The following is a 110,729-nucleotide window of genomic DNA, read 5'->3' on the forward strand; positions in this document are numbered from 1 at the left end:
CAAAATATGTTGGAATATTCAACCAGAAACTGCTCCAGATGTCTTCAAGGATATCTTAGGATTTTCTACAAAATTGTGCTTCAAAATTTCTTTAAGACTAGAAATTTATCTAAGTATATCTTCATCAATTACTCCAGAAATTGCTCCTAAGATTTCCTTGGGAAGTCATCCAAAAATTCTAAGATATTTCTCAAGGAAGCAAATCTTAAGGTAACTTCTGTTAAAACTTGTATAAGTTCTCGAGTCCCCCTTGATGAATAAGGATTTCTAGAGAAACTCACTCTTGGGAAAATTTTACAAGATTTTTTAGATAATAGCTTAAATAATTGAAAAAAGAAATCAAGTGAATCTCTGGATAATATCCCGCAAGATTTTGTAAGAGAACTCCAGGAAAAATGTGTAGGAATAATCGGAGAATTTGTTAAAAAAAACTGCTGTTGTGTTAACTGGTGTGGAACCATAAATGAATTTTAGAATATTCCATGGAAATTTTTTTGAATAACTCAGCGATTTTTTTTAAGAAGTTTAGTAATCCTTGGATGAAATGCTGAAGAAATTCCTAGAAAAAAATTACGCACAGCGAACTGAATTATCGAAATTTCTACATTTTGCCGGAATGGTTATTGTAATACGAACACTTCATGTATCATTTCAGCATCACCCCATATCAAGGTGACGATAGCCGCAAAAACTATTTTTGTTTTTAAATTTAGATTTCATAAGCGAAATCATAAGGGAAATCAAATTCAACCATCTTTTTATTTTCGATCTAAATATGATTATTAGTTATCTAAACTCTTCCTAAACACCAAGCTCTTCTTCTGTAATAGGTTTATCGTAGACACATATAAAAGGAACGATTTTTAGATTACACGTTAAATGAACCATTTGTAGATTATATAAGAATACAATTTTTCGAACAATTTGAAAAAATACAAAAAAGTTTAAAAAGTCATAAAAAAAACTTTTCTTATATGCTTGTTTTGAGTCAAGGTTTAAGCTAAAAATGAAATCATTTTGATTTCCGAGCTAAAAAAAATTACAAAACATTCCAAAGTGTCCCCGTCTAAAGGCGGGGTTGGTTAAGGGTTAAGAAATTTTTTGAAATGTATAGATTCACTCGAATAACCCCTGGAGAATTTTTTGGAGCAATTCGTTGGAAAAACCGTAGACAAAATGGCGTAAAAATTCTTGTCGTGTTTCTTGGAAAAAATCCTTGAACGAATTTTACCAAAAACTCTGGCATTAACCTGGCTTCCTTAGATTTTTTTTTCTGAAATCTTCAGAAGGTCTCTTAAAGTATCGACTGGAGAATCCGGTTGAAAAGTTAGTTAAAAAATATCTAGGAAGTCGTAGGACAATCTTTGGAAAACTGTTCTTAGGAATCCCTGTGAAAATTACTGGAGGTAGAAACGTTGAAGTGTTCATTAGCTCCTACAGTAAATTCTGAAGAATTTCTTTCAGGCATTCTTTGAAAAATTACTGACAGAATTGGTAAACGTATTTCTTGAAGAATTTCTGGAAAAAGAACAAAATAAACTTTGGAGGCCATTCTGGGTTAAAAAGAGATTTCAGAGACCTTCCATCAAAAATAGAGACTTTCTAGCGACTTGTATAAAAATAAAAAAACAATTCTCTAAAAATATCTGCTACCGTTCCTAGATATGGTAATCCTTTACAAATTAAATATAGAGATATTTGAAACATCAATCATGTTTTGATAAGTCGATAAAATTTCATAATCAAAAGGATCCTCACTGAACAGCTTCTTCTTCTTCTTGGCATTAACGTCCTCACTGGGACAGAGCCTGCTTCTCAGTTTAGTGTTCCTATGAGCACTTAAACAGTTATGATCTGAGAGCTTTCTTTGCCAAAGTTGCCATTTCCGCATTCGTATATCGTGTGGCAGATACGATGATACTCTATACCCAGGGAAGTCAAGGAAATTTCCATTACGAAAAGATCGTGAACTGACCGAGATTCGAACATACCTTCAGCATGGCTGTGATTTGTAGCCGCGGACTCTAACCACTCGGCTAAGGAAGGCCCTGCAACCAAAACAACGGCTTACATAGTATTTTTATAGCGATTTTTCGATTAAAGAGATTTTTTTTTGCAAATAATGGTTGCTCTGGATTTTGACGCAAAAATCATTTGTCGTGAACATATTCTTCCACTAATTACTGCTTCAAAATAATTTCCCTGATTGTGATCAAAATTCCCTGAAAATTCCAGGTTTTTTCCAGGTTGAATAAAATTCCCTGATAATTCCAGGTTTTCCAGGTTTTTCCAGGTAGTAGACACCCTGAACAGGTAGTGGATCACACGGCTTAAGTCCAAATCTGGAAACGTAGCTCAATTTTGATATCTTGAGTCGAAATCTGGAAACGCGGGTCAATCTAGGGCGATTTCACAAACCAGACGCTGATCAACAGCTCAGCAGGCTTCTGGCTGCGAGGTGCTCCTCGCTAAGCAGGTTCAGATGGGCTCGAAAGCGAAAATGGAATGAAACCGAATCCGGCGAAGGAAGCATGTTTTAAGCCCTTAGATTAGCAGATGATGATCCTCTCTTTTGTGCTTCTCTTTCTAGTCGACCAATCTGGGAAATGGGTATGTACCAATAAGGAGTTGGGCTTGGAATTACTTGAGAATTGCGGAAAATGATAATGCGTGAGAAATTGGTCGAACATGAATAGTTGGAAGGGTTGACATTTACTAAATATTTAATGGTTCGCTATTGATAATCAATAGTTTTCTTTATGAAGTATGAAGGAAAATTTCTGATGATGAAAAATGTTCAATGAGAATTTCTTTTCAAAAGCATTCTAAATATGTCGCAATTTTGTTACATATGTTCTCATAAAATATGGCAAGTCTAAGAAGCTGTTGGAAATGCCACTCTATTTTACAATCGTTGTGAAATGTTGAGCACTCACCCCGACGGCACTGCAGCAGCGTCCGCGAATACAGTATCAAATTGTCGTGCCATCAATTATTCATGACAAATTAAATTTTGTATGAAGCTGTGAGATTGAGTGAGAAATATAAGATGTAATAAGGTCGGAAATATTATTCTTTTAACTCTTTTCAACACATTTGATGGCCCTGAAAAGCGCCGATTTGCTTATACAACGAACCAGCTAAATGTTTCGTGACTTGGATGGCGCACAAGACCAACAGGTTGTGGATCACCGGACATAAGTCGAAATCTGGAAACGATGCTCACTCTTGAAATCTTGAGCGATTTCACCAATCTGACGCTCGATTAGCGAGCTGCTGCTCGGATCAGCAACTCAGAGGGCCTGCGGTATTTCGTTCCTAGCGGGCTTGCTTCTTGACCACCAAAGCTGAATTTATCACGAGCAGGCATTGCAGGATTCGCTCTCATTTGAGTATGAAACACGATCAAAGCAAGCAAAGAAAAACATCCCATCTGTTGCGGTCCACGATCGTCATTGTATCGCAAGGTGTAACAAGTCTGATAAATGGAGGCAGCGAGCGAGAGCCCCAACGAGAGAGCGATGATAAAATCCATTTTTCTCGCTTGTTTACCGTTGGGGATAGGTGTTTTTCTTTACTGGCACGATAAACAATCCACGAACTTCCAAAAGCAATAGTGTCCCCCAGGCTTGGAGCATGTTTAGAGGGGTTTTATCATTCACTACTATCCCCCCAATCTGATCAAAGTTGTAGCAGTATACGATAAACAGTCTCTCATAACGTGCAGCATGTTATGATAGTTACAGAGAGCGATACGTGAGAGATTCTCTCAATTTTCTCAGGATTCAATCCCTGATCACGAGTCGAAATCTGCAAGCGCGGATAAATTTGCGGCGGCGATGACGATGGCTTGGACGCGAACTACTGCCGCTCGGAGAACCGCCCAAGCCAGTACTTCCCAAACTGTGCGCCGCGGCGCCCTGGTGCGCCGTAGAACTTTTCTAGGGGCGCCGCGAGTTGATCCCTACCAAACTTGAAATAAGCTCATAAGCTAATACGTGCTCAATATTTTAGATATCAAAAATTGTTAAAACAATTGTAAAGATAATAAATCAGGTGCAAATGTACCTAGCATTCAAATTATGTGATGACATCGGTACTGACCCCTACATAGTTTTACTCATTGACTCTTATTGAACATTTCGATCATTTTTCTGATAGTATTGTCTTCCTTATTTGCTTTGAAAAAAACCCTTTTATATTTCTAAGCAGTACAAGAAAGAAGGATAGTAGATTTAATTTTGTAATGTTGAATCATCATTTTTTTTCGAATGTCGACGACATATCATTTTTCTTCCTCAAGTTGGTTTCTGGAACAATGCATTTCCGTCAGGTCTGAGGATCACAGACCTAGACCTAGACCAAGACGAAGTTTGCCGGGACCTATAAATGCCTGAGGTGCATTTAACGTGTATTATAAAAAATCGTACCTTTTTTATTTTTCTACGACAAACCTATCACAGAAGAAGAGCTTGATCGTATTAAAATAATTTCAAACCTGTTTTTTCGTTAATTATGGAAATTCTATGTAACGGTCTACAAACATGATTGACGACAATAAATAAAAAAAATTAAAAGTTGTACAAAAAAAAAATGATTTCTTCTTAATAAAATATGAAATGTGGGTATGAAAACGACGTTTAGTTTATTGAAACATAAATTGAAACTAATTTAATAATATCACAGAAGAAGAGCCAAATGTATTAAAATAATTTCAAACCTTTTTTTTCGTTAATTACACGAAAAATAAAAATGCCAGAAAAAAAATTAATATTTTTAAAAGTACCGTAAAAACTTGAATTTTTATTATTGCTGAAAATCAGTAACTAGAAGACGCTTCAAGAAAAAATTAAAAAGGGTAGTGATGTTCAAAAATAAAAATAATAAAAATCAAAAACCAAAATTCATTGATTTTTGAATAAAAATAAATCATTGCCCAAACGTGTTTAAAACGATTTTAGGTAACTGAAAATGATATTAAGATCGAAAATAAAAATTTGGGTATTGAAGGGTTAAATGAAATGTTATTTCACCTTTTCGATTTTCAATAATCCAAATAAAAATTGAACTGCATGTTAAAAAGTTGTACAAAAAATAAATAAAAATGATTTCTTCTTGAAAAAAAATATGAAATGTGGGTATGAAAACGACGTTTAGTTTATTGAAACATAAATTTAAACTTAATTTAATGTTGTTAATAATGTTTAAAGTGAAGATTAATCGAAGCCATACCTCTAATTTCCAGGAGCACAAAACTGGACATCAAGATATCCGTTTAAGCTGAAAACATGTTCGATTGATCACTCGCTGGTGGAACCAATCGATCAAATAATCAAATTCAATTTATGTCTGATTTTCTGGAAAATTTCTAGCTTTACTTCGATGCATCTTCACCTTAAAAGTGGAATATTCCCTTATAAAACACAGAAGCTTTACGTTTATTTTTTTTTTTTTTGCATTTCATCCTTTATATGTGAGACTAAATTCTAGGCTTAATATCAAGATATTATTCAAAGCTCAATATTAAAATTTTAATTTGTTCTGTGATTTAAAATATCTCTCTAATTCTGTCAAATCAGCCTGAGAAAGCAAGCTAGCCATCATATAGAAATTCTGTTTTCAGTTATACTTCTTACCTCTAAGTTATTGTGATGTTGTTCTTGTAATAATACTTAAAACAATGAAATGCAAAAGAATTCAAAATAGCTTAAATTTATAAATAATTAAAATGTTTAACTTCCGCTTTTTTCATACTGGTGCGCCGCGCCATTCCCAGAAAATTGTCAAGGGCGCCACGAACATAAAAAGTTTGGGAACCTCTGGCCCAAGCCATCGTCATCGCCGTCGCAAATTAACCTTGCGTCTTCCTCTGACGCGGGTGCAAACACAAAGCGAAAATGACTCGCCCGACCGTGTTCACAGTCCGACCGTAAAAAGAAGACTAAGGGAAGAAGCAAGACCGGTGCGCTTTTATAGTGGGAAGCGGAATCGAAAAATGTGCTTGAACGTGATTGGTTAGATAAGAAAGGGGTCAACATTTTACGATTTTTCAATAGTTTGTTGCCAATAATCAATAGTGTCCTCCATTTGAATCGACGCGTAGATAAATTTCCGATCGATTGATGTATTAATATTGAAAATCTATCGATAAACGGCTGAGTTATTAGCGGTCAAAACCTGACCATTTTTCGTTACAATGCTCAATTTTTCGTTTTTTGGAATTGTACCCCCACATAATGCCGAAGGACGTTCTCCAACGTCAAAAAATAAAACAAATATTCTGTTATACACTGTGGTTACAGGCGCAAACGTGTTTATTACAAAATTTATTTCTTTAATCATCGGTTTTATCATTTATATCTCTGCAAGTATCTATAAGAGTGAGATCCGGTAAAACTAGAAACCTAAATAACATTATATGTACTTTAATAACTGTTTCGCTTGGTTAGGTGAGTATGTGAGTGCTACACATTGTTCCTCATTTTTTGTCTATAGTTTCTAGAACAATCAATAAACGTTTTGCTTCACATGTGGAAATATAGAATAATATGTACACGGCGCTTCTCTTTCTTTGATGTTTGTCCACAGTAAACTGCCCATATTTGCATAGATGACGTAATTACGTAAAGTGGACCAGGAAAAATTATGATTCATTACGTATTTTTTTTCATCTGAAAACGCATGCACCAACTTTTCTGACCAAACAGGGATTGTTCTTTCATTTGTATGTATGAACTGACGTTATTGTCAAGTGACGTCAACAAGCAGTCATTGTTTAAGCAAGCTTATTTTCCAGCTAGACTTTCTAAAAACCCTCGAGACAAAACTACGTTCAGAAAAATTGGTGTGCGTTCTCATGCGAAATCACTTCTGGTATATTTTCGCATTTATAAAGAATGCATAGTAATTAAAAACTTAATTTTGTCCATGTTGGCGCTTACGTCTACTAAGGGACAAACTGGGCAGTAAACAAAAGATGCTTTGCTCATTTTCGCGCAAAATTCAAAACTTGTGGGCTTCGACAAATAAGCTGAAATAGAAATAAACTCAAGTAAAATAAGAATCTATCATCAATCTTTTTTGTTAAATCAGTAGGAATTATCTTCTGAAATCAGTTGCGTAATGACTATTACGCAATTAGCTTTCATTGCGCAACTGTTTTAAGTTGTGTAATAAATCATTATACAACAATTTTCAGATATTTTGAAATGAAGTTGAACGCATCCCGATGTGATTTCTTATACCATCAAGTGGCCTTTTCCGAAATTGCAAAAAATGTTGTACGCAACTCGTTGCAGAACTCGATTTTTACAGCACTTGTCGTAATTGTCCAACTCGGCAAGCCACGTTGGATACAACACTTTCTGTAAAAATCATAAATCTACATCTTGTAACTTCTAACTGTTCTTATTTTGTATTAACTGCACGTTACGTGATAAATACTTGTACCGAGGACGAGGATCTTGATCAAAAACGCTTATCTTCGCAGTTACATCAAATCGCTTTGGTTCCTTTTGCACGATCATGCTTTGTGAATGAAAAATGAATCGTTATTTGTTACATCTGATTGTAAGTATTATAGACTTGCACATTTCTCCATTTGATTCAGTTGATTGGGATTTTAGCATTTTCTCGCAATAACTCAATAACAGAGGTCAAAACTTTATTAAAAAAGAGCGAAAACGCGCAATACTCCTCTACTCCGAACAAACCACCTCACCGTGTGTCTTTAAGTAACTGTGCATGCAATCGTTAGCCGTCCTACGATGGATATATTGTTTCATCTGTGTTTAACTTAGTTGTTAATTGTTGGAATTCTGCTTCAAATAACTATTACGCTGTGCATTGCTGCGGCCTTACCAAAGTTCATAACATTTCTTAAATTCTAGCTTTGAAAAGTGCACTGTATTTTTCTTCACCTAGTCTGTTTCGATCCGCTTGCCTTATCTAAAAACTGCTGATTCTTTGTGCATGGTAAAGTTTCATTACCATTAATAATGGTTCGTGGTAACGCAACTCAACCATTCTGAATCTCCCATAATACCTCATCTCGCAACACTCTTGCCCGTTCAACGAACGATAGGCTTTTCATTCAACATCCCAAACGAATATCCTGCACTAATCTCTTTATCACTTTTCTTTTAGCGATCTCTGTGTCGATCAAAAACCTCTATACAGTCCGAAACTATCCTAGCCAGGCCCATGGCACGGGACGACTTCTAGCGTAGTCAACATCTCCATGTGTTTACCCATTTTCGGGTAAATTGAATCGAGAGTGCAATCAGGATGCGAAGTTTTGTTTAATGTTTATGATCCGTAATCGAGCAAGTGTCGCAATAAAATAACTGATTGCTTGCTTGGAGGCTTGCAGGATGCATTTCAAAGTTTTCTCTTCTTCCAAAACCATCGAAATGTTGAATGTGCTTCAACTTTTTGGCACATTATTAGCTGATTTAACAATATCAAAAATTGATAATCAAACCATAACAAACAATCAAACAAAACAATGGTCTTTATTTTCACAGTTCTTACAACTGACAGTGGGCGATATTCACTTATCGCCCGGGATATCCTGGCTACGAAGAACACTGTGTATCGATATATGGTTGTCAGGGGCCTGATCCTAGCCTAACGTATTTAACTTTAATTATCACTGCTATCGTTCTCGTCGTCGTCTTCGCGGTTGTATTTGTACCCGGCGCCGCTTACCGACGATACTTTGAGCATCGGTTGGTTCGCGATCACCGCCGAATCGTCCGTTGAACAGACCTCCGGATCCGGCACCGGATAGTTCCAGGGTTGGATTTCGGCCGTGCCGAAGAACTGGAACACCAGGTAGCAGCTGATGGCCACCGCCGAGCTAACGCCGAACACGTGCAGCCATTGGTTGAGATTTTGCTGTAATGGGACAATAATGGAAAATTGTTTAGTGTCGATGTTTATTTGGAGGATTTAAAAAAAAATACGACGCTGATGATAACATTTTGTGACGCACAACATGAGGAACTGAACGAGTTTCTGAATGGAAGTATCGACTGACCGTTAGCAAACCCAACTAACAATTAGAGCCACAAATAAGCATGCATGTTTAATTATTGTTTAATAATGGTAATGACAGCTGAATAAAAATTTTGCCCTATAAGGAGCTAAGAAGATGCTCTTTAAATACTAAAACTTAAGTCAATGTTCAGCGTTATGCATTGGAATGAACAAAAGTTGAATCACCACGAGGATCTCTTCAAAAGAAATTTTCTCGATTCCCAGAGCATAGAGTAGAGTATCTTCGTACCTGCCACACGATATACACATGCAAAAATGGTCAATCGGCAAAGAAAGCTCTCAGTTAAACTTTGGAAGTGCTCATAAGAACACTAAACTGAGAAGCAGGCTTTGTCCCAGTTGGGACGTACCACCAGAAGAAGAAGAAGAAGAAATTCGCATTTATTTCGATTATTTTGTGCACTCAATTTTACCATGGCACCATTTCGATAGTAAAAACTACTATACCATGGTAAAAAACTTTGTAGCAAGCCAGAATCGTACCGAGGTTTTAGCAATTATCAAACGCGAACGCATACCGCACGGCTATCGATACGGTTGGATGGAGAAGGAACAAAACTCAAATAAAAAGCACAGACGCCCAATGCTAAAATCGGTGTGTTTGGCCGATGGACCAACAGATGGCGGTAGTGTGTAAACGTCAAACACGAACAAAAACGATGCGAGCGCTGCGGGTGGTGGATTGGCCACCTACCATATATTTGAATCGGCCGTTAAAAATATGGTCGATGGGCATCGGTGAGAGTGTGACGTCTGTTTGTCTGTGTAAAAAGCATTCATGATATCTCAATCGTGGTTGGAATAATGAATTAAAAACTTGCTCATGGTTCTCATTACTTCAATGCTTGTTTAAGTGTTCACGCAGCGAACTGGACTATCGAATTTCATACATTTTGCCTTATGAAAGGTGGAACGATTATTGCAATACGAACGCTTTATGTATCGTTTCAGCATCGTCCCACATCATGGCGTCGATAGGCGCGGGGCGTACGCACGAGCCTATCGATCGTAAGGTTCTTGGTTCGATTCCAGGTTGCCACGAAAACTATTTTTGTTTTCAAATTTCGGTTTCATAAGGCAAATTTATGAACTTCAATCCGATTTCTTGTGGCGAATTTTCATAAGGGGTTCCTATGTTTATCGATAGTCCATTTGCCTGAGTGTTGTTCATGGTTCTCATTACTTCAACGCTTGTTTCAGTGTACACTGAGAACAGCGTTGCGGTTGAAAATACTACTTCTGATAGAAGAGGGTTAAATTAAAGACACAACACCACTTGATTTGTGCAGACTAAATTCGCATTTATTTCGAGCAGTTTGTGTTTTCAATTTTACCATGGCACCATTCCGACAGTAAAAATGATTATATCATGGTTTAACCTTGCAGCAGGCCAGAATCGAACCGAGGATCTGGCGATTGTCAAGCGCGAACGCTTACCACACGGCTAGCGATGCGGTTGGATTGAGAAGGAACAAAACGCAAATAAAAGTGTCCATCATAGCTCAATCTTGGTTGGAATAGTAAATTTAAAAATATGTTCATGGTTCTCATTACTTTTTCTTTTTCTCTCTGGCGTTACGTCCCAACTGGGACAAAGCCTGCTTCTCAGCGTAGTGTTCTTATGAGCACTTCCACAGTTATTAACTGAGAGCTTTCTTTGCTGATTGACCATTTTTGCATGTGTATATCGTGTGGCAGGTACAAAGATACTCTATGCCCTGGGAAGTCGAGAAAATTTCCTTTACGAAAAGATCCTCGACCAGCGGGATTCGAACCCACGACCCTCAGCATGGTCATGCTGAATTACTGCGCGTTTACCGCTACGGCTATCTGGGCCCCGGTTCTCATTACTGCAATGCTTGTTTCAGTGTAGGCTCAAGCGTTAGGGCCCATACATTTTTTTTATACAAAAACCGTTATGGAGGGAATTGTTCGACAATTATCTATTTGAGCGTTACGTAATAAAGGGATGCTGCCTTATTAGAAGGCACCACAAAGTGCAAAGGAGCAGAAAAAAAGTTTTTATTGTTTTCTACTATTTTTTTTTTTTTAATAAATTCCAAGGTAACACTTTCATATTATTTTAACAAGGGTTTTGTTGCGAGGAAATATTAGTGCGTGCTTGGATTGCTTTTGAGATCACTACAAATGTTCGCACTCGTTACTGGTAAGGGATTGTTCAAATATTACGTAACGCAACAGGGGGAGGGAGGGGGTCTGACATAGTGTTACGTTTCATACAAAAATTTAAAAATTTCCATACAAAAGCTGTTACGTGGGGGAGGGAGGGGAGTCCTAAATTGGCAAATTTTGCATTACGTAATATTTGAATGAACCCTAAACAAAACTTTTCAGTCAACCGGTTTCTTATCTTCTTTACCGATGGAATCGCGGTTAAAAAGAGATTCATAGCGAACTTTTTTAGGAATTTATGGGAGAGATTATAGAAGTTCTCCCTGAAGTTCTGCAGAAGTTCACAGTGGAACTCTTATTCAGCTTAACACTTCAGTCGTCGCGCTGTTGTATTTTGTACAACACTGGTGAAAAAACCTCGCTTTTCGTTCACAACAGCAGCGTGGTGGTTCTGACGGTGGCCAACCACACGACGACTGAAAGGTTAAAAGCAGCTTAAGATACTTCTTAGAACTTGAATTGAATTTAAAAGTTCCTAGAAGTTTCCGTATGTATTTTTTGGAACTTGAAAGTGTAAATTATCATGGGAAGTCGATCTTTTAGTTACTTAGGCTTACACGTTGCATCATCTATAGACTATACGCACTTTTTGGTGCTAGGCTTGAATAACCAACATGTATTCAATAAAAAAAAAAGGTTTGGGAGGCATCTAATAAAATGTATTTTGGACGTATATGATTTGAATGTTTACGGCAAAATCGAATGGAAATGTCGAAATTAAATAAGCGTAACGGTCTGTCCAAATCACTTTAAATATCCTAGTTGGTCTGATTTCGTTCAGTTCTAAAATGCTGATTTTTCAACGCTTACGCCGGCAAAAATGCCTAAAGATTGGATTTTCAAATGAACACAGATTAAGCGACATTTGCTCAATTAAACTGTTGAAAAACTTACGGCATCGGTCACCATAACTCCGGTCACGAGGGGTTGCAGGAACGACGCCGTCATGTGTATGGTCTGCGCAAATGCCAGCACGGGTCCGGCCAGATTCGGTGCGATGTCCACGATGTTCGCCATGGCGCCGGCATACGAGGCCGTGATGAACGTTACGGCAACGAACCACAGCACCAGCACAATCACGATGTTGTACCCGAGGTAACCAACCAGCAGCACCAAAACCCCCGGAACGATCTGCGAGAGGGCAGTGAACAGTTTCCGCACGTTGGTCAACGTCATCAGCTGTTTGTGAACCAGAATGTCGGCAATGTAGCAGAAAAGCACCGAAGAAAGGTAAGAACACAAGAATGGCGTTCCGCTAAGAAGTCCATTTTGCTGGATGTCGAAGCAAAGAATCTTCTGCATGTACTCCGGTCCGGACATTATGAACGTGTAATGAACCCAAATTCTGCCGAAAGTGGTCAATCCAATGGCGTACACCGGCATCGATGTGAATATCTTCTTCCATGGTACCTTCATGCCTTGACCATTTTTGATATCTTCGCTCACGTTCAATTCTATGTATTCCAGCTCTTCAGGCGTTATCCGCGGATGCTCTTGAGGAGTATTGAAGGCTAGCAAATACCAAAACAGGCACCAAACCATTCCAATCGTCCCGGTAGTGTAGAACACCAATCTCCAGCCAAAGTGCGCAATGATGAATCCACACAACGGGTACGTCAATCCTATGCCGATACTGAACCCTTGAAAACTGGACATGAATCGACTTCGTTCGACTGGCGGTATCCAATATCCCACGATGGCGTACATCGCAGGCCAGGTCAACCCACTGGCGAAGCCTTGGATCGACCGTAACAAAATAACCACTCCGTAATGAATATCCGAAGCGTACGGAATGCATAAGCTGCAGGCAGCCGTGAAGAATTGGCTCCAGCCAAACACGCTCTTGGTGCCAAAGTATTGAGTGGCCACACCGCCGGCTACCTGCGACAGCACGTAGCACCAATAGAACGAACCCTTGATGACGGCCTGTACCGTCGAGTCCCAGTCAAAGTTCCCATACAGATTCTCGTTGTGCTTGGATGATGTTGTTTCCACCACCACGTCTCCCATCAGGTCTCCCATATCGTCGGCAGATGCGGAGAAATTGCTCAGCAACAGATCGGAAAAGTTTCCATTGGCCACCACCGGTACCAGCGGTGATGTTCCTGCCAGAGCCATACTGGAGGGCGCACAGTGGCTGTTGATCGACGAGTTGGACGAGCTGTCGCGTACCATGGCCACCAGGGCGAAGTTGATATCGTTGCGCATCATGAACGAAACGAGAAAACCGGACCACGACAGGAAGTAGAGCACCAGTCTGGCCGGGATGCGATCTGTAGGAAGATAGAGAAAGATGAGATGAGTTATCGTTATGCAGAGGTAGGTACATTAGACATTAAGGTGAAGATCGAAGCCAAACTACAAATTTTCAAGAGCACAATTTATTGATTGATTTTACGGCAACGAAAAAAAGGACAGGCAGATCGGGAAGCTGCCGGCGTTTTTGAGTGCTGTTCATCATGTGTTTAAAGTTGTTTTATGTTTGAGAACCTCCACATCACAAAGTAAAAGATTAAGTAGAAATCTAAGGATTTTTCATGTATTATAAATAAAAGAATCCTCACTGAATACCAGCAACCTCTTTTAATTTAAAATCCCCACTGTCCACACTGAAATCCTAGAATCCACACCAGAAATCCAGGACCTATACTGGAATCCCAGGATATACACTGGAATAAGAGAATTCAGTCCGTAAGCCGCGGATCCACACTGGAATCCCGGGAATCACTTTAGAAATCAAGCATCCATGTTTCAATTCCAGGATATACACTGAAATCGCAAGATGCACACTGGAAAAATCACACTAGAATCTCAAGGTTACAATCCTATATTCGAATCCTAATATCCCTAATATCTATACTAGAAGCCTGGAATTCACAATGAAGTAACACAATCCAAACTAGAATCTCACATGAAACACTAGAATTCAAACTTGAATCCCAAAATCCACATTGGAATGCTAGGATTTACATTAGAATTCCTGTATCCACAGTGGAATCCGAGGATCCACACTAAAATCTCAATTTCCATGCTGGAAACTCAGGATTAGAGGTGAATGACACCATGTTAAATAAATCAAAGTAGAAGAAGAAACTCAGGATCCACACTAAAATACCATCTCTTTGTAAAACGATCCATCACAACATCCACACTATAATCCCAGCATCAACAAGGGTGTTCCAGTTTATACACTGGAGTCTCAGGATCCACAATGGATTCCCAGGATCCACACTATCCCAGTATCCAAACTGCAATTCCAGGATCCCCACTGAACTCCCAGGATCCATACTGGAGTCAAAGAATCCATACTGGAATTACAACATTCACACTTTAATCCCAGGATCAACAATGGAGTTCCAGGATACAGACTAGAGTCTCAGGATCCTCACTGGATACCCAGTATCTACACTGGATCTGGCATCGCTATTATCTTAAAATCCACACTGGGATACCAGAATCCACGCGGATCTACACTGTAATCCCAGCATCCACACTGGAGTCTAAGAATCCACATTGGTTTCCTAGGATCCATACTGAAATTCTAGTAACCACACTGGAATCTCTGTATCCACGCTGGAAACGCAGGATCCACACTATTAACCTTGGACTAACACTGAAATACCAGGATAAACACTGGAATGCTTTGTGTTTTGTGCGAGTTGGCGGTTTTAGTGTGACTAGTTGATACGACAGCTAATTCAGGTGTTGAATACGGCAAACTACATTGTTCAAGGTGCAAGTCCTGAATGTCCCGTATTGTGCGACGTTCTTTTTAACTAGGTTCGTGGCAAGTTGCAAGGCCCGTCACACCTTAGTTAGCGACCGTTTTCGACCCCGCTTTCCAGCTTCGGATTTTTTTCTCCGCTGTACGCGTGGGCCGGAGCGGGCAAAAGCGTACATCAACCCGAGCCTTTGGCAGGGCGACAACAGCGAGCGATTCATAAGGTTCGGTTTCGGACCGATATACACCAACCCAACAGATTTCCGTGTCAATAACCAGTGAAGATCCGTCGAACGTCTCGAACTGGTGACCCCCGCGTGAGAGTCACGCACGCTACCGACAGAGCCATCATTGGTGACGACCACCGATGTGACGGCTGTACCCCGTCGAGCATGTCCACGAATGCCGTTGAGGACGGCAACCCGATGAACAAGTAAGATCGAGCGCGACATCCCGAGGAGAACCGCGTGTCGGCCACGTGAGGTGCGGCAGCAACCGTCAATGCCTCCACGCAAGTGAAATCAAACCGTGAGTACTCGTTCATTTTTCTCCTATGCCCATGGTGAATTTTGCCCCTAGCCCGAGTTGAACCGTTTGCGTGGCCGCACCGTTCATGTTGGGCCTACCGTTCGTTCCGTATGTGCGTCGGCATCCGGCAACATAATTTTCAAATCCCGATGAACACCACCCGTCGCACCGCACATAAATGAATTTACCGCACAGAAGAGAGTAAGGGCGATGACATATTGAAAGAGAAGAGAAGTGAAGTGAAGTGTTGGCGAAAAGAGAAGAGAAGCGGTAAAAATGGTACACTCAGGCAAAAATACTAACGAAGTTCATTATTTTCACTTATGTTTATTTGCCACAAGAAATCGGTAAGCATTTCATTACTTCGTCTTATGAATTAATCTAAATTATGCCATTGTGATATCTTGCTTATTTCATAGACCAGCATTATGAACATTGACATAAAATTTTATGGATTCAATACTTCTGCAGTATTAAGTACATTACTATTCATAACGGAAATTATTATAAACAGTATGCTGTTCAATCGGCATATTGATGAAATTTTTGATGATTTTTTCTTCGACGTGCTGAGAAATAAATTAGCCAAAGTTCAGAAATTCGACATTTAGAAATGGAAGTTCGTTTATACTAGTTGGTGTGCAAATCAGACATTCGAAAAATGTACAATTGATTTAATCATTATTATTTTGTAAGATGTGAGCTGAATCATCATTCTCTATTTATTGAAAAATGCTTTTACAAATAATGTAATTTTCATTCCCACAAAAAGTGCGTATTTTCGTTTCCAAATACTTGTTTCCTTTAGTAATATTATGTAGGGTGATAACGGTAGCGATGATTTTGAGGTTGGATATTCTTTGAATCACTCATGTTTCGTCCAGCTTTTCTCATTTTATATTGTAATCTCCAAACTGCCGCTGAAAAATAAAATTTTTATCAACTCCAAATTCGTTAATATATTTACTAAAATATTACCCTTGCAAATATCGAAGAAAATTGATCAGGCGTGAGTAAGTGAATCCGCAATCAACTTAAGCGTTTCCAATTTCTACTCAGTACGCTTCTTTACGTTTTCATAATAACAGTCTTATAACTTTTCCACACTAATGACAACAATAGAAATCGTAAGGCGCACAATGAAATTTGTAATTGTACATTAAACTCAATTTTTTTTCTATTTTGATTATCATTTTAATGGAAATGACTAATAACATCAATAAAAATCATAAGGCACGCATTGAAATGTGTAATTGTTCATTAAGTTTAACTTCTTACTCGATTATAATTATCATTTCAATGGAAATTACTAATAATAGCAATGAAAATCATCAAGGGGCGCAATGAAATTTGTAGGCGTTCATTATATTCATCTATTTTTTCCATTATGATTCCCATTTCAATGGTATAAAATCCATATTAGCCTTTTGAAATAGGCTTTTATAGATTTTTCCAGGCTTCATAAGGGAAATTTTCTGAAGTTCGTTAATTTATTTGCCAGAGTGTATGGCATACTGGTAGAGGTTTCGAAAGAGTTTCAATGCGCTCCTTGTTTTCATTGATTTTGTGCTTCAGCAACAGCATGCTGCTTGCAACCAGAGAGAGAGAGAGCGCATGGCTGCTTCATTCGGTTTTTTCTCTTTTCCCATGTCCATCTGCATCAACTGGCGCCTGTAAAGGCGACTCTGTAGAATGTATTGACTGTTTAACGAGAAACTTGCGACGATCGACGCGCCACCATAATTCATACAACGGAGGGTATTAGAACTATCTTGGAGGTGATGATTTCGCAATTTGGAGGTTAACATCACCTCCAAACACTAGCGATTTTGCGGTGGGAAGTTGACGTTTGATCACGAATAGCAAGGGGGTAAAAATCATTTCATCAAGCAGGAGCATTGCTTCGTGATGACGTACAAGAAAACCGTTCAAATCACAAAGCAAGTTGTTTTTCGTCATCATTCGGCAGTCCAGTCCACTAAAAATTTCTATGTAGGACCGACAAATTTCATAACGCTAAAAGGGGTGGGTGGGTGTACTGAAGATGTTACAGCTCCTATAAAATTTGAAAAATATTCATACAAATTGCGTTACAAGGGGGTGGTTGGGTGTGAAAAATGACAATTTTTTGCGTATGAAATTTGTGAATTAACCCATAAAACCTAAACGAAACAAGTAGAAATAGCAATCCTAGGATATGATTAATAGTATATACAATATTAAAATTATAACAGCATTAATGAGTTGTTGTTAATTTACATGACTGAACACACGATTGAGCACGTTAATGAAATGACCAATGAATAGTTTATCCAGATTTTCATGACACAGTTCTTAAATTTGAATCACTACCAAAATAACTATTAAAAAGACAAATTGATTAATTCAAGATCAAAACATAATTGGTACACACTTGGATTTTTTCTCGTTGTTCGGTAATGTTTTTTACCGGCAACGTACTGTAAATAAATATTTAACTGAAGTTTCGGTATTACAAACGAGATTTACCGAACCCCCCTATATTATATATAAAAAAATCAAAACAATGTTCGTCCACTTTTACCGAAAAAGCCGTTTTATTTACCGAAAAAACTGTAAATTGTTTAGATTCGCCGTAGACTGTAATTTTTCACCGTACTTCAGTTCGTAGTGCTACAATGCTTAAGGTGATTATAAACGAAGCCAATCCACACCTCAAATTTTCAAGAGCATAAAACTTGAGAACCAAACAGCGCTCCTAGTTGAAAATTTATCCCATTGGTCACTACCAACAAGCAAGTAATTACAGTTAACTCTCCCTTACTCGATATTCCGTATCTCGATATCGAGTTAGAGAACCATAGTAAAAGTTGGTTTTCATGGCTAACTCGATGGTCTCTTGGATCGCAGTTGCACTGGTTTTGTGTTCTGTAACTCGATACCTCCCTAACTCGATGGTCCCTTCAATATCGAGTAAGGGAGAGTTAACTGTAGATTGATTTTTATCGTGGACTGTTGAAAGATTCTCCAGTCTTGTGCACTTGAAAGTTCGAAGGTTGGCTTCGCTACCGATCAAATTGTAATTTGATATTTTTGAGACCGCCATATTTGTTTCTGTGTGATAGTCAACGCGATAGTATTGCATCCGTTTAATATTCTCTGATTGTTTTCCGTAAGTAGTAGTAGTGAGTGATTTTATTAAAAAAACCTATTGTTTAAGGTTGAATAAAATATTTTCGTTGTAGTACTTGTCGTTGTTGTAACTGCCCAATTACGTTTCTGGATAGCATCATCACATTAACCAACATAAACACCTATGACGGATTCGGTGGTGGTTTTTTGCAAAAGAGGTGAACAGTTGCATATGAGCTAGGATTGTAGCTCAAGATTTGAAGCGCGCGTTCGAGTTGTTGGTGATGCCAATGGTTTCCCATCTTCATAAACAGACGAGCAGTTCATCTTCAAACGGTATAAAAACGAAAACGCGAAATAAATCGATGGACTTTGACATCAATATGAAATTTATTTTGTTCTAATCATCCTATTTTATTGTTCGGTAATCCTTAACTTTACCGAAAACATTACCGAGCGCTCAGCGGTTTATATTTCGCTAAAAAAATTACCGGAGTCGGTGATATTTTTTAAGTGTGTACTGGTTGTGCATAATGATGGCTATTAGGCCAACACACTTAAACAGAATCGCCGAGAACAAAATCGGCAAAACTTTTACCGATATCTCGGATGTTTACCAAATCTTGGTAAAGTTTGCTGAGATCTCGGCAAAAAATGTGGATTGAAAAATTACCAAATTCTCAGCTATTGAATTCTCGGCGAAACGTTTAAGTGTGAACCGAATATTAAAAAATAAGTATAATTTTCGAGAAGTTTAATGCCTTTTTTCACACAAAATTAAATGATTAAACTTCTATTGTTATGAACGAAGAATTGCTTTACATTTACTAAAGCAACACACTAGTTATAGATTTAAGATCATGTTTGTATTTACGGAATGAAATATTCTTTTAAATGTGTACCTTTCCTTCGAGCACTGTAAACGTTTAATGGGTATCCTTTCGATGTCATAAACAAGATCACGAATAGCTCCAAATGCAGTTCGTTTTTAGGTAAAATTTGAGAACAATTTACCACTTTATTATAGTGAAAGCTGGGGCTATAATAATTGAAAATATAACGACTCTTGTATTTATAAGTGATGGAACATTGTGAGATTTTATTGTTTTCTATGGAATGGCCAATAAGGATAAATTTGAGTTAGGAAATTTTATTGTATAATATTGAAAATCAGTTCAGTGGTACAAAGCACATTTTATTTTTCAAATATAAATAAGAACCCTTTTTGTGTTTGTCAATTGAATTTTCTCAAAACTGTTTTCATCAGATCCAAATTCACGCACAATATGAGTGCTGCAAAAACTAGTTTAAATAGTCTTCTAGCGTTTTGACGCGTCGAAGCACCACACGCACTGCTTTCACGCTTTAGCACACTTTCCATGCCACTTCGCATCGCTTCAGTATGCCATGTAAGCGCGATTTTCATACAACATGCATGGAGAGACCTTCAACGCGTACGCTTCTCTTTTACATCCTCGACTTCAGTTTGTACTAGGTAATACGGTTTGAGAATTTAACAAACATGTCTTATCGTTTTTTTCTATACCGCATTGACAAAGCAATCCACACGAAGCAAGTTTGTTTTATGTAAGCCATAGAATTGCACAGAATTTCTGAAAATTTCTCAAAATTTAATTGTCACTTGATTGCATCGTAATCAAGAATTCTTATGTGAATTCATTATTTTAGAGGCGTTTTGCAAAATCAGATACTCAAGGTTTATCCGATCAAATTGGCTGGAACCCATTATGGCGTTGTTTTGGTTTTGTTTTACGTAGGATTGGATTGATTTATTTTAGATAGGTGAGGAGGATGGGACGAATAATATTGCATTTTCTTTTAAGTTGAATTTTCGATGAAAATCCATCTGATTTTCGAATTTAGATATTTGTATTAGTTTATTGGTTGCTAAACCATCTGTCAGTGAACAATCTGTTTTTCAAATCGCCTGAATGGAGTCATATAAAGCCAAGAGAACTCTTAAAATTATACAAGAGCGAATGTTTAAACTGTTGATAGTTTAAATCAAACATCAGGTTCACATGATCAACTGTTCATATTCTTCGACATCTTTTTATCTCGTATTATTAGGAAAATATATACAGGAAACAAAACAAATAGCAATAAGTAATATTCGATTAACGAATCATAATTAGTCATTATTATTTTATTGTTGAAAAATCTTAGTAATGTAATATGTCAGTATCATAGACACTTAAAACAGAGGTTAGAGCTGAACAAGCACAATATTATTCACTCCTATTCTTGTTTTCGTTCGAAAACAGTTTTTCATTTACGCCAGCAAAACCAAGTAGGAATTCTTCCACCACATTTAATGAAAAAGGATATTCTGAAGTAGTAATCAACTGGAGAAAGCAATGAAATAATTTGAAAAACAAAAATACTGATTAACAGTGTATTAATAAATCAGTTGTAATTACAGTTAACTCTCCCTTACTCGATATTGAAGGGACCATCGAGTTGAAGAGGTATCGAGATACAGAACACATATTTTTGAAAATTTGAAACTTTTTATAATTTTGACAAAATACATTCAGAATAGTTATTTTCACGTAAAAAATAATACAATTTTACCACATTTACCTATGTGACACTTTTTACCGTTCAGCAAAAAATAAAAAAATAGCACCCACAAATTGGCAGTAAACTTTATTTTTACTATCAATTTAATCATAACAATCAAATTCATGAAATTTATTTACGTTTGGAGGACATTTGGAACTTTTCATGAAAATATCGAGTTAGAGAGGTATCGACTTACAGAGGTATCAAAGCATGCTAGATTGAAGGAAAAGGATTAAAATTAAATTTCAAAAAAAAAAGTTACAAAAGTTAATACATCAACCATTTATTTTCCTATTTATGGATTTAATGCATTACCAAACGTTCTGATCCGTGCTCCATTCACGCCCAAAACGAGCGCAGTCATATCACATTCCTCTAGCGTTCACTAGCGTTCTTGCGCGTCGAAGCAGCAAATGATCTTCACAGAACTCTTTGAACCTCTTCGCTTCGCCTTCAGTATACCAGGTAAGCGCGTTTTCCATATAGTTTGCATTGAGAGAGCTTTGACTCTTTTCTTTTCTCTCCTTTTATCCCTTCTCTACTCCTGCAATATGTCATCGCCCTAAGAGAGTAGATAAAGAGAAGAGGGAATGCAGTAGTAGAAGCCTAGACCTAGAATAAGATTGTAAATATGAAGAGAAACTGAATTGTCGATAAAGTAGAAGTTAAGCTGATGGAAGAAATAGAATGAATTACTGAATATAAGGACTGTGAAATTCAGATAGATGCGTTTGAATAAATGATTACACTGCAGTCCAAGAGTGTTTGAACAGCTTTTTTGACGTTGGATAACGTCTTACGGCAACATACTGGGGTACAATTTCGAAAAACGAAAAATCGCTCGCGTCACGAAAGTGGTTAGATTTTGACTGTTAATAACTTACTAACTCCCGGATAGATTTTCAAGATTCTTGCACCAATCGATTGGAAATCCTGGACAATACTGGAAATACTCCAACAATGAAAACTATTGATTCTCATGACTAAACTATTGAAAAATTGGGAAATATCGAAGCATGTCTTATTTTTCATAGAAAAGCACATTTTTCTTGTGTTTCCTGACACAGACATCATTGCGCGATATCTTAGCCACTTTAGTCATTCAAAGGGAAACGCCTCTTTCGGTCTTCTTCTTACTTCTTTTTATTATTCCATGTTCAGTCGAAGCCAACCAAATTCGACTTCACGCGCGCATCAATCAATCGTTGACCAGCAACCGGAGAAGGACTCATATCGGAATAAATTTTACACGTTCGTCGCTGCTGCTGCTGCTGTTTATTCCCAAGCTAGAAGCTGCGGGTTCCGTGTAATCGCTCATCATGGCCCTTGGCATCCAGCTAGCCCATCGAATTCGTGGAGAATGTGTCCAGAAGCCTTGATAATTACCGTCGGAGGAGTGAGCAAACCATCGAATACAAGGATGGACAAGAAAGCACAAAATTACCGATCGCATTTTAATTTAATCGTCTTCGGTGATCTTTTGGTGTGTTTCTGTCTAACAATGAAATGAAAACCCAGTTTGATCGACGGTGACTACTACCAACTGTCCTTTTCAGGACGACAATTTCATTTTAAAAGAGTTGTTTCCACCGAGAAGAGCGACATTACTGATGATTGAATGTGATTGATTCAGATTTTGGTCAGTCATTTGCACGCAACCATAAATGGGAAATAAATTTCCCATTGTGCGCGCGCGGGGCAATCGTCGACAACGTGTGCATGAGTCGGATAAATTGCGAACGGCACTTGAATGAAGAATCCCTCCCGGTTGGTTTCGCATTTAGAGATGATCGCATAATGCCGTTGTCGCAGTCGCTACCTACATGATACTAGATCGATCAGTATTAACTCGTCGAACACAGAGCTAAAACTAATCAGCAACAGCTTTGTTCACGTTTCGATTTGGTAAGACATTATCGATCGAATGGAAATATGCACACAGAAAAGACTGCGAAAATGCTACCGCCGCCCGATCCGAACGACGGGAACCTATGTTAAACTTTGTTTGCCATTTATCTCCGTTGAAAACTAATCATCTGAAACTATAATTGATAACTAAAAAAATTATTTAATCAATTGTGGCCCTGAAAAGGGCAGTTGTTTGAAATTGTGCTTCAATGCAATTTAAGCGCGTTCGCCACGGATACGACGAGTATCGAAAGGCCACTTAAGCAATCAATCTTAGGCTGTGAACCGTTTCATTAGTTCGTTTAACTTTTAGTTAAAATTTGACAGCTCGATAATTATTTCCCCTCCGGTTAGAAATAACCCTGCTCTGGAGCATGGTTAAACTTGACAGTTCGAAAGTTATTTTTTGCTCCCGTGAATTTGAGAATTACTAACCATCTGTCAACTTTGTTCTGAAATAACTACTCGACTGTCAAAGCTCAAATGGGTCGACTGCGATGTTCAATTTAACCATTTGAGGGGAAAATAACTATTGAAATGTCAAATTTTAACTAATAGTTAAACGAACTGGTGAAACGGTTCACAGCCTTAGTGGGTCATGCGTGTAACCAGGCTTTATTTCGCTCATCTTGATCTGATAGATGGAGCGACCTCGTACGCTCACAACAATTATGAGTCAGCATTCGATGTTGGTTGAATAATCCGTGGCTGAGAGAGTGGAGAGAAACGTTGACTCTATCCAAACGCACATCCTCCATTTGACAGCTCTAGCTTACTGCGAGGCTCTGTAAACACATCATCATTGCTTTTGGGATGAACTGAGGTTGGTTTCTCCGTCAACGCAAGAGCATGATTTCGCTTTCCTCTTTGCCCTTTTGGGCAAAGAGCTACAAAGAGACAACGAAGAGCTGTCTGGAAATGCTCTTCCCCAAACTGAGAAATGGGAAAACATGCTCTCCCTCTAACTGAGAAAGGGAGAAAATAATCTCTTTCTCTTTTAAGCACTGAGGTTGTCAATACAAACTCTTAACCACTGTGGGAATGAAAATAACCAACCACAAACGTGTCAACTCTTCATCCCGCAGAGCTCGTACGCTCAGTTTGTGTGTGGGTAAAATCGCTTCTCTTTTGTAGTTGATCATTAAAAGGGGGAGAAAGAGGATAAGTCAAGAGCAAGGAAGAAGCCTGTGCGTGGACCTTCAAGTGGAATATTTGTTTGTTGAGCAAAAGTTACCGCTCATGCTTCTTCTTCCATCGACCGGTTGAAGTGTTAATCGAACCAACCAAATAATAACACAATATGTTCATAATAGGTCAGAATTGACATGCAACAAATAGTGCGAAAATTGATTAGAAGAGCACTTATTTTCGACCTACAAAAATTCTGTGCCAATTTTCGGATTTTCATACAAAGTAGGCCAAAACCGTATCGAAAATCGGTCGGTCGAAACTCATCGAAAATCGGTCGAAAATTAGTGTTGGGTCGAAAATTGGTGCTGTTCTCTTAGAAATCTTTCATAAGTTCGTGACGGTCTCAAGCCAGGAAATAGAAGAAGCTAAAGTTATCCAACTTCAGTTTGGCGGTCGTATCTCGGAAACAACCTCTTACCACAGACAAACAGACGTAACACTTAGAGCAAATTTATTCAAAATCCATCGCCCAGTTTACACCATCATCATCAGGTGAGCATGTTGCACGAAAAGGTGTTTCGTGCAACAAGACCGGCAGATGGCGGTAGTGTGAAACGTCAAACGCGAAGAGAAACGCCTCTGGTTGTGAGATTTGTAACATAAAGAATTTGAAATGATCGTTAAATGAGTGGTCGATGGAAATTTCGTCAGTGTTACGTCTGTTTGTCTGTGCTCTGACTTTTTTGGGAGAATTCTAAAAAGACGGATATTCACGTTTCGTGTCGTCTTTGTTGTTGTTATTTTTGGTCATTTACTGGAGAAGTTGACTCCGAAATCAACCAGGCAGCTTTTTAATCGAACGAAGATTCGTTCGAGGTGTTTGAGTCGTGTTTTCCCGTTATGACAACCATCGCGAGCTCTACTTTGTCGTCGGCGAAAATCAGCTTTACGCACTCTTGTTTCTCTATTTGCACGACTTTGGTCGTGAGGCATTTCGTTTTCCTGATCAGCCAGCTTGTTTCCCGCCCATTCATAATAAGCCATTTTTACTTGTTCCCGGGAAACATGCAAGGCTGTCGGATTACAAGCATCTACACCTAAAACCAGGATCCACACTGAGATCTCAGAATCCACACTGGATTCCCAGAATCCATACTGAAAACCTAGGATCCACATTTAATACCAGAATCCACACTGGAGTACAAATTTGTACTCCAGTGTGGATTCTGGTATTAAATGTGGATCCAGGATCCACACTGAGATCTCAGAATCCACACTGGATTCCCAGAATCCATACTGAAAACCTAGGATCCACATTTAATACCAGAATCCACACTGGAGTACAAATTTGTACTCCAGTGTGGATTCTGGTATTAAATGTGGATCCTAGGTTTTCAGTATGGATTCTGGGAATCCAGTGTGGATTCTGAGATCTCAGTGTGGATCCTGGTTTTAGGTGTAGATGCTTGTAATCTAATTAAGATGTAATGTAATTAAGATCTACACTGGAATCCCAGAATCCACAATGAAATCCCAGAATACCAGGTTTTATACTGAAACACAAGGATTCACACTGGAATCCCAGAATACCAGGTTTTATACTGAAACACAAGGATTCACACTGGAATCCCAGAACCAACACTGGAATATCAGGATCCACACGGAAATCTCAGGATCCACACTGAAAACCTAGGGTCGCTGCCAAAATCCATTGAAATCCTGTGTGTCATATTACAATCCCAGGATCTACATTGAAAGGCTACGATTCACGCTACAATCCCTTTATCCATACAGGTGGATCCAGGCTCCACACTTAAATCCCAGTATCTACACAGAAATCCCTCAATCCATACTACAATCCCAAGAAATTCACTTTAATCCCAAGATATATATGTTATCATAGGATCCACACTAAAATACCAGAATCTAGACTGAAATCCCAGGATCCATACTTTAATCCCAAAATCTACAGTGAAATCCCTGGATCTACATGGAGGCTCCCATATCCACACTGAAATACAAACATGCATAATCCCAATGTCTAAACTGAAATCCAAAAACCCAAATTGGAATACCAAGATCCACACTGTCACTCTACGATCACATCACAGTCCCAGGATCCACTTTGATATCCTAAGATTTACAGTACAATCCCAGGATTCACACCGAAATAAACGAATCCACACTGAAATACCAGGATTCACATTGGAGTTCCAGGATCCGTACTTGAATTCTAGGATCCACATTGTAATCCCAAGTTCCACACTGAAGTTCTGCGATCCACATTCCAATCCTTGGATCCACACTGAAATTCTAAATCTACACTACAATCAGAAGATCCACACTGAAATACCACTACGATCTTAGGATCCACACAGGAATCAAAAGGTTTACAGCGAAATACCAAGATCTACATTGGAGACATCCATGCTGCAATTCTAGGATTCACACTAGAATCAGAGGATCCATACCGCAATCCCAGGATCGGTACTGAAATTCTGCGATTCACACAATAACCCAACGATCCATATTACAATCCCAGGATCCACATTGGAATTGAAGGATTCACGCTGAAATACCACCATCCACACTGGATTACACTGGAATCCCATAATCTGCACTGAAATCTTTGGATCCACACTCGAATCCCATGATCTATCCTAAAATCTTAGGATCCATTCTGAAATCTCAGAATTCACATTGGAATCCCGGAATCCAGGATTTCAACAATCCTTCAGGAATCGTTGATTTGGTCAGACAAGCATAGTGATTCCGACAAAAGCTACTGACAGTGTAGTTAAAAAAATTAAAATGTTTTTTTTTTGCTTAAAGCGCAATCTATTGGAAGAATTCTGAATTAAATATCCTGCAAATCTAAAAAATCTGTCATTATACGGCTCTTGAATTTTTTCACAATATTCATCCATTTTGCCTAAAACAATCCATCCATTTTGCCTAAAACAATTAACTGTATTCTGATTTTATGAATAGATGTAGAAAACTTAATCACTGGGCGTTCAAGGCTTCTTAACTTAAAATAGATCACTGGGCGTTAATGGATTAATTTCTAGTCATTACATCAAAGAATACCTAATCACGGTAATTGTGTGGTCGTGTTGATTAGATACCGTCGTTGGGGGTGACAATGGGTCAAACAGGGATATGTGCGATTTATTTTTTGAATAACTATCGCAATTTAACTCCAATAAACTTCAAATTTGGTGTGTATGTACTTTGATGGTACATTAACAACTGTTCAAAAAAATAAAGACAAATATTTATTCACAGCGGCACCACAAGTGAATGAAAAATGACCCAATCTCACCCCATAGAGGGGGTGACATTGGGTCACTGTAATTGAAATAACTTGTTTTTGAGAATATGATTTCAAAACCATTCACAACTGAAAAATATTGACAAAAAACGATGCAAACAAGACAAGAAGATATCCAAGATGTTTCACAAGTATGATAAACTCACTTAAAAGAAAGATTATACTGAAAATTGAAGAGCTATGAGAAAAAAATTGTAAACCCAACATTTATCGTCAAGTTTACATAAATTTACTTGGTTTTTCCCTCAAATTGTCTTCAAAGTATCATCTCCATTGCTATAAAGCCCATTTAGTTTCCCCAAAGGTGTACTGAAACAGTGATTATTTTAAACCTTCGCAAATAGTTAAATTTCGGTGCAACATTCCACGATCAATATATTTCAGGCAGATTTTGACGTCATAATCCCAGTATTTCAGCGATCCAACTCATTTGTACTTCCGTGAGATGTTTCTATAATATGAAAACACTGATAAATAATCAAATTTAGAAAAAAACACCCTTTTGATAAAATTTTACGATGTTACTGCGCACGAAACACAGTTGCTGGTTTGAGAAGTTGTCAAAATGCATTGTATTGTTATTCAATGCACGGAATACTCAAGTAGACTTGTTTGATGTTTCAGAGATGCTGTATTTAGAAAGAATAAACACATCTTAATGAAAAAAGAGAACACCCGGCACCGTAAAATGTCAAAAAAGTGGACTTGGAATTTAATTTACTATCGTTCTTGCTTGACCCAATCTCACCCCCATTTTCAATGTTTTAGACATCGTACCGAAAAAAAATGATTTTTTTGTGGCAAAATCAAACAGATTCCGGAAAATACCTGTGATGTGTAATGAAAAGACTTTCAACATTCTACTAATACAACGATAGAGGCTAGAGTACATGCGTGATACTTTGTACAGGAGAAATTTTATGTTGTAAATTTTATCTAGTTTCAACATGCAAGTTTATTGATGTAGTACACAAAAACGACTATTTCTAAAAATGTATATTGTTATGAATTATGCGTAATAATATGTTCCCTAACATATGAATTACTCATTTCAGTAATATCAGCGTTATTAGCTGAAATATTTCACAAAACATATTTTTCCGTTTTGACCCAATCTCACCCCCTAGACCCTGAGAGAGACTCGCGAAGAGGAAAAATATCAACGTCATATGCAGCCCAGATTCCCCTCTCACGAAACGTCAAATGCAGCCCACCGTTTTTATGGCTGAAAAAGTGAAAAGTATTGTGTTCAAAGTAAATTGTTATTGAAAATCTCAGTCAGCGGAGCAGTTTTTTCCAAAGTTGCTGAGAAATCTAAGCAGAAGATTAATTATTTCTAATGTATGCTACGTTTGCTGGCTTGAAATTTTACTCAAACGGCTATTTATGATTCGATGTGATGCAAACTCAATCTTTTTTTGCTGAGAGGTTCATGTGAGGATTTGAACGGCTAGCGCAGAATTGGTATAAACACAAAGTGGAATAAGAAAAAACTCAGCAATCACAGAAAAAGAAGACCGTCTTCGCGAGTCTCGTCTCAGCCTAGACCCATTGTCACCCCCAACGACGGTATTGAACACTATATATGGAGACTTCACTGCGGCGGTGCTCAGACGTCAAGTGCAGTTTGAGTGCTTTTTAGCTTGATTTTTTTTTCAACCAGCGAACATGCAACCATCGAGTCATTCCATGTATTGGAGTAATTGCTTCAGAAGTTTCTATTTAAAAGAATGTATTCCTGAATAACTTTCTGTATATTGTACGGCATTCGGTAGTATGCTTACGGTTATTCCTAGTTGAACTCTTTGAAAACTCGTGTTAATTTTAAAACTTTTAGATGTTTACCTACCTGATACAGATCGCCTCCATCCAACTTTTGGCATCCTTGGTCTCGGTTTAGTAGTGGTGGGCAGAAATTTGATTCCTTTCTCGTCCATGATTGCGTTTGGTAATGCTTATGTACCGGTTATACTTCTTTACAAAATACTGAGATTTATCTCAAAAGCGTGTCCCGGTGAATCCTTCCCAGGAGTGGAAGTTGCGGTGGCGACAACAGCAGATAGCAGATTGGAGTGTCACCCAGTTACAATACTGTAAGCGACGAGGGCGTTGATCGATGTCTTACGATTGACTTCGTTCGTCATCTGGTTGATCTGGCAAGAACTGTTCAACAAACCGACGAGATTCGCCAGCTTGAGCTTATTAGGGCGAAGTTAGGACTGATACGCAGCATTGTGGCTTTTTAGGCAGGAATGTGTTTCTGTAATGGAGATATTGAAGATCGAATTAGGGATTTTTAAATAAAACATGGGCAATATACGATCGAGAGGAAAAAGCGGTCAAAATATTATGTTTTATTTCCGTAATGAAGATAAAGGCTATTTTTGGGTGTAACACTGGTAAATATATTTTGAATAATAAATCTTCGAGCTGCTTAGTGGAATATTTACAGGTAAATCAAAAACCGAATATAGTACTATACCATTTAATTCCACTATAGTTTGTATCCTTTGACAGGTACGCGTATTTCGACCTGAACGGTAAGCCCGTCTTCAGTGTCGTGTTCAAATTATTCCTAACATTCTCCGTGCGAAAGCCAGTAAATTGAAAATTCCAGATCAAAATCACTTAGGGCGGTTAGCAACAAATGTACTAGTAAAATATTTCAATTTGTGACTCACATTATTACAGTTTGAAAGAAAACAGGTGGAACGTGTAAAGCCTAAATGATTATATTGTTAATTGTCACATAGTTGTTAAGTATCAAATACCGCTGATTCATTCACTCATTCGATAACCAGGGGCAAGCGCTTCTATCGTGATTTTTGCAGTACTAAACAGTAGCCACCATGCGAAAAATTCCTTTTGGAAATGAATTTCTATCAGTGGTATAGTGAAGAACCATCCCGAGACTTCTGTGATTCACTTTTGCATCGGGATTTATTCGACCTAGGGCCGGATTTACAAATGCGGGCCCGAGGGCCATTATCTTGTGGGGGCCCTTTTCCCAGAAAAAAAAAAAAACATTTGGATACTTTAGCATAGACTAGATATTTGTAATGTTTACATTACCAGAGTCAATCTATCTTGTAACGTTAAAAATACTTCAAATCCCTTATGATCACAAATCAATTAGATATTCAAATTAATGTAAGTAATGTTTTTTTTTATATTTAACCCTAAATAATACCTAAATACTTAAATTTTTATTTTCGATTTAAATATCATTTTTTCGTTATCTTAAACCATTCTAAACACGTTTTGGGCGATGATTTATTCTTCTTCGCAAATTTATGAATTTCCGTTTTTTTAACATCCCTATCTTTTTATTTTTTTCTAGCAGCCTCTTCTGGTTACTGATTTTTAGCAATAATAAAAATTTGTGTTTTTACAATACTTTTAAAACTATGAAATTTTTATTTTTTGTCATGATTTTTTTTTTATTTTCCGTGTAATTAACGGAAAAACAGGTCTGAAATCATTTAAATACCACCAGGCTCTTTTTCTATGATAGGTTTATCGTGTTATGGTCCAATGTTTATGCCAAAAATAAAATCATTTTGATTTCCGAGCTACGAAAAATTACACAAAATTCAAAAGTGTATCCCATGGGGCAAGACACTTGATCTGGTATTAAAATATTAATATATATTAATAATATTACAATTGATATTAGAGATATAATCTAGTGTGCTGGGAGATTCCTCTCGATTAAGTTTTCGGAACATTTGGGTAGATGATTGATAAAAATAAACAATAACGATAAATTTGAATCTTATGTGGAGCTAGTTCAGATTTGTAGTTTGATCTAGTATATGAGACGTGGTTGTACGAATTATTAAGTGGAACACTTCTAAGCCGATTTCACACTTACTTATCTTGAAAGATCAATTGAGGGAGTAGGTTTGTGAATAGCGTGTTTCATCATTCCTGAAAAATACGTGTAAAAATTGCATGATGGGTGTGTATCAAACAAAATGCAATGTCCAAATATATCTTAGTTCTTTCATGGGTGGAAACAAGGGACACTTCAACATGCGTAAGCAGCAGAGTATCCACTCACTTGTTTTATTTGACTGGTTGGTGATGTGAATCTAATACAGTAGCTTGATACAATTTAAAAGAACTTTTAAATGTATCAATCGTCATCCAGTTCAAAAGGTAGTGCTACAAAACAAGCAAGGTCATGTCGACTTCTAAGGGATGGTACACAAATTATGTCACGCTAAATTTCAACTTTTTTGACACCTCCCCCCCCCTATGTCAGGTGTTTTGTACGAGTCCTCTGAAAATTTTGTAAGGCTTGTTACGATTGGCTTAACCCCCTGCCCCCCCCCCTTGGAGCGTGACGTAATTTGTGCATGACCCCTGATCACGGGATATCTTTGAAAACACATACGTGTTATGGTCCACCCCTTCATTGCGATTCTTGTATGAATATTCTGACTATTTGTGTAATGATGATGATGATGGTCCCGCCACATACCCCTACAAAGGTTTGAGCTAGACGATATATCTTTAAGATAATTATTATGATCTATTTAATCAGATATTGCAAAACGAAACGGTCTGATTATTTTTTACAGATATAAATAACATAGAAATTTTCATACTATACAGCAACAAAGAAATTTTGTAAACACCATTGATCTTAACCACAGATGTTCATAAGCATAACCAGTGATCATGAAATTCCAACAAAATCCAAAACCTTGTCAGGATTGAAAACTCCGCAAGACGATTTCAAAACTATCGACACCATTCGCATTTTCAAGAAGTTTCCGACATTAAACCAGCGAGCCTACTAATAATCCAAAGAATCCTTCAACAGTGCAATTGTCCAATTTTGTTTACAAATCATAAAATAGTCATTTATACCTGTATACCGCGCGCGAGACTCAAACTTTTGTAGACTTCACAAAAAAATAGGTTTTAAGCTAAAGCTACGTCAACAATATAAAAATCCATCATCATCATCAGGGTGAACATAATAGTTTGTCTATACCCTAATGAAATAAAACAAATAAATTATGCAATCAAATAATCTGTTTGTAAAAACATCGTCAAGATACAAAATTAGTCATTATTAAAAAATTACCAGTTGGCTGCTCAAAATACAGCTTTTACGTGTGAAATGCTTAGTCTCTTGAACTGTGACAGAGTCGTTGCACGCTTTATTTGTATTGGCATGGAATTGAAAACATTTATTCCTTTGTAGTATAATGAGTTTTGTGAAGCACCATGCAGAAAATTGGGTGTTCTGATTTCGTCCGCGTTATATCTATGAATGTCACTTCCTCTTTCAATTCTGTCACACAAATATCGAGGCAGCAAACCGTTGACTACTTTATAAACGTACACCATTGTCAAATAAACAATTCTTTGCTTCACTGACAGCCATTGTAGAGCGTCTAACAAAAAAAGTGAGGAAGTGAGTCTATCACATCTTAAAATCAAGCGCATAATTTTATTTTGCAAGCGCTGCAATCTCGATATTTGTGTTTCATTAGCCAAAAACAAAATGGAAGGGCAAAAATCCAAGTGAGGAGAGATGATTGATTTGTATAACAATATCTTACTAGCAATGGTTAATTCGTTTTTTAATCGACAAAGAATACCGTACTTCTTGGCTATTTTCTTGATGACATTGTTAATATGAGTGGCAAATTTAAGCTTATCATCAATAATCACGCCAAGATATTTAATTTCTCAAACGCGATCAATTGCCTCATTGTCAATTTCAACAGAGACTTGTTCATTATTACGATTCCGCGAAATGATCATGAATTTTGTTTTACTTATGTTCAATTTCAGTTGTTTAAACTTCAACCATCTACTTAAATAACGCAAATCTTCATTCAAGTTTGAAACGGCTTGTTCTAAAGTTTTAGCTGCAATGAATAACACGGTGTCATCCGCAAACAAGTTAATATCACAAAATCGTAAAACTTGTATCATGTCATCAATGTACATAATAAATAAAATGGGCCCTAATACACCTCCCTGTGGAACACCAAGATTACTTTCCACGGGACTGGAAACCGAATTATTAAAAACAGTCCGTTGAGTTCTTCCACACAAATAGCTTTCGAACCATTTGTATGCAGAACCCGAAATTCCAAAGCGTTCGATTTTTTTCAACAATAAGGGCCTAGAAATCGTCTCGAAGGCGCGTTTCAGATCCAGAAATACAGCAATGATAGTTTCTTTACACTCCATTTTTTCTTTCCATTTGTCTAAAACCAAGTTCAATGTGGTTTCACAAGAATGTCCTTCTCGATATCCCGATTGCTCTGGTATCAGCAAGTTATTATTATTCAAATATTTTATCAGTTGGCCTTTAACAACAAGTTCTAAAATTTTCTCTAATGTGTGCAACATGTTGATGGGACGAAACTCTTCGGCTTTAATCGTTCCAGCAACCTTTTGTGTAGGAATCACTAAAGATTCCTTCCAAACCTGTGGCACGTGCCCGGTTCTCATAGATTCATTTATAAGGTCCAACAGATTGTGTCCAATGACATGAAAGCAATCTTGCACAACTCTAGCATTAACATTATCTACTCCAGCCGTTTTATCTAAAGAAAAACATATACTTCTTAATTCATCAAATGTAATCGGGTGAAAACATTCAAGTTTACATCTACTATTAACCGGCTGTTTGATTTCGTCAGGTTCAGCAACCAACTCAATAGATTGGTTGATCGATGAAACGCTATCGACAAAATATTTGTTAAAATTACATGCAATTTCTTGTTCTGACTGTTCTAATGTGCCATCGAAAGTTATGGATCGCGGATTACAATTATTAGGTTTCAATAAAGACTTTAAAATTTTCCATAACTCCTTGCTGTTGTTCTGATGCTGATCGATTTTCCTCTGAATATATTCACAGCGGGTCTTTTTCAACGTTTGTGAATATATATTTCGCGCTAACTTGTACCTTCTCCAGTTATTATCATTATTTCTCCTTAAAAACTTTTTGTACAGTTTATCCCTCTTGCGTTTAAGACGAAGTAGCTCTAAACTGTACCAGCTGTTTGAGTTTTCTAGAGATACAAACTTTTGTTCAACTAACTTATTGGTACTGGTTTTTAATATATTCATTAAAACAGCTGCTTTATGATCCAAACTGCCCGCACTATTATGCAAACCCATACTTCTTTCAACAAGATTTGATACCGCCTGTTCTGAATATTTCCTCCAGCACTTTTTTCTTACAAGATTATCTCGAATACTAGTGTTATCTTCAATATTTATAACTAAAGTTTCATGATCGGTTATTTTCAAATCTGAACATGTGACTGAGTTTACTGTATCGAAATTAGAATAGACATGATCAATAATTGTTCTATTGTGCCGGGAAATTCGAGTGTAATCGGTAACTTTTTGTTTCAAATTGAAATACTCAGCCAAACGCCTCAAATGATTCGAATTCGCATCACTCCAATTGATATTAAAATCGCCAGCAAGTACGTTAAGTTTACAAGGATCTATAAATGTCTCAAACCAGTTTTCTAAAATTTCAATAAAACGCTGGTCGCTTGAACTGGGAGAATGATACAAAATACCATAATTACCCATCTTCATGCCACGTACAACCGTAATGCCTAAGAACCAATTACCATCATGCGCCTCGTTCGATTGAAGCTTGAATTGAACTGATTCTTTGACATAAATAGCAACTCCGCCAGTGTGTCTTGAATGTGACAAACAAGCAGCAATATTGTAACCCGGAATATTATACTGATTAAATGCGTCAATCTCTACAATATGTGTTTCCGCGAGAAGTACCAAAAATGGACGTTTTTCCTCTACAATCTGACGTAATGCAACATAGTTTGTAGATAATCCAGCAATATTAAAATACAAAATGTCTAATTGGTTCACATTACTACTGGAACTTGTTTGCTATTTATTGAAATGCAAGCTGCTTTTTTTCTGATCAAATAGCTTCTTATATGCCATACATTCATTCTTACTGAAAGCTGGATGATTAATATTCAAGTTCATGTTACGTTCATTATTCATTTTTATACAATTTACACATTTCAATACGGTTGACGTACACTCCGATGTTTTGTGACTTCCGCTGCACTTAGAGCACGCAGTGCTGTTGTTGCACTTCGTACTCATGTGCCCGAATTCTCCACATTCGAAGCATCTTAATACACTAACCGCGGGAACTACAAGGCACCGATCAAATTTTACATTAACTTTTTTGGCAGTTAAGAGACAGCTATACGTATCAACATCTACTTCGATTACGGCATTGTATTGCTTGTATCGGAAGCGTGGATTTTCATAAACATTTAATACTTTCACATCATTAATCGCGATATCTTCATTATGACTTTTTAAATAGTCAATAATGACATCGGAGGAATATTTATAGCTCATACCCAACACTTTCAATCTTGGCACCGATGTTGGGACAACAGCGCTGTAGTTTTCACCCAGATCGTTTTGCATGCCATTTTTCACAAGATCAACATTATATCCTGTTGCACACTTCACAATTACGGAGCCATCTTTCCCGTTTCTAAAGCTACTTATCTTGTGTATTTTTGGATCAAGTTTTTCATACAATGCGTAGTGCGACAAATTCTCGCGCAGGCAATCTTAAAAATGGTTGATCGTCACAGTTACTTGACTTCCCTGGGCAAAGAGTATATCATCGTTCCTGCCACGCGATATACAAATGCAAAAATGGCAACTTTGGCAAAGAAAGGTCGCAGTTAATAACTATGGAGGTGCTTATTGAACACTAAGCTGAGAAGCAGGCTCAGTCCCAGTGAGGACGTAATGCCAAGAAGAATAATAAGAAGAAAATCTTCGTTGTGATAAAAAATCGTACGATTCACAGTACAAGCTGTAATATGTTAAGATGAAACAGCTTGGATTCCAAATTCAATCATGTATCAAATCTTTGAAGGCACAAAAATGCAATTTATATTGTTTTTGTGCATTAGTTGAAAGTTGTAAATAATATGATCTAAATCTTACGTTCATTATTGCTGCAGATTAGTGCTTTTGAAATCGTTAATATGGACTGGACACAAGCCATCCATTGTTTCAGCCAAGTTTGGAATCCGACATGTTTCACCGTAAGGTCAGCCCACCCTCTCCAACGTTATGAAAGTTGTGTATTGTTGTAATAAAGAAATGTACAGAAATAGCTAATTAAAATACATTGTAAATAACTATTTATTGAATAGTATCATAAATTAACTAAAATATTATTTATTCTGCTCTCGTTGAGCAAATCTTCTAATGCGAAGATAACCGGTAATGACCTTGTGTCATCATCCATATAAGCGTTGATTTTTTGACATTTTTTATGGCACCCGACTGATCAGTTATTTTGAAAGTGTGCTTATTTCCAACTGTCGTATTTTTTAATTTTAACACACCGCTAAAGTTTGGAAAAATCAAGTTCGCATCATAATTTTTTTCATTGTCACACTCATCCGTTGGAATTCTTTTTGTCTCGCCAATATCAATTGCAGGGGGAAGTTCATCTGGATATGAAATTTTCAATGTTCAAATCGGTTTCTTGATTAGCTTCAACATCATCATCATCATCACTTTCCGCGTTTTCATTTGTTCCCAAATGCTCAATCTTGGACTTAAAATTCATCGTTGGTCTGAAATCAATGTCATCATTTTCAATTCCTACAGAGTTTAAAGCTAAACGAGCCGCAGTCAAAGCTTTCTCCACCGATGATTTTATTTCTTCAATTGATGGCAAACAGGACGTCTCAATTCCAGTACTTTGATACCGTGCCAACGCTGGAAAGTTCATTGATTTGTTATAGCGATACATGATATTCGTTTTCATTTGTAGCCGCTTTAGTTTCTCCGAAAGTTCCTTTATAGAGCCATAGACCTGAGCTGCCTGAACAAATCTTCAGTAGGTTGACTAGATGAACAGGATATCAGAAACTGTTCCGGATTGTTATTGTCAATACAATATTTCAAGAATGCAATCAATGCATGTGCATCTAGTTCCAATGACATGTAAGCGTTCGTAGTTATGCAGTTCTTCAAACTACAGGGTGTCCGCAAATTATCTGTACAAACTTTGAAGACATGGCTCTATACAATCAAGCATAATAAATTCAATATTCTTGCATGATTTTAAACATTGGTTTATTATATTCTTAAGAAATAAATTTGACACATATCCGATTTCAAATATTTGCAAAACCAAGCCTAATGTATTTAGGTGTCTTAAAGGGAGCTGTTTTTCGAGCTTTATGACGGAAGAGAAATGTCCATAGAACTCACTGGATTTGAACCGTATATATTTTTATTTCCAGTCTAACTTGAAGCCATTAAGCTGAAGGTTACATCAAATAATAATAGGACATTTGGATTCATCTCTTTTAGATTTTAGGGATAACACATCTCCACTATGACTAGCGGCCCTCAGGAAAAACGTCTTCGAAAAAAATAAATTAGCCTATCTCAGTAACAAGCAATTATTTCGAAATTTTTTTAAAGTGTATTTTGTGTTAACATATAGGTGTATTATAAAAAGTACATGAACATTAATTTTTCATTGTTTTCAATGCGAGATCATCTTTCCAATATTTTGCTGTTCGGATAATTTGCGGACACCCTGTACCGTCACGTTTCTTACACCAGTTTCGCAATGTACGAATTATGAAATTTGCAGTCCTGTTATGAAAGGCAAAGAAAAAAACATAATTTACCCTATATATTATTTTTGAAATATTTTTTGTGATGTGTTAGAAGGTTTAAATTTGCTTACCATATGTCTTGTACGCGATCAAGTGGTAGAATATTCTCTTCAAGGAATGATTGATACATCTTACGCATCACAGTCAATAATAGCACCGTGCCTTTGCTTTCAGGTACGTTTTCATCCAAATAATTTATCATGTCTATGTCAATCATTTTTAGGCTTGGTTCAAATTTCATTTTGTCTTTCACATCTATGTCACTCATACAGCGCCGATATTTATCCTTGCTATGATTAGTGATTAGCTTCTTCAGATGAGAAGTCGATACTGAATACTTCCCTAAAAAACACTGCGGAACACGGTTTTGTCTCAAGCACCAAAATACCGCTATTTACTTAATTAAGGGTTGCGGGGATACTTTTGAGGTGGTTGATGAGTTCGTCTACCTCGGATCCTTGTTAACGGCTGATAACAACGTTAGTCGTGAAATACGGAGACGCATCATCAGTGGAAGTCGCGCCTACTATGGGCTCCAGAAGAAGCTGCGGTCGAGAAAGATTCACCCCCGCACCAAATGTACCATGTACAAAACGCTTATAAGACCGGTGGTCCTCTATGGACATGAAGCATGGACCATGCTGGAAGAGGACCTGCAAGCACTTGGAGTGTTCGAACGAAGGGTGCTTAGAACGATCTTTGGCGGAGTGCAGGAGGACGGTGTGTGGCGGCGGAGAATGAACCACGAGCTCGCTAGGCTCTACGGCGAACCAAGTATCCAGAAGGTTGCTAAAGCCGGAAGGGTGCGCTGGGCAGGGCATGTTGCAAGACTACCGGACAACAATCCTGCAAAGATGGTGTTCGCGTCGAATCCGGTTGGCACAAGAAGGCGGGGAGCACAGCGAGCGAGGTGGCTTGATCAGGTGCAACAAGATCTGGAGAACGTGGGCCAAAATCGAGGTTGGAGAGACACAGCCTTGGACCGAGTAAATTGGCGTAACATCGTTAACGAGGTTTTATCAAATTAATTGATGTAACACCAACTAAATAATAATAATAAGGGTTGCTGAATCCATTACCATTTTCAGAAATATCCTAGCACGTCTAGTTTTTGAGATATTGGCTGTTGAAAATGCTAAATTTGACTATTTCAGGCAACTTGCATGCAAGTTTGCCAGCTTGTATGGCAATTTATTTACTTAATTCGCCTCAGAACTCTAAAATCATGTGTATAACAATACTTTTCTACAAAGTTCATCATAATTCCGATGCTCAAAAGTTATTTTTTGTTGGTTTAGAAAAGTATTGTATTTTTCCATATAAGAGAAACTAAGAACTTTATATGGAGGCTGCAAGCATGTTGAAAAATCGATTTAATCTAAATTTAACCGTGCAATTTCAACCAAATTAAATATGAAATGAAAGTTATAGTCTTATTTTGCATGCTTGGTGGATGAGATAATAAAATTTTTCGATAAATCTTTGTTTAAATTGTATGTAAACATCAATGAAACCAGTGTTTTATGCAACTTTAGCGACCTGTAGCTAAAAATTGTGACGTGCTGGAACATTTCTGAGAACGGCATCAGATTCAGCAGCCCCAAATCTACTAGAGACACATAATTTGATCCTTGAGACACGCAAATATGTCATTTTTGTTCCGCTGTGAAACAATTCGATGGCTGTAGGATCTAAATGTTAACAAATTCACAAAAGAGTATACCGATCTTCAGATCACCTCGGATTTTATTGACTGCGTGTATCATGTCTTGCACATTTATGATCTCATTAGCTGATTCGTTTATGGAGTACCACCAGCCCCAGGTAGATGTGCAGTGGGCAAGCTCGTTGTTTCATCGCTTTCATGAGCCTTGGGTCACCGTCAGATGCATTTGCAATAACTTGTATGCCTTCGTCCTTCAAAACTGCTGTGCTGTGCAACGATTAAGGACATCCATTGCTTTGAACTTATTATCAGAACAAACATGATACAAAACATATGGCGCCGCACCAATCGCTAACGGTAAAGCCATTTGAACATAAACATAGTTTCCTGTAGGGTATTCCTTAATGTTCTCTACGATCTTGTATGGAGTAGAAGCCTTTAACAGTCCACTTAGTGGTAAACCATTTTCACCAAGTGGAGCCGCGAGTCCTCGCAGCGAATCAGTATTATAATCATACTCTATTGCAGGAGTGATTTTTGTGGCATCATCACACAGACAAACTACGAGTGGTAATTCGTTATCAACCAGATACTTTTTCAAACCGCTTACACCAACAAATCCTTCTGTTACGTTGATGGTGTTTTGCTTCAAATGACTTTGAATTGTTTTATTGCTCATCAAAGTGGAATAATTGCTAAGAAATGAATAGTGACTATTGCCTGCCGCTAGAAATTCGTATGTTCCAATATCCTTCTCAACTTTGGTGTACCTTCGTCCACGAGGTTCGATATTCTTTGATTTTTCATGTAGGTATATGTAACAACGTTTGAAGTACGAAGCATCAGAGTTTGACGAGCACTCATTACAAAAATGTTCTCTTTGGCTTGAGTTATCTAAGGATTTTAATATTTATTGCAATCGGCTTAGCATTATGATAGCATTAATTTGAACTAATTTTTTTTATAAATTATTAAAGTCCTAAATGTTAAAAATATCACCTTCCGAAATACTGCTGCTTGTCATCTCTTCATCTATCAGGGTTTCTTTTTCGCTCACATTAGAAAAGTCAGAGTTGAACTCCAAGTCTTCCGATGGTGCAGTTAATTTCGATTCGGTTGATAGTTTTATGTTTTTCTTTGGAGTTGAGGTTGCAGGATTTCACGAATTTCTTCTCCTATTCTGGTGTTTTGCATTCGGAAGACTGAAGTGGTACTGGGAGCAATGTTTAACAAAATTGCCAAGTAACACCGTTCCAGTGCGGTTCTTCATCAATCTGATAATTTTCTCTGGTATGCACATGCGACAATTAATTAGTCCCACCGCCGATCCATCACCCTGCACGCATACGTTAGCAGGCAAGTTATTCAGATTTGCGAAGAAGTTAATCAAGTCGTCGGTGTCAACATGCCTGGAAAAGAGTGTTGTAAATCTAATACACTTCTGATTCTCAAGTTAGAAAGGTGACAAAAGACTCAACTCAAGTCACTTTAAAACACAATTTTCTATATTATATTACCTTGCTTGATAATATGATTTTATTTAAACTATCAATTCATGGACCATGTCCACTGAATACGGCAGAATCTTGGTGATGTACCCTTTGCTCAACAATTGGTTAGTGTAAAAAACTATGTATTCCCTTTTCGCGAACCACTTCAGCGATTTTAAGTATTGCTTTTCTTTCACTGTTCAGGAACATAAAATTTTCGGGAGAAACTGCAAAATGCCCGTATAAATGATGCAGTTGTTCCACATCAAGCGATGCCTTTTTCATAGGGGCAAGCAGCCTCAGATCCTTTTCGATTTGGGAAACATCAGTTTCTTGGATTTCCCCAAGAGCACCGCATGAAGAATATCCTTGAAGATCAAGGATGTTCATAACATGTTTCGGCAACAGACCGACCGCTGCTTGGATTCGCTGCCAGAAAAGTGAATGATCCTACAACATTATAAATAATACATGTATTTCATTAAGATTTAAAGTAAACATAAAAGCTCACCGTATTCAAGTCCATCATGTAGGTTGATATCTTGAAACATCAGATGTCTTTGTTTCTTTAAAAAAAATCACAGCCACCTCGATGTGTTTCGAAAATATTAATGGATTAATATTGCTGTTTGCATTTGAGCTGCAAAGCTTGACTAACCATCCTCCAAATGCGGTGACACAAAACAATCGAAGGACACCTAGCAACGATATTCTAAATCACCGCCGACTTAGCAAGAAAAATGTATCTTTGACATCGCATTTCTTATGGAAAATCTTACCGCGTTTGGTGTTCCCGCATTTGATATTTGCATTTCAAATGCACACAGCAATATATATTAATTGATATTAACAGATATTAATACCAATATTATTAAGTGTCCTGCCCAATGGTGTATCCCGTCTAAAAAAGGGGTTGAGTATTAGAGGGTTAATTCATCTTAGTAGATTTTATATGTTTACAGTTTAAATGCAATGTTTTTTGGGGCTTACTCGTCTACAACAAAATACCTCAATTCAAGTTATGCTTATTCTATTAATGTTTAATATTCAAGTTGCTGAACAAACAGATTTATTAAATAGTTTTGAGTTGAAGAAATTGTTGTATGGCTTGTAGCAGGTCTTTTTCTAGGAATTTCCCAGCAAACATTTTCATGGAACAGGGTTTGAACCAACCATTCTCAAACATATTACAGCTTAATAAACTGTTATTCAGCTACTGATGTTTATTGGGTAGGTCTCTATTGAAAAAAGGAAGATCTATAAAGCCTCTAGAGTCGCTTTTTTCCTCATTAGGATAGCAATGAATCCTGATGCAAAATTCCATGGGCTCCAGAGAAAAAAATCAACAACTTCAATGCAGCTTTTCAGCAGGCTCTTACAGAACTTCCTCTCACATGTCTCATGGAAAAACTTCAAGAAATTTTCTAGTGATTTTTACAGCGATTTCATCTGAAATACTTTCAGGTACTCATACTGGGATCCCTCAAGATTTTTTTTCTAGGGATTCCTCTACCAATACTCCCAGAAATTCTTCCAGCGATTTTGCAAAGGATGCTTAGAGAACATTGAGCACTCCAACGATTCACCTCCAGTTATTTCCTCAGGGATTACCTCGAGTTTTTTTTTTCCAAAGACTATACTAGGAGTTCGTCCAGATATTTTTTTCACTAATCCTTCAACTGAATTCTACAGTTGTTACTAAATCGATGGAAGAATCACCTGATACAATCAAGAAGGACTAAGGCCTTCCTTGAGAAATATCTAAAAGTATCTTTGGAGAAATTCCTGGATAGTTTCTATAGTTATCCTTGATAAAACTCTGATTTGTTTTCCAAAGAAATTTCCAGAGCATATGAGATATATCAAGAATATATGAGATATCCGAGACAAAATTCTTGGAGAAATTTCTTAGGATAAATCTTGGAGGAATTCCACAGGATATAATAACTTAATCTTCGGAATTATCTCTTAATTTTTTGGAAAATACCTAAATTCTCACGAAATTTCTAGAAAAATAACTTGAAAAAACACATACAGTAATACGAGCAGGAACACTGTCGTAATGTCGTAATGTAGAACAACAAAAAAAGAGAAATGTCTGGCCTAATTCTCTTTTCTTCTGGATCATTTTAGGTTAGATTTTGAACCATTTTCGATCTCTTTTTGGTCCATTTTTTCAAGCTAGAGTTCTTTTAAGTTCCAATGTGATTGATAGAGTCATCTTCAAAATAAATTATTAAATAATTAAGTCCTATTAATTGATCTGCAGATATATACAGTCATCTCTCCCTTACTCGATATTAAAGGGACCATCGAGTTAGGGAGGTATCGAGTTACAGAACACAAAAGCAGTGCAATTGCGTTCCAAGGGACCATCGAGTTAGCCATGAAAACCAACTTTTACTATGGTTCTCTAACTCGATATCGAGATACGGAATATCGAGTAAGGGAGAGTTAACTGTAATTTGCATTCGAACCTGATCTTAAACTTCGTTGAGAAAGCTTTCGTTGTAGTTGGAAAAGTCATGTTAGAAAATCGTTATGAAATTAAGCAAAAGGATGGCACTCAACTTGATGATCCAAATCGTTTTCGAATCTTTCTTGATCTTCTTGTTTCTCATAAAGTGAACAAAATCTAATTTTGAATGTTTGAATATTTTGTAATTTTACATATTAGAGTTCAATTCCAAAAAGTTCACCCATTGCAATGCATTGTTCCGGATTTATCAAAAAAATTAATATTTCAAATCATATGATACGTTTCCAAAAAGTATGTAGTGTATGTACTATTGCATTGATTCTAATTATTCGTGAAAGTTTAATTATAAATATATTTGTGGGAGCCCCTAAAATGTGGGGGCCCGAGGGCCATGGCCCTGATTCGACCTAATGGCATAAATTGGTATGAAGCTCGGCAGTAAGACGCATTTATATAGGAAGCAAATCGTTGCAAAACATGTGCTTCTTCTTCTTGGCATTAACGTCCCCACTGGGACAGAACCTGCTTCTTAGCATAGTGTTCATTGAGCACTTCCACAGTTATTAACTGAGAGCTTTCTTTGCCCAAGTTGCCATTTTCGTATCTCGTATTGCAGGTACGATGATACTCTATGCCTGTAAAATATGAATCTGTTCCGTTTGAAAAAAATCTTTAAATATTTTGTGTCATCTTAAAAATGACAACACATTTCTTTCCGTGTAGCAAATACAACTACAGCTACAAGTGTATCTCTCTTTTTATGTGTGCTGCCATCTGTTAGTCGTTTTATCTCTGTAGAAATATTTCGGCATGTGCAAATAAATTGAAGCTCGCAAGTAAAAGAAATTGCATAATTGAAGGCGCAACGATGAAATTGAGCAAATTGCGTCGTAGTAATTTTCCACTGACTTCTATAGAATTTAGGCAGCCATACTATTTGGAAATGGAAAATTACTGGTAAAACTCTCGCTCTCCAGAACTGACCAATGGAAAAAGAGGTTTTAAACCCATTGTAGTCCATTGGGTAGTAATTGCGTCTTAATTTAAAGGTTCTAACCACTTCGAATCGCGCTCGTCATTTCATATTGGTGGAGTACGTGATAGTGTTCACATGTGAATTTCACTGTGGAAATTATTATTGGAACGCAAGTTAAGCTTTGGAAAGTATTTGAAATTTAATTTAAAGTGTGAAACAGTTAACTAAATTCGAACTGAATTTAAAAAGTTCGTTAGGAATTTGGAACAAATTGATAAAATCGTTTGAAATAGGAAGGACAAATCGGTAAGGCGTGTCAGGCCCAACAACGTGGGCGGCCAATCTAGGCTTAATCAGGTTAGTCTAGGGTCATCTTGGCTAATCTAGGCCACACGACGCGCAATTGAGCTCAGGCTCACTCCGACAAGTGGGATAGTTTTTCCGATACTACGGCCAGAGCTTTCGTGTGGAAATACGGTCCAATCTTCGAGTGGTGGTTGTCGAGGATCACCACGTGACAACTCGTTTCGTCAAGTGTGAAGCATAGAGCGACGTCCATAAAGCTCTCTCCACCGAAGCCCGGGGACGCCTATACCCCGATGATTGAGCTCACACACGAGTTGAGGTAATTTGAATTTCGACCGTTCAAGCGTCTGACGTCTACCCAATCGACGCAGCAAAGACACCGTCCAGTTGGCATCCGTCGTTGGAGCATCGCCTAGGAAACAGGTTAGATGTATCACTAGGGTGTGTGAACCAATTGTAGACACCTTATTAAATTCGCTACGAATGAACGTGACGTCACAAAAGCAGTTAGGGTTTGCCTTGGCTAATGAAATAGAATCGAACGTAAATAAAATTCTGAACTAAGGCTTTTGTGAAACTTTTTAAATTCTATTTTGTTTTCTTTTTATTTATTATCGTATAAATTTTGAATTTTTGGATTACTTCGAGTTTAGGTTTGACTTCACCAAACTCGGTCGCCTATTGTTGGAATTTGTCGGAGTTGTTGAATCTTTAGTTGAGATTACTTTTATTACCATTTAGTTTTGGATAGCGTTTTCTATATTTTAAATTCTTTTTTTCCATCTTCCATTCGGTTAATTGGCAATTCTGTTGGGTCAAAGTGGAATTTCAGTTCTGGATTATAACTGTTGGCCTGCCCTGAGGAGGCAGTCTCATGCCGGGATATTTGAACAGAGTTAACGGTCCTTTCTCGAAAGGTGGCGCTTAAGCTGTTAGCTTTATCGGAACAGAGCAGAACGTTACATTTTGGCGCCCAACGTGGGGCCGAGAAACAGTTAGTTGATTTTGTAATTGGGTTTTGCCCGTGAAATAAATTAGGATTTTGAATTGAATTTAGTTTGAATTGAAATTAATTGCTTGTTCTGCACTAAACTTTCTAGGATTTTGAATTTTTCTATTGATAAGTTAGCTTTAGATTTCGTTGGGATTAGCCTTAAGATCAGTAATTGATAAGGAAATTTGGGTCTAGGGTAAGGTACAAAGATCTTTAAGAAGTTTAGTGCTTACAACTTTTGATTTGATAGTCTTTCTTTCTTTCTTGCTTATATTTTTTTTAATTGGTCTCAATTAAAATTTAATTCTGTGTTTATTCCATTTCAATTCTCATTTGTTTCATTATTCTCGAACGTAATATTATCATCGGTCTATCGTGAATTTTCTATCGTTAATTGAATTTGAAAATTGGTTTACAATTATGTCATACTATAATATAAACGCGAACGCTCTCGACGAAGAGGAGCTTAATTACGAGTTGTGTATCCGCGGTTGTTCGGTAGATGGATCCCTTGATACGCGTCGTAGAACATTGCGGAAAGTTTTGCGTGAAGTTGAAGTTGCCGAAGTGCGTGAATCAGTGCATTCCTTTGATGATGAGTTCGAAGTGGTACCCGTGAAGCTCCAACAGATTGAGAGACAACTCCAAACTGGTGTTGAGTCTGGAAGTTGGTCACGTTTGGTGCACTTGCACAAGAGACTCCGCCGGTACGGAACAATCAGTCAGGATCAGTTTAATCGAAAGTCAGCTTTGCTGGACGCCGTGACGAGAATGGCGAAGGCATACTTCAATGTTGACTTGAATGAGATTGGTAAGGACACTCCGGTGATGACGTTGGTCCCGGAAGGCGTGGCGTTAGGAGCTTCTGGAGGAGATCAACCGCTTGAAGATTTCGGTGCTTGGCAGTTGCCAACGGGCATGAGTGGTGTGGTGAGTTCGGACGGTCAAAGGCTCGGTGTCGTTCCGAAGAAGCAAGCGACGGGAGAAAGTTTGATTTTGTTCTCTCCGGATCCAAATGAGGAGTTGAATAGCGAGCGACGTCGTCAAACATTTCCGGCGACGACTGGATGGTCTAGCAGTTATGGTCAGCCGCTACCACCGGTGAATGCGTCATTTGTGAATGCTTCGCCTGAAAGGAATCAACCGATCCCTGGAGCGATGGAAAACGAGAATGGCGTTTTGGGCACTCCACAGTATCGAACTTCGGTGCAGATGCAGATCAATCGTCCGTCGCAGGTTTCAAAAGGATTTGTTCATCCACGCGGTCATGAAACAAATGAGCAACCGCTTCCGAATCGTTCGCTACATGAGGAACCAGTGCAGCCGTATGGAACAATCGGAGCTGAAGTTAAGCAGCATGGACTGCTCGATGAATGTCAGCATAGGACCAGTGATGCAGCTTATACTTCTCCGGTTTGGTCACAGCCGATGTTTCAGGCAGGATCTTCACACAGCCTCCGTCTCGATGACAGACCACCACTGATGACAACAGTGATGGCGAATGATCCGAATCTCGCTGGAAAGAGAAGAGATGAGAGTGAATACATTCATAAATCTGAAATAGAAGGTTATATCCGAAATTACCTGAGTCAGATGTATGGTACAGCTTCTAGTGCTCCGGCAGTCAACCAACCCGTGGTTCAAAACATCGTTGATCAGTTCGCTAGCTTGCAAATGCATACTGAAAATGCCCCTCGAGTACATCATCCAAATCCAATCAACCAGGCTAATCAAGTGCCTAAGTTGAGTCTTGATCCTCCGTTGCAGTTAGGAGGAGATCGAAGAGAAATGGATGAACCTGTGAGATCGCCAAGAATACAAACACCGTGGATTAATGAGAGAGTTCAAAACATGTCCACCAGACCAGACTCGAGAACACCCTTCATAGCTGAACCACCCCAAAATCTAAGAATATCTTCCCCTTGGGTAAATCCGAACAACTCGTTTAGGACGAGACTTCCGCATCAGACCTGTAATATAATCGAAAAATGGCCAAAATTTTCGGGAGATTCGAATCATGTACCAGTTGTTGATTTTCTGCGCCAATTGGAAATATTGAGTCGTTCGTATCAGATTACAAACCATGAGCTGCGTATGCATGCGCATCTTCTTTTTAAAGATGACGCGTACGTGTGGTTTACGGCATACGATAGCAAGATGGATACATGGGAAACCCTTTTGACCTACCTCAAAATGCGCTACGATAACCCAAACAGAGATCGTTATATCAAGGAAGAAATGCGTAACCGGAAACAAAAGCCGAATGAACTGTTTAGTGCGTATTTAACGGATTTAGAAGCAATGTCACAACGAATGATTAAGAAAATGACTGATGAAGAGAAGTTTGATATCATTGTTGAGAACGTGAAGCTGTCGTATAAACGAAGATTAGCGTTGGAACCGGTGTACTCAATTGAGCATCTGGCACAATTGTGCTATAAGTTCGATGCTCTTGAGGGAAATCTGTATAATCTTCGTACCGCTAACAAACCAAATGTGTTAAACCAAATCAATGTGGAGGATGAGTACTTCGACGAGTTAGTAGATGGTGATGTAGCAGAGCTTTTCGCTATCCAGCGTAATAAAAATTTGAAGCCAGTAGCAAGGTTACCCCTCAAAGAATCGGTAAGAAAGAGTACAGAGGAAAGTTTGTGTTGGAATTGTCGGGAAACTGGACACCTTTGGCGAGATTGTGACCAACGTAAAATGATTTTCTGTCACATTTGCGGAAATCCCGAGACCACAGCATATCAGTGTCCTCAGAATCACAATCTGCGGCCGAAAGGACCTTCTGTTTCAAAAAACGACTAAAATCCGAGAATTTCGGGAACGATTCTCAGGAGATGTCTAATGAAATAGTTCCCCAACCTAACTTCCAATACTTCAGCCAAAACTACAGCATAACTACCAAATTTCGACGATGCCCGCACCTTCAGGTAAGAATTTTGGATGAGGAGATTGAAGGACTAGCAGATACCGGTGCCGGGGTGTCTATAATAAGCTCTCTAGCCTTGATAGAGAAACTTGGCCTTCAAATACAACGCTGCAATGTCAAGATCCGTACCGCAGATAGTACCGAATATACTTGCTTGGGTTATGTCAATGTGCCGTTCACATATCATGATCAAACGAAAGTTATTCCGACTATAATTGTGCCGCAAGTGTCAAAGATTTTGATATTAGGCATGGACTTCTTGAATGCTTTCAATTTCAGACTCGTAGTTACGACAAATTCAGAACCTCAAGAAATTCAAAATTCGGGAGATGAAGAAGAAGCCGTTGACGCTCTGTTAATAGAAGACTTCAACGGTGATAATGATCAAATATGCTTTGAAATAGTTCCCGAAGAGATTCCGAAACCTAGCTCTCTTAATCCAGAGACAGACGAAAGTTTAGAAATGCCTACGATTGAAGTTCCTCAGCAAACGATCCATAGTCCTGCTGATCTGGTTACCGAACACGAGTTATCGGCAAAAGAACGTCAGGAATTGTTCGAGGCAATAAGGATACTACCCGCAACTGCAGACGGACATCTAGGGAGAACCAGTGTCTTAAAGCATAGTATCGAGTTGCTTCCTGGAGCACAACCTCGTAAAATCCCAAACTACCGTTGGTCTCCGACCGTTGAGAAGGTGATTGACGAAGAAATTCAGAGGATGTTAAACCTTGGAGTTATAGAGGAGTGCACCGGACCTGTTGACTTTATCAATCCATTACTGCCTGTGAAAAAGTCGAATGGCAAGTGGAGAATTTGCTTAGATTCTCGGAAACTGAATTCTTGTACGAAGCGTGACGACTTTCCGTTTCCTAATATGCTAGGAATTTTACAAAGAATACAGAAATCTAAGTATTTCACTGCCATTGATCTGTCAGAATCATATTACCAGGTTGGTTTGGATGAGAGCTCTAAGAATAAAACAGCATTTCGTACGAACAAAGGACTCTACCGATTTGTAGTTATGCCTTTTGGCCTCACCAATGCTCCAGCTACCATGGCACGATTAATGTCGAAAGTTTTAGGCCACGACCTGGAACCTTTCGTTTATGTTTATCTTGATGACATAATCATCATTTCCAAGTCGTTTGAGCACCACTGTCAGCTAATAAGAATCGTGGCTCGGCGTTTGCAGCAAGCTGGCTTGACGATCAATCTACAGAAGTCAAAATTCTGTCAGAAAAGGATTCGGTATCTCGGATATGTACTTTCGGAGGACGGCCTCTCAATGGATGCGTCAAAAATACAGCCCATCATTGATTATGCGATTCCTCAGACGGTTAAAGATGTGAGAAGGCTCTTAGGACTCGCTGGCTTCTATCAGAAATTTATACGAAACTATTCGGAAATCACGACTCCGATAACGAATCTTCTCAAAAAGGACCGTAAAAAATTTCATTGGACTGAAGAAGCAAACGTAGCGTTTGAGAAATTGAAAAACGCTCTAATTTCCGCACCGATACTTTCAAACCCCGATTTCCGTTTACCTTTTATAATCGAGACAGACAGTTCGGATACTGCCATAGGTGCCGTATTAGTCCAAGTTCAGGAAGGCGAACGCAAGACTATAGCGTATTTTTCAAAGAAACTATCCAGTACGCAGAGGAGATATAGTGCAACAGAAAGAGAATGCTTGGCAGTGCTCCTTAGCATTGAGAATTTTAAGCACTTTGTGGAGGGCAGTCAGTTTGTCGTCCAGACAGACGCCATGAGTCTGACTTTCCTTAAAACCATGTCCATAGAATCGAAATCACCGCGTATTGCCAGGTGGGCACTAAAACTGTCAAAATATGACATTACGCTGCAGTATAAGAAAGGGTCGGAAAATATTCCTGCCGACTGTCTTTCCAGGAGCGTGAATCACGTTGATGTAGACCTACCAGATCCATACATTGCTGGTTTGAAGTCTCAAATTGAAAAGTTTCCTGAGCGTTTTTCGGATTTCAAGATATCCGATGAAAAAGTGTACAAGTATGTTACCAACTCCGCTACAATCGAAGATCCGTCTTACAAATGGAAACATGTAGTACCACTACGTGATAGAATCAACGTAGTTAAAGAAATCCATGACCAAGCACATTTGGGCTACCTTAAAACCTTGGCTAAAGTCCGCGAACGACATTATTGGCCAAGAATGTCTTCGGATATCAAAAGATTTTGTTCTTCATGTCAGATCTGCAAGGAGTCGAAAACACCCAATGTGAATGTGCGACCTGTTTGTGGAAAACCCAAATTATGTAGTCGACCGTGGGAAATGATATCACTTGATTTCCTAGGACCATATCCACGATCAAAGAAAGGAAACGTCTGGATATTGGTCGTGTGTGACTTCTTCTCGAAGTTTGTCCTCGTACAATGTCTCCGTACCGCAACAGCTCCCGCTGTGTGTACGTTCCTTGAGACTAACGTATTTACCTTATTCGGAACACCATCAGTATGCATATCAGATAATGCACAAGTATTCAAGTCAGGACTGATCCAGAAACTCCTTGAGAAGTATGGTGTGTCACATTGGAACCTTGCTGTTTACCATCCAAGTCCCAACCCAACAGAACGTGTGAATCGAGTGATAGTGACGGCGATTAGATGCGCCCTCAATCAACAGACAAGTCACAAGGACTGGGACGAATCCATTCATACCATCGCTATGGCTATCAGAAACAGCGTACACGATAGTACAGGCTATACGCCGTACTTTGTAAACTTTGGGAGAAATATGATTAGCAATGGACAAGAATATGAACAAATTCGCGATTTAGGAGATGGGGGTAATTATGAACCACCGCAGTTGAACGAAAACATGCGAAAGCTATTCGAAATCGTTCGTAGGAATCTCCAAAAGGCCTACGAGAAATATTCCTACTCCTATAACCTCAGAGCTAACACGCGTCATCACTTCCAAGAAGGTGATATAATCTATAGAAAACATGTAAATCTTTCCGACAAATCAAAAGATTTCGTGGGAAAGTTCGGTACGAAATTCTCTAAGGCGAGAATCCGCGAAAAGCTAGGTACTAATACGTACATTTTGGAAGATCTGGATGGTCGTCGAATACCAGGGACCTTCCATGGCTCATTCTTGAAGAGAGCCTAAAGTGCCACCAGATCGTCAACTATTGGAAACAAAAACATTAGCTATGACGGCGCACACGCCTGTTGCGCATAAACAAATGAACATTCAATGCCAAAAGAAAAACTCCTTCTGAGGTGCATAAGGCAGCAGTCCAACGTTCGAGATGTTCTTCGATTTCCTCACGTTGTTGACGCAAACTCACTTTGAGTTAAACACCAGCTAAGACGGCGTAATTGCCTATTGCGCATAAACAAAGTATCAGCAATGATGAAAAAACTCCTTTTGAGGTGGAAAGGGCAACCGTCCAACGTTCGAGATGTTCTATGATTTCCTCACGTTGTAGACAAACTTGATTGACCATAAAAACAAGCTATGACTGTACTACACTCCCGGGTAGTACATAAACCACTAATTAGAAAACTCCCAAGATACACTTCTGTGGTGCTACGGTGTAATAACGATTCGAGATGTCCTTGTGTTTCCTCGTTCGACAATGGGAATCACCCATTTGAGAATCAAAAAGCGATTTCGTTGGAGCATAAATCCAATTGGAATTGAATGAGGTGCTGGAATTTACTCGCACTAAGTACACAGCTATGTAGAAGTCACGATAGAGCTTGGACCACGAACATACTCAACACTCATAGAGGTAACAAACCTTACAGGTGAAACGGTGCTGGTTGAGTGTCCAATACCTAGATTCAGTTCGTTCCGACCTCCCAGTGATCCGAAGTAACCAGATTCGTGTTTTGTTGCGTAATCGTTTTTGTCCTACAAGAAAAAAAAAATGTTTGTTTTGGTTGTTCTAGTCGGTCGAAGAGAACTGCAAATACCAGCTATAGTAATCCGCCTACGACAATCACAATCACAATATTCATCGTAGTCCGCAATAGCCCGGTTTAGTTTTTCAATAGTTTCTAGTTTATACTTTATTATCACTAATTAATTTCCAATCACATCCATTTGAATCAAACATTGTTTTGTTTTTCTTAACTCGATCCGTTTGACAGTTCTCGCGATTATCTCTTTAGTTCCCGTTCGTAAAATTTGTTCGTGTATGTGTTCGTGAAACGTTCGGTAACGCTATGTGAATATGCACGGAAAATAGGGCGTGTTTGATTTTTAGTATGATTTATGGAATGAGTGAGTTAGGGAATAGTTTAATATTAGATAGAAAAAAATGTCCAGACATTTCTGGAGTTACATTCGGTCGGTTGGTAAATCAATATCCAAATATTTTTGGAGTAATTTTTTTCAACAGTTGTTGAATTTTGGTTAGGTTAAAATTCGGTATGGATAAAACAAATTTCCAAATATGTTTGGAGTACGAAAAAAATCGGTATCTTAAATAACGCTTAGGTAATAGATATGTGTCCAATTGTTATTGGAGTATTTCGGTTTAGAATAAGTCGTAAGTTTGGATGAGAATAGGAATGAGTTGAATATGAAGTTGGCTAAACATAGAATGATGAATCTCTTAGTTGGACCACATAGTTGTCTTTGATGTTTTTGTTGAGTACATAATATTAGCTTGATTAAATGTTTTGTTGTTGAGAATTAGTTATGTTTTGTCAAGAGTAAAAATTTTGAAAATTTTTAATTTTCAAAATTTTTAAAATCAGTATAAGCAAATGTAAAATATGAATCTGTTCCGTTTGAAAAAAATCTTTAAATATTTTGTGTCATCTTAAAAATGACAACACATTTCTTTCCGTGTAGCAAATACAACTACAGCTACAAGTGTATCTCTCTTTTTATGTGTGCTGCCATCTGTTAGTCGTTTTATCTCTGTAGAAATATTTCGGCATGTGCAAATAAATTGAAGCTCGCAAGTAAAAGAAATTGCATAATTGAAGGCGCAACGATGAAATTGAGCAAATTGCGTCGTAGTAATTTTCCACTGACTTCTATAGAATTTAGGCAGCCATACTATTTGGAAATGGAAAATTACTGGTAAAACTCTCGCTCTCCAGAACTGACCAATGGAAAAAGAGGTTTTAAACCCATTGTAGTCCATTGGGTAGTAATTGCGTCTTAATTTAAAGGTTCTAACCACTTCGAATCGCGCTCGTCATTTCATATTGGTGGAGTACGTGATAGTGTTCACATGTGAATTTCACTGTGGAAATTATTATTGGAACGCAAGTTAAGCTTTGGAAAGTATTTGAAATTTAATTTAAAGTGTGAAACAGTTAACTAAATTCGAACTGAATTTAAAAAGTTCGTTAGGAATTTGGAACAAATTGATAAAATCGTTTGAAATAGGAAGGACAAATCGGTAAGGCGTGTCAGGCCCAACAACGTGGGCGGCCAATCTAGGCTTAATCAGGTTAGTCTAGGGTCATCTTGGCTAATCTAGGCCACACGACGCGCAATTGAGCTCAGGCTCACTCCGACAAGTGGGATAGTTTTTCCGATACTACGGCCAGAGCTTTCGTGTGGAAATACGGTCCAATCTTCGAGTGGTGGTTGTCGAGGATCACCACGTGACAACTCGTTTCGTCAAGTGTGAAGCATAGAGCGACGTCCATAAAGCTCTCTCCACCGAAGCCCGGGGACGCCTATACCCCGATGATTGAGCTCACACACGAGTTGAGGTAATTTGAATTTCGACCGTTCAAGCGTCTGACGTCTACCCAATCGACGCAGCAAAGACACCGTCCAGTTGGCATCCGTCGTTGGAGCATCGCCTAGGAAACAGGTTAGATGTATCACTAGGGTGTGTGAACCAATTGTAGACACCTTATTAAATTCGCTACGAATGAACGTGACGTCACAAAAGCAGTTAGGGTTTGCCTTGGCTAATGAAATAGAATCGAACGTAAATAAAATTCTGAACTAAGGCTTTTGTGAAACTTTTTAAATTCTATTTTGTTTTCTTTTTATTTATTATCGTATAAATTTTGAATTTTTGGATTACTTCGAGTTTAGGTTTGACTTCACCAAACTCGGTCGCCTATTGTTGGAATTTGTCGGAGTTGTTGAATCTTTAGTTGAGATTACTTTTATTACCATTTAGTTTTGGATAGCGTTTTCTATATTTTAAATTCTTTTTTTCCATCTTCCATTCGGTTAATTGGCAATTCTGTTGGGTCAAAGTGGAATTTCAGTTCTGGATTATAACTGTTGGCCTGCCCTGAGGAGGCAGTCTCATGCCGGGATATTTGAACAGAGTTAACGGTCCTTTCTCGAAAGGTGGCGCTTAAGCTGTTAGCTTTATCGGAACAGAGCAGAACGTTACATGCCCAGGGAAGTCAAGGAAATTTCCTTTACGAAAAGATCCTGCACCGACCGGGAATCGAACCCAGACACCTTCAGCATGGCTTTGCTTTGTAGCCGCGGTCTCTAACCGCTCGGCTAAGTCAGGCCCCTGATTAAGCCCCTATTAAGATATTCCTGGAATATCAGGACAAGATCTTTTATATTTTAATTGATACAGTATGTCAAAGTTAGTTTTTTTTTTAAGAAAAATGAAAAATTCAGTGCAAACACAAGGTTCACATTGAATACAATATACTGTATAATAGTAATATTTTATACAGATCTTCATACACTGTCCGAAAACTTATTCAAAAAGCTATCTTAGAAAAATAAAATGAAATAAAAATTCGTATTTAAGGTCGGAGAAATGCGGGGAGTGCACTGAAAAAAATATATTTGATTTTATATCGAAACTTTGCACATCCCATACTTTTTTGTCCCAAGTTGTCCCAGGCTAAAATTTATTTCCAAAGGGCTTTGAGATGTAGACTAAAGGATCGTGAAGTATTTAGCTGCACAAATTTGCAATTTTTTAATTAGGGACTTTTTGAATTTTTACAATATTTTTAACCATTTTCTATTAAAAACAGCTAAGAAATAATTCAGAGAATAACTGAATATCGCTAAATAATGTATATAATCATTTCTATGTAAATTCTAATATTTATAATGGTTTGCACAACGTTAATCGCATAAATGGCTTATATACAACATTAGTAACAAAACTTATTATTTCGCTATAGGCCCTATTAAAAAGTTAGTCTCGAATTATTTTTTTTTTTGAAAACAAAACATCAAATTTGTATCCCAAAACTCATAAATACGACATGAGATGGAAAAATGGATGGCCGCCAGTCTGTATGGAAACCGCCCATAGTGCAGTCTAGCTTTCAAATGCCTCAATTGCAGTGCTGGGAATGGTAATAGTAGTAGGCTGGAATTTCGAAAAACTCACGTGGCTCTTTCAGTACAGTAGTTCTAAAACGCGAATCTCATGAAGTAGCCTATGTCGGATGCATGAATTTTCTAAATATTTAGTGTCATTGAAGGCTCTAAATTCGGGAAATGCAGTGGGAAATAAAACATTTTTCTACAGTAATTTTCAAGGGTATTTGCCGACTGCAGCGATGGGCGTGAGTTTCACTGGCTTCGCTGACCGTGATTTGTTTTGCTTGGCTACTGTAGAGTGAATTTCATAATTTTTCCCAACCCTGCTCAACTGTTTCAAACAATATTTTCAATGGACCAATGTACGAGTTCACTAATTTGACGTCACATGAATAACACGGCACCGCTCAAACGTCAAATAGTGAACTCATGCATCGGTCCATACCATGATAATACCAAATTGACGTGTGGACAATTCCTGGACTACTAAGCATGGTATGCATAGTAAGATATGGGGTGTTTGTTGCTGCTCGGGAACCATCTATTCAAAGATCAAAATATGGTCGATGTGTGATTTTGTTTAGCGTAATGAACTCCAGCACCGGTACGAAAAGCTACGTAAAAAGATTTGCACTTTAGTTTCTTAATATTTGTTAGATATCATCAAAACTGTTGCACGGTTGCACTGTATAATTTGAGTAATTAGTAATTCGCACTAATTAGATCGTAATTTACTAGCGACAAGCTTACACGTGTGCTTCTCTGCGTCACATACTCATCAAAGCGCCACATTTGCGCCGCCATTGTCGAACCTGTCCACGAGGTTCAATCGGCATCGTACTTTGATTCCAATTGTTCGTCTATAGTCAACGCTATAATTGATTCAATTACATATACTTTACAGTGTATACTGCTGTCATCATTACATGTCGTACGTTTTACTGCAAACAAATGCAGTAAGAATAGAACACATTAGCGACAGAATCGACAATTGTGGGGTAATTACGCAGCCCTGGAATTATATGCAGCGCTCCCGTAACTGACTTACAAAGGAGCTAGTTTGGTGCCTTACGTCAAACTCGAGCTGCCCTTTGAGGAATCGTTCCGTTTTGCATAATGACTTTAGTGATTTTTGCGTTTGCAGTTGCACAGTACGAAACCTGTTGCAGAAGCCGTCGCTTCAGTTGTACCTAGGTATGTCGTTGCTGAATTGGTCTGTTTACGGAAACCGCAAGGAAACGCATGCTTGTCATTGCTGGTCCAGCCGAGGTGCTTTCATTGCACTTCGAAAGCAGTTACTAAATGCCATGGTCGGAACGGTAACTGAAGGTTACTGCCATTACACTTGAGGTCAATAAATGTGCATCAAGTTCAAGCTATTCAAAGTATGATTACCCAGAGAACAATTGTAATGCAATTCGTATTTATTTGATTTTCAAAATTGTTTTTTTTTGCAACAATAGATAAAACTTACAGATTCTTGTTGGTTGTATATAAAACTAACAAAGGTACACTCCTGTTCAAAAGTTTGGGTTCACCAAAAAAAAGTGTTTTGTCCATATCTCTGTAATTACACGTCCAATTGACACTTTTAATGGCGAACTTATTCATACTAGGTACGTAGGTATTTTCCATAAACATTTTTTGAATTTTTTGTACTAAATTATTACCTAAAGTTGTGACATTTTTCATCAAACACTTAAAAAAACATTGCTTATTTCCTCAGCATTAGATCGACAAAAATTTCAAATTAATATGTCATTAACATCGTAATCTCATATTCTTCAAAGAGCACTCATGAAATTTTGGCGCAAAAATCTTAAAACTATTTAAAATCAAAGTAACAGTCATTCAAATCATCGTGCAAAATTTTGGATGCTAGACGATTCCTGCAAAACATTTTGAATTTTTGGTATAATTCAGTTATCCGAAATTGACTTAATCAGCAATCATAGCTAAACGTCAAGTCACGTGTCCAGAATCCGCACTGTACTTGAATATTCCGAAAACATCTCTTCAGATCGTCATTTGTGTCCCACCACTCAAATCAATATTCATCGAGTAAAGATAATCGATGAGTTTTTTTTATTGCGAATTGCATTCCACGGCGGGGAAAACCCGATAAGATAGGCGTGGTATTGCAAACTTGTACCATATATTATGCCACTTCCACTTATCACACCGATCCCGACCTACACGCTTTCGACGCTCTTTAATAAATTTGCAATGTGTTGTTTGTTCCCGGCTCGAGAATGACGTCTTTAAGGTAGAAACCGGACGAATAGAACACGTTTTCTACTTAAACGTGCATCATATGTCATAATTTAAATATTTGCTGCAAATATTTGTCACTTTAGCCCAACCAACAACTGACCGAACGATATGATATTACGATTATTTTGTAAGAAATTCACTTGTAACTATAGATACGGAACACTTTAGTATTTATCGGTTGAGAACAGTACAACAATAAGATAAATAAAATTGAAACCTTCAAGTAGACATGTTTTTACGTTGAGAGGATTAGTTAAGTTAAGTATCTCGGGTTCATGCTTGTTGAAAATTTAACTTTCAAAAATCACATTGAGCATTCAAGCCAAATGTAACAAATATGTTAAATGTCTTTATCCACTTATTAACAGAAAATTAAAACTTTGTCTTATGCCCTTAGAAGTCGAGAAAATTTTCAACCCGAAAAGATCCTCGATCGGTGGGATTCGAACCCACGATCCTCTGCTTGGTCTTGCTGAATAGCTGCGCGTTTACCGCTACGGCTATCTGAGCCCCTAAAAATGTGATATCTACGCATAATGATTTTTATATTTGATATCGCTTAGGCCCCTATAGTAGCGCTATTTCTAATTTCTGTTGCTATAGTAGCACAAGATTTATCGCACTGGCTAAACACAAAATAAAATTGTATTTCATCATTTTTTTATATTTTTACCCATGAAGGATAGATGAAATGATTTCAATTGATGTAACAAAGATTTTATTTTTTTTTCTAATTTCATAAAAAATAGTTTATTTTAGTAGTGCTCCTATAGATGTAAGGGAAGTTGAATTATATTCGAAACTATTTTTTTCGATAACTTTGTGGACAAAATCAAGCTTTTAAATAAATTGTACTTAGATAAATTGCTCCTGTCATAAAGGACATTTTTTTTTTGTTACTTCTTCTTCAAATTGCTAACCCAGTTTTTATATCTTGAATATTATGTGCTAGCTTTATACAACAGGAGTGCTTCTAGATATTTTATACTGGTTTAGTTCAACAACTTCCTAAGAAATCTTTTTTTATTTGTTTTGTAACGAATCCTCCTTTCTTGGGTTGCGCAACCTACATCGTGCTAGAGGGGCTACCTCCTCGGTGCTGACACGATACAGCATTGTCCGTTTGTTCTTTACATGATGACCACGGTCATAGCCATCACAACCATCCACCTTTATCAGGGCTTTGGACCTGTAGCTCTGGTTCTCAATAGTTTCAAGTTCTTTCGGACATGCTACTACGGTGAGCCGTCATACACTAGCGTCATTCGCTCCAATAATTGAAATCACATTTGTGAAATTATAATTCGTAAAAAATGAAAGAAGTTTAATATTTTTAGGTATTTTTAGTGGAATCAGATAAAATTTCTAGGATTTACACCAGGAACTTCTAAAAGATGTTTTTCTAGAATGCTTTAATCAAACAAAGCAAGTCAAGGTGGGGAGAGGGAAATGATCCATCAAACATAATTTTCCATTTTTTTGTTTTGCATACAATAGATCGACAAAGTAGCTAGTTCCACCATTATTTCCCAAATTGCACCGAATTAAATAGTACTACTAGCTCTAGGTTTGCCTAATCTTTTTAAATGCGGGATGAAATTAAGAAACGATACAATTCGCACTTCTTTCACATCTACTAAATCAAACATTTTCGTAAAATCATACGGTTGTCAGAGAATGTAAATATTTTGAACCAAATCTGAATATTTTTTTATCTTATGTTTGCTCTTCACTTTCATGAAATTCTGTGAGGATGTTGTTCAGGATTCTAAAGAAAAATCTTCCAGGATTTCGTTAAAAATGTTTTCCTTTTTTTAATTCTACCTTGGAGTTTATTGATGTTATAATTTGTTATAGTATTGTAGTTTTACATTATCTTATGGGCGCCCTGTTCCATATATAACCATGCGGATTGGATTACCGAACAGCTCAATATAAGCGTCAATTAAATTTGAAATTTATATTAATGTAGGTAATGTTTTTTATATTTAATTAATCTTAGTAGATTTTATATGTTTACAGGCTTAATTCAATATTTTTTGGGGCCTATACGTCAACAACCAAATTTCTTTTGAAGATTCTCTTCTTATAGGTACCCTAATTCAAATTATTCTTATTCTATTCATGTTTACTATTCAAGTTGTTTAACAAACAGATTTATTAAACGGTTTTGAGTTGAAGAAATTGCTGTAGGACTGGGAGCAGGTATTTTTCTAGAGACTTCCCAACAATCGATTTCACGGAATAAGAGTTGAACCAACCACTCTCAAACATATTCTGCTACTAATGTTTGTTGGTTGGGTATCTATTTAATGAAAGCCTCTGAATAATCTCTATTTTTAATGCAAGATCGCTAAGGTCTCTCTTTTAATCAAAATGCTCTCTCGAGTCTCTTTTTCCCTCATCAGGATTGCAGTGAATCCTGATGAAAATTCTATGGGCTCGAAAGATAAAAAAAAAAGACTTTGATGCAGCTTTACAGCAGTTCTTTAAGAATTTCCTCTCACATGTCTCATGGAAAACTTAAAGAAATTTTCTTGTGATTTTTCTAAAGATTTCACTTGGATTTAATTGGATCCCTCTAGATTTTTTTTTAGAGATTTCTCTACCAATACTCCCAGAAATTTTTCTAGTGATTTTGCTAGGGGTGATTAGAGGACTATCTCCAAGAAAACCTTGAGCACTCCAACGATTCACCTCCAGTTATTTCTTCAGGGATTACCCCAAGTTTTCCTCATAGACTATACAGATATGTTCCGTTTTTATCAACACGATCGGCAATTTTCAGTTGACAAAAACGGAACCGTGACAAAAACGAAACAATTTTCTTAGACAAAATATTTTACTAATTTGAAAAGAAAATTGCTGTTTGTCAGGATAATACACATTTTCATCATATAAATAAACAGTATTGATATTTAGGAGTTGTGAGGAGCATTTAAATTGTTCATTTTTATAGGTTCTTAACGAAAGTTGATTGCAGACACCTATCAATCAATATGATTTTGTTATGTATCATAAATAGTTTTAGTTTTCTTGGTTGTAATTTCAATAAATGTAATATTTAAAATTAAAACGATAATCACATTAATGTCCTTTACACTATAAAGTTCGTCGTATTTGTAATAACAACTACAAGTAACTCATCATTCTGCTTCTTCTTCTTTATGGCATTACATCCCAACTAAGAAAGAGCCTTCTTCTCAGCTTAGTGTTCTTATAAACACTTTCGCAGTTATCAACTGAGAAGTTTTTTGCAAAGGTACATTTTTTTGCATTTTTGGCCACACCCGTTTTTCGATTAAATGTGGAGCTATGTTTTTAAAGTTTTTCAAACTGAAACGGTTTCCAGTGCTTTCAATTGACAAAACCATATCAATAAATTTATTGTGGTGATCTTTCTTCTAAAGTTATTACTACCACCATTGACAGGGATGCACTTAATCGCCAATCTAGAACAGCGCTACCATCGCCTTTTAGCTTTACGTTAGATCACGGATAGTCTGGCAATAAACTAACCTAAGGTTCTAGTTTTTTGTTAGGTAAAAATAATGTAAAGTACTTGTGGTCCCGTTAAATTTTGTTTTGAAATCAAGTAGGCTGCTGATAAATGGCATGCAATCTCCCATACAAAACGACAGATTAGTTTTAAATTTTTTTTTTCCAGTTATTCCAGAGAATTTTCCCGTTCTTAAGCCGCTTCGTGACACACAAACAATATTCCATTTTTATTTATATAGAAATTCATTAAAACACAAAAGTGTACAAACTCTAGAACAAACATCACCAAATTACACCTTTTCGGTAAGAAACTCTTTTGTATAGTTTTATGAATAAACATATGGCTGTTAGTATAAGTCTCCTAATTAACTTTTTAGCCTTTATGTGGGGAAGGGGTTCATGTCTGCTGAAAGATCAAGATCCCAGCAAATTTGGGATGGAAACGTGCGTGATGTGGGAACGTCCAGTATCAACAGTTTCCCAAATTGTCAGCCCTTTACCCTCTTCCTCGATGCAAACTTATTATACGGATATTCCAAAATTTTCTACAGATTGCTTAGTTTTGCTGGACCTCTTTCCCTACTCCTTGGAACAGGATCTAAGGATTTCCAAGTGCATCCCTTATGAAAAAATAACTGAACATATATGGGATCGTCCATTATTCGCGGGGGGGTGTGGTGGTTGAGATATCTTACATGTCATATAAATTATTTATGTTTTTCATACAAAAAACATACCATAGGGGGAGGGGGATGTAATTAATGGATTAAGGGCTGTTGATGCCATGTTATATAAGAAAGAGGAGAGGTCTCTGCAACTCTCTTTAGTCCGTATTCAACTAATCACAAATACCTGTTGTTGCTAGGACGTGGCCAGAGCAACTCTCGATTGTTGAAAAATGGGCCAATCTTCTCCAACAGACCATGCTTAGTTTGAAAACTCCAATTGATTAGTGGATAAAAGGGAGTCAAACCTTATTGAATCGTATATGACTTGACACCCACCATGTATCGTGCTCAACATTAACATAATGTCGAAAATTTCAACTGTAAGGCTATTGAAAAGCATTTAAATTGCTTCTAAATAAGTATTTAGTTTTAGTTTATATTCTAAACATTTTGAAAATTTAAAAATAAACAATTTTTGTGTGTTGATAAAAACGGAATAATTTGTTGACGAAATCGGAACGTGACAAAGTCGGAGCGTGACAAAATCGGAAAGTGATAAAAACGGAACATACCTGTACTAGGAGTTTTTCCATGTATTTTTTCACTAATCTTTCAACCGAATTCTACATTTGTTACTAAGTAAATCGATGGAAGCATCGATACAATCATGGAGGGCTTAGGGCTTCCTTGAAAAATATCTAAATGAGTCTTTGGAAAAATTCCTCGGTAATCCTTGTTAAAATCCAGGTTATATTTTTGAGAATTCCGAAACAAAATTCTTGAAGAAATTTCGAAGAAAAAATCTTGGAGGAATTCAGCAGCATCAAAAAATCATGAAAAAATACATACAGTGAGCAGTAACACTGTCGTAATGAATTACAAAAAAAAAAAGAGAAATGTCTGGCCTGATATTCTTTTCTTCTGGTTCATTTTAGGCTACATTTTGTCTTTCTGTTTCCTGTTTGATCCATTTTCGGTTCCTGTCTGGTCTATTTTTGATCCATTTTTTCAAGCTAGAGTTCTCTAAAGTTTCTGTATTCAAGGCACTTCGATAGAGTAATTTTTCAAAATAAACAAATTAATAATTGAGTCGTATTACTTGATCTGCAGATATATAAATTGCATTCGAATCTAGTCTTAAACTTCGTTAAGTAAGCTTCCGTTGTAGTTGGAAAAATCATGTTAAAAAATCGTAAAGAACTTTAGCAAACGATGGCACTCCACTCCAAATCGCTTTTGAATCGTTCTTGATCTTCTTGTTTCTCGTAAAGACGGATTCCATGTCAAATCGGTCAGTCACAGAACTCGACCATCTTCGATTTGGATTAAATTTTGCACATGTTTTTGGTATGGTAGAATTTGTGTTTTCCATAGAAAAATTGATCATTTTGACTCAAGTGTAACTTATAAAAATGACCTATAAATTTTTGCATGCAACTTGAAAAATTCTAACTCCAAAACTGTTGATTTTAGAGAAAAATGTTCTGTGAAGAAGTTGTAGTGAACCGTTTGGACTAAAAGAAAAAAATATACACTGAAAAAATATTTCATTTATTTTCATAGAAAAATCAAAAATAAAACTTGTACTTCAAATTACACAAAAACTCCATTTTTAATATTTTTTTAATTTTCACCATAGAATCTTGATAGTAAAAAGTTGATTAGGACAAAATTTCATGATGGAAAAATTTTTAATAAAAAGTTTTTCTAAAAACAACTTTTGGTCGATTTTCATAATTTCGATTTTTGTCAAAATTTTGACGTTTTGATGATACAGTAAGAATCTTGAAATGATTCTAAGCCATAATGATTATATGAATAATTTCTCTGAAAGTAGCTATTTTCAAATTTATCGAGTTTAATGCGAAAAATATAATTTAAATATTAAAATAGGCCATTTTCATTAGTTATTTATGATTCTCCATTAATAATAATACGTAAAGCTTCTTCATAGAACATTTTTCTCTAAAATCAACAGTTTCGGTGAAAGAATTTTTCAAATAAGTTGCATGCAAAAATTTAGAGGCCATTTTCAAAAGTTACACTTGAGTCAAAATGATCAATTTTTCTATGGAAACACTTATTCTACCATACCAAAAACATGTGCAAAATTTAATCCAAATCGAAGACAATTGAGCACGATTTTTTTTTTTGACTCATTCTGGATGGAATTCGTCTAAAGCCAAAAAACTCCCATTCTGAATGTTTGAATTAATTTTACACATGAGAGTTTATTTCCAAAAACTTCGCCCATTATTCCAGATTTATTGAAAAATAGAATCTATCAAATCATATGATGCGTTTCTGAAAAGTATTTACTATTGCATTGATTCTAATTATTCGTGAAAGTTTAACTAAGGCCATGGCTCCCTTGCCCTCCCTGGGTAGGACTGATAGGACATGTCCTACGCACGAAAATACCTGGGTCAGTCAGGGACAATCAGGATTGTTCTACTTATTATTTATATGACCTTTAACAAATCCTGATTTAATATTTGGTAAAATAAAGAATTTTTCAATATGTGTTTACTAGACCATTTGGATTTATTCCACACATTTTTCGTACCACGTCAAATTAAAAATTTGTTTGTCAAAACAAGCATTTTGTTAGAACATGTAACAAAATCAAGTTGATGCGCACCTTCAACATTTGATCACATTTGTTGATTTTGAGACAGCATTTTTTAACAAATAAATTGAGAATTCGGTGAAGAACGATAACCTTAAAATGTGGTTTATGGACAAAAGGGCGAAAGACCAAAGATCAAAAGAACAAAAGGTTGAAAGACAAAAGGTCGAAAGGACAAAACGTCGCAAATGATTTGCTTAGTCAATAATTTTTCCGTCTTTGAAAAAATATATTCGACCTTTTGTCCCACCTCTGTTGTTCTTCGACCTTTAGTCATTAGACCTTTTGTCCTTTCAACCCTTTGCCTTAGATTCGAAAAGAGTAAACTTTTCTAGTGAATCCAAACACAAAAAAACTTATTTAATATCGATGAAATTCTTGATTCTTGTATACTTTTATTGTATTACTGATTGCGTATCATATAAGATTGTCAGACCTAAAACTTTAACGAACTTTAATGTTAATCTGAGATCATTGAATTTAGAACACTTTTTGTTTGTGAATCTCATTTTATGTAGAAGAATCTGTTGAAAAATCTTGGTAATGACGCTGTACAATAATTTAAAATCTTTGTATTTGAAAAATAATGTCTCGTGAAATGCTGCAGGACTACAAAAGGAATAAAAAAATCCTGTATATGAGCAATTCTCGTTGAAACCAGGCTGCCATCCGCACCCATCGTTGGAATTCTAATTTTATGTCTTTCGGTTTTCTCAAATTGGTGGATCCATTGTACGCCTTGTAAAGCCCATTTTTTGATAAACCTTAGATATTTCTTCACGCGATATGTCTCATATTTTTCTTGTAACACAAAGCAAGCTGTGGAATCATATAGAGGAATAGTGTAGCTTTAATTCGAAGTTTAAAATTATTTTGGCGGCCATTTTGAATTTGGCCGCTATTTTGATTTTTTTAGAAAGACCGTTTTTTCACCATTAGCGCAGGTTTTGAATTTTGATATCACTGAGAAAGGTGAGAAAAATCTGAGTAAGATAGGCTACAAAAACTAGGTGAAATATGTGTTGATGTTCTTTCAGAGTGGATCAAGTGAAAACCTTAAGTAATGACCAAAATATACTGGATCAACAAGCGGATTCTATGACATTCCATACAGACACTATATAACATCCAAAAACTTCTATCGGCTTCTGAAATCGACTCAAAAAATGCAATAATCAAAAAAGTTATTTCTTTTTGACACTTGGTCTACTCTGTCTGCACAGCAATTGTTGCAATTTCACCCATCCAAATATGATAAATGGTCAAAAATTAAAATTAAATACATCGAACTAAATAATGATTATGAATTTCCATTGACTGATGAGAAGAAGAATAGTACGATGTCGAAAAAAATTACAAATCACTTGCAATATCTTTCATTTCCAAGCACTCCTCTGCGCGCTCTGATAATTTTCACTGTTATGGTAATAAGCACATGGTGCATTCTGTCTGCATACTTTTATCGATTTTTATTGATCAACTACTTGATACATATCTCTCGCAGTTTACAGTATTAATCAAATCTGATCAAAATGAAATTAAGTTAAAGTAATTCAATTTTCCCAAGTTTTGTACTTGGTACACTCTGACTTAACGCCGACTATATGCATGACACATATGCAAAAATGCAATTGGCGAAGAAAGCTCTCAGTCAGGGCTGTGCATTTTCGAAAGCATTTTGTGAAACACGAAGGTTTGGTTGCGTCGTCTCGATGGTGACGAACAACTGCGTCGCTTCGTTCTTCTTTCACCACTCATTCGTTTCGTTACCTGGTTGAAAGCAGCGAACAAGAAAGGTTAAATGAAAGAGTAAGAACTTCGTTTCATTTGATTTCATTGAAATCTATCAAAATGATTCAAATTGAATTTTATAGATTTTTTGCAAAAGTAATGTATATAACTTGTTAGGTAATAAATTAAGATAGAGAAGTATGCGGGCCACCACGTCGTTTTCTTGAATTAATATGCTCCTAAAGTTAGAGACTACCGATTGAAAGACCAGCTCGCTGCAGTGAGGCTCTGATATATGACGCGCGACGCACAGGCAAAACGAAAGAAATGAAAGACTACGCTTGCTGCGATGAAAAGAAATGTTTGTCGGATTGAAACGAAACAGTAGAGTTTCAATCGCAAGGGAAGCTTGAGTCAGTCAGTTGGGGACTGAAAATGCTTTCAATGAATTGAAAATGGACGGCCCTGCTCTCAGTTAATAACCGTGTCCCATTAGGGACGTTACGCCAAGAAGAAGAAGAAGAAGAACATTCGTGAAAGACGGCTCAAAGCCCAAAAAACCTGCTCCAGCACCAAACAGCAATTAATTGTTGGCGCGACGAGTTTGATAAATCAAACGACCTTTTCGTTTTTGGTACTTCCTTAAATTTCGCGAGAACTCAGCAAGCCATCACATTGCATTGATCGCGCACGTTGTTTTACGTACACACAAAAATGTTGTGCTGAATCAACGCTCTCCCGCTGTTCTCACGGCAGCCAGCAGCGAAGGTCTGATGTAAACAAAAATCGCGCAAACACTACTGCGTGACAAACCGGGACCGGCTTTTTTTCGGGCGGCTTTCGAATTCGCCATTCGCTTGAGCCGGTACTCCTTGAACTGTCACCGTATCTGGCGACGCGACCACGACCAACAAGATTTTATTGCTCAAGGAAACTGTTCCTTTTTATGTCTTTTCCAGGAAAAAAAATGCCATTTAGATTATTTAGCTCTACTATCGCCTGCTGAGATTGAACAAAAATTCAGGAATATTTCGTCACCTTTCTGTATACTGAATGAAGCGAAGCGACTATCACGACCGTCGTCGTTGTCGTCTCATGGATTGCTGTGACTTGCCCGGCTGAAAGGTATGAACAGTGACGCACCTTCTACGATTGAACTTTTTAGCACGACATCACACGACTTGTGTTTCTGCACTTTCACACATTCGCCGCGAAGTTCTTCACAATCACAGCAACCCGTCTCCGTGAGTATGTATTGCTTATTCTATAGAAAAACGTGCACGACTACGATTTCAGGTTCAAGATCACATCCGTCAACAAACGATTAATTCACGATACGACGACACTTTGCAGATCATTCGGGATCACTTTGCGAACACTTTCCAGCTGAATCTGCGTAGCGTGACTTGCGGATGCACTTGCCGATGCAATTCGGTCACGTTTTTATCAGAACACTGTTCGTCTTTCACTATTTAAGTTAAGGGCGTAAAAACAAAACAAAATGCACAACTCAACGTGGACGACGAACCAAGTGTTCTTGGCACACGATACGGCTACAGATAAGGCAAATACCGCGGCGAGGAGCAGCTCGTACTCAGTTCGTCACGACGCGGGGAGTAGCAGCGCTCGACTGGGACTGACCGAACGCGAACGGCGACGGCTGGATGTAATCACTATTTGGTTCGTAAGCGAGCGACGACACCAACAAATGGCAATAAATAAAAGCAACAACAACGTGTTGAGCTACTGGTGTAGGGTTATACACAAATCAGGTATATCAGCTGAGTAGTATCAAAGTAACCCGTGCGTAGTCGATACTCGATACATTCATTATCAATATTGTTATTATGATTTTCTATCAATACATACATTAGTGGATTGAATAAATCCTTCAGTACTACTTGTGGCAATGCCATGTAAATGCAATAACGAGTTAAACTCCTCTCAATTCTATTCCGGTAGCTGATGGGCATCCAAACTACTATTACTAAGGCATCCAAACTGTTCTGGAATTGGATATGTCATGTTCGAGAAAATTTATATTGAATCATGATTAGGGTTACCATATTTGCTCTCACTGGAGAGAGTGCATTCTTTCAATTATGTTAAAGTGTACTGAAGAGTACATTTAACCTATTCTGAAAATTGTTAGTGCTCTTCTTAGTTTTCTTGTCTTAACCATTTTTATTGTTTTTTTTCTCGATTCTTAAGTCGTTATTTGAGTTAAATCTTTTGACGAATAAAAGTTGGGTTATGTTTCCGAAAATTTGGAAATGGAATAAGCTAATTTTGACGAGCTGTCGCTTAAATGGTGTAAAATTTGTCAATATTCGAATAAAAACCATTTTTCCTACATTTTCATTACAATTAAAGTTGGCTGGTAAATGCCAATTTTCGGTTTGCAAAATAAATTTTGCAAAGTTCAACCCCACTTTTATTCCTCGATTGACAACCAAAAGAAACATTACAAAAATGCAAATATTCATTAACTACTTCATTTTCTCGCCTAAACAATCCAAACAATTGTCGCTTTTCGTACAATTTGTCAGTGAGACACTATTCTTAACTTTTCATAAAGTATGTCACGAAAATTGACTCTATGTTTCGCCAATTTTGTAATATGGTAAAGCACTACATGGGAACATTTGTTGTTCACTTTAGGATATGGGGTTTATCTCGACAGGAATTGTTTGAAAATTTTGAAACAATAAGCACTTCCATGCCATACTTTTGAACTTAGTAGCTGATCCCTAACCTTTCTTACACTGACTCTTAGCGAATCGATTTATTTAAATAATATTTTTTCATAATAACACATATTATACAGAAATTCGTTCGACTTTTTGTAATATTATTATCATTCAAAAAAGTTTGTAACTACGCTAACGCTAATTATTATCATTCAAAAAAGTTTGTTGAAGAAACAAAGTTTTTTAGTATAAAGCATAACAATGTTTGTTGCAAAATGTAGCACAAATATTTTTTGTAAAGGAACCAGCAGAACTGAGAAGCGTAAATTTTAAAACCTTGAATCTGAAAAGAAACTCAAGCTTCCTCTCAAATAAAGTAAAACTCGTGGGCTTCGTAGCCGTGCGGTTAGTAATCAACCATTCAGCCGCATTCTGTCAAAAGTGTGGGTTCGATTCCCACTTCAGTCCGGAATACTTTTCATCAGGTATGTATTTCGACAGTGACACTGGGCGTTGCATGCTAGTCCGTTGTCTAGTATTGTGCTTGATTCAAAGGGCAAATAAATCGTCCACTGGAAGCATAAATGTGTCGGTGTCTTTTAACTAAGAACTTGTAAAAAGGTTAAAAAAGCTAGAAGGCTTTCATTCTCACAGCGTTGTTGTTATTAATTGCGTCGCCAAAACGACATTCCTAGAAAAAGTGCTTGGACACGAGTTGTTTCAAATAGCCTAACAAATCAAAATCACTTCAACAATTTTAACTGAAAATCAAAAGTTAGTTGACTGTTTAATAATAGTTTCACTATTACGTCACTTATTCTTGTATTGAATGAGAAAAATAAAAAAATGAATTCTTTATTCGATTCAGCCAGTTGGGTTGATAGGCGCAGTATGGGCCACCTAAGGAAAAGATCTCAAAAAGCATAGAAACACATTACAAATCGATCGTCTCAAAAGGTTGATTTGTAGTTCGAAGTGTTACTTCCATCTCCCAGTTGTATTTTGTAAATTATAGCGTGTCAATCTATTTGGGCACTTCAATGATTCACTTCATAGCATCGAGGGTTTTTTTTCGGCCGAATATTCTGAAACTTTGCAATAAGAACCGTTTCAATCAGAGATGCATTTGAACGTGTTTTGTTCATGTTCTGTTCAAAACTTCTGATCACAGTGCGCAGTTTATCTCATGGCAACCGATTTCAATTGTCAATTGTTTTTTCTCGATGTACTGCCCTTAACTGCAAATTTGTCACAATCGACATTTTTGACAATTTCGAGTTAATACTGTGAAGAGCCATCAAATGATAAACACATTCGATCAACTTACTAAAATCTGTGAGATTTATCAAGAAAATTCTAATAAATCCAAGTTGTTTTGTCACATTGCTGATTGTAACCGCAAAACAGTCACATTGCGATTATACACGAGCTTCGTAAATTTCTCTCAGAATTATTTTCTTTTCACCCAATATGCGATATGAGTTGTACAAAATTTCATTTTTAAATAAGCACAATTACCAAGAACTCAAGGTAATTTGTGGAAATTTTAGTTGCTTCCCATACTGCCATAAAATGCACAATCGGTATTCCATTTCCTCAATGCCTACTTTTGTCGAATATTACAATCATGCAGTTATGGGCAGTGTAGGTACGATACATTATTTTGGAGATCAAAACTGAACATGACAACACGAGAGCAATAAAATATGATGATTTTGATTGAAAGAAAAAACGCTTGCACGACATAATGTAGAAGAAGACGATATGTATGGAATCGTTAAATACAAAAACTGAGTTAAAATTTGATTTGAATCATGAAATAAAATGTTTTGCCGACAGTTCAACAGATCATGGTTTTCACAGTTTCACTTAACGAACATTGCCATTCAAATAATTTTGACAGTAAAAACTCTGGTATCGCTCAAAAGTCCGAATCATATACGGTGAAGATGTTACAATGTAACTGCAAAAATGACATGTATTATTTTCAATTTTCGTGATGAGGTGCTATGATCGGCTATGACCATATTGCCCCGTTCCTACATGTTTTATATAAATTCTATGTTATTTGAAAATTTTATTTAAAGCTCAGAAGACGAAGGTATTTGATTTGTACGGCAATCGTCAGTAATATCTAAAGTAAAGTGCTTTTGAGTCCGTTCAGCAAAAATTAAAGAATACAAATTTTTAAGGCAAAAGAGATTAAGTGTACTCTAAAAAGAGTACGTCTGGTAACCCTAATCATGATCATCATTAGGGTGCCCAGAAAAAATAAATATCCGAAAACTCATAGTGCTCAACCCTAATATGAAGTATATGATCAGGTGCCGTCCACAAATAACGAAACGTTCTAGAGGGAGGGAAAGTAGGCTCAAGCGTTAAGGCTCATACAAAAATTTCCATTTTTACACACAAAAAGCGGTATGGGGTCAAAATTTGGCAATTTTAGCGATACATAAGAGAAATGGACATCTTTCGAATTGTACTATGTTCTAATTGTACTGTCCAACGGGAATAATGGAATAAATCGTACAATTTGTATGGAGTGAAAAATTGTTGAAAAACTTCAAAGCCATTTTACTCCAAAGTAGCTTTCAATCTTCTCATATAGAACATTGCATCTCTTCACCCATCTAATTTAGCCAAAAAAACAAAGGCACAAGTTAATACAATGGCAAACACGTTTTTTCAATTGTTTGTGAAATGATGCTATTCTCATCAAAATTTTAAATTATGGGAGCAAAAGTTGCATCAAGAATTCAACAATTTTGCCGCAAACAGAGTATTTATACTTTTTCCTGAGTGGCACTTCCAAAAAATGTCCTTTTCTCCTCAGCAGTGATGCATTTGAACGCGTTCAGTTCGCGTTTCAGTTCATTTTATTGAACGCAGCGATCAAGTAGGCTTGAACATTGATCAGTTCAAAAATATAAAATTGAACTTAATTAGTTTTGACTGATTTACAACAAAAATCTATGTCAAAGTTATATTTTTGATGTGCATTATTTCAAGGACAGAATGTTTTATTCTGTTCATAATAAATTACGACGATTAAAATATTAATTTCCCAAGTGGGAGCTCCAATCATAATTGTGAACTGAACGGGCCGTTCTTGAGCAGCGGCAGGCTCTTGCTCGTAAGTTCATTGATTACTGCGATCAAGTGCAAATCCGTTCACTTTTGGCTCGCGTTCAGTTCAAAATGCATCATTGCTTCTAAGGATACCTCATATCCAGGAAAGCTTCTGGCATTCATCATTATCACAACATCAAATGTTTTCAGAGATAAAACGAATTGATTATCTTTTATGGATCCTTTTGAAATTGAAAGAGAGTTCTTTAAAGTTATTCCGTCCTCTGCTTTATTAGCATGATTTTTTTTAAAATCGATTAATTTTATTAAGTAAAGTTTCCAGACTTTCTCTGGTTGCCGCATGCTTTCGTAAAAAATGTCATGAATTTTATTCATTTTTTTTAATGATAGTAGGCTTTGATGAATAAATCTAGAGCTAAGTAGGCAATGACAAATAATACCATTCTGAAATAAAACGTTGAGAAGATTACATCGCCTTTTATTCTTACAAATACTGACTACCGCATAACAGAAAACAATCCTTAAGGCGAAGTAGGCCGTCATTGAAATTTGTACACGTCATTGATGATTGTTGCTAATTCATCTCACGATTTTGAATCAAAGAAAATCAGTTGGTGACAGAGCTGAAAAGGTATCAGTATACTTCATGCATGTTAACGCGTACAGTGATACTTCCCGAGGCATTTGTCCCCTTGGCACCCCCCGAATCCGGGCATGCCTCTGACCGATTGTCTCCCCCACCGACGGTGTCAGGAACAATTCACATAAAAAATAAAATAAACAGTTTTAATATTAGGAAATTTTCAAAAAGAAAGAAAGAGTAGTACAATGTTCATGTTTCATGTGTTTTGGCATATTTTTGTTATAACAACTACCTTAAACTTTATTATAAAAACTAAACATTACGTATACTTTGAAATTGGATTAAATGGAAAAGTTATAACTCTATATAACCTATAATAATATATTTCAATCCTCTGAGAAGAATTCCAAAAGAGAAACTCCTCCTCTTCTTGACATTGACGTCCTCACTGGGACAGAGCCTGCTTCTCAGCTTAGTGTTCTTATGAGCACTGCCACAGTTATTAACTGAGAGCTTTCTTTGCCAAAATTGCCATTTCGCATTCGTATCTCGTGTGGCAGGTACGATTATACTCTATGCCCAGGGAAGTCAAGGAAATTTCCATTACGAAAAGATCCTGGACCAACCGGGATTCGAACCCAGACACCTTCAGCATGGCTTTGCTTTGTAGCCGCGGACTCTAACCACTCGGCTAAGGAAGGTCCCAAAAGAGAAACTAAAAAGTAAATTAGAGTACCTTGTACCTTCAATGTTTATCTTTGACAGATACGCGTATTTCGATTACCATTTGCAGTCTTCTTCAGTGTCAGTTACTCGTATACACTCCAGTGGGGGTTTGCTGGGAGAGTTTGCTGATAAACAGTGAGAACTTGTGCATGGTAAATTTTAAACCATTTACCACACAAATCTTGGTATCCGGAATAAGAAAACATCTGACATTTGAGTGAGAACGGTAACATTTTTCGACTTTATCGACAATCATCAACGAATCACATTGATCTTTCTCATTCAAAGCAATAGATTTAATTTATACATACAAATGTACACGCTTTTGAACATAATATGTTATAACTTGCATAACGAAATTACCGCGAAAAGAATATTAGATCATTTTTGTCAAAGGCCCAAAACTCAAGTTGCATTTATGGGGGTTTTAAAGCAGTTACATATCTACTATTTTTCGGGAAGTATGGTAAGAATATTTATTAGTAAAATAGTTTTAGTCCATTTTGAAGGCCCAAAGAAACTGTGACCACCGGTCCCCCACTTTTGTAAATTCGGCCCTGGCAGTATTATTCGCAGTGTACCAACGCCATGACACACTCCCACATTGGGGACCCGCGAATTCATTTATGTGGTCGCGATTTACGATTTCCTTCGCTTGTCTTATAAAACAGTTTAATTCCCTTTGTGTTGGATTGAGGATCCTGGTTATCCGGCATACAAATACCAACAAGAAATTGATATACCTCTCGGAAGAACTGCAGAGAACCCTAAACCCAATCCTTACCATGTCTTTTCCTGAAAAAAAAAAATGTGATGATTGACCTCGAGTTGCCACGAGTACTCTAAATCCATCCCGTACTAATTTTGGTACTGAAACAGCCAATAAATTGTAAATATTACAACAACAAAAATTTCGGCTCCGTAAAGCGTTAAACGCGATTGATTGAGGCTAAAATAAAATCCATCGCGGAATAATGTGGTTACAATGCTGAAATTTTCAATGGCATGAGCAGTACACAATCAATCATTCCCATTCCAAAATTATCGTAAAGCAAAATAGTTGTCAGTCAGTGTTATTTTTTTTTAAATAATTGGACGAACAATGTTTTCATAGAAGTTTCTGAGATTCCTGTTCTGGATTACCTATGAAAAAAATCTACCAGAATTATGCGAGATTTGTATCCGCGATTCAGTCAGATAATTTGAAAATTCTGCCCTGGACTGACCAACTAGGATTTTCCGAGAATGCTAATTCTGTCATAAATTTTACTCTTATTCTGGCAAGCTATAAGTACACACTTATAGCTTTCAGATCCATATGTACCCTGTCCAGGATATCATGTGCCTGGATTCTATGAAAATTCTGTCTATAATCATGTTTAATCGTGTTGAATATCCTTTAGCTAACAATCCTGCCCGAGTTTTCGTGAATCCTGCTAAGAACTTAGTGATAATGCTGCCCAGAATTTGTGTAAATCGTTTCCAGGATAGTAAAATACCTGGATACTCGTCCTTATTTACCACTTTAATCTTATTTACTTACAATTGCTATACAGAATTAAGTTAGAAAGTGCTTAATAAATTTTTATTGATGATTCCATGACTTTCTGTAAAGAATCTACAAAATAGCAATTCCGGCAAACTTTTGACATTTTTTCAGCCTACCCCCTTCCAGAATAATCCAACCCCACAACCCCCCAGAATTTTTGATGACAATAAAAAAAATAACATGAAGCAAATTTTATTAATTAATGTACACGACTCTTGTTATTTACAAAAAAATGTATGTCCTTAGTAGTTACGTTATTTTATGTTCCGTCGTTGGGGGTGACAATGGGTCAAAAAGGCATATGTACGATTTGTTTATTGAACAACTATCGAAATTTAGCTCCAATAAACTTCAAATTTGGTGTGTATGTACTTTGATGGTACATTGACAACTGTTCAAAAAATTATTGAGAAATATTTATTCACAGCGAAACTACAAGTGAATGAAAAATTACCCAATCTCACCCCATAGAGGGGGTGACATTGGGACACTATTATTGAAATTACTTATTTCTGAGAATATGATTTCAAAACCATTCACAGCTGAAAAATTTTGATGAAATTGCATCCTATAAGATAAGATAAGACGATAAGATATCTAAGATGTTTCACATGTATAATAAACCCACTTAAAAGAACGATTATACCAAAAATTTAAAGAGCCATGAGAAAATATATGAGACCCAACTATCGTCAAGTTTACATAAATTTTCTTGTTTGTTTTCCTCAAATTATCTTCAAAATCTCATCCCCATTGCCATAAAGCCTATTCAGTTTTCCCAGAGGTGTACTGAAACAGGGATTATTTTAAACCCTCGCAAATAGTTATATTTCGGTGCGGCATTCCTTGATCAATATATTTCAGGCAGATTTTGACTTCATAGTACCGGTATTTCAGCGATCCAACTCATTCGTACTTTCGTGAGATGTTTCTGTAATATGAAAACACTGATAAATAATTAAATTTATTGAAAAAAAAAAACAATTGATAAAATTTTACGATGTTGCTGCGCACGAAACACAGTTGATGGTTTGAGAAGTTGTCAAAATTCGTTGCATTATTATTCGATGCACGGAATCCTCAAGTAGACTTGTTTGATGTTTCAGAGATGCTGTATTTAGAAAGAATCAACACATCTTAATGAGGGATAAGAACACCCGGCACCGTAAAATGCCAAAAATGTGGTCTTGCAATTTAATTTACTATCGTTCTTGCTTGACCCAATCTCACCCCCATTTTCAATGTTTTAGACACCGTACCGAAAAAATAAAATTTTTGTGGAAAAATCAATTAGATTCCGCAAAATACTTGTGAAGTGTAATGAAAAGTCTTTCAACCTTCTACTAATACAACGATAGAGGTTAAAGTACATGCGTTATACTTTGCATAGGAGAAATTTAATGCTTTAAGTTTTATCTAGTTTCAACATACAAGTTTATTGATATAGTAAACAAAAATTACTAATTCTAAAAATGTATATAGTAATGAATTATGTGTAATAATATGTTCCCCAACATATGAATAATTATTTCTAGAGATATCAGCGTTATTAGCTGATATATTACATAAATCATAATTATCCGTTTTGACCCAATCTCACCCCCTAGACCCATTGTCACCCCCATCGACGGTTCTACAACTATAGTGAGAAACCCTCGCTTGTCTGACTTCGGTGAATCGCGCGACAACCGAAAGCTTAACCGTCCGGCTGTAGATCGATTGATTATTGTTAGAACTAGTTTCTTGTTGTATGCTATAAGCGCAATTTTTCGACATCTTCGTCGCAACAAAATACCATAGTAAAAAACGTCAATATCCTGGAAATTTGCTTCCCAAAATTCGTTTATTTTTTCTGAATGATCAAAATAACGCTGTTCCAGCCTAAAGCAGAATACACTGCTTTCTGATTTCTCATGTTTTTTTAGTATACCCTGCTCGAGGTGTCCGGTGATGATGCCTTATAAGAATTCACTAAAGAAATCCATACATCAACTTCAAAAAAACTGAAGGAATTTCTCAGACGATATATAGCGGGGATTTTTGACGAAAAATAAGGTTTAAGTTTCAAGGAATTTCGACATGGGCAAGTTTTCATTTGAAAATATGTACCAAAATCAACCATAGTGTTTTATTTTAGCAATAAATTCTTTTTTTGATTTTGATTTAATATTTTAAATATTAATTTATAGCTTAAACTATATTTTTTCTATAAAACTTATTATTTCATAAATTTTTTGATTAATTTCCAACAGATATGTAGCAAAATTTTTCAAAAAACATTTCGATATTCTGTATAGAGTTTAAGTATTTAGTAATCAAATTCCTGTTGGAATATAGAAGGGTGGATTCAGAACTTTTGAAAATCTCATGGAAATGAGTCAACTAAGATTGTGGGAATTGTTCATACTATTAAAACGAATTCTTCTTGGTGGACATCCATGTCTTCTATGTCTACTTTTTATTAGCAAGTTGATTTAGGTATATGATTCCGGATTTAACTAAAAAATGCTACTTAATCTTTCAAGGTTTCCCTCGACATTCCTCCAAAAAATCATTGATTCTGTCAAATCTAATACTGAGATATTTCACTGAAAGTTGTACTAGAAATTATTTTGTGAATTTCTTTAAATATTTTTCCCAAATGTTTTATTACAAATTCTTCCGTAAAGTTTAACAAAAGTCCTTAAGAAATGTTTCCAAAATGCAACACAAATTGCGCCAAAAATTCTTCTGTTTTTTTCTGCTTCTAATCCCCGGTTTGTTCATTAATTGGAAAGAAAATTGTTTTTGAAATGTCTCTTGCCTTTGAATCTTCAGAGGAAATTTGTTGCTTCCAAAATTAGCACAGCCGTAAAGGAATCTTTAGAGAAACATGTAGCAAAATAACTGGAAGGGGGAAAATAATGTTTTAAGATACTTAAAGAATTATTTAGAAATAATTTTGCCAATTATTGTCAAAATCCATATCCTTGGCGGAATTTCTAGAGGCTTTCTAGCAGAATTCTAGAAAACCACAAGTCAAGGAAGGATAGATTTCAAGTACAATTTCCAAAGAAGATTCTGATGGAAGAAGTATAGGAGATTTAAAAAATTGCAGAATTTTTAGGCGTATCATTCCTGATTTCTGAAACAGGAATTCCTCAACAAATTTTCAAAGTAATGCACAATACATCTTCGGTAATGTTCTTATAAAATACCGGCAATATTTTCGCGTTAAACTTCTACTGTACTGTGCTGCGAAATACTCGATAATAGACCCTTTAAAAAAGTTTGTTTGGAATTTCTAAAAGTAGGAAAATATGGGTGATTTCTACATCAATATGTTCACTATATAGTATCATGAAACTGAAGTAGTTTTTGAACCAAAAACTGGAGAGTGGAAAAGTTCGAAAGAAAAAAATGGATTTATTTCTAAAACCTAAAATAATACTGCAATTTCTGAAGATTCTTTTTTTTAAGATGTTCAAGAATGAAATTCAAAATCTTATGAAAACCCATGAATTTTTATTTTCAAAAACAATATTTTGGGAATTTTTGGGGGATTTTGTTTTGAGAACTTCATTGGTGCGGTTCAGAGAAAAAAATCTCTGGAAAATACTTAGATGGATCTCCTGTACTTTTTGCGGAAAAATCTTAGGCAAAAAATTATATAATTCTCTAATGAATCCCTAAACAAACTACTCGGGATATCTTTGGAAGAATTTTTGAAAGAACAGTTGACGGTATTCTGTTGTTAGAATTCTGCAAACATTTCTTAGTTTGGCATTTCGAGAGGGTTTGAAGGAATTGGGATGTTGCTCCTTGATTTAAAAGAAATCTAAAAAAAATCATCTGTCCAAATATTGCAGGTAGATCCACGGAGAACTTCATTGAAAAATCTAAATAACATTTTTCCAATTGAATTCTTTTTAATTGATAATTAAACTTTTGTGGAATAATACGAGGAATCCTCTGGATATTTTTTTCTGTGATTTGTTCAAACAATCAAAAAAATAAAGTTGCTGTTAGAAGAAGAACTTTTATAGCAAACTGTTCTAAAGAATTCATGGAAGAAATGAGAAATTATCAAAAGAGCTTCTAATGTAATCTTCTTCAAGAGATATTTTAAGCAAATCGATAGAGATTCTTCGAGAAATTTACTGATGAGATCAGAAAGTCTGGGAATGATTTTCTGTGGAATTCCTAGGACGAACTCCGTGCATTGGAGGAGTTCTTGAAGAATGCACTGAAAAGTACGAAAATAATGCATAAAGAAAGTCCATTAGGAATTCTAAGAGGAATCTCTTCAAAGCACTTCAAAGCAATCGTGGAAGAATCACAAAGGACATCCCTTGTCCAATTGTTTTGCTAGAATTCTTTAAGGATTTTTGACTCGATTCCAGAAAGAATGACTTAGTAAATTTAAATTTACAAATACCACTTATGTGCCGCGAAATTAGACAAAAAACGAATAATTAAAATCAATACAAATTGTTGAAACCACGAAATTTGTGAAAATCGTGATTATTGCAACCGACCAAACATCTGTTGAACAAGTAAGGTACCGTGGGGTAAGTGGATACAGAAAAATCAATAGTCAACTTCATTGTTATGTACAGCTAACGTGAATAATGTAATTCAAACTTTTTTCTGTGGATAACAAATGAAGGACTAATATTCTTCAAATCGTCATTTATTTAGATTTTCCTGATTTTTATGTATTGAGTATGAGGGACTTGAAAATTTGCGACAAATCATCCACTTGCCCAACCATGGTGGGGTAAGTGGATCACCAATAACAAACATCTGTTCTCAAAACAAATGTGGTTTAATTAAATATAGTACGCATGCTATTACTCTCGTTCTTGTTATTAGTGCTAGTAATGTTACATTTTAATACTCTGAAATTAAAAAGTATCTTTATTTAACCAAAATATATGCATATACATATGTTATACATTAGTTCACACTAATTCTAACAAAACAAATATTGGAGCTAGAATAATTTGAAGAAAATTCAAACATTTATACACATAAGTAATAGAAGATTATTCCTAACGATGTTTTATAAAAACACTCGTAATTTAAAAATATTAGCTACATTTACTATAGAATAACAAACTTAAATCCTTTTATTCTTTTTATGAATATATTTGTATCATCTGTATAAAACAATTTATATGCTCAAATAAGGTAAGATTATATGCTTTCAAGTGGAAAATGATTATATTTTGCTCTTCTACAACTTAGCTTAGATAAACCACGAAAAGTTTCGTGTAAATTTTAAAATTATTACTTTTTTATACCAGGGAGGTTAAAATAAACTTTTAAGTGGATTAATTCAAATTTTCTTTGGTCAGTTTAACAAATTTATGCTAGAAATGAATAAAGTTAAGGGAAAACAACATTTGCGGATACTAAAACTTATTAAAATTATCGTAAGCAGTCTGCAAATATCTATCTATATAAATAAAAATGGGATGGTGTTTGTATGTCACGATATGGCTTACGAACGGGTCAACGGATCTGAATGATTCTTACTCAGTTTTGTTCGTCAAGGGTTCCGACGTGTTTGTGTGTATAAAAATCCCAGAATATTCACCGGGAAAGTTGAAAAAACAAGCGCGAACGAAACTGTCATTTCATGGGACGATGGGACGATCAAAAGCGTTTTTCTACAGCCTACTTGATGGCAAGACGAAGTTTGCCGGGACCACTAGTATGATAATAATACTTGATCCACTTACCCCACCCCATTAAAAAGTAGGGGTAAGTGTACCATGTACAATATATCTGTATTTATTTATAAAAATCACATATTTTTCATTCTGATTCATTTAATTAGAACTGAAAAGGTCACCACGTGTCGAAAAAACTAATAGTATTCGACTTTAGACAGAGATACAGTGAATTTCTGATTGATGGAAAACAATTTTCAAATTAATTAATTTTAGCAGCAAACAAATTTGCTTGTGTTAGTATACGTGTAGTACCAGTTTTGCAATAGTATCAGTGTGGGCGTAAGAATATAACCTAAAACGAAGCAATGGTGCGAAAACATTCAACATATTCAAGTATTTATGCTTAATATTGACGAATGATCCACTTACCCCACTGATACACTTCCCCCACTGTACCTTATATGCTACCCCGCCCTAGGCCCCCTCCAGAAAAAATCCTAGCTATGTCAATGCCCATTAGCCTGGGACACGGTTATATGAAAAATTTAGATTCTCGCTCCAGTCCACTTTTTGAATTGCATTTAGGTCCCATAACAACTGTGCAAAATTTCAGCTCGATCGGAGAAACTATATATTTGCGCCAGCCGTTCAAAGTTTGTATGGGATTTACTAAGGACTGTTCATTTTATAAAGTGGACACTTTGGACATGCAATATCTTTTTAATTTATCAATGAAATCAAAATTGGTTTTCTGTACATCGTTCGACTAATATTGTACAATGCTGTGGCAATAAAAAAGTTACCAAAATAATATGATTTCACACTAATAAGGCACAACGTTTAGAACGGTCGATTTTTGGAGGTTATCAAAATCAAGGATTATTAAAAATCGGCAGGAAAATTCGACAATTTATATTTTTTTATTTTCAAAAAATGGTTGTACTTAGAAAGCATCATCAATTAGAAGCTTGCTAAAAAATATCAAGTTATTTTTGGAGAAGCAATTTTGCAGATATCATAAAATCATTTTTTATCATTTTTTTTTAAAGAAAAATATCTTAAATTTAAATGGAACTGATATTAGTAGAATTTTAAGGTTTAAAGTACATCCAGACGGAAGCAATAATATAGTATTTATAATAAAAATAACTTACGCCTTCATAGAGTTGCTGATTTAGTCCCCACGTCATATTTTAAGCACAATAGAAAAACAAATAATTTGTTTTCAGAAGACCACTCAAAGCACAATGACAATCATCAAGATTGGGAACACTGCTTGAATTAAATCAAATTTATTTTGCATGTATTATTTTCAGAATGTGTTATTCTGAGACTACCTATCAAAATATTTTGAGAAAAACGCTTACAGTTTGCTCTAGATCGATAAACATGCGTATATAATTTTAAAAGTATGGGATTTTTCAATAAAACGACCATAAAGAGTAAATTTGGTACCCAAGAATGCGGTTAAAACTCAAGATTTTGCTTTTTTTATACATATATAGTTTCTTTAGTAATCTAAACCAGTTTTGAACACGCTTATTACTTTACTTTTTTGCTGGTAGTAAAAAGATGGTGTATCAGCAAATTTGACCATAAGGAATAGATCACTAAAGTGACTCAGCGTCACGAACTGATGGAATATTATTGATGTTTTTGAAAGCTCTACCTTAAGTTGAATATTAAAGGATACCAACATACAATTTGTTCATTAAATTTAGGATTTTTTTCATGCGAAAAATAATGCTTAAACTTGACGAACAGTTTTTCTTAGGAGTTTTTGCAAAAACTATTTAGTTCTTCAACCGAAAGCATTTTGTAAGTTTCTGTATTTTCTTAACATTGTAGAATAATAGTTGAACGATACACAGAAAACCGTTTACGATTTCATTAATAAATAAAAAAGATATAGCATAAACAAGGTGTCCACTTTATAAAATGAACAGTCGTTATGGGAAAACTTACTTTTGCAAAGAAAAATCGCCAGAGGCCGCCCATTGACCTCTACAAAAATTCTGAACACAGATCTCGATGAGTATTTCTACGATGAAGAACATTGCCGAAGACCACAAAGCAATCCGATGCTTGTGTAAAAAGTTATTAAGCATAGACTATTCGGAAATTTTGCCTGAGTTTGTTATTATTGTTATTCCTTTACGTGCTAATCAACGTCGCATTGCCAATAGGTTTTCATTGAATAACTTTTTTCACAAGAGTCGGATTGTTTCGCGGTCTTCGGCAATATTCTTCATCGTAAAAACACCTATCGACGTCTGTGTTCAGAATTTCTATAGAGATCAATGTGCGACCTCTGGCGATTTTTCTTTGCAAAAGTAAGTTTTTCCATAGTAAATCCCATACAAACTTTGAACGGCTGGCGCAAATATATAGTTTCTCCGATCGAGCTGAAATTTTGCACAGTTGTCATGGGACCTAAATGCAATCCAAAAAGTGGACTGGAGCGAGAATCTAAATTTTGTCCCACACTAATGCCCATATTACTTTAGCGTGGGTCACGATTCTATGAGCTTGAAGTTTGTATGGAGAAAATTGACCAAAAATATGGGGGAATTACATTCTCGACCATTGGTAGCGCTGTAGTCAATGAGTTTCTGTAATTTTCGATTTGACGATTCTCCAATAAATATAGAAGAGACTACAACAAGCCGGAAGACTTTTCATCATGAAGCCGCATAACACCATGAATTAGGGGTCACCTGCCGGAACAGGTACTGGTACATAGTGTAGCTTTTAGCAAATTTAAACAACCCCTACCGTCACTACACATCAATCTTAGGCTGATCTGAGAAAGAAGTTTACATTGACGTTTAACTAAAGCAGATGATAATGTAACTTTGCATTTAAAGCGATTCAGCAATGATAACAATTGGAAATAAACGCTTCGACTTGACGGTCATTGAAATGCTTGTATTGCCGGTGGACATATAATTAACCCTTAGTTAAACGGTAATTGATAAAAGAGGGTTTAATAAATTAACGAAGTATATCGTGAGAAGCTATTAAATTTTACAAGAATAGGGTTTGACCATGTTAGATTTGCTCTTGTTCTAGAAACCACTTAAAATATTTATTTTTCTTGTTAAGCTAAACAGATTTTAATTACTGTAACAGTCCTCGAACTCTGGTGAATCGAATGCTCAAGCGCAATATGTCCGCCGGTCATTCGTTGATGTCTAAATACTCACACCCATTCGAACAAATACACGCGGGGCCCAATTAATCATTCAATATTAATCAAGACCGGCCCCTTCCGTGAAATATTGGTTGCTTGTGTTCCCTCGGGGCGAGTAACCGCACCGCCGGTTTGTTAGCGACCAATGTTATCAATTGAAACTAATTAATACCACTGATAACATCGTTGACCCCGGGCCCGAACAGTGCTTTGCTTCGTTTGAATTGCTTCGCGTTGCGAAGTTGCGTTTCCCATTTCGTTTCTCAACAGTCTACAAATGCGTTATAGATCGTCACTAATCTATCGTGGAATGGCAATACAGACTTTTAAGATTGATAGCCATATTTGCGCGTTTTGGCCATGTAAATGCCACGGTACATAGGAATCAACTAAATACAATGACTCAAATGATGTCACGTGTTTCTCAAGGGAAAGGAAAGCCCACGCACGTGGATTATCTAATGACCTCGCGTTTTCGCAGCAATGTATGTGTTTTCGTTTTGATGACAAGTAGGTTTGTTTATCGTGAAAATTGATTATTGATGGACAATACATTTTGCAGCATCATCGTAATGTACATATATGGGTAGGGGGACTCGGGGTATAATAAACACACAAGGCGAAATTGGGTCCTAAATTTTTTTTTATGAAATCTAGTTTGTATTTGATAACACGAAAGAGCATGTTACTGCAACTACCTTAGCAATTTTCCCCACTCAAATAACGGCTATATCATGTATAAACTTTAATTTTGTAATTGGTTCCATAAATGAACCTTGACACTTTTGATCATGTTTGACGTTCGCTTAATCGACAAAAATACCACAGGGGAAAAAACCGAATTTAGTACTATACCATTGATTTCCACTAGAGTTTGTATCCTTTGACAGATACGCGTATTTCTACCTCAACTGTAAGGCCATCTTCAGTGTCGTGTACTAGACTCGAAAACCATCGTCAATACATTATATATTTAAACTAGGTATAAACGTAATTCCCTACCCACTTATAATTTAAGTCGAGTCTAGTACACGACACTGAAGACGGCCTTACAGTTGAGGTCGAAATACGCGTATCTGTCAAAGGATACAAACTCTAGTGGAATTAAATGGTATAGTACTAAATTCGTTTTTTCATCTACTTATAGGTATTCTACTAAACAGCTCGAAGATTTATTACCACAGGGGTTTTAGTTTTAACACTGGGATTGTTCCTATCTGACATTTCGGAAGGGACACGGAAAACAAAATTCACTCAAAATTTGAGTTTAAGCCAAGGGGTGTAGCAAAATCTAAAAAAACATGAAAAAATGTTTTTTGGACTTAAACCAAAACATTAGAAAATTGAGTAAACATGTGTTTTTGACCTAAACTTAAGTGTTTGGCACTAAAATTGGGACAGATCTTTAGGACACTATTATTGATGAAATCAAGATTGGATACAAAGATGTTTTTATTAAGGATTTATTTTCTCCAATTTTGGGCTTTGAAGCAGATTTGGTTTTGAAATCTGAGGTTCCAATTTTCAAAAAAAGCTTACGACGTGCCGTATATATTGCGTGAGAAAGTTCTGGAATATCTTTCGAAATTGGAAAGTGAAAAGGTGATAACACCAGTAAAGACCAGTGAATGGGCTTCCCCTGTAATAGTGGTGATGAAGAAAAATAATGAAATACGATTGGTAATAGATTATAAAGTGTCCCTTAACAAGTTTATTATTCCGAATACTTATCCTTTACCAACTTCTCATGATGTTTTTGCTGGTTTGGCAGGATGTAAAATTTTCTGTTCATTAGATCTTGAGGGCGCTTATACCTAACTATCATTATCGGAAACATCAAAAAGGTTTATGGTGATAAATACTATCAAAGGACATTATAGATACAATCGTTTGCCACAGGGTGCATCATCAAGTGCTGCAATTTTTCAATAAGTGATGGAAATGCAAGTTTTTTTTTGTATCAGAGTTAGTTCATCTTTTTTACTTACTTACTTATGGGTCCTGGGCACCCATTCTGGTGCATAGGGCCGACGTGAAAGATTTCCATCCTGGGCGATTACCAGCTATCGCCTTGACCTGCGGCCAGGTCAAATTGCCGTCGACTTCTTTTATTTCTTTGTTGAGGCTGCGCCGCCATGATCCTCTGGGTCTGCCTCTGCTGCGATGTCCTGCTGGATTCCATTCCAGCGCTTGTTTGCAGATTTCGTTTCCGCCCCGGCGTAGAGTGTGGCCGACCCACCCCCACTTTCGTTGTCGAATTTCGGTTTGTATCGGTTGCTGGTGGCACCGACGATGGAGGTCAGCATTAGAAATCCAGTTGTGTGGCCACCATGCCCGAATTATATACCGCAGGCATCTGTTGATGAACACCTGCAGCCGTTGAGTGTTCTCCGCTGATACACACCACGTTTCACTGGCGTATAACAGCACAGATTTGACATTGGAATTGAATATTCGAATTTTGGTGCGTTGACTAATCTGACTGTTCTTCCAAATATTTCTTAAGCTCGCAAAAGGAGCCCTCGCCTTCTTGATCCGTGCACCTATGTCGATCTTGGTACCGCCGTCAGACGCCAGTTGGCTACCAAGATATTGGAAGTTTTCGACGTTCTCCACTGTTTGCCCGGCTACTGTGAAGCTGGAAGGGCCGGCCGTGTTTACATCCAACGATTTGGTCTTGTTGACATTGATGTTGAGACCTGCCGCTGAGGAGCGTTCGGCAAGATCGTCTAGCTTACTCTGCATATCAGAGCGCCGTTGAGCTAGTATAGCAATATCATCAGCCAAATCGAGATCATTTAAGTGCTCCATAGTAATAGGCTGCCACAGCAGCCCACGGTTTTGTTCACGGTCAATGGCGCCTATCAGGATCTCGTCAATTACGATGAGGAACAGTAGTGGTGATAGTATACATCCTTGCCTCACTCCAGCTACAACCCGGATGGGTTCAGACAAGACCCCGTTGTGCAATACTCTGCACGTAAAGGCCTCGTACTGCGCTTCGATGAGGCCGATGATTTTCTCAGGAACACCCTTGCGTCTCAGGGCACCCCACATATTTTCGTGATTGAGTCGGTCGAAAGCTTTTTCGTAGTCAATGAATACCATATACAGGGACTCTTGGAATTCATTGACTTGCTCCAGGATGATACGGAGCGTGACAATATGGTCCACACAGGATCGTCCGGCACGGAATCCCGCTTGCTGTCGACGGAGAGTCGCATCGATCTTCTCCTGGATCCGGTTTAGGATCACTTTGCATAGAACTTTGAGAACAATACATAGCAACATGATGCCCCGCCAATTATCGCATACAGTGAGGTCACCCTTTTTGGGTACCTTCACTAACACGCCTTGCATCCAGTCGGCCGGAAAAGTCGCGGTGTCCCAGATATTGCGGAATAGTTGATGCAACAGTTGTGCGGATATTACGGGGTCTGCTTTGAGCATCTCGGCTGATATGCGATCGACCCCAGGGGCTTTGTTGGATTTCATACTTTGGATGGCTGTTTCTATCTCATGCAGTGATGGAGCTTCGGTGTTAACGCGACTAATATGCCGAACCCTAGGCGGATCATGCTGAGGTGTTGGTGGCCGGGTTGACACTTGGAAAAGTTGTTCGAAGTGCTCAAACCAGCGTTTTAGCTGGTCAGTGGGGTCGGTTAACAGTTGTCCAGTCGTGTCTTTCACGGGCATCGTCGTATTCATCTTTGCCCCGCTAAGGCGTCGTGAGATATCGTAGAGAAGACGAATGTCGCCGGTTGCTGCGGCTTTCTCACCTTCGTCAGCAAGGGAGTCCGCCCACGCTCGTTTGTCCCGCCTACATGAGCGCTTAACTTCCCTTTCTAGAGCCGAATATCCTTGACGGGAAAGTGCCTTGGCTCCTCTGGTTTTCGCCCGCTCTATCGCGGCTTTGGCTTCTCTCCGCTCCTCTATCTTCCTCCAGGTTTCATCGGTAATCCACTGTTTTCTCCGAGTGCGTAGCTCACCCAGATTATTTTCGCTGGTAGTGATGAAGGCATTCTTGATGGCGGTCCATTGCTCTTCTACGCTGCCACCTTCCGAAATATTAGCAGCAAGAGTCTCCAGTTCTTCGACGAAGGACCTTTTCACTGTGGCATCTTCCAGTCGGCGTGTGTTAAATCGACGTCCGACTCTTTCCTCCTGTCGACGAATCCGCGCAATGCGCAGACGCACCTCGCCGATGAGGAGGTGATGGTCGGATGCGATGTCAGCGCTACGTTTATTCCGCACATCAAGAAGGCTCCGTTTCCACTTTCGGCTGATACAGATGTGGTCAATTTGATTTTCGGTAAAGCCGTCACGGGAGACCCACGTGACCTTGTGAACCGGACGATGGGGGAAGAGCGATCCCCCGATCACCATGTCGTTATTGCCACAAAACTCTGCCAACAGTTCTCCGTTTTCGCTCATTTCTCCGAGACCATGGCGTCCCATGACAGGCTCATAGCTCGAGTTGTCGGATCCGATCTTCGCATTGAAGTCGCCCATGTAGATCTTGATATCACCCTTCGGAATCTTATCCACGACAGCATTGAGTTGACTGTAAAAGTTCTCTTTGTCCTGCAATTCGGCAGCATCGGTTGGCGCATAACATTGGACTATGGTAAGGTTTCGGACCCGTGTTCTAAATCTGGCGACGATTATTCTCTCATTTATAGGCTCCCACTTCATAAGCGCGGCGTAAGCTTGGGCGCTGAGCAAAAAGCCAACCCCACGGTGCCGAGGAGCGTGTTCACCTCGCAGGCCAGAATATAGCAGAATCTGCCCGATGGTATTCTGTGTTCTCCAAAGTTTGGCCAACGGACTTCGCTCAGTCCTAGGATCTCCAGCTTCATGCGACACGCCTCGTTGGCGAGTTGTGCCAGTTTACCCTGCTGGGCTAGGGTTAGTACGTTCCATGTTCCAATTCGTGTCCGTTGTTTCGCGCTAAAAGTCGTTGCCGTTAAATCAGTTCGTAATCTTTCTCTATCGGTTTCTTGAACATTTTTTGATGTTTCGGGGACAGTAGGTTGTTAGCCTAAGGTTCCCTATCCGCCGTGATGGGGCTGCCATCTTAGGTGTAGCTTCCGGGGAAGAGCATTTCTTATTCAGCCGCTGGATGCCAGACAGACGCTGTTTGAGCCGCACCTCCTTGGTGAACAGACGCTCGGTGGACGTACCTCCTCAATCTAGCTGAAGTCAGAAGGACTACAGGACCCAGGCTGCACTACCAGCTAAGCACGCAACTCTTAGCTGGCGGTCATTTGTCATCCGTCGACCCGTGGAAGCATGAGGTAGGAACTTGTGAGGACTCCGTCGACTCACCATTTTGCAGCCCTTAGTTCATCTTGGTCATGTTATAAGTGGAAAGGGATTGAAGCCGCGTGTGTACAAAATTTCAACAATTGAAAGAGCAAATGCACCACGCAATGAAACTGAACTATAATCTTTTCTAGGATTCCCGAGTAACACGCATGTTATAATTGATGCATATTAACTCTTATATGACAAAATCTAGTCATATAAGAGTTAATATGCATCAATTATAACATGTGTGTTCCTTGGGTTGATGAATTATTACCATAAATTTATTCCAAATCTCTCCTCAAAGCAGTACCAGTTATATAATTTGTTGAAATCAGATGTTAAATTCAAATGGGACCGCAACTGCGATGAGGCTTTCAGGGAGAGCAAAAAAGCATTGACGGAAGCACAATTTTTAGAATTTTATGACCCGAACAAACCAATAATTATTGTTTCTGATGCTTCTGGCTATGGTTTAGGTGGTGTTATGGCACATTTGGTGAACAGAGTCGAAAACCCAATTTATTTCACGTCCTTTTCGCTAAACACGGCCCAGCGAAACTATCCAATACTTCATCTGGATGCACTGGCTTTAGTGTGCACAGTAAAAAAGTTCCATAAATTTGTATATGGTAAAAAGTTTTTCTTTCACACTGACCATATGCCACTTGTTGGAATATTCGGCAAGGACGGAAAGAATTCGATTTACGCCACAATATTGCAGAGATTCGTGCTAGAACAATCCATATATGAATTTGAGATTCAGTATCCAGCTTTCTACTAGCGCTAATGGCCGCCACAAAGAAGCTCGCTTTCTGGTAGGGACTAGGCGATTTGACATTTGGCTTGGGTCGTTTGATAGCAAATCGATAAGATCGATAAAAAAAAACATCGATTAGCTGTCAAGCGACCCAACCCAAATGTCAGATCGTTTGATCCCTACCAGAAAGCGAGCCTGATTGTGGCGGCCATTAGCGCTCATAAAAAGCTAGAGAGGCCATCGAGGCGCATGGGAAACGCTGATTTTTGTTCTCGTTTTCCTTTGGATAATGCTGTTCCCACTGAATGTGATATTGAGCTGATTAATGGTACCGTAATCCGGGGTAACATTGCTCATTTTTTTTAGTTTTTCTTAAATTTTTCATTTCACAAAACAAATGTTACAAGTTTCATATTTTTAAAACAAGTACTGGCACCCACCGCTCCTAGCTATGTACTTTATTTTGTTTTTCGAAAGATTTAATTATGTTTAAATAAATGTTTTAAGTGATTTTTTGATTCAGCTGATATGGGGTAACATTGATCACCCAAGTAAACAACGTTCGCTAATATTGTAAATGTCGTTACTTACTAAAATCAGGGCCCCTGAAGCCGAATATGAAGACCAAACTCTTACAAGTCATTTACTTTTTGAGTTATTTCAAAATTAAAAACACCTTGAACCGCGGAATACGCCTAAAAGTAGGCAATTTCCTCATGAAATTCTACATTCGTAATAGTAATTAGTTAATGTTGCCTAATTGAATAAACTTATGAAAGATTTGACAACGGAATCGTTTTTGGCGATGCCATTTTTAGTAACACCCGCATTTTCCTTGATCACATCGTCTGCAGAACTCATGTGAGACATGAATTTTCGGTAGTGTCAGTGAAAATGATAGAAATTATTGTTTTAAAAAGTTGACAAATTTGCGCATGAACTAAACGCAATTTTGGCAAAACCTTAATTATCATTAGCTTATGAATATACGAAAGAGAGGCACCATTCATGGTTCGAAAATGTTTCATCAATAAATCTTTATTTGAACGTTTAACAAGATGAGTCATCCCGATCAATGTTACCCCGCTGATCAATGTTACCCCGGATTACGGTATACACTTTGGCAAAGAGTTTCCTATTGACTTTATCGTGGGAGCTAGCAAAACTAAAGAAGATAAGTTCTTACAAAACATTATTTCACTTATGACAAATGGCTGGCCGACAAAAGTCAATAAACAATACGCTGATGTGTATGCGAATCAGCAAGCTTTGGAATTAGTAGACGGTTGTCTTTTGTATCAGAATAGAATAGTTTTACCAGTAGCAATTCAAAAACGAGTTTTGAAGGTTTTACATGCCAACCACGCAGGAATAGTTAAAATGAAGAGATTAGCTAGACAAAGTGTCTATTGGTTTGAGATTAACATGGACATTGGAAATTATGTGACAGCTTGCGATATATGCAATAGTATGATGATAGTTCCAAAATCAAGGTCAGAATCTAAATGGATATTGACAATGCTCTTGAAACTTTAACAAATTCTATTGTTGAATCTAGGAGTATTGCAATCCCGAAATGTGAAGTAAGATTTGAATCCGTGATTATAGACGATGATCTTGAACTCTTGATCCGTCTTAAAAACGTGAGGAGAAGGCAATTTCAACGCACTCGCGATCCTGCTATGAAAATTATATGGCAGGACATGCATAAAGAAATCAAGAAACGTTTTGCACAATTAGGAAACAAAAGTTTCGAAAATAAAATTTCTCAATTGGAACCTGGCTCTAAGCCCTTTTGGAAATTATCTAAAATTTTGAAAAAAAACCTCAGAAGCCAATGCCGGCATTGAAAGAGGAAAACAAATTATTACTAACTAATTGCGAAAAAGCTCAAAAACTTGCTATGCAGTTTGAAAGCACGCACAATTTTAATTTAGGACTTACTAGTCCAATTGAAAATCAAGTTACTCAGGACTTCGAAAATATTCTAAATCAAAAGAACGTTTTCAAAAATTCCAGGTAGACTGATTTGTAAGAAGTGAGAACTATTATTAAAAAGTTCAAAAATATGAAAGCTCCTGGCGATGATGGAATTTTCTACATCCTCATCAAGAAACTTGCAGGAAGTAGCTTATCATTCTTATATATATCAAATAAGAATGTTTTCAATTACCGTAAAACGGGGTAACTATGATAGTTTTTTCGAAGAAAACTTGAATATTTATGCATGCTGTTACAAAGATGTACAATTTATATTTTTAAAACAAGTACTGGCATCCTAGCTATCGATTACAGTCGATAGATTGACAAAAGATTTATTATGAATTGATGTATAATTTTTCATATAATCGAAAGTTGGTTTTCTGTTTTGGGGTAACTTTGATAATGGAGTATGATTCGAACAAAATTGAATCAATAACGAACATTTGTAGGGCATTGCATACCGCTAGGCGTTTAATGTTATATGGAAATTTTTGACTTAAATTACAAAAATGGTCCCAGTTTGTGAAAATGCTTTTCGCTAAGAGATTTGAGACCATATTCAAGTTCTATGATAATTAGGCTGTCAAAGATAAGTGGCCATGTATTCAAAACTACATCAAATAGTGATCGTAGAACAGATTGTTTGTAAGCGTTTCGAATATGCAAAAATTGTGATTTTTTTTAAATTCGTATAAAAAGCCTAATATGTTCTTGATTCAAATGAAAACCGCTCTAACATGAAGTGTCATGCTAATATTCTTTAGTTTTGCATTCGTTTTGCTTAACTGATTAACAGAAATCATGATATTTCGTTTAGTATGTGGTGGGTTACGCACTATCAAAGTTACCCGCATTATCAAAGTTACCCCGTTTTACGGTAACATATTTTCTTGACAAATGGAAAAATGCTAAGGTTGTACCAATTTTAAACCAGACAAAAATCCTGCAGAAGCTGCTTGCTATCGTCCAATCAGTAAACTTTTTGAAAAGGTTATTTTAAATGGAATTTAATCTAATTTTGCAATTGGATTGAATGGACAAATGGATGTGAAGTTTTGCGAGAGAATCGAACTCACGACTCCCTGATCTCTAGTTAGGGCGCGTTACCCTTCAACAAATAAATATGAATATGTTGAATGCTTTTGCCCCACTGCTTCGTTTTAGGTTATATTCTTACGTCAACACTGATACTATTGAATAACTGGTACTACACGTACACTAACACAAGCATACTTGTTAGCTGCGAAAATAAATTAATTCAAAAATTGTTTTCCATCAATCAAAAAATCCATTAAGGTACCGTGGGGTAAGTGGATACAGAAAAGTCAACAGTCAACTTCATTGTTATGTACAACTAACGTGAATAATGTAATTCGAACTTTTTTCTGTGGATAACAAATGAGGGACTAATGTGCGTCAAATCGTTATTTGTTTCGATTTTTCTAACTGTTATGTATTGAGTATGAGCGACTTGAAAATTTGCACCAAATGATCCACTTGCGCCACCATGGTGGGGTAAGTGGATCACCCAACAAAAAAATCTGTTCTCAAAACTAATATGGTATAATTATGTATAGTACGATAGTACGAATGATATTACTCTCGTTCTTGTTAATAGTGTTAGTTATATTACATTTTGATAGTTTAAAAATTAAGAAGTATCTATTCAATATTGGCTGTGCAAGCGCTTAGATAGATAGATACATAGATAAGAAGTATCTTTATTTTAACAAAATAGTATTAAACATATTTATACATTAATTCACTTCAACTCGTACAAAAAAATAAATTGTAGCTAGAAAAATTTGGAGAAAATTCATCCATTTATACACATAAGTTATACAGAAGTATTTCAGGATTATTCCAAACGATGTTTTCGAAAACCGCTCATTGTTTAAAAACATTATAGTTACATTTATTTTTGTTTAAAAAACTGAAATCTTGTATTTATGAATATATTTATATTGTCTGTCTAGAACAATTTGTATGGTCAAATAAGGTGCGATACGCATTCAATTGATATAAACAAATATTTTGCTCTTTTGTTATAACTAAGCTTAGATAAACCACGTGAAGTTTTGTTTAAATTTTGAAATATTCATTTTTTTTACATGTTTTATACCAAAAAGATTAAAAAAAACTTTTAGGTGCATTAATTAAAATTTTCTATAGTCAATTTGACAAATTTAAGCTAAAAAAGAAAAAGTTAAAGGTGAACAACATTTGCGGATATTAAAACTTTTTCTAATTATCGCAAACAGTGTGCCAATAAATGATAATAATACTTGGTCCACTTACCCCACCCCATTTAAAAGTGGGGGTAAGTGTACCATGCCCAATATATTTGTATTTATTTATAAAAATCACATATTTTTCATTGTGGTTCATTCAATTACTACTGAAATGCTCACCATGTGTTGGAAAAACTAATAGTATTCGATTTTAGACAGAGATACAATGGATTTTTGATTTATGGAAAACAATTTTAAAATTAATTGATAACAAGTTTGCTTGTGTTAGTGTACGTGTAGTACTTGTTTTCCAATAGTATTAGTGTGGACGTAAGAATACAACCAAAAACGAAGCAATGGTGCGAAAACATTCAACAGATTCAAATAGTTATGCTTAATATGGACAAAAGATCCACTTACCCCACTGATACACTTCCCCCACTGTACCTTATATCTCTGACCGAAATCGAATACTATTAGTTTTTTTCAACACACGGTGAGCATTTCAGTTCTAATTGAATGAATCACAATGAAAAATATGTGATTTTTATAAATAAATACAGATATATTGGACATGGTACACTTACCCCTACTTTTTAATGGGTGGGGTAAGTGGATCAAGTAGTATTATCATTTATTGGCAGACTGCTTACGAGGATTTGAATAAATTTTAAAATCCAGAAATGTTGTTTTATTTTATCCTTCTACATTCTAAGCTTAAATTCGTCAAGTTGACCATAGAAAATTTGAATTAATCCACCTAAAAGTTTTTTTTAATCTTTCTGGTAAAAAAAATATAACAGAATGAATTTTGCAAAATTCAAACAAAGCTTATCGTGGTTTATCTATGCTGAGTTGCAAAAGAGCAAAATATACAAATTTCCCAATTGAAAGCATATTATCATACCTTATTTGACCATATAAATTGTTCTAGACAGATGATACTGATATATTCATAAATAGAATAAAAAAGTTTCTTGTTCTACAAAAGTGAATGTTACAAACAGTGTTGCTCAGACTCATTTTCCCGAAAATAACATTTTCCGAACTACGAAGCCACGAACTACTACAACCATGCTCTATCCTCCTAAGATAGAAAAGCAGATGGTTAAGCTTGAGTACTGCACACAAAATCGATCAATTTTGATCCCAGCGAGCCACAATTCAAGTTTCGGTGAAATGAAATGAGTAAGTGAGGGAGTGCGAATCATTTCACCGAAACTTAAATTGCGGCCCACCTAGATCGAAACTGTCGGATCCCATGTGCAACACTCAAGCCCACCCACCTCCCCCTCCATCTCAGGAAAACAACGCACAGTTATAACAGTTCATGGCTCCACAATTCGAATTTCGGGGAAATGAGTCTGGACAACACTGGTTACAAATATTTTTAATCTACGTGTGCTTTTCGAAAACATCGTTAGGATTGATCCTACAATACTTCTGTATAACTTATGTGTATAAATGAATGAATTTTCTCCAAATTATTCTAGTTACAATGTTTTTTTTGTTCGAATTAGTGTGAATTAATGTAAAAATATGTTTCAAAATATATTGATAAAATGAAGATACTTTTTTATTTTAAATTATCAAAATGTAACACAGTGTTAGTTACTAATAACAAGTTCGAGAGTAATATAATTCTTACTATTCATAATTACACCACATTTGTTATGAGAACAGATTTTTTTATTGGTGATCCACTTACCCCACCATGGTGGGGCAAGTTGATCATTTGGTGCAAATTTTCAAGTATCTCATACTCAATACATAACAATCAGAAAAATCAAAATGAATGACGATTTGAAGTTTATTTATCCCTATTTGGTTATCCTTAGAAAAAAGTTTTAATTACATTATTCACGTTAGCTGTAAACAATGAAGTTGACTCTTGATTTTTCTGTATCCACTTACCCCACGGTACCTTACATAGAATATCCAATGTTGAAACATTGGAACAAATGTGAAATAAAATAATTAATAATTTCAGAAAAAAATCGTATTGCCACGATTAATGCGTTAGATATTTAAGTTGAGCTAGGTTAAGTAATTTGAAAACAAGTTTTATTTTTCTCTTATAAGCAGATGAAATCAACTCACCTATAAAAAATCTGGACTGCTACGGCAAATGAAATGCAATATGTTGTTAACAAAATGTTAATAAAATCTTAAGTTTGTTTTACCAAATTAGGATGTGTCAGCTAACACTGACACAGAACACCTAGATATAATGATGTAACGTTTGGAATGATACTAATAAAACAAAATGAAATCTAACTGAGGATAATTAAAAAATATTGCCATTTTAGGAGCCCAAATTAAGCAATCGCCCAATGTGTCCATTATGCCCTTAATTCCTCTGTAAGTACTTATCAGCTGCGTTGGGTATTATCGTGAACGTGATAGTCAACCCATTCCTGAAGCAACTTCCAACTGACTCATCATTCCAGCCCACTTCCATTTTCATCATACATTGCGTCACGAAACCACAACTCCTCAAAACAATTTTCACTGCCATTATCATCATCCGTAATCGAAGTGAGGCTAAATTTAGATCACGTCTATCAGCAATATGATATAAACGAAGTTCCTATTTAGATCTCATCTCATTGCCACTATACCGCCATTCATTGCTCACATTCTTTGGAATCGTCCATTGCTTCTTCCGCTATCATTCCGACCAACCCTTTCCATAGCTCCAGCGTTGAATGGCATGAAAGAATTCCGTTTTCCAGAAAACGATTACGGCCGAGTTTGTGAGGTCATAGAAAGGAGGGGAAAAGTTCACCTCCTGTTTGCCGGTTTAAGGATCCGTCTTCATGACGCCTGTTTGAACATACTAGTACATATGATGACAGTTGGTATAAGCCTGTATATATTTCTTTTAATGTTGGATCACGTCCTTCGACCATACTTACGAATAATTTAGAAAAACGAAAAATTAACGGTGTGAGAAAAAGTGATTAAGTTATGATCCCTATTATCTAAGACATTTATTGCTAGATGTCTAATATTTTTAACAAAATTCGATAAGTAGTGTAGTGGTTAGAACACCCGAGGGCCCCAAAATCATGGTGATTTTTTTTATAGCAGTATAAATTAAGTATTCAACAAGCAACAGGCAGAAAAAAACAGGTTTTAAGGGGACCTAAACTGGCAATGTTTAAGAGACCCTATAGTATCCAGTAAAATTGATAAAGGTAGCGAAGCGATAGAGGTTATAGAACAGAATATCGTTTTTAAGGATTCAAAAATACATTGTTAATCATAGAACATTTGGAGGCCCTCTATAACTTGAGCTTGAAAAGTTCAGGAGCAGTTTTACATTTTATTAGGAATAAAGCTTAAAAGTCTAATGTTTGTACACAATATTTCTTACATTCTTGAAAAGTATCAAAGCGCGAACAAAGGTCTCGAAAATCTCTACCAAAGGACTCTTTTTCTTTTTTTGTATAGCAATTAATCTTGTTGTAAATTCTTAACCCTCTAATACCCAACCCCGCCTTTAGACGGGGTACACTTTGGAATTTTGTGTATTTTTTCGTAGCTCGGAAATCAAAATGATTTTATTTTTAGCTTAAACCTTGACTCATAACATGCATATAAGAAAAGTTTTTTATGATTTTTGAAACTTTTTTGTATTATTAAAAATTGTTTGAAAAATTGTATTCTTATATAACCTTCAAAAGCCTGGGATTCATTTAACGTGTATTATAAAAAATCGTACCTTTTATATTTTTCTACGACCAACCTATCACAGAAGAAGAGCCTGATGGTATTGAAATGATTTCAAATCTGTTTTTCCGTTAGTTACACGGAAAATAAAAAATGTTCCAGAAAAAAATTGAAAAAATCATATTTTCAAAAGTATAGTAAAAACTAGTAACTTATTGTCAAAAATCAGCAACCAGAAGAGGCTTCAAGAAAAAAATGAAAAGGATAGGGATGTTCAAAAATAAAAATAATAAAAATCAAAAACCAAAATTCATAAATTTGCGAAGAAAAATAAATCATTGCCCAAACCGTGTTTAGAATGATTTTAGATAACGAAAAATTATATTTAGATCGAAAACAAAAATTTGGGTATTAGAGGGTTAAAGCTCCAGAGATTACTTCCTCGTGAAAAATCTTCTGGAATTTTTCTAGTGATTCATTCAAAACTTTCTAAAAAAATACATAAAAAGACTCATCCAGGGATCTTTCCATAAATTGTTATAAAGATTTATTAAACAATTATCCCAGGAATTCATCTTGATATTCTTTAAATAATTCCTCAAGATATTCTAAGAGGCATTCCCTCAAAATTTGCTCCAGAAAATCCTTCGGACTGCCGAAATGAATTACAACAAAAATTCTCCCAGAATTTATTACAGCATTTTCTAGAAATATTAGTTCAGAAAAGTTTGTATTGATTTCTTTAGTAATTACCCTAAGACACTCTGAAAATATTCCTATAAAACATCTTCCAGAAAAATTAACAAAGGTTGATTCTAGAATTGAAGCTCTTATGGTATTTTTTATATATATTTTCAATCGTTTTCAGAACCAATCCTTCAAAAATCATCCCACAGATGATCTTAAATATTTCTCCATAAATTCTTGCTAGGATTATTCCACAAAATGTATAATGAATTCCAAGAGTTTAATAATAAGTTACACCGGGGTTTCCTCATAAGTTTCACCCATTTTTTTTTTTAAGTTTTTAGAGTTTTGTTTACTTAGTTTTGAATAACAATTTCCATGGATTCTTATATCTAAAAATTCATTACAAAATGCTTCAGAAATTATTTCTGTAAATCCTACCAGAGTTCAACTCGAGATTTTCCAAGGATTTTCATTTAGTAGAGACGACTTTCATCGACAAGGAAGTAACATACTAGGGCTCAAGATGAACTAACTCAAGGATGCAATTCTCGTTAACAATGATATGAAAAATGGGTGTTTCCTTCAGAAGTTAATTTAAATCAAGCAAACTATTGATTATAAGCAACACAATATTGATAAATCGGTCTTTAAAACTAACTTATCAAACAACTTTTCGAAAAGTACCATCCCTGTAAGTAGTCAGGCTCCTGAAATATTTGCAAAACAAAAGTTTCATGCTCACAAGCATCACTTGGTTGCGGAATTCCATGTCTAAGTTACTAACTCAGAGCTTCAGTGGTTATCGGGAGGCATTTCGAAAATTCCTGTCAAAATTTTTGACAAATCCTTCCCACGGAAACCCATTAGCATTATTCACAATAACTTCAAGAGCTGATGATTTCTGGTGAAAACCTTGGGGATACAAGAAATTTTCAATTAACTTCTGAGAACATCTTCGACGAATTGCTAGCCTGATTTGGAATGATTTCATGTAGAGAGATGTAAATTATTCTTGGGAATTTTGATTCATTCCCGTGGGGAGGGTTTTTTAAACGTTCTTAGCCACAATATATGTCGTTTATAAGGGCTCCTTATTGCAAAGCTTCAGACAATTCAGCCCAGAAAAACCCCCATATGCTAAAGTGAATCGTGGAAGTGCCCAAGTGCAGTTTACCTGGACAATAGAATGAAAAAAAAAAAAAACAAATTGTTAAAGTGAATAATAGATGTGCTGAAGTAGTTTAGCCTAATTGTGTTACATGATGTTTGTTGGATTACAGACGTGTTTTAGGAGTGCCTGTTCAGTAGGTAGGTTGAATTATTCTTAAAGCTTTGGTAGGTTTCCATAAACATTGATTTCAAGAACATCTAACTATTTTAAATTGATAATCCCTTCAAAATCGGTTCAAGACGAGTTGACTGTAATTCCAGAACCAAAAAGTGATTTTTGCATAAGTCGATACTTTTTTTTTAGGAGGCTGATCTGGTGTAGTGGTACGAACACACTTTTGCACGCCAAGAAGCTATGGATACCCACATAGCTTCTTGGATACCCACATAAGCACTAATAATAAGCCCTAAATCAGCATCATAAATGTATACAAGCATTATAATTTTAGTATAAATGCAGACATGCCTGGTAACAGCATTTCCACCGCATAGGAACCCTATTACTTCATCATTAATGCTTCTAAGCCTGATGATACATTAAATAAGCACTATATAAACTCTATATTCGCATATTGGGTATGTTTCATAGATTTCAAGATTTTTGACAGTTATCCTGCTTTTTACGAGTGCTAATGGCCACCACAAGCTTGCATGAGCTTCCTTTCTGATAGGGATCAGGCAGTTTGACGTATGGCTTGGGTCGTTCGAGAGCTACTGTCAAACGTCAGAACGCTTGATCCCTACCAGAAATCCCTACCGTCACAAGCTTGCTCGGCCATTAGCGCTCGTAAAAAGCTAGATACCACGTGCTTAGTGTGTACAAATATTAGTAAGAGGGGGGGCAAAATATTAATACTTTCACTATCACAATCGCCGATTTTACGATAGGGAAAAATAATGGATTAAATTGATCTTTTTTTTTCCGCAACAGAAAAGAAAAGAATAAAAAAAGCTGTAGTTGAAGGAGCAAAGGAGGAGGACTTCAACAATCCATCATTACTGGTGTCGCAGCTTCGAGAAGCAAATAATGAAATTTTCTCTCCGTATAACCTGGATCAAAATGTGGCAATCGTCATAATAAAGACGAAAAACCGTTAAAAGCAATGAATATGTGATACAGAGAACTTGAATCATTTTATTTTAAGCTATCAGTACACGCTTTACAAAATGTGCAAATATTTGGCTATGCATACACCACCAGACAAATATCGGTTTCAACGCAGACAAAATCTTTGCGATGTTTAACGTTTTTTTGGCTCTGTATCAATCCATGCCAAATATGTACCATCATGTACTTTACTTTTGCTTGTTATTTGCGGTTTCCATTTTTCCATTCATTTATTTTGTGTATCAACTACTTGGCTGTGGATGCGACAGTACATAAATTCGCCCCGAAAATCATGATGTTTTTTCACACGGCCTAATATTGGCATTAGTGGTGCAAAGAAGCACGGTTGTATCTTTGCATTATAATGAAACACTATTTCGCCTTTTCTGGAATCATATTGGCATTATATGCGTATATAAAGCTTTCAGGCATCAACTGATCGGTCTATATGCGCAGGTAATGCTGTTATAATATCGCATTATCCTGCTTACTGGTGAATGCGCATATATGGCAGTTATTTGATGCTTTACAGCTTTATATACACATATAATGTTTAACTAGCAAAAAATTGAAAAACATATTTTTTGCTTAAAACCCATTTTTTGAGCAGTTTTGTTAAAATAACTCAAAAAGTAAAAGGCTTGTAAGATTTTGGCCTCCACATTCGGCTTTAGGGGCCATGATCAGTGTTGTTCAGACTCATTTCCCCGAAAATAACATTTTCCGAACTACGAAGCCACGAACTACTACAACCATGCTCTATCCTCCTAAGATTGAAAAACAGATGGTTAAGCTTGAGTACTGCACACAAAATCGATCAATTTTGATCCCAGAGAGCCACAATTCAAGTTTCGGTGAAATGAAATGAGTGAGTGAGTGAGTGCGAATCATTTCACCGAAACTTGAATTGCGGCCCACCGAGATCGAAACTGTCGGATCCCATGTGCAACACTCAAGCCCAACCACCTCCCCCTCCATCTCAGGAACACAACGCACAGTTATAACAGTTCATGGCTTCACAATTCGAATTTCGGGGAAATGAGTCTGGTCAACACTGGCCATGATTTTAGTAAGTAACGACATTTTCAATATTACCGACCATTGTTTGCATGAGTGATCAATGTTACCCCATATAAGCTAATTATAAAAGTCACATTAAACATTGTATTAAACATGGTTAAAACTTTCAGAAAACAAAAATAAAACAATACATAGTTACGAGCGATGGGTGCCAGTACTTGTTTTAAAAACATCAAACTTGCAACATTTGCATTTTCAAATGAAAATTTCAACAAACGTCATAAAAACTGATCAATGTTACCCCGGATTACGGTATATTACATTTTTTTCTAATTTGGGCCACTGTGTGTTGGCCATTTTTTGCACGATGGCACTGGGCAACAATAATCATCCGCAAGTCAAGTACATTCGTACGTTTGCGATCAGCTAAGCAAGAGCAAAGCAATGTTCGTTCAAACAACTTACGCACAAAATGCTTCTACGACGGAAAACCCGTCTCAAAACTAAAATAGCATAAATAATTGGAGTTTCCGCAAAATTCCTTCTGGCAAGTTATGGAAACGTTTCCCTCATAAATAGCTTTCGGGTAAAGTTGCAACTGCCCGTATGACGCACCGTCCCACCCCAACTAGGAAGCCATACATACAACCATTGTGTGAGAAACCGCTTAGCTTTTATAATAATCATTTCAAAACACTTACCGCACTAAGCGCTATTGGCGCTGCCAGTAGCAGCAGGCGGCGGCGATACTGAGCTGGCCTACTATGGTGCACGTGTCAATCTCTATTTGCTCCTGCAGCAAACCAACACCCGAAAGGATTTTCTTCGTCGCTCCAAATCCGCTGCCAGCCGCGCTCGGCGCTCGGAACCGCACTGCAATTGGTGTCCTTGGAATGCGATCGATTTTTAAACTACTTTTCAATGGCATTTTCCGCTCGACACTGATTTGTTCTAACAAAGATCCACAAACACTTCCCTTGGTAAGTCCGTTTTACTACTTTGGATGAAAATTTAATGATTTCTGGAATCTAAAGATGCACCCCAACTATGCACTTTTTATCACCAGGTGGAAAATTAACACCTCATTAGCATACAATCCGGTTCCGATACGCACAACCCTAATTTCGTCATATTAGTCAATCCACTGAGCATCTTTCGCCAAATCGATTAGATGTGTATACTCACTATCAATTAGCATCTGATGGACAATGTTAGACAATTTTCCGGTTCCCGTTTTTCTGCGTAGCCGATGACGAACGCGACGACCATAATGAATCGATCACGAACTCCATTCGGTCGCCACTGGACGACTGGTTGGCCACAACAAAATTCACTGGTGGTGGCATCTGGCATCTGAATGTCAGTCCAAACCAACACCCACACATGAAAATGGGGTGATTTGCAGTGCTGTGGGAACCGTTTCGTCATCGTTCCAGCTGAAGATGCAGCTCAGCCATTATTGCTTGCCGGTCTTAGGCAAGTTGGGAAAGTGTAGGTAGGCGGTGGAAAAGTGTCTCCGGCAGTGATTCGCAATGTGATTTTCACTGGGCCAGGTACTTACCAAGTGCCATTCAATATTTCAAACAATTATTACAAATATTATTATAGAAAATCAAGACAATAAAAATACTGCGAACCACATTTTTGCCTGAAGTTTCAAAATACAGCTATTTATTTGGTTTAGTGAGTATTGCCGTTTTCAAAAATGTCAAAAGATGTCTGATTTTTGAGATATTGATTGTTAATTGTTCATCGATTTTATTCAACTTGCTTGCAATTTTACCAGCTTGTAAGCTGATTTTTATGCTTCATTTACTACAGAAATCAGTGTTTTGGTACTAACAATTCGAATCAACAACGTTCGTAATATTTTCGTTAATAAAAAGATACTTGATTATTTGGAAAAGTATTGTAATTGGTCATATAAATGAAACGACGAACTTTAAGGTGAAGATGAATCGAAGCCAAACTTCCAATTTTTAAGAGCACGGATCTGGAGAACCAAACATCCGTTTAAGCTGAAAACTTAATCGATTGGTCACTAGCTGGTGGTGACCAATCGATTAGGTTTTCAACTCAAACGGATGTTTGGTTCTCCAGATCCGTGCTCTTGAATATTTGAGCTTCGGCTTCGATTCACCTTCACCTTAATCATCAATAAAATAAGTATTTTATACAAATTTGACGCCTGTAGCAAATAATTGTAACGCGTTGGAGCATTTCTGAAATAGGCAACGAATTCAGCAACCTCTAATTTAGTGAAGACACACAATTTTGTCTTTTAGACACATGAAAAGGTTATTTTTGATTCGTATGTAATCTGCATTTACCATTCTTGCTTGTATCCTCAAAACTTTACATGCAAGTAGCACACGTCTGAAAATACTGATTTTCCATATTTTTTCACCCAAAAACATAATGACAGAATGATACACCGTTTTGTTCAATTACTTATGTCGTGTTTGTACCAATGTAAGATTGAATAAAGTAGTGTTTTGTTTTCTTAAATTTGTTTTACCAAATTAGGATGATAGTGTTGTCTAATAACACAGAACCTAAGTAACAATGATAGCGGGATAACAGCTTATTCAGCTAAAATGCGGTTTACACAGCCTCTTTTCAGCTGAATAAACTGTTATTCAGCTATCAATGCACAGTGGGAACACCTAGATATAAGAAATGAATGTAATGTTTGGAATGATACTAATGAAAATATTAAAAAAAGTGTTTTGTTTTGATTCGTGGTCAAGTTACTTTGGCTCTCGATATACCGGGTACCTCCGTTGGTTTGACCACATTTAGTCTGAACAGTTTTTAATCTGTACCCCGCTAATTTGCACATCGTTCAGATTAAAAATGGTTCAAACGTCATTTAGCTCATGGAACGGAGTGGAGTGAGATGGAACGCCGTGGAACGGAAAGCAGAATCAAAACAAAACAGTGAAAGAGGTAACCCGAAACACGTTTCTAGGGTGACTAGATGTTCAAATTAAAAATGAACCCCGATGGTTTGCATGAGGTACTGTTCAAATTAGCGGCGGTAAAAGTAGAACATAGTTCCTTTCCACTGTTCATGGAAATAATGGAGGGCGACGTACTTCATCCAAAGCTCAATGTAAAAAATCTCAATGAACATTTTGCCCCTTCCAGTTCTCTACATCGTTATAATTTTACATCATAGTAGAGTTAGAATTAGAGTCAGTGGAATAAAAAGATTTACTAATCAATAATACGAAATCGACTTGAAAATTATGCGTAACTTACGGCCTGGGGATAATTACAACATTTGCATCGGCGTTTTGCCCCTCTCTCCCCTATCCGACAGTATCATCTCAACAGTGGGTGGCATTTGTTGATGTTTTCCCGAAGCGTTTTCCAGAATTTTTCCTCCCACTACCTATACAAGTTCGTTCAAATGTTGATGAAAATGAAGGTTGTTTCACAAACACAACCACTATCGAAGTGTCAAAATTGAATAAGGGTTCGGACATAGTGGTCGAATATGAGCAATGTCGCTCAGTGACATATACAGTGATTATAATCCGAGCTGAGCCTATGCATACTATGGATCAATGTACGAGTTCATTATATTGACGTTTGAGCGGTGCCGAATTCACTCGTTGCCATGGTCACGTAAATATCACGGCACCGCTCAAACGTCAGATAGTGAACTCGTGCATCGGTCCATTAAACTTTTGACTTTTACTGTGCGCCCTGTTTTCAAGTTGCCCGTGCACAGTAAAAAGAATTTATGCCACACACAAAGGCTCATTTCCAAAAGGATTAAACAATAGACCATTCATGGACCGTCCATTATTTACGTAAGGTGTTATGGGAGCAGAGGGTTTGAGCCATCTTTTATGCTTAATGTGTTTATGAGCACTTCTACAGTTTTTTTACTGAAAGCTTTCTCTTTCAAAGTTACTATTTCACATTCTTAAATCGTGAAGCAGCTTAAGAGATTCGTTTATAAGTTTAACACTTCGTCGTCGATATCCGATATTCAAATAGGTCCAAATTAATACAGATATTATACATCCATCCAGGATCTGGTTTCCAAATTTCAGGATAAGGTTGCAGATGACTTCGAATTCGTGAAAAAAAAAACAAGTTTGACACTTGAATATAAACAACAGCCAAACGTTGGAGCCAGAGGCGCGTTCACTTGTAATCAGGGGTAGGACAAGCGTTAGCAAATATTTTGTGCACAGTGAAGTTAAGAAAAAAAAAACTGTGGATTGGAAATTGAAAGTTACGGTGTGTAAGTGCCCGCATAGAAAAATACAATTCGTCTAATAGTCATTACAATATTTTACTTTCAACTGGTACGGTTAATGTATCAGAAACAGTCGTTTTTATGTTGGATTATAAAATACCTAAAGCTGTTAATTGTACAGAACGGTTTAAGTGATATATCAAATAGTTACAGTTCATGATACTGTGCAGATATTGTAAAATTATATTGGTATGAATACATGTATCAAACGGTTTAAACATAGCCTCACATTTCGTCGAATGGTTTTTTCATCTTTCTGTTAAACACGTTCAAAAATTAACTCATAGGTGGTGTGGAAATTATACACAAAGCGATCAGCCATTCTTCATCTTTTCATACATATTAACCAATAAAAATTAGAAAACGAACTTTCCTTCGGGATCATTCAAATATTACACAACGCAAAATGGAAAGAGAGGGGGTCTTAGGGATGGTACACAAATTATGTCACGCTAAATTTCAACTTTTTTGACCCCCTCCTCACGTTTTTTGTATAAGTCCTCTGAAATTTTTGTAAGACTTGTCACGCTTGGCTCGACCCCCTCCCCCCCCCCCTCGGAGCGTGACGTAATTTGTGCATGACCCCTTACATAGGGCTACGGTCCATACAACAATTTAAAATTTTCCGTACAAAAGCTGTTATTTGGAGAGGGAGGGGGTCTGAATTGTCAAATTTTGCGTTACGTAATATTTGAATAACCCCTCACGTTGTATATTGCTTCCGTCGAAATGTTGCCGATAAAAGACTATTTTGCGGTTTGTGGATCTTGCAAAGCTGTGTATTGTGCATCCCATCATAATCGCTCAGAATGTGATCCTATCGGAATAGACACATCAGATTGCGAAAACTATGCGCAAGTTCGATTTGAAATCACTAAACCCATACAGATTGCACAAATAAATAGAAAAAAATAAGTGACGATAATTTAATTACTGCATTTTACGCATCATCACTGTAACATAATTTAGTGACTCCATAACCTGTCAGAATGCATCGTCTCGCCGGCCCGCTTCGATATTCTGTTTATTCGTAAACAAAAACAATCATACCATCTGTATCGCGACCAGTTTTAGATTTTAGTTGAAATTTAGTTGGTAAATCCTCGAGTATATCGCATTCCCTGCTAGCCAGTTTGGACTCCCCGGGAACCATGAAAGAAGGATTAAGAGAATACCTCGAAGATGATAGTGCAAAGGTATTAAGATATGCGGATCAACTACAAGCAGACTACGGAATCGAATCGCTCGATTGCACCCATAATCTTTTGGATAATCTGATTGACCCCGTTTATGAACCATCAATATCTCATCAAGTCCCAGCGTCAAAAGGTTGGTGAATATTTTATATACATTCTATAACGTATGCTATCAAAATATCCAAAATTGCAGTGCAAACGAAGCCACACTCACAACTGCACAATTTTGTCGAAGGCGATTCTGCAAGTGAAATTGCACTGGAAGTCGGGAACATCGGTCCATAGAAATTTCAAACGACCACGATGTTATTTAAAAGGAGCTTTCAATGAGATTCTGAACTGAACCGAAATGGATAATTTGTTTTAATGGAATAGAATAAATTCAAATGCGTTTCATTAAACTTAGTGTTCCTTTTATTTAATCAAATGAATTATATCTCAAATTATTACATATCCTGACCAAGACTACTGCTGGGATCGAATTGTCCCCCTGGTAAATTCTTTCTTTTTCCAAAAGATGCACCAACCATAAAACATAATACCATTTGAATGTTGCTCCGACTGCCGAGGAAAAAACAAACAAAAAATATCACAGGAAAAACATCAACAGAAAATGACGTTTCATCATTCCGCAGTCTTGCGCGATCTTGAGCTGCGCGTTACCACCGTAGTAGGATGAGAATTTAAAATAAGCGCGACAATATATGATTTTTGAGAGTGCATTTTTTGTTGTTGTCTTACAAAGATCCAACTAGAGTGAAAAAAAAATTGAAAGTCTGTGCGGAAAAGTAAGCAGGAATGCATATCGGAAAAGGGTTCCACAGTTCCGCGAAGATTGTCCGTATTTCCGGTGGCTTGGAACCTTCTATCATCGAAGTAATAAACCTCCTTGTTCCTCCGGTGACTGCTCAAACCAACTGTAACCGATGCTGCTGTTATTCGTCGTCCATCTACGAACGTTATCCACCCACTAGAATCTACACCTGTTATGCGACGATTGGATTTTTCCATGATTTATCGGTAAGTAATTGTAAATTTAATCAAATATGTGTTTCGGAATTGAAAATTCAAGGCAAATACCAACTCGGTAACTTGTGTTCTAAGATAGAAACTGGATGATCTTCTCTTCGCGTCGCTTTCCTTATACTCGTGATCGCGATACCAACTACTAGCAGGCATCCGATGGAAATCAAACAATGCTGGTGCTGATGGTGATAAATTCATGGATATTCTAGTCTAAAACATGAAACGGATCCTAATGATGCAGAGCATATGGGCAACGCGAACTTTTCGAAGATCAATAGTGATTAAAAATAGTTAAGGAAGTTAGATTGTTGAATAATAAGAATGATAATGCTTATTGATTTTTTATTTATTTTCTAGAAAAAAACAACAACAATGAAACAAGTAGTGTAGTAGATCTAATTTTATTTCAAACAGAAACAGCTATAAAATAATTCAAAAAATCTTGATTATTTACTTGTTAATGTTGTACATGTTAAAATTGAAGTAAAAAAATATACAACGTACTATTTGTTTCATTTTTTCTCAAATGTGTTTATCATTTCCAAACTTATAGTAAACATACAAAAGAGCAATACGGTATACGGTTAAATTACCGTTTACAACTATAAACTAGTCATTATACATACATTATTCCTTTTTATTACAGCCTTATGGTTTGCCTGTTTCTGAACTGTTTGCCTTACAGTAGATTTGTTGAAAAATGGATGGTATATCTACCATTTGGCTAACCGTCCATGAACATTTTTGTTCGAGAAAATCTTCACATTTAAATGGTTACATAACTTAACCGCCTATTACCCACATTGTTATTTGTCAATTTACAATTTCCCAAACTGTCAAAATCGTTTGCCGTAGGGTTGGTTTATTGTTATTTTGCATGTTATTACAAATTATTCAGATACGATCGCAAATGGTTGTAAACACTACGGGAAACAGTACTCGTACGGTTCTTATTTATGCGGGTGTAATTTTGGTCTATTTTGAGTTGTGTACATTCTACTGTTTCCAAGCGATCCAACGGATATTTCCAGGTGATTTATCTGCTCAACAGAAAAAATAACATGAGATCTTTGAAGATTTGCTTGTTTTTTTCACTCTCATGCAATTTGTGTAGAATGAAAAATTGCTGCAAATTTAAGTCTTTTCAGTAGATCCTTTTAAAGCTAGGTTTTTGTCATTGACACCCCTTTGGTTCTTACCCTCTCATTTTCATGCCAGTCGTCACCCCAAGATTAAGATAGCCAGGATCCAGAGACTTCGTAAATCGGCCAATTGATCTTGAGTACCAATGGCTTTTACTTGGATTCGTCCTTCAGCCAGCCAAAGAGCTTCACCAGTAGCGGCAATCAAAGCGATGTACTCGAATTCTCTTGAGGAAATGGCCACGGTACTTTGCTTTTTGCTGCACCATGACACTGTCGATCCAAAGACTTCCTGTCCTCGTTGTCATCCGCTCAGTCGGCATCGACATATCCAATCAGGGGCGGAGCATCAGTGCGCTGGAACGTCAGTATAGTATTTGAACTTACTTTTAGGTATCGAACGACTCTCTTCAAATTTTGCCAGTGAGCTTCTATTGGATGT

At 36.8% G+C, this 110,729-nt stretch overlaps 1 protein-coding gene across 3 annotated transcripts; it reads right to left on the reverse strand.

Annotated features, from left to right (window-relative positions):
* Nucleotides 1–6,278: 6,278 nt before the first annotated feature.
* LOC5569234 (sialin) lies at nt 6,279–103,970 on the reverse strand. 3 transcript variants are annotated; one of them, XM_021857572.1, is made up of 5 exons: nt 103,349–103,970; nt 29,422–29,832; nt 12,148–13,526; nt 8,624–8,898; nt 6,279–8,190 (listed from the first exon to the last, which is right to left on the reverse strand). In XM_021857572.1, the coding sequence occupies exons 2-4, from the start codon at nt 29,507–29,509 to the stop codon at nt 8,644–8,646; spliced, it is 1,722 nt and encodes a 573-aa protein (XP_021713264.1). In that variant the 5' UTR covers nt 29,510–29,832; nt 103,349–103,970; the 3' UTR covers nt 6,279–8,190; nt 8,624–8,643. The 3 variants fall into 3 exon arrangements, with proteins under 3 accessions (XP_021713264.1, XP_021713265.1, XP_021713263.1); XM_021857573.1 differs by lacking the exon at nt 103,349–103,970 and adding an exon at nt 68,353–68,856; XM_021857571.1 differs by lacking the exon at nt 103,349–103,970 and adding an exon at nt 68,248–68,856.
* Nucleotides 103,971–110,729: the final 6,759 nt, after the last annotated feature.

The sequence above is a fragment of the Aedes aegypti genome, chromosome 1, assembly GCF_002204515.2.
Source record: "Aedes aegypti strain LVP_AGWG chromosome 1, AaegL5.0 Primary Assembly, whole genome shotgun sequence".
Lineage (NCBI taxonomy): Eukaryota > Metazoa > Arthropoda > Insecta > Diptera > Culicidae > Aedes > Aedes aegypti.

Coding starts and splice junctions, on each gene's coding strand:
- LOC5569234 (XM_021857572.1), bottom strand. CDS start 29,509: ATGGACGAGAAAGGAATCAAATTTCTGCCCACCACTACTAAACCGAGA. Junction 13,527..29,421: donor ATGGAGGCGATCTGTATCAG/GTAGGTAAACAT, acceptor ATCTTCCTACAG/ATCGCATCCCGGCCAGACTG. Junction 8,899..12,147: donor GAGTTATGGTGACCGATGCC/GTAAGTTTTTCA, acceptor GTCCCATTACAG/CAAAATCTCAACCAATGGCT.